Genomic DNA, 136,252 nt, shown 5'->3' on the forward strand with positions numbered 1-136,252 from the left:
CAACCTGAAGGACTCTGTGATTCTCTGGGAAAGGAGAGACCAAGAGGACATGGATTGAGGGCAGCTGTGGCCACATGAGGGGAAATGGTCCCTGCTGGTCATGTCTGGCCCCAAAACCACCCTGTTCTACCCAGGGTTGGACAGGACTTGGAGCAGCCTTGGCTGGGAAAAGGTGTCCCAGCCCATGGCAGGTGTTGGAACTGGATGATCTTGAAAGTCCCTTCCACCTAAAATTTTTCTGTGATTCTGTTTCCTCCTGCAGCAGCAGCACTGCAAATCTCAGGGTCTTCCCCATCCATATTCTCTGGTTTCTTGTGGGGCCAGGAAAATTAATTTTGCCAATAGAAGGAAAAGTTCATAGACTGGGAAGCAGCAAGGGTGGTTAAGGGTCCCGATTTAAGATCTGCTGTGTGATCCCAGGAAATTCACATTTACTGCCTGCATTTCCAATATTTTGCCAGATTTGTACACAGGAAGATGCAATGTTTGGTAAGGGAAAAGTCAGAAAGTTTTTTGTGAGGGCAGAACAAGCACAGAACCTCTTTGTGGTCCCAACCCAGGCTGCTCTACCCACCCTTCATCCCAACTCCAAAGTGTGGGTGCAGGAAAATGCTCTCCTTTCTCCCGGCAAACAACTCTGGGATGCACCAGGCATCGTGGCAGGAGCTGGCAGGAATCCCACACTCCGAGACTTTTGCGAGCAGAAGAGCTCAGCAATTAGCAAAATAACAAAAAAAAAAAAAAAAAAAAGAGAGAGAGAGAGAGGAGAGAGACTCAAATGCATTTTTGATGCTCTGAAGTTGCTGAGATTTTTAAACAAACAATCTGGGGCTGCTCCCACACTCTGGGAGAGGTCTGGGCTCCAGCCATGTGGCAACAGCACCATCGTATGGGAATCTCCAATCCCTGCAGCCCTCGGAATTTTCTCCATCGACTCCTCGCTCTACAGACGAGATCAGCACCGTGGTGGGATTTATTTTCAGGCATGGATTGATTTCGTGGTTGTCAGCAGGAATGTGTGGGATGTGAAGGTGAACTTTTCCTCCAGGGCTGGTCAGGCTGGCTCTGGAAATCAGGAATCCCACACTGGATGTTTCACTCTTGTGCCCAGACCCTTGGAGAAATGCTCAAGGTCAAACAGACTCCTTGCTCATTAAACTTTTGTATTTCACCCTGGTTGTACCTGTGTGCACCCACAGATCCCAAAAACTTCGCTTGGGATGCAGGAATTCCAAGCCCTGTATGGTGCTGGAGGAAAAAGAGGCACAAAGAAAGGAAGGCTCGAGCCAAAGATCCCTGAGAAGCTCAGTGACAGAAACCCAAACCCGTTCCTGCATCCTCTCAATATCCTGCCCCCCAGCCTCCTTTGGCGAGCTCTGGAATTCCAGCAGGAATGCATCCATGTGCTCTGAAGCTCATTTGAACAGCAAACCTGGATATAAATCCTTGGGGAGGGAGGTGGACCATGACATGGAATGGTGTTAAATATCTGCAAATGTGGGAGCTGGAGCTACTCTGTGCTGGCAGTCAAGGGCATCTCTGGAGCTGCTGGAATAATTTTTTCCTACTGCTGGATCAGCATCATTGATGTCCATCCCAGGACAGAGGAAAGTGGAAAACAGCCAGGAGATGGAGAAGGCTGAGATAGGGGACATCCTGCGTGTTTTCCATAGAATCATGGAATGGTTTGGGTGGGAAAAGACCTTCAATGTCATCTTGTCCAACTCCCTCCCATGGACAAGGACACCTTCCACTTGACCAGGTTGGTTCTGTTGTCCTGTTGTGGCCGTGGACAGTTCCAGAGATGGAGCCACAGCTTCTATGGGCAACCTGTGCCAGGGCCCCACCACCCTCAAAGGAAGAATTCCTTCCCAATATCCAGTCTAAACCTATTCTTTCATCCATCCATCCATCCATCCATCCATCCATCCATCCATCCATCCATCCTTCCATCATCCATCCATCCATCCATCCATCCATCCATCCATCCATCCATCCATCCATCCATCCATCTCTGGGAGCATCTCTACATCTCTTCCTTTTGAAATCTTTCTCCCCCCTTATCAATCCATCTGTTATCCTGCCCATCCAATTCCATGCCTCATTTGGGATCCACACTTCCCACCTCCCAGAAAAGTCTATGATGGGATTTGCCTGACTCCCAGCTGCTGACTTAATCTCATTTATTCCCCACCCATTCTGATTTGGGACAGCTGAATATTCCTGAGTCTGTATTCCCAGCAACAGCCATCAGAAATTCCCCTTTGGATGCCTAAAATTGGCCACTAAAATCCCTTCTCTAACATCCCACAGCCTCACAGCCTGGGCAGATTTGCAGACAGCGCTTCAGGCAGCATCAGTGTTCTGTTAACACCACCCAGGAGTGGAAACAGCAAGAAAATTCCCATTTTAACCACACACAGGGACTTCAGAACATCCTGGAAAGGAGTTACAGGCACGAGCATGCTGAGAAAACAACTCAGAGCTCAGCTCAGCTGAGCTGCCCCATCCCTGGAACTGTCTAAGGCCAGGCTGGGCCAGGCTTAAACTTGGCTTAGACCATGGAAGGGATGCGGAACGAGATCATCTTGAAGACCCTTCCAAACCAAATAATTCCATGATCCTGTGATTTTAAGATCTGTGCCATCCTACAATCTTCCCTACAGATGACCAGGAAATTGGAGAAACTTCCTTTTGATGTCCCTTTGTCCAGATTTTCCAGGAATCTTGTCACCTTTTTTTCCTCAAATTTCCAGCTCATGGCTGCTCCTTGCTGTGATCCCTGACTCCATGATCTGTACCATGATCCATCATCATTTTCCTGACACCAGGCAGGACCAAATAATCCAGAACCAGGATAGAGCAAATAATCAACTCCTGTTTCCCCTTTCCCAAGCAGAGAGCTCCAGACATGTCTCCTTCAGGAATCTGCAGTAACAGCAAAAAATATTTTAAAAAACCAAATTCCAAGGGATTTTCAGACATTGTGAGACTTCCAGAGGGAATTGATGGTCTTTTCCATGAAGGCAGATGAATTGGGGATTTTATAACCTCAGGAAAAGAAAACAACACCTCATACACCCAGTCCTGTGGATAACTGTGTGTTCATGCACGTGGAATTATAACGGGCTACGTTTGCCATCTTCAGGAGTCAGGCGGGAACTGCACTTCAGTTTCCCAAAATACAGTGAGAATCAACAATTTATGTAAGAACACAGGAATTCCTGGGATCTCACACAGCCTCAGGCAAGCAGGACTGGGGGATGGAGAAGCTCTCAGCTGTCAATTCTCTCACAGCACCACAAGTTTTGAGTTTTTCTGGCTGATGTTAGAAAAAGAATATAAACAATGGCACTGGGAAAGATGGAAAGAGTTTTTCTTCCTTATCAATGCTTTTTAAAATAAATATTTAATTCCAGGCCTTGGTGGATTTGATAGGGAATGTTTTTTTTCCCCCTCAGCCCTGTTCTTCCTTACCACAAGAAGCTAAACCCTACAGGAACAGTCCTGAGGGACTAAAAAATAAAAATAATGTTCAATTATTATATTTCTGAATGAGAAAGTCCAGAGCCTGAAAAAAAATTTGGTTTTTTATCCATAAAACTTGGCTATAAATGGTCTGTAAAAATATGATGAGTCAAAAGCCAACAGACACAGAAAAAGGTGTTGAGGTGGTTTTTTAGGTATTTTTTACACAGAAAAGTGCAAGTGGAAGTGGTTAAGATCCCCGTGGAGAAATTAGGATTTGTCAAATCATCTGCAACAAAGTCAAGGCAGGAGTTTTAGTCTGTATCCTTCATCCCACAGCCACTGGTAAATGATCCATCTGCACACATTTTGGAAAAGTTGCATGAGAATAAATCCTGAAGGAGAGAAACGCACAACACTAATCCCAAGATCCCAGGGGGAAAAAAAATTACAAGTTGAATTTAGCAAAAAAAGCCCTGTTTTCTTTTGCCCTGGCACATCCTGAGAAGTGGTCACAGGATGTGAGGAATGGGAGAGGACTCTGCTCAACCCACGAGAGCAAACACTCGCACTCGAGGCTGGAATGTGGCTGAACTCACCCAGTCTGTGATGGGGAAGTGGCATTTTATGGACAAGCCTGGGTTGTTGACTTTGCATCTGCTCTGAGCCAAGTGTCCAAACTTGTACCCAGCCTATGCCAGACAAGAGCACACAAAGAGAACCAAGCCACAGAGGAAACATCTCAAAACGCCAAAACAAAACCCGGCACAAAGTCCCTGTGGGTTTCAAACATCAAAAATAAGAGTTGGTCATTGCTTTGTAAGAGAAAACAAACGCAAAGGAGGGCGAATGAACCCCTCAGTACCTGGAAATGCCAACGCACTTTTAATTTGCCCACATGCCTCCCTACCACATACCTTGTTATCACGAGTATCACTCACACGGGCAGATAAATACCCGGAGCTGTTGATTCAAAGAACATTTTGTCCTCAGTTTAAACACAATGGCTCCACTCAGGGTGGCACTGGGGGTGGAGAGCCTCGTTCACAGGGTGCCACCGCAGCCTCAGTGGCTCTGAAGAAATGCATAAGGCCGGCCTTGTTCGGAAGAATCTGGGGCTTTTTCCACTCCTGTGAGCACTTTGCCCAAGGGTAGGAGGGAAGAATCTGGGGCTTTTTCCACTCCTGTGAGCACTCTGCCCAAGGGTAGGAGGGGAGGCAGGGGTGGAGGGGAGCCCAGAGAGTGGCAGGGGAAAGAGGAGAGGCACCAAACACAAATATCCCAACAGCCACAAAGCAACCCCTCCCTTGGTGCCGCCAGCAGCTCCCTCACTCAGGTGCCTTCTCAGGGATGACCTTGTGGGCACGCCCGGCCTCCCAGGATATATAACCTGCCCCAGGAGCAAACAAGCCAGAGAGGCAGCCCCAAGACAGGTTATTCCAAGATGAAGGCTTTCCTTGTGCTCCTGCTGGGAGCGCTCCTGTGCGTGGACTCAGGTAAGACCCCACAAAGGATCCGCCCTCCCATCCCTCCCTGCAGGTTTTCAGACTGGAAGGAGGATTTGTGGTGGGGTTTGGAAATGAGGGAAGAGATGTTGGCATGTTGTCATACCAAGGCGTTTCCCTTCGGATGGGTGTTGAGTGGGAATAATGCACATCCCACATGGGGATGGTGGGATCCGAGTGATAGGGAGAGAAGCTTCCAGGAAAGATAAATTCTGAATCCTGAATTAACCAAAATTCAATATTTTCTTCAGCCAGACCATGCAGTTAAGGGGGAAGAGGAGGGGCTAAGTGGGGTGGGAGGATTATTTTCCTTCTCAGGCTATCAAAATTGCAACATTTACACAACATTTTCTTCCAACATTTTTTCTGACTTTTCCTTTCAAAAGCAGACCCTGACTCTGCTCAGATTTCCAGAATTTTCGTAGGGCAGTAAAAATGACTATGCCATGATGTGTTATTTTACTGACTGAATGGGTGGGGTTTAGATAATATCAGATTTTTATAGCTTCAGTAAGAAGAAAAAAAAATGGGTTTAAAGCAGCTTTTCCCTATTACCAGAGAAGAGAAGAATCAAATTTGGGCAGTTTCTCAATCAGCAGAGGATGCTTAAGGAACAAGCTGTGAAGGGTCTTGCACAGCCCTCAGACCTTTCTCTCCGCCGGCTTCCATCAGAACACTCAAAATTTGACTTTTATTGCTTTAAAAGTCAGATCAGTGTGAGAACAGTGCAGCACTCAGACAAATTGAGGGTTGGCTCCTCACCTCTGTGACTGCATCAGTCATTTGCAACAGAGAGGATTGGACAGAAGGAGACCAAGTGCCTCAAATTAATTCCTTCAATCACTAATTTCCAAACAGGTCTTTCCAGTGTCCTAAAAGAATATTGAGATTCAGGTTTGATGGTCATGGGGCTCAAGGAAATTTATTTATTTATTTATTTATTTATTAATTAACTGACACTTGCAAGGCTCCAGTGACACCCTGGGGCACAAGTAGCTGACAGGAACAGGTAATTACACCACAATCTCACTCCTCTGGGGACAATTTTTCACCAGGGCTATTTGCTTGGGAGGTGCCGTGTTTTCCCTGCCTTTGCTGGATGCACAGAGCAGCCCAGCAGGTGTGGCCAGCACTGATTTCTATCCCCTGTGGAATGACATTTCCACAAGGGGTGGTCAGAGAGGCTTGAAAGCCATTTGCACTTTGAATTCCAGGAGGGTGTGATGGAAAGGGCGAGTCAAAAGTTAAGAACTGAGACAAGGGGCTGGAAGAGACTTTGCAAATTCCTTCTTCATCCCTCACTCAAGGCCAGGTCAGATGGGGCTTGCAGAAACCTGGTCTGGAGGGATGTGCCCCTGATGATCCTTCCAACCCAAACCATTCCATGATCCTCTTCAAGCCCTGCTGTCCCTCTGCTCTCTTTTTGCTCCCTCACTGCACTGACTACATCCAAAACATCTCCAGCATCTGCCAAACCTGGCTCCCACCTCAACCAGGTATATTATTATCCACTAAAAAGAAAAAAAGACATTTTTTCCCAAAGCAGAGGTGATATCTTCCTTTGAAGATCCTCAGGAATGATCTTGTTTCCCTGTGGTTGAATTCTCTGGAGAGCTTTGAAAAGATTGAAGATACATGAGAGGTGTAGAATTGTTCCCCACCTGCAGGGCTGGGTCCAGTTCTGGGGTCCAGCATCAGAAGGACGTGGAGCTGCTGGAGCCAGTCCAGAGGAGACCATGGAGGTCTCTATGAGGGTCTCCATGCTCCGAGGACTGGAGCCTCTTTCCTCTGGAGCTGGGAGAGCTGGGGGTGCCCACCCTGGAGAAAACACTGAGAAGACCTTACAGTCCCTTTCAGTGCCTAAAGAGGATCCAGGAGAGTTGGGGATAAATTTTTAGGAGGTCCTGTTGGGACAGGATGAAGGGTAATTTTTTAAAACTAAAAGAGGGTGGATTTAGGTTAACTATAATTAAGACATTTTTTTTATAATGAGAGTGGTAAAAAAACCCGATCAGGCTGCCCAGGGAAACTGTGGCTGCTCCATCCCTGGAAGTATCCAAATCCAGGTTGGATGGGGCTTGGAGCAACCTGGTCAAATGGAAGCTATCCCTTACCACGGCAGAGTGGTAGAAATTGATTATTTTAAAGTCCCTTCCAGCCCAAACCATTCAATTATTCCCTGATTTCTCTCCTAACCCCTCTTGGTCTCCTGCAGGTTCATCTTTGCAGTGCTACACCTGCACCTCCCAGCTCAGCAACTCCAAGTGCCAGACGGTGAAGACGTGCGGAGAGAACAACGTGTGCAAGACGGACGTGATCCGTAAGGAAAAGCAGGGGTGGGAAATGTCTTAGTTGGGATGTTGGAGCTAAAACTTTTCCCAGCCTCAGGGGTTCCATCCAGGCTCACTCAAGTCTGGATACAGCAGGTGGTTTGGGCCAGCAAAACTCAGTGTGCAAATGTCTTTCACCTGTGCAAAATTTGGTTTATTTCTCTTTCACAGTACCAAAAATTATTTGTTTGCAAGGGAAATGGTTAATTTGTTTTGCAATACTTGCAAACATGAATTAGGATGGGAGGGGCTGAGCCTGGTCCATCCTGGTTGTGAAGTTAGGAGGTGCTGATTTGAGGTGAATTCAATGAAAAAGACAAATTTCATCTCTGTGGGAAAACTTGAAAAAACTAGGATTTTATCCTCCTGTTCTAAATCTGGTTTGCCCTGTCCAGAGCTGTGCCAACAGCTGAGTTGCTCTTGGACCTGGGGCACAAAACACATCAGTGCCACATTTAAGCTCCTCTCTGTCAGGCAGTAGATGGGATACCTCCAGTAGGAATTATCCCAGTTGGGAATGTGCAAATCCATGACATTCACATGCAGGAGAGCCAAGATGTTGTAGGACTCTTTGTTATTTATTGCACGTGGCAAAGATTTGGTGCCCAGAATGGATTTTAGATCTCCTGGAGGAGAATGGGTCAAATCTCCTAGAGGTCAAAATCTGTTGGTAACCAGCGGTTGCCAAAAATGGCTAAAAAGATGGGCTGTGACTCTCAGAAACAAATCAAACAATATCTGTGCCATCTGAAATGGGAATAGCCATGTTTCCATAATTTCCCAGGTGTGGAAAGGCTCCATGCAACAAAGATATTTGGGATTGGGCTTCATATGGAAGAGGGCAGGGTTAGATAGGATATAAGAAGAAATTCCTTGCTTTGAGGGTGGTGAGGCCCAAAGAAACTGTGGCTGCCCCATCCCTGGAATTGTCTAAGGAGATGTTGGACAGGGCTTGGATCAGCCTGGCCTAGTGGAAGGTGTCCCTGAGCATGAGATGATTCTTGAATGTCCCTTCCCAACCCAAATCATTCTGTGATTCCAATTTTTGTCCCACAGAACGAGCATCCCGTTATTCAATTCCACAACGCTTGGCTTGTACTGAGTCCTTCTAATATTGTTCCTGCTTTCCTCCCAGGGGTGGTGGCCTAGTGGAAGGTGTCCCTGTGCAGAAGATGATCTTGAGTGTCCCTTCCAACCCAAACCATTCTGTGATTCTGCTTTTCGTCCCACAGAATGAGCATCCCATTATTCAGTTCCACAAGGCTTGGCTTGTACTGAATCCTTGTAATATTGTTCCTGCTTTCCTCCCAGGGATAGTGGCCTAGTGGAAGGCGTCTCTGAGCATGAGACGATCTTGCATGTCCCTTTCAATCAAAACCATTCTGTGATTTTGATTTTTGTCCCACAGAACAAGCATTCCATTTTTCAATTCCACAAGGCTTGGCTTGTGGAAGGCTGAATTTTACGCTAAGCCTAATGGTCCTGCTTTCCTCCCAGGGGTCGTGGGGCTCTTCAGCATCATCAGCAAGGGATGTGACTCCTCATGTGACCCATCCTACCAGGACTTCAACGTGGGCAACAGGAACATCTCCTGCTGCAGCAGTGACTTCTGCAACGCCAACGCCGCGGGCAGCGTGAGGTCCAGCTACGGCCTGGCCGGAGGGATAGCGGCCGGAGTGCTCTGGACCATCCTCAACAACAAATTCTGAGGAGCAAAGATGCCTCCCATGACCACAGAAAGTCTCAGAGCACCCCTCTAATAACAGGAATCCTAACCAGGAGCAGTGGGGTGTGTTGGGCACCCAGCACCCCAGGAGCTGATGGCAACTCTTTGCCATATGATGGCTTCTGCTTTAATCTCATTGCAAAGCTCCTGTGCTACCAGATAAGGAAATGTGTGTTCATGTTATCTGCAAAACACCTAAAATAAAGTTATTTCTCCACCAACTGTGTCTATCACTCAGTCATCTATTTCTGCCCACGGCAGAGCTGCAGGTGTGTGTTTTATGTCTGGCCAGTGTCCAGCCTAGGTCATTGCTGTGCAATGTGACCTAAAGTCCTTTTTATGACCAGGTAACCTCCCCAGAGGAGAAGGGAAAAGCTACAGATGTATCTCCCTGGAGTTCAGGGAAGCCTGTGATGCTTCTTCCCATGACGTTCTCCTGGAAAAACTGGCAGCCCAAGGTTTGGGAATGTGCACTCTCGGCTGGGTTAAAAACTGGCTGGATTCCAGGCACAGAGTGGTGGGGAATGGTGCCACATCCAGCTGGTGGCTGGTCACCAGTGGTGTCCTTTTGGGATCAGTAATGGAGTCAGTCCAATATATTTATTGATGATCTGGATGGGGAAGTCAAGACTACCCTCTGGAAGTTCATGGATGACACCAAATTGGGTGGGATGTTGATCTGCTGGAGGGCAGGAAGGCTCTGCAGAGGGATCTGGACAGGCTGGATCAGTGTTCCAAGGCCAGTGGTTTGAGATTGAACAACACCCATGGGGTGTCTGAGTGCAAGGCAGACTAACAGCTCTCATAAACAGTAACAGCCCCTCTCTGTGGCTAGAAATTCAAAGTAATTCCATGCCTTCTCCTTCTGATTGATTTTATGGATATAAACTCAGATGTTCCCACCTGGCATTGGGAGATCAAAGGCAGCAGGAAAAGCTCTGTACAAAGAGGCCTGAGAGAAGCTCTCAAGTGTTTTCCAAGCTACATCCACGTGGAGAGATCTGGTAAAAAAAACAAGGAGGAAAACATAGAGAGTGAATCTGGGAAAGCCCTGGGCGGGAAAACAGGATTTAAGGAGCTGTGAAGTCAGGACAGCAGTGGTTGGAGGATTAAAAGGGGAGGGAGATTGGCCAAGAGCCCCAAATTTCTCTCTTCCACCTTAAAACCTACTGGAGCTGCCAAGGATGTGGAGATCCACAGGCTGAAATAACAGGGAATCATTTCCCTGGGGGAGATGAGTCACCTGGAGGATCCATAGCCATGGGACAAGGGTCAAAATCCCATTTGGGATGAAGTCAAAGGAGCTAATGACACCATCTGCTGTTGTGAAAAGCTCATAAAGCCTCAGGATGCCAGGCTATTTGTAAGGAAGCTGCTAATTGTAGGAAGCTGGGAAGGGGTTTCCCAGGAGGAAATCAAGAATGAGCCACCTTGTTTATAGAAATCCAATCTGGTTATTGGTGAAGGGAGGATTTGGGACAAGTGCAGTGATTTATTCTGACTTTTCCAAACCTCCTGAGTCATATCCCTGAAAAGAGGCTTGTCCAGCTGTAAGTCTTCCAGTCAGGCTGTTTTCTGCATGGGTGACCAACTCCAGGAGCTCTCAATTCCAGGGAATCTTCTCCTTGTGGTGCAAGGATGTCCCTGACACCCTTAGTGCCCTGTGTCCACTTTCTGAAACAATTCCACATCCAGACGTCATTCCCAACAAGCAATTTTGCTGCTGTGGTCTTTTCTGTAAACTGGGAATTTAAGAGGCCAAGGCATGGTGACACCAGAGCCATTGGAGTTCTCAGGGAAATTGGGTCAAACAGCCTTTTCCAGCTTCTGAAACAGTCAAACACATTCCTAAAATCATGGAATGGCTTGGGTTGGAAGGGACCTTGAAGATCATCTCATTCCACTGCCCTGAAATGGGCAGAGGCACTTTCCACTAGACCAGGTTGCTCAGATCCCCATCCAACCTGGCCTTGAACACTTCCAGGGATGGAGATTATGGTAATTTGTCCCCAAAATATATGTTTATAGAGTATAACTTTGGGCTGTTCAGCTCTAGTTTAACATTTTGGTCCCATGGCAATGCTATCTACTTCCTCAAGCATGTAATTGTGTAGTTTCCTCCCAGAGCCAAGAGGAGGCTTTCCCAAGCTCTGTTGGTTGAGACCCAGTGTCTAAACTCTCAGAGGCTCAAGGGATTATTTCTTCTCCCAATTTCTGCCCTGAAGGAGTCCAGGACTGACTACTGAGTGGTTCTCATCTGGATTTACCCAGAGATAAATCCTCTCTGTGGATGTATCTGGAAGTCGCACAGGTAGGACCGCATGGAGCACCTCTCCTATAAGGAGAAGCAGAGAGAGTTGGGGTTGCTCAGCCTGAAGAAGGGAAGGCTCTGGGGAGAGCTTTCAGTGCCTAAAGGGGCTCCAAAAGAGCTGGAGAGGGACTTTGGACAAGGGATGGAGGGACAGGACACAGGGAATGGCTTCCCACTGGCAGAGGACAGGGTTAGACAAGATATTGGCAAGAAATTTTTCCCTGGGAGGGTGCTGAGGTCCTGGCACAGGTTTTCCCAGAGAAGCTGTGGCTGCCCGATCCCTAGAAGCGTCCAAGGCCAGGTTGGATGTGGTTTGGAGCAACGTGGGATAGTGGAAGTTGTCCCTGCCCATGGTGGGGGGGTTCCAGCCCAAGATATTCTGGGATTTTCCATTATTTGGTGGTGAGATAGTTTAGAGAAGGTGCAGCTGGGAGAGGCCAAGACTGGGACAGAAACAGGAAAGAGCTGGGTAGGAGCCCCCTGTGGAACTGATGGCACCTGGCACAGCACTTGGAATACCCACTGTCCCTCCAGGTCACTGACAGAGCAGCCTCAAAAACAACCCTCTGGTTTTCAGGAGGGCAAGGAGGTGGCAAACTGGGGCAGATAAATGACTCAGCTGCAGATCAGAACCTGGGCTGGGTCAGGGCAGGACCAGGAAGAGAACGAGATGTTTTCTTGAGGGCTGTGACTGCACCTTGGCAGAAAGATTGGTTCCCCCTCCTGCTTTAAACCCATCATAAATCTCAACAGGACTCTGGGTCAGGTCCCTCTGCTCTGCCCTGAACCCTCTGTCACCAGCTGTGCTCTGTTGGTGCAGAAATCTGTGATAATTTACATTTTGGGTGCTGATAAAACATCCTGAGAGCTGCTGCAGGACACACAAGCACAATATTCATCTGAAAAACAAGGCTGGGTTTATTTTGCCCAAGGAAATTGCTTCTTGAACAGTTTTATCAATTCTTCTGTCCTCTCCACACTTCTCAAATTTGAGAACAGGGTCTTAAAAAACTCAAGTGTCCCAGGCTGTGTTGGATGGGGCTTGGAGCAATCTGGTCTAGAAGAAGTTGTCCTTGCCCACCGCAAGATGATCTTGAAGGTTACTTCCAAATCAAACCATTCCATGATTCTAAGGTTTCATGAATTCTCTTTTGTCGCAGACATCTTTTTATGAAAATCCTTTCTTAAGATTTTTTCTTTCTGAGAAGCTGAGAGGCTCCAGGAACAAAATGTAAACAATGGTTATCTGCTGCTGTGGAATGCATCAAGTGGATTTTTGATTGGCCCATCTTGGATGTGTATAATTAATGGCAGAGTCCGAGACAGCTGGCTTTTGTTATCATTCCATTCTATTCTATTCTATTCTATTCTATTCTATTCTATTCTATTCTATTCTATTCTATTCTATTCTATTCTTAGCTTAGCTAGCCTTCTGAGATGAAACTTTTCCTTCTATTCTTTAGTATAGTTATAATGTAATATATATCATAAAATAATAAATCAAGCCTTCTGAAATATGGAGTCAGATCCTCGTCTCTTCCCTCATCCTGAAAACCCCTGTAACCACTGTCACACTCTTTACTCCTGGTAAAATTAATCAATTATTCACCATCCCTGTGGATAAGGGTTAGGCCATCCAGTATTTCCTACAGCACGTTAGAATTTACATTACCAGTCTGAAAAAGTTCCTCTGAAATCAACCCAATTTGCAGCAGCTGATTAAAAGCTGGATTTAAACCACTGGAGAAAGTCTGTGGATAAGCTGGATTTAGGGACCAGCAGTTCCTTGCTGTGATCCACATTTCCTTTATGGCCCGGGGCGAGTTCCACAGCATTTCCATTCCTCTGCCTTGTTCAGATGTTATCAGGCCCAACACATTCAGAGATGTTCAGATAGTGACTTTAACGGGCCAGGGGAGAGATTGAGGCAAAAAATGATCTCACAGAGCCGGCTGGGGAAGGCTCACCCGGCTCCCAGCCTGCCCTGCCCAGCCACATTCCTGCTCTGAATCATGCACGTGTTGCTGTGCGATGAAGGTGGTTTTTGGAGATAAATAGAACAGTTAGCTCTCCTCCACCTCTTATTAAACTAATGGTTTTCTGGGCTACCTAAAAACAGAGGCCAGACAAAATTAAGAGGATAAAAAGCAGTTATATTTATTGAAGGGCTTTCAGATACATTTTGGGCAGATGAAGCCCACCCAGGGGCTACACCCAAAAAAACAGATAATGGGTCATGGGTTTTTATACTTTTATAAGTTTGGTCCATTTCCATATTCAGGTTAATCCAATTACAGCCTCAGGTACTGAAGTAATTTATCCCAAGTTTGCTCCCCCTCAACTCACTTTTGTCTGTATTTCTCAGGGCCTGAGACAGTGAGGTGTTCTTGATTCCCAGTCCTGGAGAGGAATTGTTTTGTCCAACCAAAATGGGAATGCAGTAGCTAACAATGTATATGGACTTTAGAGTTATGCACTAAAGAATTACAGGATTACAAATATATGAAAAACATAAAATCTTAAATCCTAAGGCATCATTACCACTAAAAACCAGTCCAAGTCCCTGCCCTTTGCAGGAATATATTAAAAAAACATGAAAAATATAAAAGCTTAAATCCTAAGGCATCATTACCACTAAAACAAATCCAAACCCCTGCCCTTTGCAGAATTTCCCTCGATGAATTGTAGCTGCCTCTCATGCAGGACAAGCCAAGTTCATCCCATGGCCTCTTGATTATTCCCACTCCCATCCTGCCACTTGACAGCTCCATGTGCCAGAGCACCCTTGATCCCTCATTTCTGACCTTACCCTGAGCTCTCTTAATGCCTTTCCAAACTCTTTTTCAGGACTCTTTGCAAAACAGGTGCTGCTCTGACTCACCTGATGATGCTCTTGACGCTCAGATTCTCTTGCAACCCCAACCTCCTCCCTCTATGGCTTCCCTGATTCCTCATCCATATTTTATGGAGACATCACTTTAAAAGCCATCAACTCAGTAAAAAAGCTCTTGTGATGTGCCTTTCCCAGAATTTTTTACACCAGACAAGTTCATCCCTGACACTGGAATAAATTCTGTGCCTGGAATAATGAAATTTAAGGGCACCTGCCCACCTCTGCCAGTGGTTCCCCACATGAATCACCCAAAGACACCATGACCCATCCCTGGAACCTTTCCCAGCTCTGCTGGTGGCCCTCCCTGGCTGGGGTAGTGTCACCACCTCCCCATAAAGAGAGGTGACAGGCGCGGGGCTGAGTCAGAAGAGGCGAAAAACAATTTGCTCCTTCCCCTCTGCTTATTTTCATTCAAATTCAATCGAGGGAATCTGTGGAATGAGGACTTCACCCAGGGCAGGGGAGTGAAAGTGGAGTGATGGAGTTGCTCTCCTCAGGGGTCACCACACACTGAGTTATTTGCAGGGACAAACCTGGGTGGTGCCACACAGAGGTGCCAAATGAGTTGTGATGCCTGCTTTTGGATTTACATTTGGCAGCAGCCTTTGAACTCGCGAAAATAACAGATTTGTCTGCTCTCACCGACAAATTCAAGAAAAAAAATGAGGTAATCTCTGTCTGTAACCTCCAGTATTTCTTCAATGAAGAGGAGGGTGATCATTCACCCTGCTTAAAATATTAATTTTTTTTTACACCTTCTTAACTGCCATAATTAAAAAGAGAGGAAGGTGTGGCCAAGGTTTCAAATCAGCACTTGAAATGTGATAATTGGAGCACACCTGCCCTATTCCATTCCTCTGCATGTGAAATGAAAAAAAAATAGAAAAATAAAGGCAGACTTGCCATCAGAATTTGACTATTAAAATAAAATGGGAATATTTAGAAGAAAATAATTGGGAAAGCAACCTTTTCCACTCTTGCTCTTGCAAGGACAAGGCAGGGAATGGTGGTTCCTTGTCATGAATGAGGCGCTCATTTCCAGTCATTACCTTTGGACTAGCTCCAGCTGCCTTGCATAAAATGACAGAGCATTTAACAACATTCTCACACCCATGGACTATCAAAGACAGCTGTTTCTCTGCCCTTCATAATCCCAGACAATTAATTTATCTTCTCTGATGTTTTTGCAGCAAATGTTCTGTTATCAGGTGCTCAAGTGCAGCAGCTCTGCCCTGCTTCTCCTCATCTCTTTGATGAGGAAAAGAAATATTTGCCTTTGCCATGGAGATCTGTTGATTCACAGTATCCATGGGAAGCACAGATTCGTTGCCAGCATTCCCTGTCAGAAATTCTTGCAGGGTTTTCATCAGTGCCACCTGTGTCCATAAGAATCGAGAATTCCCTGACACTTGGATTACCAGAAAAAATAAAGTGTATTCACATCTTGGCTATATCTCAAATTTATTGTCCCTTTGTGTTTATTTTTTTAACATTAATGTACAAGTTATGAGGCCCATTTTGGCATAAATCAAGCCCAAGACATCCTGAAACACATTGTATTCCCTGGAAGGATCCTGCTTCACGAGCACCACAAGTGGGATACACCCACCCAGAAATGTGCTGAATAAAGAGTGAGAAAAATATTTCCTTAAAAAGAGTGAGAAAAATATTTCCTTAAAAATCATGGAAGACAAAATACAAACAACTTACTACTTTTCTGGCCTTCTAGAAATGGGATCAGCCAGTCCCAAGCCCAGAGGTCACAGCTCCAGGACAGTGGACACCTCTGAGCACTGGAGGTTCTTCATCCCTGCTGTCACCAGCATGGGTTGAGGTCAAGGATCTCCCAATCAGTTCCTAGGGGTGGCAGAGGAGTTAAAACAACCCAAGCACCATTCCCAGAGGCCATTTGGGTTTTGGCAAGCAAAATAATCACAGATCATTTTTGTTAGTCAGCTTCAGTGCCAGAGACTCGTCCTCAGCATCTCTGTCCCTGCCCATAGCAGGGAGTTGTTTGAGAGGATCTTTGACAACCTTTCCAAAATAAACTGTTTCCATGATTCCGTGGTCTTCAATTTTGTAGATGCTCTGCAATATCATTTTTAACCAACAAACAGTATTTATTGCAGTAGAGATGCACAGCGAAAGGCTGTAGATGTTTGAAGGGACTGAAGGGTTTTGTGTGAAAATGTGACATTGAATTGTGGGATTGCTGAGGCAGGAGAAATCTGAGTAATCTGGTGAAGGGAACTCCTCTTCCAAATGGATTCAAGAGTTCTCAGACTGAACCATTCCCAAAACCATTCCCAAAACCAAACTGGGTTTGTCCAAACCCTTTTCAAAGTGTCTTCAACCAATCACAACCTCAACACAGGTCAAGGTCTACACAAATGGTCATTGCTGTTGCTGGTCCAGGCAATATCCTCACATCCAGGGCTGCACATCAGTATTCTCCATTCTCAGCAGGAATTCCTAATATCCAGGCTGGAAATGTTTGTTTTCCTCCAAAGTTTTGTGACTCTGTTGTGAAATGTCTCATTCTCAGAGACATTTGTGTAAAGTGGAAAAGATGCAAAGAATGGAAATGGAGTCTGGGATGGGTGTTTCTTCCCCAGTTGTGAAAGAGAAGGAAATTAATGGTTAATGGGATGAAATTTAACAGGTCTAAATGACAGATTCTGCACCTAAGATGGAGCAATGCCAAGCACAAGATAAACTGGGAGAGGAGGGACTGGAAACCAGTCCTGCAGAAGGAATCTGACAGGAGCTCCATAGGAGTCACCAGTGTGTCCTGGCAGCCAGGAGGACAAACCACATCCTGGGCTGTGTCCAGGGAGATTATCCTGCTGTGTCCAGCATTGCCTCCCCTAGAACACATTCTGTACAATTCTGGGCCCCACAAATCAGGAATGATGGGAATGTCCTGGAATGCATCCACGTAAGGGCAATAAAGCTGGAAAAGGGATGGAAGGAACATCCTTGAGCACTCTGGGTTTGCCCAGTTTGGAGAAAATGAGTATGAGAGGGAAACTAATTGCAAATCCCTGAGCAGGCAAAGTGGAGAGGGGTGTGCTGAGCTCTTCTCCCTGGGACCCAGGGACAGGACATATGGGAAAGGGTCAAAGCTGCACCAGAGGAGGTATAGACTAGACATCAGGAACGATTTTTTGCCAAGAGAGTGGTCAAACACTGAAACAGCTTCTTGGAGAGGTGGTTAGTGCCTCAGGTCTGTCAGAATTTGGATTTCAGAATATGCTTTAAATTCTGGTCAGCCCTGGACTTGGACTGGATGGGCATTGTAGAAGCCTTCCAACTGAAAATTCCAGTCAAGTCTAGTGTAATCTAATTTATTCTAATTTAATCCAATCTAACCTAATCCATCCTGTTGAGGACAGCTGGCTCTTTCCCTGCACATACTTTACCACACTTTCTGTGAAGAACCCCAAAACACCAAGGGTGGAGCCCAAGCAGACCAGGAAGCAAAGCCACAACCCCGTGTGTCTACGCCAAGGTAAATGCCCTGCCACCACCACCCCGGTGATTCACCACAAAATAAAAACCAGGGGACACCTTTGCATCACGGAAATGACAGGGGAAATTTTGTTGGCTCTGTGATTTAGATGGCGACACGAACAAGCCCAAATCCTCCGGCTAAAGCAGAGCTCACAGCTGCCTCTTTCCAACCCAACTATGGGATCAGGAGCAGGCAGCATCCTGAGGACAGCCTGGGATGCAGGAGGCAAAGAGACAATGCAGATACTCTGGGAAGGGGGTTGGTGAAGGGTGGATGTGCTGCTCTGCCCCACATGACAGGGCTGTGCCTCCAAGAGGAGCCCAAGAGGAGAAGAAGAGGAGATCTCCTTCATCAGTATCAATTTCAGAATCGTGGAATGGTTTGGGTTGAAAGGGACCTAAAAGACGACCCAGTTCCAACACCCCTTCCACTGCCCCAGGTTGTTCCAAGCCCCGTCCAGCCTGGCCTTGGACACTTCCAGGGATCCAGGGGCAGCCACAGCTTCTCTGGGAATTCCATGGCCTCACCACCCTCCCAGCTCTATCAGATGTTCTTTCCTCCCTTGTCCTTCTCAATTTCCTTTTGTCCCATTTTGAGGGGAACTTCAGGGGAGATGAAATTCCTTCATTAATGTCCCTGGTTTCAACCCAAAATTTTCATTTTGGAGATTAAAAAAGCTACCACTGAGGTTTTAATTTTCGTTTTTGCTCCTGGTTAATGGAAATTTGGACATATCCATCCCTCAAGGTCTCCTGAGGTTTTTTCTCCAATATTTTGGATGCCTCAGAAGTCTCTGTGGAGCCTCCAAAATATGCAGGAAATCAGCACCATCCCTGAAGCAATAGCTGAAGGAGACACAGCGAGGCCAAAATGTATTTATTGTTTTAATTTAAATCTCATCAGACTTTATCAGTTTTACCCCTTGTGCACCTCTTCCCTTACCTTTTGCTGGGAAAACCTGCGCCAGGGCCTCTCCACCCTCACAGGGAAGGATTCCTTCCCAATATCCCACCTAAACCTGCCCTCTGGCAGTGGGAAGCCATTCCCTGTGTCCTGTCACTCCATCCCTTTTCCAAAGTCCCTCTCCAGGTCTTTTGGAGCCCCTTTAGGTACTGGGAGGGGCACTAAGGTCACCACAGAGCTTCTCTTCTACAGACTGCACAATCCCAACCCTCTGAGCCTTTCAATATATTTAATAGGATGCTAAGGCAAACAGATCCCACACGTCACAGCGCAGTGAGTATTCCACTTACGTGTCACCCTTATTTTCCTCGTCACCTTCCTCCAACTTCATCCAGGCAGAGCTGCCACGAGACTTTGGGAGTGCTTTCAGCAGAAGCAAGGTGTAAATATTAGTCTCACCTCACTCACATGGGGAATAACTTTCAAACCAGCTCAGTTCACAACCAAACCAGTGGAAATCTTACCTGGGCTCTTCTTCCTCCATCATCCACTTCTACCATTCCAAATCTTGGAGTTATCCAAACATGAATTGCCAGGGCATAGGCACTGCCAAAATAGTGGGGTGTGGAAGAGCTGGATTCATCTGTACCCAGAGCTGAGCACTGTCCATAAATTCTTATTTTTAGCTATGGGGGGGTGTTTGCTAACCTGGAACTCCAAATGAGGCATTATCCAAAATCCCTGGATGACAGGACAGATATCCAGGATGGATAGACATTGGAACATTGGATGGACAGACATTGGAACATTGGATGGACAGGTGGGCATTGGAGGCTGAAAAGACTAAAGGTTTTCCTGGAATGTTACTGCTGGGAAGGTGATAAAACCTTTCCACTCAAGTGTCTGGCAAAACCACTGTTTATATTCAGTCCAAACCAGTCCAAACCTTCTGTGTCTCCATCCCAGTTTTCCAGTCATGAGCATGGATCAGTTCTCCAGCCTTGAGAACTCCCAGGCTGGCACTGAACCTGGGACATTTATATGGAGAAGTGAAGGACTTTTTTTCTCTAGTGGCACCATTTTTCTTATCTCAGGCAATTCTTCCTTGCTGTTGAGTGTGTTCACATTTGGGAAAAAATCCCATATCTTTCAGAATCATGGAAAGGTTTGGGGTTAGCCCAAAGGGACCTTCAAGACCATTTAGTTCCAACCCCATGCCATGGGCAGGGACACCTTCCACTATCCCAGGTTGTTCCAAGCCCTCTCCAACCTGGCCTGGAACATTTCCAGGGATGGGGGAGCCACAGCTTCTCCGACCAACTTAATCCATTGTTCCCCCTCTCTCACAGGGAAAAAATTCTTCCCAAATTCTGATGTAAATTCTCTTTTAGTTTAAAACCATTTCCCCTTTGTCTCATCATCATCTACCTGTGTGAAAAGCTGCTCTCCCTCTTTATTAAATCTTCCCTTTTGGCTTCATATTCCCTCCATTCTCAACTCCCCATGATTCTCTGGATGGGAATTCAGGTGCCTCAGTCACAGGTGGGGAAATGTACCTGGTGTTGCACTTTTTCCATGCTCCACAGAGATTCCAGCCGGGAATCATCCAAAAATTCCCACGTCTTTCATCTCCCAGTCATCTTCAGGTGACGTCCTCGTTTACCGTGCAATTGACTTATTATGGTGGATGATCCTCTTTAATCCATGACTTGCATCCAAGCCGCCTGCTTGTTCATGATACCCTGATCCTTCCTGGAATTGCTGAGGCTTCCCGAATTTGTGCCGCCAGTAAATTCCCTCCTATTTGGCATCTTTCAAGAAAATTTTAAGCAAGAGCACTCCAAAAGTGAGGAACGGCGCTGAAGAATTTCCCCAGGCTCATATCCTGCTCCCAACACATTAAATATATCTAGCTCCTCCACTCCCAGGCCTTTAAAAAATTCTCACCCATCTTATATCAATTTAATTTCCATCCGTGCCATCTTAATAAATATTCCCACATTATTTTGTGTTATTACTTTGCTAAACTTGACTTTAAATATGATTTTATTAACATGAAAACAGCAAATACAACATCGGATTTTAAGTATTTTTCTGGGTTTTTTATTGTTTTCCTTCCTTCAAACCCTGTTTTTACTCCTGGCACTCTATTGAGGTCAGACAGTGGCTATTACCCCTCCTCTTTTTAATTTAGGGGTTAAATTCTGACCTCATGATTCTGCCTTGACCAATTTATAAACAATTTTTGGGAGTGGACCTGGACTTGTTGTTCTGTATCTCAGTTCTTCAAGAGTTCTGGGATCGAAAACATCCTGTCCTGCTTTGTCATGGTTTGAATACATTGATTTGTTTTTTCCACCTCAGTTGTGGTTGTTTCTTTTTCTGGACACTTTTTTTAATGCTGTCTTTACCCCCAAAATCAAAAGCATTTTATATATTGAATAAACAAGTGGTTGATATAATATTCATTTTTCATCTATCACTAGTTTATTTTGCCCCTCAATTTAAAAGCCAAATAATTTTACATAATATTTAAATAACTTTAAATAATTCATTTAAAATAAATTAATAAATAACATTCAACGTCTTTCTCAAGATCTAAGTCATTTTGACTATTGCAAATTTTTACTTCATATATTTCTTAACCTCCCTCATGTTGTTTTGTCTGCTGCTCCATTTTTCATTCATTCCTTTTGACTTCCCTCTCATTCCTGGAATAATCTTTGAAATTATTCACCTATGTCAGGCCACAGTCTCTCTCTCTAGAATATTTTTCTCTATTTTTCCTCTTTTTTACAGAAGAAAAACCCAAAGAGGTTTTTGAATCTTTGATTTCAGTGAACCATAAGCTTCACTCTTTGCATCCATACCCTTGAACTTCCAGTTCACTTTTCTTTTTTCTAGATATCAACAAATATATCTGGATATCAACATATTTATCTATATATCAATCATATATCAACATTTTTCTGCCTATCTAAAACTGAATAATCCCAAAACTCAGCCAGATGAGGGGACAATGTTATTGAAGGGCTTTATACTCCTGATCCCAGAAATCAGGGTGTGCCACCTCAAAAACTTCTCTGCAGGGAGGAAGGGATGAGCAAGGAAGGAAAGACACTATTAGTCTGTGGTGTTGGAGGCCAAAAGGAGCAGAAGCTGAATTAATTTTGAATTAATGAAAATTAATTGGCAAATCCAAACTCCTGTGGAATTATAGGAAGCCAAGAAGCAGGACAACAAATGGAGAGAGCGTTGGATGTGGTCACTGAAGTTGGACACATGGATGGATGGATGGATGGATGGATGGATGGATGGATGGATGGATGGATGGATGGATGAGGAAGGAGCTTGTTCCTGATGGGATGGACTGGCAAAATTCAAGGGAAGTCCAGAGCTGGAAGGGACCTCCAAGGATCACCAAGCCCAGCTCCTGGCCCTGCACAGGACAGTCCAAAAATTCCAGAGTGTGGCTGAGAGTTGTTCTGGCAGGGACAGGCAGCCCTGAGTCTCCCCTGTGTCCTGAGCTGTGTCCCCACAGTGTAGGCAGAAGGTGAGGGGGGATTCTGACCCACTGCTCTGCTCTGCTGTGGTGAGATCCCATCTGGAATTCTGCATCCAGCTCTGGAGTCCAACAGCAGAGGGATGTGGAGATGCTGGAGCAAGTCCAGAGGAGGGCACGGAGATGATCCAAGGGCTGCAGCCCCTCTGCTCTGGAGCCAGGCTGGGCAAACTGGGAATGTCCAGCCTGGAGAAGGCTCCAGGGAGACCTTGGACCTTCAGGCACTGGGAGGGACTCCAGGAGAGCTGGAGAGGGGCTTTGGAAAAGGAATGGAGTGACAGATCATTGGGAATATCTTCCCACTGCCAGAGGGCAGGGTTAGATGGGATATTGGGAAGGAATTCTTGGCTGTGAGGGTGCTGAGGAATGGAATTCCCAGAGAAGCTGTGGCTGCCCCTGGATCCCTGGATTCCTCCCTATCCAAGGCCAGGTTGGGTGGGGCTTGGAGCAATCTGGGATAGTGGAAGCTGTCCTTGCCCGTGGCAGGGATTGGAACAAGATGATTTTTAAGGTCCCTTCCAACACAAGCCACTCCACAATTCCATGACAAAACACACACATTTAACATTTACTAAGAAGAGGCCTCCAGGTGACCCCATCTCCACCCTTGCAGGGCTCGCTTTAAAGCCAGTGAAGGTAATCCCCAGTGCCATCCACTTTTTAATGAAGCTTTTGTCTGATGACATTTGGTTTTGTCTGCCTGACTGGAAAAAGAAACAGCTCCAGTGAGTCACCCAGGAGCCACCTATGGTAGAGAAGAAAGGCTGTGCTTAGGCCAGGTGGCTCCCACTCCAGACTTTTTGTCCTGCTTCAATCTTCCCATGACTCCACAAATTTTCAAAAGTTATTTCTGCTGCATTTTCTGCTAACTGGTGCTCCCACAAATTTATGCCTTGACCACACAGACCCCAATGATGGGAATTGGCTTCCTTGTCACGCCATTCCCATTATTGTGCTGGATCCCCATGGCAACACCCAGCACAGGCTAATTTTATTACTTAGCAGGGGTTACTTATTTAGCTTGACTCATCCAGATCTGTATGTGGCGACAGACTCTGCTGCCAACCTGTCAGTCAGAGGCACTGCTGATGATGCTGAAGGTTGACAAAGTGATGTCAGGCACTTCTCACTCACAGACTCGGTGACAGCCCCTGGGTTTGACAAGTGACAAATTCGTGGCCAGGTCTGTTTCCTTTCTCTGCACAACCAAAGTTGATAAAGAGGGAAAATCTTCCTGAGATAAAGGAAGTAGCTCTGTGACTGGCCAGTCTCAGCATGTTGCCCTTGTACTGCAGAATGTTGATAAGAGATCAACGGTGCCATCAGCTGAATAAAGTGTGGAAAAAAATGCTGGAGACTCCCTGCCAATAGCAGCCCCAAGGAATGTTCCCAGCACCCTTCAACCTTGGCTTTTTTAGTGTTCAAGCACCAGAAAAGGGTGGGGTCACCATGCCTGGAAGTGTTCAAAAAATCACATGGATCAATTGAGGACATGGTTTAATGGGGAACATGGTGGTGCCTGGATTTGGTGATCTCAGAGGTCTTCTCCAACATTTAACAATCCCATTATTCCAAATAATCCAAATTTCAGGTAGAAAATCACATGGCCACAGACTTCCTACATGTTGGAGTGTGGATTTATGGGTCACATGGGCTTTCAGATAGAGTTGGCAGCAATTGTCACTGTGATGGAAAAAGGAATCACACTGGAATAAAAAGGGAATTTAAAAGGGATCAGGATCTATTCTCTGATCCTGATCACAACTGTCACAGCTCGTGCCTGAATTTCTCATCCTTCTAACCAGAACGACCTTTCTGGAAATGTCCTTGGCCCTCAGAGTGTGCCTGGGCATTCCCTGGAACAAATCCAGTGGGTTCAGGACGTGACACACTCAAGGACCACTTCACACTTGAGATCTCTCAAGTCCATGGTAGGACTGACACATCTTAAAGGGAAGCCTGAAATGCCTGAATTGTGGATATTCATCCCTCTGGGATCCAATCCAGAATCACATCTTGGACATTTTTGCTGTTTTCAGAAAAGGCTTGAGGGACCTACATTCCCAGGCTGGACCAAACACAGGTGATGCCTGAAGGAATTGTCCTCAGCCCTCTGGCTGGAAGAAGAGGAACCTGAGAAACCTGATCTAGTGTAAGGTGTCCCTACCCATGGTTGGGAGGTTGGACGAGATGAGATTTAGGGTCCCTTCCAACCCAAACCATTCCATGATTCAATGATTCCAACCTCCACGTGACCACATCCCTGACTCCCCTTTTTTCTCTCAGAGCCCTGAACACAACTCACCTTTTTGTAAAAGTCTTTACATCTTTTTGTAAAAATCCAGCAAGCTGGAATCTTTCCTCCCATCCTGCTTTTTAGTCTTGGGATTAGTGATCTTCAGCCAGATTTTGGGAAATGCAAGTACAGCTCCCTTCTCTGCTTGGAGAGGTTCAGCTTCTCACCTCACATCTTCAGGCAGGGGGTGCAAAGCAGCAAAATGAAGCTCAGTCCCAGGAAAAAAAGGTGTAGGAGCTCTTTAGAGACTGAATCAGAGCTGTGAATCTGGATTTTTTTTTTTTTTTGGGATACTCTTCATGAAGGAGAAACATTTAATACCAAACAGCTCCTGGAAGACAGACCTGAAGCGCTCCTTGGAGAAAGGTTCTCACATTTTCACCCTTTTCCAGCCCAACGAAACCTGAATTCCTTCCTGCCCAGTGGCAGAGTTTCATCAGGAGGGTGGAGACCAACTCCACCCCAACAAGCCCAAAGTCTTGTTGTTGACACACACCCATGAGAGGTGGAACTTCCATTGGATCATCAAACATCGCTGCGGCCACGGGCATGGGCAGAGAGGTTCCCAGCCACTGAGTCACACGTGAAGATGGTGGAGCATCCAAAAAGTCCCCTGGCAAAAATTCTGCCCCTTTGGAATCACTGAACTCCAGGTGGCTCAGTGCAATGATCAACAGTATCTGTATTTTCCTGCAAATCAATTATCACTAGGATGCTTGGGAATCTGATATCTGGAAAATGGAGCAGACTCCATCCTGCAAATCAACTCTCAGGAAAGATAATGATGTCATGTAGATTGATGCCCGTGGTTACCATGACATGACCCCGGTGTCAGATAGGGTTGGTTGATGTTCGTATCACAGGTCAATCCACCCTGTTTATTCCTGGTATTGCAGAGGAGAAGGCTCTGGAGTGATCTTGTGAGCTCTCAGTAGCTGAAGAGAGGCTCCAGGAGAGCTGAAGAGGGATTTTAGACCATGGGCATGGAGTGTTAGGATTTTGGACAAGGGCATGGAATGTCAGGACAAGGGAGAATGGCTTCAAACCGAGAGTGGGTTTTATGGGATATTGGGAAGAAATTCTTCTCTGTGAGGGTGGGGAGCCCTGGCACTGGTTGCCCAGAGAAGCTGTGGTTGCCCCATCCCTGGAAATGTCCAAGGGCAGGTTGGACAGGGCTTGGATCATCCAGGGATAGTGGAAGGTGTCACTGCCCATGGCAAGGGACTAAACTTGGGTGATCTTGAAGGTCACTTCCAACCCAAAACATTCTGGGATTCTCTGGAGTGGCTCAAGAAAATGTCCATATCTGGGTTGGACAATGTAAGAGAGAAGATGGTGAAACAGAGGGAGTTCAGAGAAGGACCATCAGAAGGATTAAAGCCTTGGAGAACAGAGAAGTCAGAGAGCCCACCAAAGTCTATCCAAGACGTATCCCAGAAAAAAAACCCATTTCTGTGGAGAAGAAGAAAATTGCAGCAGTGAGAAACTGAATTTAGTTGAGAGGTGCAACAAGAGCCACTGGCTGTAGGAACTCCATAAATCACAGTAGAAATATTTTACACAGGACTAATTTCACGTGTGGCTGATAATCAACAACTGGAACAGCTGAGCAAAGCTTGGTGTTCACTCCCTGCCACAGAACATCTCATAAAAATGTGGGGTTTAATCATTCAAACAAGAGTTGACTGTAAGGGAAATTAGAGCAGGTGAAGCATTTCACCTTCTTACCCATAAACATCAAATTTCTGTCATCTGCCTTTTCTGGTATTTGTGATAAGCACAGAGAGATTATGTCTCCCTGTTTTAAGTTATAAATTGGGACAGTCTCCCAGGGACAGGCTGGGAGAAGGTTTAGATTGATCCCACTGAGAATTCCTGAAGTCTTTTGGCACACAAACCTTTCTCCCTAACACACCACACCTCGTTGATATTCTCAGCTCTCCAGACCCGAAATGACATTTCAACCAAAGTCCCTTCTGGCTCCTGTCAGTCAGTGCTTAAAACCTTTCCCAGGCTTTATTCCTCCCCTGACAGAGACAGAAGGGAATTTTTAGGGCCTCCTGAGTCCTACAAGCTGTCTAAGCCTTACCTAACTGCTCTGTCAAACCACAGCTTATACATGCTTATCAGGTTTAAAGCAGGTCAGGTTTCTTCCCTGCCTTAGTTTACAGAAATAATCCCAATTTTTTTAGTGTTTAATACCCAACCTCAATTTCCAGTCTCATTTAACTTAGGTTTGTCTTAACTCTGCCAAGCTAAAAGGAGCCAGTGTTTTCTAATGTCATCTTTTGGTGTGAATCCTGTTGTCCCACTCTCCTCATTATTGCTTTTTTTTTTTTTTTCATTAGGATCCCATTTTGTTCTTGACAGTGGCAGTGGAATTCTACTTGGGAAGCCAGGAGGGTGTTGCCACTTCCAAAATCAAAAATCCAAATCCCTCCTATCCCAAACCACACCCAGACACCACCTGGGGTTGTTTTTGTTAGGTTTTGGGTTTGTTTCTAGGGCTTCATCTCTCCGTGAGCTCCTGATTATCTTTAGATCAAGGAATACCTTAAAGGTAACAGACCTTAAAGGTCTTTCCTTGCCTCCACAATTTTACTGGAACGCTCCCAAATCCTCTTTCCCTGAAGTCTGGCACTGCTGCACCTCTGCAGGAGCCGTGGTGTTTTGTCAGTGTTTTACCTTATGGAAAGATTTCCAACCTCTCAAAGCCTTTAGGACAGAGTTAAGTCAGTGGTTAAGTATTTATATCCCTATTCCTTCAACCACACAGATTTATCCCAAAAATCTCTTGGTATGGAATGACCATGGACATTTCCACTCCAAAATCCACCCAGCAGCTTTACTGTGCCAACCCCACTGTGCTTTCCCGTTGAGGCACAACCACCTGGAATGCTGAAAGCACTGGATCTCTTCCAGTTTCATGGCTCTTAATTAGGATATTGCTCAAATGTGCCTTGAGCTGCCCTGTTCCAAGCAAGGATCTGGATGTAACCAGGTCTGGTGTCTTTCACCGAGTGGATTTTTTTCCTATGTCCCCAGAAAAATATAAAAATATGTTTTATCCAGTTGTTTTTTCCATCACCTGAACTTGGAGAGCACAGGGAGATAAAATAAAGGATAATTTTCACTCTCTTAGAGAAGGATTAGGGTGTAGGTCTTTCTCTCCCTTTCCCACAGCTCTGTCAGCTTTGTGTCATCCGTGGCTGTGGAAATTTTCATTAGCAACGCTTCTCGGGTTACTGGGAACCATCCTCCATCTGGGAAGAAGGAGAGGCTGCTGGGAATGGCAGAAATATTCCCACGTGTGCTGTCGTGACAAGCCTGTGACAGGCAAAGCACCTCATTAAAGCTCCTTCACTCACCTCATCTCCAGCCCTAAAATCTCCCAAGTGCTCCAGTGATTCACAAACTTTGCCTCTTTGGCTTATTCAGCTGTTTTATGGGAAATTGCACAACTCCAGGGTTTTCCAATTTGGATCACAACAAACCCAAGGAAAAGTCTATCAGCTTTTCCTGTGAAATATAAAATACCAGCAGCTCAGTCCAAAGGGAGAAGTAAATAATTTCTCCCCGGCTCTAAGCATTTGAAGCTGTCTCCCCAAATATTGGATAAGATACAAAATAAATTATGATGTTTGAAAGGGTTGCCCTGATGTGGATAAAGTGAAATTTCCTATCAGGAAAGTGCTGGAGTGGGAAAATTGATTAATTGTTCCATGTTGTGCTTATTTCCCAGCTTCAGGATAAAATTTGGTAAATAATTGACAGCTTTCCAAAGGGAGGCTGAGCATCCTGCTTTTCCAGCATGACCCAGGACCGGAGACCATGTGATTTATCCCAATTCCAGACTTGGAAGAGGGAAATGGAAGCACCATATCCCATTGGCCTCCAAGCAATTCCCATGCCCGGCAGCTCAGTTAATAATCAAGGGATCCAGAAACCAGGCTTGATTTTGAACTGGGTTTGGGAAAACAGACATCTTTGGGCAACCCCAGACCTGCCAACCCATGCAATCATTTCTCCAAAGCACGTGGAAGATAAGCCTGCTGTCACTTGCCCCTTGACAGTTGTTGGCCAGTGCAACACGTGTGACACAAGCCAGCTCTGGGCTCGTGGAGCCAGACTGGAAGGAGCAAACAAACCTTGTCACATTCCCCATCCAAGCCCTGGCACGGGACCACACCTTGCAGTGCCAGCCGTGTTTTTCCTTTTTCCATGGGACCAGCCCCAGGACATAAACCCGGGAAAGAGCCGAGGTATGGCAGGAGTCTGCTCGTTGGGGTGATGTCACCTCGTCAGAGAACTCGTTCCTCTGCAAATCCCAATCCAGACTGGAGCTGGGCTTTCCCCTGATCACCCCAAGGGAATCCGCCCACAGGATCAACAACAGCTGATGGTGGAGGGTGGGAAAACATATAAAGCTCCTTGGGAGAAGCTCTCTGGATCTGTCCTGGCTGCCTGGATCTGCTCTCAGCATGAAGAAACTCCTGGTGGGATTCCTGCTGGGCCTGGCATTCGTGGAGTTGGGTAAGAGCTCCTCATTCCCAACACTCCAGGGCCCCCCATCCTGGGAAATTTGTGGGAGGGGAAGGAGGGGAAAGACCTGGTGACCCCCAGGTAGGGGAAATGATGCCTTTTGTGTTGAAGAAGGTCGAAGGAGAGGGTGAAATGGGAAAGGGGAGATGCATTCCTGGTGGGAAGAGCTGTGATGCCTGATTGGGAGCGATGCACGTCTTTTGGATTCCTGTCACCCACATCCAGGGATGGAGGGGACAACCACAAGGCACAGGGCAGGACCAGCCTGGGCAAGAGCTTGAAGTGCCAGTCTCTACCTGAGCTGCCACCCTGTCCCATGAGGAATGTTCATCCCAAGCTCCTGACTTTCCTAAAACCTCCCAGCTGGCTGCTGGAAGCCAGAAGGTGAAACTTCAGTACAGTGAGAGTATGAGAAATAACTCCAAGGACATTGGAAAGTTTTATCAAACCCTCAGTTCCAGGATTTTCCCTTATTTCAGGAGATAGGAAATTCCCCTGGAATTTCAGGAGATATTTCAGGAGATAGGTGGAAATGGGAAATTCCCCTGGGTGTGTGATGGGTCTGGATCTTGGGCAAGCTGGCAGCAGGGTTTGGCCATCTCTGTGTCCTTCCTCCATGCGGATGTGACCAGCTGCAGCCACATGCCAGCCTGGAAAAGGCATTCCAGGGATGGCACCACCCCAGAGGGGTTTAACCCACAGCCCATGGGCCCCAGATCCATGGGTTGTTTCCATGGAAGATCTCGAAGGAAAGGCAGCCTGGGCAGGGATCAAACATCTCCATCTGAATTTTTCCCTTGGATTTAATGGAATTTCTGAGAAACCACCCAAAATCTCAAAGAATTTTATGGAAACAGAGTTATCAACCCCATTTGCTTTATAGTTGAAATCAGGCAGAAATATTTTTTTGGGATGATCCAAAGGGAAGCAGCTGGTCTAGGCACCCCTGTTGGGGCTGAGGGATGTGTCTGTGACCGTTCATATTCCTGAGGTTTGATATCAAGGAATAGGAGGCCTTGTTGGACAGTGAGGAATAGGGAATTATTGGCTCAGGTCAGGATGAAGAGCTGTCCCTGTTCAGTTTTCCTGTCCCAGTTATTATGGATTTGGGCTTTCCTCTTCCATGCAACCTTCCCACAAAACCCATGTCCTCTAAATGCCCCATCTGGAGTAAGTGGAAGATGAGGGGGTTGAGGTTTTCCTTCTTTAAACCTGCTTTTAACCAAGATCAATTCCCCCAAGGCACTTCCCAGTTTATCTATGAAAATATTGAGGTTTGTAAATGGAAACCACCTCACCCCAAGGGTTGCAAGGCAGTTTCTCAAGTTCCTGAAGCCAGAATTGCTCCGTTCATCCATCCATCCATCCTAGGCATCCACAGGCATCCAAATGATTGTTGATTATGTGTTACCTCTGTTAAAATATATAACAGTTTTATGGATTGGATCATGGATCGTTGGGAAGGGAACTAGTGAGGTCCTGAGCTGGGATAAACAGGGATGGCTCCACCACCCTTGTTTACAGATAATATGGCCACAAGAAAATTGAAATATTTCCATGAAAAAATCCTTTTTACTTCTGCAAAGAGACAAGGAATTGTCTCTTTGAATTGAATTCCTTAGCAAGAGCTAAGGAATGAGAAAGCGAAGTTTTGCACTGTGTAGGCTCTACCCCACAGCTGAATTTTCCAAAGGAGCTGCTGCGAGGAGTAGATGTTTGAAAATTCCTTTCTGAAGTCAGGTGTTCAAACAAATGCCTTCAAAAATATTTATCCTTATCACAAAGCCCCAGAGGTTCCTCTGATGGCAGAACGGGAACAAAAAAAACCAAACAGTGTCGGTTTGAATTTTTACCAATAGATGGCACTGGACGCTCGCAGGTTGTTTTTCAGCTGGTGGAAGGAGGGTAGGATAGAAAATCTCAAACCAGGCTGGTTTTTGTCACCAAGCCACGCCAGCAGGACTTTGGAAAATCCACACTCTCATTGCCTGCTGGCTGTGGATGGACAGTGCTCACACTGAGGGTTTTGAGAGCTGCTTTGCATAGATTTGCATATTTAGAGATGTCCCTCCCTCAGGTGGCAGCCAGCAAGGGTTTGTACATGGCCTCTTCAAAAAGCAGCAGTGGTCCCTGATGAGGGTGGTTTTAGGGCCTCACTCAGCCCTCAGGATCTCTGACACAGCTCTGAAATTTAAATCCTGCTCTCAGTTACTGATTCCTGCAGAATGTCCCTTAAACGAGCAGGAAGGAGCTGTTGCTGTGAGGGGAGGGATGGGGGAGTTGCCCCATCTGTCACAGCTGGGGAATGCTGCTCTAAGCAGAGGGAGCTGGTTTTTACCATCATGGAATATCCTGATATGGAAGGGATCCACAAGGATTATCAAAGCCCAGTTCCTTGTCCTGCCCAGGACATCCCAATAATCCCACCCTGAGGCCTGAGAGCATTGTCCAAACATGTCCTGAGCTCTTGAGGCCATGACCATTCCCTGGGGAGTCTGTTCCAGTGCCTGTCTGGGGGAAGAACCCAGTTAGGCACTGGATATCCAACCTAAACGTCCCCTGACACGGTTTCAGGCCATTCCCTTGGATTCTGTCACTGCTCCAGAGAGAAGAAATCAGTGCTGCCCCTCCACTTCCCCTCATCAGGAAGTTGTAGATCCCAAAAAGTCTCCCCTCAGCCTCCTCTTCTCTAGGCTGAATTCTTAAAGAGGATGCTCAGACACACCAAAACTCAAGCTTAAGTCCCTCTAAATCCCCCTTTTTCAGGCTGCTGAGCCTCCAAAGTCATGTTTAGGCCCAGCTCCTGCTACACCACCCTTGTCCTCCAGTGCTGGGATTTATCTTTTTCCCCCCTGGCATATCCAAGCTCTGCCATTGCCTCCAGACACACTTAATTTTGGACAATTTTGGACACTGCTGCATTTTGGTCAGAAAGCTGCAGATTTGGGTCTGTCTTCCTGGCTGTGTCACCTCAGAGCCTTTTCTGTCCCCTCTGCAGCCCAGTCCCTGCAATGTTACGTGTGCAGGCAGCCCATAGACATTTCCCAGTGCAGGACACCCGTCACGTGTCCCCCAAGAGCCACCGTGTGCACCACGACCCTGCACTCCGTGGACTTAGGTGAGTGACACCACTGCCCCTGAGGGGCCCTGGGGAGAATTCCAGGATGGGTTGGGTTGGAGGAGAGCTTAAAGATCATGGAACTCCAAATTCCCACATTCCAGTCGTCCAGGTTGCTCCAAACCTCATTCAACCTGGTCTTGGACACTTCCAGGGATGGGACTGCCACAGCTTCTATGGAAAACCTGTGCCAGGGCCTCACCACCCTCACAGCCAAGAATTCCTTCCCAAAATCCCATCTAACCCCAGCCTCTGGCAATGGGAAGCCATTCCCATTGTCCTGTCCTTCCATCCCTGCCCAAGTCCTTCTCCAGCTCTCCTGGAGCTCCTTCAGGTGCTGGAAGGGGCTCTGAGATATCCCTGGAGCCTTCCCTTCTCCAGGTGAACATTCCCAATTCTCCCAGCCTGGCTCCAGAGTAGAGGAGCTTCAGCCCTTGGAGCATCTCCATGGCCTCCTCTGGACCTGTTCCAACAATTCCCTGTCTTTATTGTATCAGGACCCCAGAGCTGGATGCAGATCCCACTCTTCAGGTGGGGTCTCACTAGAACGGAGGGGGAGAATCACCTCCCTCAATCTGCTGGCCACATTTCCCTCTCCCCATCCCAGTCCCTTTAACATCTCTGTAAAAACCCTGGTGAAATTATCCCACTTTAGAGAGGAAAGGAGAGAAATCCATCAGATTTGGAGCCTCACAGTGAAGTATCAGGACTCACTGCACCTGTTCCCTCTGTGTTGCCCTTCCTACCCCGATATCTCTCTGGACCTTGAATTTATAGAGGGTGCAAACCTCTATGGGGAATTGTGTCCCTTGTCCATGCTAGAATGATTTGAAAGGAGCAGGAGGGTGAGAGAGAGTCAACAGTGAGAGCTGGCAGACCTGTTCCCACAAAAAATAGGCTGGATTAGAGGCACCCATGGATTAAGGATGTCCAACCCCTCCTCTGTCAGTGTTTCTCAATCCCATTTTCTTTCCCTGTTTTTTCCCCTCTCTCACCTCCTCCTGTCCAATCTGCCTCTCCCAGGTTATCCCTTTTTTGGCAACATCACCGTGACCAGGGACTGTGAGGAGGAATGCCTCGCCTACGATGGGATAGGGGCCCAAAAGCCCAAATCCTGCTGCTACACTGACCTGTGCACAGATGACACCAACAGCAGCAGTGGGGTGAGGAGCAGCTCTGCAGCGCTGGCTCTGGTGGCACTGGTGGCTGGCACGGTCCTTCAGTGCTCCCTGTGAGTTCACAAGTGTCCCAGCTCCAGCTGAAAGCCCACCACTCTCCCTGCCAAGCTGCCTCACGAACTCTTAGATGCTTTGGGAATGTCCTTCTTTGCTGACAGGTGGCTTCACCCCATCTTCAACGCTGGATTCAAGCCAAGAATGGACTTAAACCTGGACTTAGCCTGGACTTAAACCCCTCAAATCTCCAGTTTCCTGCTGTTTAAGCAGATATTCCTCACCTTCAGCTGCTTCTGGTCCTCAGGATCCACAGAGAATGGGTTGGGTTGGAAGGAACCTTCAAGATCATCCAGCTCCAACCCCCTGCCATGGGCAGGGACACCTTCCACCATTCCAGGTTGCTCCAAGCCCCATCCAACCTGGCCTGGAACACTTCCAGGGATCCAGGGGCATCCACAGCTTCTCTGGGAATCCTGTGCCATGTCCTGATTGAGAGGAGCAGATGGATCTGGGCCCAGTTACTTCCTGCCCATCAGGGTGTGGGTGGCAACTGCAGAGATCTGGAGCTTGAGTCCAAGGATAAGCTAAGGAATGAGTTCAGAAGGGCTCAGCTTCCATGTGGGAAGAGGATGGATTTCTGGAAATCTCAGCACACCCCCTGGACTGACAAACCTGCAACTCAAATTTCCAACTTTGGCCAAACAAACACACACCCCCCTCCCTCAGCTTCTGCCTGAGCTCAGGTTGCAGTTGGAGCTCCCAGATTTCCCTTTCCAGATGTTTTAAAGACTATTCCAAGCAAATTCTTCTCTTATTCTGCCCTCCCTTCATCCCTTCAGAGCAGAGACTGCAGGATAGGAAAAATAATGGTTATCCCAGACCCTCAGCTCTAGGAAAAATCGGTTAAAGTGCTGAGATCCCAGCTGGGATTTGCTTGGAGCAGATGTGGGATTGATTCTGAGGCCCTGCCTTCTGCAAAAGCAGCTGGAGTGGAAGCAGATATGAATGAGCCAGGTGTGCCCAGCTCACAGAGATGCAGGAAATTTGCCATTCCCTCTGCTCCTATTGCCAGGGATCGTCCAGATGATCAGGAAACAAGGGTAGAGTGCAACGTGGATACACCCCATGCACCATCCTTGTGTGCTCACTGCATCCCTGCAACCTCCTCTGTGGCAAAATCCATTTATCCTCCATTCCCCCCCCTCCTTTTTCCACTCTCTTTCCACAAGAAACGAAAGCAGGGGGCTCTTTTTCCTCCTTGCACAGAGGGAATATTTTCTCAAGGTCTGTCTCAGTACCATTTAGGAGAAAACTTTGACAATCTTGCATTCCTTGGCATAGCTTAGGAGGATGGTGAGCCGTTTTCCCTGGAGGTGAAACCCACTAAAACAGTGGAACACCCCCTGGCAATGCTGAGATCTGCAGGGAGCAAATGCCATGGAGAGGACAATAATTGGAAGTTACTCAAATCCCAGTATTCCACCCACCTTCACAGACACTGAGAACCAGCCCCTGCTTCCCACTCATCTGTTCTGTTTTTCCCTGCTTCAAAACCAGCTGGATGTGTCAGGCCAGAAGCAAAGCTCCATCTTTGCCATACTCAGATCACATCCCTTTTTTTTTGTCCTGGATTCCAGCTCTGTCTCCAGCAGCCTTTCCACATTTTCTGCAGGATCCTGGGCTCTGCTTTCCACCCGTGGATGGGGCAGGGTCTGGATACAGAGGGACTGGGAGGGTGAGGGTGAGAATTTGGTAAATAAAGTTGGATTCTCTTGTTTTCATCCTGCAGCATCTTTATTTTGTGCTGGATATTTCCATGGGAAAGGAGTGTGGGGCAGCACAGGGTGCAGGGAGGGGGTTTATTGTGATGGTATTCACAGAGGTTTTCAGATGAGGGAAGAGATGAGGATTTGACTCTAGGTTTCAGAGGGCTTGATTTATTATTTTATTATATATATTACATTAAAGCTATACTAAAAGAATAGAACAAAAAGGTTCTCAGAAGGCTAGCTAAGCTAAGAATAGAAAAAAATGAATAACTAAGGTCTGTGACTTGGACAGAGAGAGAGCCAGCTGTGCCGTGATTGGCCATTAATTCCAAACATCTACATGAGACCAATCACAGATCTACCTGTTTCTTTCCACAGCAGCAGATAATCATTGTTTAGATTTTGTTTCTGAGGCCTCTCAGCTCCTCAGAAGGAAAAAATCCTAAGGAAAGGATTTTCATAAAAAGATGTCTGTGACAGTTTATGGCTTGTTTTTTAGCTCCCAAACTGTCCTGTGCCAGACAGGGGGAAAACCACATACAGGGATGAGCACAGGAGTGCAAAAATCCTCCATGGAAAAGTCAGATTTAAGGCCATCCCTGCTGGAAAGGAGGGGGAGAGGGGTAAAATAGTGGGACAGGAGGTGTTTTTGGGATATGCACAGGGAGAACTGGGAGGGCTTCAGGGAGCAAGAGAAAGTGCCTGAGCTCAGCATCAAGGCTAACAGGAGACTGGGAGTGACCCTGCTGTGCTGCAAAGATGCTCCCTGTGGGGACTGTCCCCTCGTGCCACCAGTGCTGGCTGTGAGCATCCTGCCCCTCCCAGCCTCCTGTCACCCAGGACTTACCTGCCAACGTGACCCACGAGTTTCTACCGGAGTCAAAACAGACTCAGAATCAGATTTTTATCTTCAAAGCACCTCTAATACATTCCTTGATTAGGAGAGGTGACAAACCCTTCACGCAGGGTTACAAAATGGCCTTTTTTGTGTTACAAGCCACCTGATCACACTGTGGCAGCCACAAGGCAGAACAGGCACACTTAAAAAATTCGAATTTGCTGTTTCTTGGGTTATTGCTGTTATTTATCCCTCCCTTTGCCCCTTAGGAGTTAAACACAGCCAGTGCCAGTGCCCCAGGAAATGCAGGAGAATCAAAGGCCTGCCCGGATTTTTGCGTCACTGGGTCGAGTGGACACGGGGAGAGAGAAGTTTAAATATAGGCTGGAGAAAATAGAACAGAGGAAAATGTGTCTCCAAAGGGCCAGAAAAAGACCTGCAACCTCTCGGCCCTGCCGGATGAGGCTTCACAGCCAGCGGAATCCAGCGCTGGTGTTGCTCTGCTGAGGGATTTTTCTTGTCTGTCTGAGGGCTTGTTCTTCCCAGCACATGCAGAGGTTTTATCTCCAGATTTGAGGGCATTCCTCAGTGCCTAATGCTTTATCTGGTCGAAAAACTTGCCTTTTCCACCTCCTTCTAGCCCTTCTGCAAATGTGGGGCAGCGCTAGAGGTATGCAGAGTCATGGAATGGTTTGGGTGGGGAGGGAGATTCAAGACCATCAAATTCCAACCCCTGCCATGGGCAGGGACACCTTCCACTATCCCAGGTTGATACAAGTCCTGTCCAATCTGGCCTTGGACACTTCCAGGGATGGGCAGTGTCCTGGTTCAGAGCAAATTTGGGAGAGGATCCCCAAAGGGGTTCCTGTAGGAAAACTGATTCAATCGGCCCCTTCTCCCAACTGGTCCAGGAGAAACTACCTCCTTGGAGAAAAGTGGAAAAAAACTGTTTATTAAACAATAAAACCTAAACAATAAAACCCCTTGCAGCTCCAAAAGAAATTAAAAACTGAGAAAACCCCTCCCCGTGTTGCAGCTCAGCTCACTCAGTCTCTGATCCGTCCCTCAGTGCTGGAAATGTCACAGGCCAGGCCAGGCCAGGCCCGGCCCGGCGGGCCACAGGTGCAGCTGCCAGTGCTCTTCTGGGTGTACAGTCCAGAGCAGATTTAAACAGGTCCAAAGAAAAGGGAAAAAACCACAGTCCAGGGAACTTCTTTGCCTCAGCTAGCTAAAACTAACTAAAAGCAAAAGAGAGCTCTGTCCCGCTGTCCATCCATACGCAGACATCTCAGTGCAGGAGCAGGAATGTGCAGGAGTGAGTGCAGTGTCTGAAAACAAGCTGTGTGCTTCTTCTCTTCCCCCCTTCACTCTCTGGAACACGTCTTAAAGGTGCAAAACTTACTATTCAGCATAACAGAACGAGACGATTTGGGATAAAAGCATCATATAGTCAATCCAGGACAGGCAGCCCCAGCTTCTCTGGAAAACCTGTGCCAGGCCTCTCCACCCTCATAGGGAAGAATTTTTTCCTGATCTGCATCTCCCGCTTCCAATTACAAACCTGAAATGCTTTTTTCCACACAGAAATTAGAGAGTAAAGAACAAGAGAGGCTCATCTGTGAGGATATCCCAGCTGGGATATCCTGTGGAGTCCCAGCCAAAAATCAGGGCTAGGTATGAGCCTTGAGTAGCCTTTACTTGTGAGCTTCACAACTCCAGAAGGTGGAGTGGGCATTCCAAAAGATAATTTCTCTGGAAAGACAAAACACTCAGCTTGGATTTAAACTGAAGGAGGACCCAGGTTCAATCCTGGTTTGCCCTGAGCAGGATTCCCAGGGAAGCATCGCAAGAACAGCAGGATTAATATTTAAAGGACTGGGTTTTCCAGCAGGGATCATTTCCAGTGGCTTTCCACAGCAGGACACTGGCCAGGCCATGAGTGGTGGTTGTTATCCCAGCATGCCCTGATTGCAGAGGTGGGAAACACCAGGAGCTATTTGGCTGCTTCGTTTTTTAAAAAAATTTATATATTTAATCATCTTTGAGAGCAAGAAAGAGGAAAAAAGCCCCACACAGCCCTCTTGGAACACACATTAAACATGAAAGAGAGATGAGATAAGGACAGAAATTGTTGCGATATTCCAAGAGCAAGAACAAGAAGGGGATATTTTTTGCAGTTGGGACATTGCATGTAAAACAGAGCTCTGATGTCATCAAATACAGAGAGGACTTGTAGTTCTTGCTAAAAATACTTATCTAGAATATAAATATACATTAGAGTGTAGCTGCGAGGCTTCTGGAGAGCTCTGCCACAGCCTTGTATTTACAGAGAGGGATTTAAATGTTTAATTCTGCACCCTCAAAGGAAAGTCACTCCATCTGAAGGAGTTATTAATTATGGAATGAGCCTGGCAGCGCTGAAGTACAGCAGCAGTGATATCATTTTCAATATCACTCCCAAATTATTTCTCATCTCAAACCTATCATGTGCACTTTTTTCCGGTCTTAAAATAGAGCTATTTTTCCATATTAGGGTTTGGAGGGCTTGGAGCATCTGCCTCTGACACGGCAGCACATCCTCTCTCAGATATCTTCATTTTTCTCCTGCTTGACTCTCACATCCCTAATTCTAGAGGAGCACAGAAGCCTCTTTCCCTCTTTATTCTGTACAGCCCCAGGCATAAAAACAAAGCCTAAAAATGAGGTGAAAAGATCCTTTCAGTGTCAGCAGCAGATGTGTTGAGGGGGAAGGAAGTCGAGCACGGCATCGTGGTTGGGATCTTAATTTAGAAAAGTCATTTTGGGTCACTTGGATACAAGAGAGACGCTCAGAGTGTTGCAAAAGGCTGGGGCAGATGGTCTGGGTGGGCTCCACCTCCAGCACAGACCTGAGGCTGCACTCTGCACATTCCCATCCGGTTGGAAAACACAAGAATTAAAACATGTTTTAATCCTTCTGTGCCCTGTTCTGGGTCCTGATCCCTTTTATCCCTCAGTCCCCATTGGACAGATGGGAATTGTCACACGTTGGTGGCTCCAGGCTTGGTCCAGACACACATTTTTTTTTAGGATTGAGCTTAAAGTTTCTGAATATCCTCACTAAATGTGGTGGGGATGTTGTGCCTTGAGGGGAAATGATTTTGCACCAGTTCATGGCTGGGCAAATTGCTGAAATCCATGAGATCCAACATTTTACAGGGAACTGAAAGCTAAAACATATGAAATCCATGGATCAGAGTGCCAAAAACCTACTCCAAAACCTGAAAAAAAAAATCCTACAGGCTCCCTTTGGTCAGCAGGTCTCTTCATGGAATCATGGAATGGTTTGGGTTGAATGAGTCTGTAAAAATCATCGATTCCAACCCCTTGCCATGGGACACATTCCACTATCCCAGGTTTCTCCAAGCCCTGTCCAACCTTACCTAGAATACTTCCAGGAATGGGGCAGCCACAGCTTCTCTGGGAAACCTGTGCCAGGGCCTCCCCACCTTCACAGCCAAGTATTTCTCCCCAGTATCCCATTTATCCCCACCCTCTGTCGTGGGAAGCCATTCTCCCCTGTCCTGGCACTCCAGGCCTGTGCAGTACAAGGGGTGAATATGTTTTCCATGTCTTCAGGTCTTTCCTGCCCATCCCAAGGAAAATTTGATGTGTCCCCGGTCACACCAGCAGTGACACCCCTGTACTGAGGCACAGTTCAAACCTTGCTTTAATGCCCAGCCTTGCCCTGGACTCATCATCCAGGAGCAGTTGAGTTATTCCTGTCTTGTTGGGACTGAGACATCCATCCCTTCACACCTTCCAAAAGAAATGGCTTTCACTCAATAATCAGGGAAGGAGATATAAAAGATTTCCTGGAAAAGCAGGTTGAGTGAAGTCAAGGCACTCCAGTGTTGGTGCATTTGCTCCTGCAGTACCTTTGGATTTAGAATCGTGGAATCACAGAATATCCAGAGTTGGAAGGGACCCACAACGATCATCGAGTCCAGCTCATAGCCTTGCACAGGACACCTCCAAAAACCTCACTAGAGGAGCAGAGTGAGGAGCTTGGGATGACTGAGAGAAGTTCTGCTCCTTCTTTGAGGCCTGCTGCTCCAACATTCCTTGGCCTCTCCCTGGGCTCCCTGGACCAGGCACAAACACGGGCTGGGGCTGAAGGCTTTGCCTCCGTGAAATCCCGGGGGTGGGTGGAAATGTGCCAGTCGAAACTGTGCCCTGGGCAGTGGCAGGATTCCAGGGGGTGGCTGGGAGCCAGCAGGGATGGGAGATGCTTGCAGAGGGACGTGCCACTGCTCCCAGTGAGGAACATCGATCCAAAGTGGGATTCCTGGGAGCAGGCTCACCACGAGCTGATTATCGACATGCTTTGGTGTCATTCTTCCACACAAACCTTCTGAATCTTTAAAAATGTGTCTTCAGATCCAGTGGAAGCTTCAACAGAACCTTTTCCACCCAAAAATCTGTTTCCTGAAATCCACAGGGCCTCCAGAAATTCCTTCTGTGCAGCAAATCCAAAGCAGCAGTTCTGTGTTGTTACATGCTCATGCACAAAACCAGGATCAGATGAGCCATGTCCTTACAAAGCCAGGCTGAAAACAAGCCAGACGTTGTTCCTAATCTCTCCTGGCTGCTGCCAATCTCCAGGGAGAGAAGCCACGGGGGAAGAGGTGTTTTTAGCATCAAGACAGCTGTCACTGTGTTGGGAGATGCCACCCAAATCTGAGAGAGAAACAAACACCCAGGAGATGGTGACAGACTTTGACGCACTGACAGCAGATCAGGAAAGTCAGCCTGGAAAGGAGGGGAGAGTGAATAGCAAAATATCTGATTTTTTCCCCACAAAATTAGGGGTTTTAAACAAAATGCCATCATCCGCCATCCATGGGCAGCTTAAGAACTTTGGGAATGCAGCTAGGGAGGGCTTTATGCTTGCTCGTGCCCTTGGATCACAAAAGGAGTTTCTGAAATCTTATTTTTTCTTTTTCAGCTCTGTGCAAAGATGTCACAGGCTGGTGGGGTTCTTCAAGCACAGAGAGCCTGTCATGATATCTCAAGGGGCTTTTACTACTCAAGGAGCTCATGCCTAGGGTCTCCTGAGCTTCCAGAAGGCATTTGCCACTCTTATTTCTATCCTATTTCTTATTTCTTCTATGAAGAAAAAAACTCATCTGAAATCTGTGCATCTTTGTGGCTCATACTCCAGACTTTCACAGCTGTGATAGTCCAAAAGCACATGGAGAATAAATTGCTGCTCTTCTTCCCCCTGCTCTTGGGTGATATTTCCTCTTCTGATTTGCTCTTGGGAGACCAGCACTCCAAGTACAATAATTGTCATTATTTGCAACTGCCACCTTGAGAAATCCAAGCTCTGTGCAAGATGTCACCAGTTAGGAGAATGTCACAAAAAGGGTCCTTGGAGGATCCATTGTTTTCTGTCTCCTCGGCTGGATAAAGGAGCTGAGTTTTTTTATTCAAATAATATCTGAGGTACAATATTACCACTAATAAATTAATTTAAATAATTCATTAATCCTTTCTCCATAGAAAAACACAGAAAGTCCCACTGGTGTTCCCCCTTTTTTTTTGGAATGAAATTCAATTCCTGGCAGAAGGCTGCTTTGAAAAGACACGAGGTCACTGGGAGAGAAGAGGAAGGAGAAGAGAAGGAGAAGGAGAAGGAGAAGGAGAAGGAGAAGGAGAAGGAGAAGGAGAAGGAGAAGGAGAAGGAGAAGGAGAAGGAGAAGGAGAAGGAGAAGGAGAAGGAGAAGGAGAAGGAGAAGGAGAAGGAGAAGGAGAAGGAGAAGGAGAAGCTATTTCAGTTGCAAGTGACCTACAATGACTATCTAATCCAACTGCTCGACATACCTCTGGACTGATCAAAAGTTAAACCTTGTTATAAATGGCATTATCCAAATATTACTTAAGCATTGACAGATTCAGAACACCAACACCTCTCTGGGAACCCTGTCCCAATGTTTGGCTCCCCGCCCTGTGAAGAAATCCCTCCTAATTTCTAGTTTAAGATGAAGTGTTCAGCACCTCTTTTTTTTCTTCCATCCAGCTCTTTTATTCAGTGTCATTTCTCCACTTGCCATGATTCCATGGATTTTTCCAAGATTTAGACCTCCACCATCCTCTACCCCACAAGCAGACACCTTGGTCCCCCATGCTGAACTGCTCAGGGAAGCTCTGTTGAAGCTGAGAATTCCCAGGAACCTGAGCCAGAGTGACGGAATCCATCCCGATCCATGTCCCAACCTCTGAAGGATTAGGAGCCCTGGGGAGTGGCTGGGTTTTTTTGGGAAATCCAGGACAGCAGGAGGATGGATGGATGGATGGATGGATGGATGGATGGATGGATGGATGGATGGATGGATGGATGGATGGAGTTGTGTTCTTGTTTCTCCCTCATTGCTCAATAACCTCATTTATCTTGGCAGCTTCTTGCCAACCCTGGAGGCCAAAGAAGGGGTTTTATGGAATCCTGTAATCATCCAAACTCTGGAACAACATGTGACAACATTATTGGTTCATTAAGGATTAGGTGCACCCGAGCTTAATGAGGCTGTTGGGAGTTCGTAGGAGATGACTGTAAGGCCCCAGATATTTGCAGCTGGATTGGCTCCAAGATCCTCCTGCTTTGTTTTTGGGGACAAGGAGTGACAAAGTCACCTCCTCCCAGCACTGAGGTAGAAACAACCCCAGGAAATGTCCCTGCTGTGTCCTGGGTTCACCCAATCCCAAGGAAATTATTATCCCATGGGGATGGGTGGCAGCAGGTTCCTCTCTGCAGCCCAGGCAGGTCCAGTCCAGGGTGGGATCATTTTTTCCCAATCACAGGAGGAGAAATGAGGCTGAACCATTTTTATAGCATTGCTTCTCTCCTGGAAACTCGAAGTTCTGTCCCTGGGCTGTATCCTCCCATTCTACAGGTCTGGAAAGATGCATGGAATTAGTCACCACCAGAGAAAACAACTTTTTAAGGAAAGCAGGCCCATGACAAACCTGAGCTGTTGAAATGCAGCACTGTTGTTTCCAATGTCTTTTTTAATTCCTCATGAAGCTTTATCCCACACTATTTTTGGGCTCCAGATGTAGGTTTTCCTTATAAATAGCTGCATATTCTAATTCTGGCTGATAACTGGGACAAGGATGCACTGGGCATCCAGACCTTGGTTTTGGGGGGTGGAGAATGCAACATTTCCAGCCAAGCTTTCTGTGAGATCCTTCTCTCAGGAAAACTTTGCACCTGGAAAGTGTCCTGAATTCCTTGGTTACAATCAAATGGGAGCACTGGGAAGGGTTCATTGCCAAGATAACAAATTATTGGAATTAGGTTTTGAAACTCTACAACAACTTTTCCTCTGAGGAGCTCAGAGCCTGAATTTAGACAGAAAAACTCCAGCATCACAGCTGGCTGATAAATATTTCTCTCACTTCAGAGTCAAGGAAGCCGCGTCATAAACCCATCCTGTGTGACACTGAACCAAAGACCTTTGCAAAAGTTCATAAAATAAAAAACTCTGTGTGGTTTGTGAAGAGATTTAAATTATTTACTCCAAAAATACTCTGTGTGGTTTGTGAAGATATTTAAATTAATTACTCCAAAAAATCAAGTTTCAAACATGTCCCAGCAAACAGAAACAATTTTATTTGAAATAAAGGGTAGATTTAAATTGGAATTTAGGAAGGAATTATTCCTTGTGAGGGTGGTGAAGCCCTGGCACAGGGTGCCCAGAGAAGCTGTGGCTTCCCCATCCCTGGAAGTGTCCAAGGCCAGGTTGGACAGGGCTTGGAGCATCCTGGGATAATCCCTGCCCATGGCATGGGATTGGAACTGGGTGATCTTGAAGTTCTTTCCAACTCAAACCATCCTGTTATCCCATGAAATATTGCTCATCCATGAATAAGGGAGAACTATGAAGGATGCCACAGTTCCCACCCCACCTTCATCTTCATAATTCACCAAAAATGGGCTTTGGAACAGAACTTCCATCTGCATGTTGGGAAAAGCAGCAGAATTGTTCCCCAGAGCAGCCCAGGGGATTGGACGACAGATTCCAAAGCTGCCTTCCAATCCCATGTATAGTTCCAGATCTGGATCCATACTGGGAGGCAACTCCTTTTATTTCTGCTTTACCCCCAAAACATCTCTCACTGCACCTCAGCTGCTGTCACATCCAGCTGGATATCTTTCCAAACATCAGCAAGAGTTTCCATTCTCCCTTGGATACCTGTGCTGGTTCCAAGTCCTTCCCAATTTGTTTGGAAAGGGGATGGCAGGGTTGCCATAGGGAGCAGGTGTTTGCAAATCCATAACCATGGCCTGGTGACACAGCCCTGCCCTTGAGGGCCTGAGTCACATTGACACAGCCTTGAAGTCAAAGATAATCTTCTTATATAACCACGGGAGCCCTCCTCTGAGTGAAGGAAGCCATGCAGATTTGTTTTTAAAATCAGTTTTGAAAAGATCCTCCTGGATTTTACAAGCGCACGTTTCTGCTTCCTGGTCCAGGCTCACGCACAGCTCTGCTTGCAAACCGGGATGCTCACTCTGGGTAAAACTGTCCAGTTTTTTGTTTATTTTCCAGGAAAGTAAGGTGACACTGCATGGACAGGCTGGGAGAGCTGGGGGTGTTCACCTCAACAAGAGAAGATTCCAGGGAAGAGAGCTCCTGGTGCCTAAAGGGGCTTCAAGAGAGCTGGACAGGGATTTTGGAAAAGGGATGGAGGGACAGGACTCAGGGAATGGCTTCCCACTGCCAGAGGACAGGGTTAGATGGATATTGGGAAGGAATTCTTCCCTGTGAGGTTGCCCAGAGAAGCTGTGGCTGCCCAACCTTGGAAGTGTCCAAGGCCAGGTTGGACAGGGCTTGGAGCAACCTGGGATAGTGGAATGTGTCCCTGTCCCAGGGAACTAAAGGGATTAACTTCCAGGTGGAACAACTCAAGCACTGCTGAAATTCAGACTTCACATTCTCAGGAGCAGCAGCAAAGGGGATTTTTATGCAGGGACATAAAACCTTGGTGCCTCCTCCTCAGGATGTCACTGAAGGGTTCTGCAATCCCCAGCAGGAAATCACAACTGCCTTGGCCTCTTGGAACACCTCCTCCAAGGAAGAATTAGCAAACACACTGGAGGATTGGAAGCACAACACAGATCCCTGTGTGAAACATTCTGGCGGGGCTGTTTGCTGATTCCCACATTACTGAGCTTTATCCTGCAGTCACCAAGCTGGATTTTACCTGGAGGGCTTCCAAGAGGGAATTCACCTGCTTTTGCCTCTGGGGACAGGGAAAAAAACCAAAATATATTCAGAGAAATATTGTAGGGAGCTTAGCTCTGTGTACAGCAAGGTTGTGTTTATCCAGAGTGCTGCCTGAATCCTACTGCTCCCAAGGGAATCTGTTTAGACAGATCCAGGCCCTTGGGAAGGTGTCTCAGGCTGGGAGCTGAAGCAACAAACCAAAGCCAGGTTGTTCTACAAGAATTTGTGCCTGAGCTGAGCTGGGAGGAAAACACAGATCACTTTATTAATTCCCAATAACAAAAAAATTAGGTGGCAACTCATCCCAGCTCCATACAAGAGTCAGGAAGGTGTGGGGTGGGTGTCTGCTCCAAAGCCAGTCTCCACTGAGCAAGCAAAGCCCTGCCTCATTTCCTCAGACAGATTTTGGACAAGTTATCCATCTCTCCCTGAAGTTCTCCTTGACTTTTGTCTGAAACATGAACCCTTGTCCTCTCCAAGTATTTCAAAAAATGTCAAGAAACGACTGAGCCAAACTCTTCCAAAGATTCACCATGACAGGACAAGAGGCAAACCCAAAAGGTTGGGAGAGCTTGGGAGAAAGAAAAGGAGCAAAAGACTCATTCTTAAAAAAATCCAGGGAAACTTTCAGGGACAGCTTTGAGCAATCCCCAGGAATGAGGAGGATCAGAAAAAACAGATGGCCCTGGAGGTCAACTGGATGAGGAGGGAATTAAATTTCAGCAAAAATTAACAAAAAAAATTCTTCTGTGGCTGTTGGGGGAAAATAAATAATGAGAGACATTTCCAGAAGCAGGAAGTTGAGGACAGCTTCACACCAGGTGGAACAGAGCTAATATATTAATCGATATATTAATTTATATCAGAAAAGATACCAACCACAGAGAGGTTCAGGTTGATGTCCAACCACAAAACATCACCCCGTGCTTGGAGAGCTCCACTTCACTCCAGGGGGAGCGGCTCCAAAGCCTCACCCACAGAGATTTTCTGCCTTTCAGACCAGATCTCCCCCACAGCCATGATCTCTGCAGGGAACAGCTGGAATGTGGGAAACACGCTGCCAAACTGGCTGGAGATCAAAGGGGTGAAGCATTCATGGCCAATGAAGGGAGGGGAGGATCAGCTCCTCCACGTGCGGCTCCTCAAAGCGATGACGGAGCCGCTCCGGCTCAGCCACCTGAGAGGTGCCTGCAATCAGCTGTGCCTGATCATTTTTGGAGGGTGTGGACCTCAAAAAAATCTCAGTGGTTCAAGGGAGTCATAAATGGGAGGGACAAAGGGCAGAGGAAATTGAAACAAGGAAGGAAACTGAAAACAATTTCACCGCTTACCCCAAATGAAATCGTGGGGCAAGTGTTGAGATTTCCTGGTTTTATCCCAGGTGGCACCTCTGGGGTCAACCCGCTTGGCATCAGGATCTGTGACTTTGGCAGAGCTGGAGAAGTCCCCACCAAGGAGCTTTCAGAGTTTCATGGAATCATGGAATGGTTTGGGTTGAAAGGAGCCTTCAAGATCATCTCATTCCAACCCCAGCAATGGGCAGGAACACCTTCCACTACCCCAGGCTGATCCAAGCCCTGTCCAACCTGGCCTTGGACACTTCCAGGGATTCCAGCTTATGTGGCCAACCTGTGCCAGAGCTTCATCATCCTCTCAGGGAAGAATTTCTTCCCAGTGTGTGTTCCTTGTAGAATTCCTAGAAGTGATGGTCTTTGTGTTCCAGTGATCCCATTGGAATAATTATTTTTAGGTAGCTCAGGTTGGAAAGGCAACCTCAGAATGTTCCTAACCCAAGTTCCTGATCCAAGCTCCCAATTCTGAGGTCAGCCCAGGTTTCCCAGGACTTCATCCATCTAGGCCATGAAATCTTCGCAAGGATGGGAATTTTGCCACCTCTCTTGGAAATCACATCTGCCACAGGGAAGAGTTTATATCACATTTGGATTGGTTATCCCAAATGTCAGGAGCAGGGTGATAATTGGAGGAGGATATTTTTGCTGGACCTTGGAAAGGGGATTGTAGGAAAGTGCAGAACCACAGCAGGAGAGATCAAAATGTAGGAGCCTGGAGCAATACACAAGGAATTCAGGGAAAATTCAGTAAAGATAGATTTGTACAGTTAAGATAGATTTTTATTCCCAGTAAAGATAGATTTGTACAAGGAGAGTTGATGGAAGAAATGCTGATGGAAAGTCACTTCCAGTGAGGGATAATGGGAAATGTCTCATCCATCTGCTGTGTGACTGACCCCAAAACCCAACTGTGTTAACTCCCTGAAAGAGGGAGTCTGGAAATGAAAAAAAAAAAAAAAAAAAAGGGGAAAATAAGATGTGATTACAACCATTTTAACACAAGATTCTTTTTATTCTACTCAAAAGGGTACAGAGAACATGAGATTTTAACCTCCCTGGAACAGATCATTGGCATGGCAAGTTCAGTCTCCTGTCTCATATTTTGGACACAGAAATGTCTCCTTAATTTTTTTTGGGTACAAAGAAGGAGATCTAGGAAGAACAGCAGAAAATGATGGGGCAGAGAGGACCTGCTCTAAGGAGATAGGGAAGGCTCTTTTCAAGGTTTTTTTGCCTTAAATATACTTCATACATTTTAATTTTTTACTTCAAACCCAACCACACCATCGCAACAAAGAAACTCCATAGTTAATTTTGGGGGGAGTTGTTGGAAAATCAATTTAAAAAATTGAGTTGGGCCTTCCTGTGTTCTGCTTCTCTCTTAGTTGTGGGGAAAGTGTGGATATTAGAAAACAAACAAACAAACAAACAAAACAAAAAAAAAAAAAAAACAAAGAAAAACCAAAACCAACAATTTTGGGGAGCTGTTGAGTGTTGTTCATGAGGCATCCACTTGGAAAGCTGGGCTGGTGGGAGGTTATTTTCTTCATGGAATTTTTGGAATGAATGACTCCCATCATCCCCTCACAGTCTAGTCCAGAAAAAGACACAGAGGGAACTTGTCAGGATCCCAACTGGCACAACGCTGACCCCCAATGTCGATGCTGCATCATCGACGTTGCACAGGTCAGAGAAACAGCAGGTGACAGGATGTGTCATCCCGATGCCATCCACATCAGAGGGCTCGCAGACAGAGGAGCACATCTTGGTGACAGTCGAGACTCCCGTGTGGGGATAAACTATGGCAAAGAAAAAAAGCAGGAATAGTCAGGAATGGGAAAAACAGGGGGGAGAATCACCATTGTCTTTTGTCTCCTGATCGACCAGGAGTTGGTGTCATGGAATTAGAGAACTGTTTGGGTTGGAAAGGAACTTAAAGATTGTCAAATTCCAACCTCTCTGCCATGGGACACCTTCCACTATGCCAGGTTGCCCCAAGACCTGTCCAGCCTGGCCTTGGACACTTCCAAGGATGGGGCACCATGTCTTGTCCAGGAAACCTGTGCCAGGGCCTCCCCACCCTCCCCATCCATTTCTTCCTTATATCCTAAATCAAACTCACTAAAATCCCAATCTAAACTCACCTTCTTTAGGTTTAAAGCCATTCCCTGTTTCCCTATCACCACATGGCCCTGCAAAAAGTTAAAATCTCATTTCTGAGCATTAACCAGGAGCTTGAATTCACCAAATATTCCCTTGCACAAACACTGCTTCCCACAACAGCCTGAGAGCTGGAGCTCTCATAGGAATTCTTCTCCACTTTTTAAGTGGAAAGAGGAACTGGTCTCCACACTAGCACTGTCGAAGCACTGATTCCTGTTAAAAATTCCTGGAACAGCCATAGATTCTCTGTTAAAAGTATGGATAAAGAAGGAATTGTCCTTACCATCTTCCAGGGAATAGATTGTAGTCTTGCATATGGTCTCTTTTTCTGTGCAGTTCTCAATTTTCAAGCACTCCTGAACTGGGGTCAATTCCTTGCACGTGTAACACTGCAAGGAGTGTCCTGTGAGGAGGGAAAACGGGAAGATGGAAAACATGAGGATGATCTCAGTGTGGATCCTCTCCAGGTATCTCTCAGGGGGGATTTTCCAAAATAATCATGCTGAGAATGGGAATGGAATAATAGGAGGTGTTTGGGAATGAGAAACACAAAGGTCTGGTGGTCAAAGCACAGCCTCAGGTCGGGTTCAGACTCCTTGTGATGAGTCAAACAAGACAGAGCCACACACACAGGACACCCTGTGACACAGGAAAGAGCTTGGGCTGATTTATTTCTCTGTTTTCTGGATCTACACATCTCCTTGACTTTAGCAGAGCATCAGAAAGTAATCTCAGACTCCCAAACTCCCAGAATCACACAATGGGGGAGGTTGGAAGGGGCCTCTGGAGCTCCACCAGCCCAATCCCTGCCCTCAAGCAGGACCCCCTAAAGCCTCTAATTCAGGACTGTCTCCAGGTGGGGTTTTAATGTCTCCATGGATGGAGATTCCACAACTTCCCTGGGAAACCTCTGCCAGTGCTCAGTCAACCTCAGAGTCATAAAGTGTTTCCTGATGTTTCCTGTGTTTCAGTTTGTGTCCTTTGCCTGGTCCTGGCACTGGGAATCACTGAAAGGAGCCTGGCTCTGTCCTCTTTGCTCTCTCCCTTCAGGAATTTACAGACATTTATAAGATTCCCAATCTGAACCTTCACTTCTCCAGCCTGAGAAGTCCCAGCTTTTCCTCAGAATTGTCCACCCAGCCCATGCCTTGTCCATGAGGATTTTGGAACAGGTTTCCTTAAGAGGTTGTGGATGCCCCCATCCCTGGAAGTGTCCAAGGCCAGGTTGGACAGAGCTTGGAGCAGCCTGGGATAGTGGAAGGTGTCCCTGCCATGGCAGGGGGTGGAACTGGATGATCTGTAGGTCCCTTCCAACCCAAACCATTCCCTGAATCCACAATCTTATAGGAGAGAGCATCAAAGTCCTTCCTGAAATCCAGGCAGAAAATATCCACAGCTCATCACTTGTCTACCAGGTCAGAAATTTGTCAGCTTGGTCAGGTTTGTCCCCTTGGTGAAGGATCTGGATACACAAAAAAAAGTCAGATTTGGGTGTGTGTTGCAGCAGTGAGAATTTCCCCTGGTGCCATCCGCTCTGCCAGCTCTTCCCAAAGGCTGGGAGGGTGTCCCAGACAGAAGGAATTTATTTCCATCAAACTGAGAACAAATTGAGCACAACCCTTCCCCTTGTGCTGAGATTCTGGGTTTGTGAGAAGAATGTGTGAGGGGTTATTTTAAACCTTGGAACAGTTTGGGCTGGAAGAGACCTTAAAATCTTCCAGTTCCAACCCTCTGCCATGGGCAGGGACACCTTCCACTATTCCAGGTTGCTCCAAATCCTGTTCAACCTGGCCTTGGACACTTCCAGGGATGGAACAGCCACAGATTCTCTGGGAAAACCTGTGCCAGGACCTCACCACTGTTACCGAGAAGAATTAAACCAGTCAGCAGCTTCATGAATGGTTTGCATGTGACAAATTCTGCTCTAGGCAGGCACCACAGATACAAAATTTGTTACTCAGGACTCCAAATCCATCCTGAACCAGCTCCTCCTGCCTTGTCCCTCGCTACTTCAGAGATGTTCCTCATCCCTGTTAGGCTGTAAAGCCCTTGAGAGCTGCAGGTGCTTCTCAGCTCCTACAACCACAGAATAACCACAGCCCAAGTCTTTCAGTGCCTAAAATCTTCTGAGATGGAGAAACTTTGGAGGAAACCACTGAAGAACCCAGATTTTTGTGACACAGAGCACTTGAAGCTAAAGATATCAAATCAAAGTAGAGTCTGGTGCTTCCTATCACCAAAAAAAGCCACGTTTTTCAGGGCATTTTGCTCTCTGTGAGTTTTTCTGAGGAACCCAACATCTGATCTGGGTCCTCTCCTCTAGGTGCTCTCTTCCACGCCCTCAGCAGACACCTCAAAGTGTGTGCTACAACCACACTGATGTATTTTGGTGCCATCACACCCCAACAGCCCCTCTTCAGTCTGGGAAGCCCTCGTCACCCTGTCTGTGTGACATTCCTGCTAAAATTCCTTAAAACCTCACTAAAAAAGAGAAATTATTCAGCTTCTCCCAGCACAGCTCCAATGGGATGTCAGCAGGCTCAGGCAAAAAAGTCACCCTGTGAAAACAGACACCATCCTCATTAATGAGCCAGAAAAAGCTCTTTTTAAACAAACACAGCAATTTTCCTGCTAAAGCAAACTTTATTCTCTTGCTTTGCCCATCATGACCTGATGCTTTGTTTGCACTAATTCATGTCTGACAGTTGTGAAATTTATCTTTAGGAGGAAGCATCACTTTTAGTCTCACATTTCAGGATGCTGGACAAATCCAACCCACAGGATTTGTGTTCCTCTCTGAAAAGAAATCCAAACAAGCCACCACCTGTTTCTCCCCTGCAGAGTCTGCTCAGCAAGGAGGGAAGAACTGAAAATGTCCTTGCAAAAGAAGGAAATAAATAGGAGTTAAAAAATCCTGACAGCTCCATAGACAGGCACGGATAAAATCAGAGCTGGCACTGTCTGGATCTGAGAATATCCCAATGAACAGTCACAGATCCTGGACTGATCCTGCTCACAAATTACCTTGGAGAACAGGAGAATATATCCAGAACACCAACAAAGCTTGGGACCATCAATTTTTGTCCAAGAGGTTGGTGTGATGGTAGAAACAAGGGACAGAAAGGATGGAGGGAGGATCATGGAACCATGGAATGGAATCACAGAATGGTTTGGGTTGGAAGGGACCTCTATGATCATGGAACTCCACCCCCTGCCATGGGCAGCAGCACTTTCCACTGGATCAGGTTGCTCCAACTCCAGTCCATCCTGGCCTTGGACACTTCGAGGAATGAGTATCCACAACTTTTTTGGGTAATCTGTTCCAGTGCCTCACTTTGATCCTTACAGTCCCTTCTAACCCAAAGCATTCCATGATTCCATGATAAACAACAACCCTGGAGTATCTGGGTCTCCAGCAGTGTCCCAGCCCATCTGTCCCATTTCTAAAACTGGATAAATCCCACATGTAACATTTTTGGAGAGCTCCCACACACGCTGCATGGAACTGACATCTAGGGCTAAGTATCAAAAAAAGGTGCAGAAAGTTAAAAATAATGCTAAGAAAAAAAAAAAGAAAAGTGATATAGAGCATGAACATGAAAAAGTGAGAGTGGGAATTTGCATTAAAGGAATGACAGGGTTTAATCAGACTCTGCCTTGTGAAACTTCCTAAAGAGCCTGACCTGACAATCTCAATGACACTAGCACCATCCTGAACATATGGAAAATTCCAAATACAGATTTTTTTTTTCCTGGCAAAAGTCAGAGACATGGCTTTCAGAGGGAACAGGGCACATCCTATCCCAGCACGCTGCATGTCCTGAAGGAGTCTGGATAAATCCTAGCAGGAACTCACCCAAATCCATGCAAGTGACAGCAGCCAACAGCAGAGACAGAAACACCTTCATCTTGCACAGCCCTCGCTGTCTGGTCACTGGGTTGTCACCTCTCTTCACCGATGCCACACGTCCCAGTGATTTGCCATGCAACGATTCCGTCCCCAGATCCAAATCTACTGGAAAAACTACTCTCATTGAGCTATAAATGAACTGAAGGAGCTCCAAAGCAGGCCCCACCTCCTGCTACTCCGTCATGTCTTTTCATGTTCCTTGGAGAAGAAAATTCGTTTTTGCAGGGTGGACAATGGCTGGGATTGGTTAAGCCTGGTGTTTTGTGTCCAAGCAAGATGTGGAAGGCCCGGGGTGTTAAGTAATCCTGGTGTCCAGGTCTTGTCTTGCAGCTTGGGGATATTTTCTTATTTCCTCTCCTTTCTTGGGAGTGGTTTCAAGAAATCCTGGATAAAAATGCCTTGGGTGTGAACATCAAGGAATTGAACCTCATGGGTATTTCTCCTCTGCGTTTTCACCTTCAGTGGGGTCCAGAGTTTATCAGGAGGAGGAGAATCATGGAATGGTTTGGATTGGAAGGGATCATCTCATTCCAAACCCTCTCCATGGGCAGGGACAACTTATGCTAGACCAGGTTGCTCCAAGCGTTGTCCAGCCTGGTCTAGAAGCAGAAATCTGACTTTCAATCACTCACTCACTGGAAAAAGCATTGAGGAGTAGAAAATAAACAGGACCAGGACCCAAAAGTTTGGGCCAAAGGAATCTCTCAGGCTCATTATCCCAAGGAAGGATGGAATGGAGAAGCCCCTCTGCTCTGAGCCAACCCTCTCCAAACGTGGTTGCAAGCTCAAGACATTTTTGCTTCCCAAACACTTTTCCCATTCCCAACTCTGCTGCCCCAGGCATCTGCTGGATTTTCCTGCACTTCAGGCCAGCTCTATGCTAGGAAATCCTCCTCCAATATGGGACGAGCAAAGTGTGGAATTGCAAAAACTGGGAACGAAGAGCCTTTAGGTGGCTATGCCAGGCACCCTCCCAACACAGACTTTTACTAAGGAATGGAGAAAAGCTGAATCCAAGATGGTGTTGGAGATATCCCTACCACCTTTGTTATTCCACCATCGAAGGAACTTTATTCAGGGTAATTCGTGTGAACTCTTGGAATGATAGAGCCATTAAGGCTGGAAAAGATGTCAGGATCATCACATCCAGAGTCAAACCAGCACCACCACCATTTTCCCCACCAAACCCTCTCCTCAAGTGCCATTTTTGAGCTCTTCCAGGGTTGTGACTCCATCACTACTACCCTGGAGCCTGTTCCAATGCCTGACAACCCTTTCTGCAATGAAATTTTCCCTAATATCCAATCCAAACTTTCCCTGGTGCAACTTGAGGCCAATTTGTTTTGCCCTGCCTTGGAATGTTAAAAGTTTTTCTAGGAATGCTGGATAAAAAAATCCAATCATCATCTCTCCAAATCTAAAGCTCCAGAATCATGGAATGGCTTGAATTGGAAGGGAATTTAAAGACCATCCAGTCCCAACCTCCTGCCATGGGCAGGGACAACTTCCACTATTCCAGGCTGCTCCAAACCCCATCCAACCTGGCCTTGGACACTTCCAGGGATGGGACAGCCACAGCTTCTCTCAAATTCCATTCCAGGGCCTGCCCACCCTCACAGGGAAGAATTTCTCCCTAATATCCAACCTAAAGGTGGTCTCAGCATTTCAGCAATCCCTGCAGCTTTTCCAAACACCATTTCTGGGAGACTTCCAACCTCGGGAATTCCGACAGGTTGTTTTCACAGTTGCCTCACTAATACAGTAATTATGTGGATTATGAGAGCTAAGCAGTTATTTGCAGCCCCAAAAATTACCTAGGGAAAGACATTTAGGTATATTCCACGTCTGGCATTCCTCATGTTCAGCAGAAAATATTATAATCCTATTAAAAAGGCGAAATCCTCTGACGGTGTTTGCCTTGTTCATAATGAACAAAAAAAAAAAGAAAAAAACATGAATGGGGTGTGGCTTCTGGTTTCTGGTATTAAGTGGCCTCGAACAATATGTGTTAAATGACTGGTTCCACCTGCACAGCTGAAATGTGATCTCCCTCGCCTTAGAAAATCTTGGATGGAAGAATCTCTGCCACCACCCTGCTCTAAATCCTCTTCCCTCCTTCGCTCCGCAGGGTGGTTTTGGGGGGATGTCAACACACCTTGTTTATGGTTTCAGTTGATCTTATCTGAACCCTGAAATGTCTCCTCTTTTATGCACACCCTGTGCTGCTGCTTTGCAAGGCTGGCAACTCACCCAAAAAAAAAAAAATTAACAAGAACTAATGAGAATATTCAAACATTGTTTTGTTGAATTCCTTTTATTATTTTGTAGGAAACCACAACCTGTCCTACGGGGAGGGTTTCCCACTAATTGCTGGAAAAAAATAAAAAGACACACAATCGGCATAAATCTGCCTTGTCACAAGTTGGATTTAAAAAAAAATATCCATGTTTTAGTGTATCTGTTCAAAGGAAAATTAATACAAAAACTCTCACTCTTCAGATAAGTTTGTTGTCATAAATAAGAGGAAAAGTTCAACCAAATATTTACTTTCAGCCTGGAAATCCCGTGCCAAACTCTTTTCCTGTCCTACCTTGCCAGTTGAGGCAGTCTCAGGGTGGAGGCATCTTCACCAGCCCTGCCTCACTTGCATCCAAGCCCGGAAATCTCCAAATCCCACAAACTCCCAGGCTGCCCAATTCCACTGCAAATCCTAAAATTCCCCATCCACCTCCAGGGCAGAGTTTCAGGGACCAAGGGCTACAGGCACTGAGAGCCTGCTTGACTTAATTACTTTGAACTCTCCATATTCATTACTCTAATGAGCTCTTGATGTATCTCTCATGAATCCCAAATTTCCAGAGCTGGCAGATGCAGGAGTGAAAGATGGGATTGGATTTAAGGGTGGAGGGGTGCTGACATGACCCTGGCACGTGCTAGTGCCAAGATGTTTTGGAAGAGGATTTAAAGATCATCCCATTCCAACCCTTGCCATGGGCAGGGACGCCTTCCACTATCCCAGGTTGCTCCAACCAGGCCTTGGATACCTTCAGGAATGGGGCAGCCACAGCTTCTCTGGGAATTCCATTCCAGACCCTCACCACCCTCACAAGGAGGGATTTCTTCCCAATATCCCAATTCCTGTTTAAAGCCATTCCCTGTGCCCTGTCCCTCCACCTCTTTTCCAAAATCCCTCTCCAGCTCTCCTGGAGCCCCTTCAGGCACTGGAAGGGGTTCTGAGGTCTCCCTGGAGCCTTCTCTTCTCCAGGCTGGACATTCCCAGCTCTCCCAGCCTGGCTCCACAGAGCAGAGGGGCTCCAGCCCTTGGAGCATCTCCGTGGCCTCGTCTGGATTTGCTCCAGCATCTCCATGGGTCAGGGATGAAAGGCTCTCATGGAAGCACCAAGGATGGGTTACTCTGACGCTGAACTGCTGCTGGGAAGATGCCAGGGATTAAATCACCATGAATTTTGCCTCTTGGGACACCACAGCCCCCACCTGTCCCTCACAGAAACAAAAAATTCTCCGGAGCTGAGGTTCTCACACCAGAAAGAGAGGAATTAAACAGGTGTTCCTGCCCTTCTCCATCTCCTCCATTGATGAGGAATGTCTTTAAAAGTTAAACAGAATGCTGGAAAAACAAAGTAAAAAATAGAGAATGCCAAGCCTGACTCTGGCCTATCCCTGTGAATGGTGAGTCAGGAATCCAACCCTGCAGCTCTTTTAGAGCCATTTTCACTAAGGCACCACTCATTAGCTCATTAGTCACAGCAGCCTTATTCCTGCTAATTGATTTTACTACAATCCCCTACAATGTATGGCCAGGATCCAACATGTCTCTGCCTGGCTCAAAAACCATTACATTGGCACAGCTTTGGAGTCACTTCATCCCTCTTCCAAACCTCTGGAATATGTAAACATCAGGTGATTCCCATAACTGAGCTTCTGGAAGGTGCCCTCAGGGAAAGGACATGTGTCCCCTCGGTGGGACAAGGCTCAAAGGACCCAGCTGAGCAGAGAGTTGTGGCTTTCACACCTGGGAACGGGTGGGTTTGGCACAGATTGGAGCTGCAGGAAGTTTGGAGCTCTCTCCACATTGATTTTCACCTCGGCACTGAGCTGGAACAAAGAATCATGGAAAGGTTTGGGTTGGAAGGGACCTTCAAGATTATCCCGTTCCTAACTCCTGCCACGAGCAGGGACCCCTTCCACTCGCCCAGGTTGATCCAAGCCCCATCCAACCTGGCCTTGGACACTTCCAGGGATCCGGGGGCAGCCACAGCTTCTCTGGGAAGCTTGTGCATCACCACCCTCACAGGGAAGAATTCCTTCCCAGTATCCCATCTATCCCTGCCCTCTGGCAGTGGGAAGCCATTCCCTGTGTCCTGTCCCTCCATCCCTTGATCCAAGTCCCTCTCCAGCTCTCCTGGGGCCCCTTCAGGCACTGGAAGGGGCTCTGAGGTCTCCCTGGAGCCTTCTCATTTCCAGGTTGGGCATTCCCAGCTTTCCTAGCCTGGCTCCAGAGCAGAGGGGCTCCAGCCCTTGGAGCATCACCTTGGTCTCCTCTGGACCTGCTCCAGCATCTCCAGGTCCTTGTGATGAGGCCCTCAGAGCTGGATACAGAACTCCAGGAGGGAGTGGAGCAGAGGGAAGGAATCCCATCCCTGGACCTGCTGGTCACATTCCTTTTGATGCATCCCAGGGTTCTGCTGTGTCCTGGCTCCAACAGGCACCTGAGAGAATGTGATTAAAGCCAGACCCAGGTCAGACGGGTCAGACCACCCCACAAAGGGTTCTGTGAATCTGCTGCTCATCCCAGGTTCCCACCACACCTCGCTGTGTCCCCCTCTCTGCCCCAGCCATGTGCTGTGAGCTGCACCTGGGGCTCAGAGAAACTTTGGATGTTCCCCAGAAGAAAAAGGTAGGAACAAGATGGTTTATTTTTATAAGGAGTCCTGTTCCTTCCAGGTAATCATTCACCTGCCTTTTTATTTTTTTTTTCCCCAACCTGTTTTTCTCCCTCTCTGAATTCCATGCAGGTACCTCTTATCTCCAGGTTATTATTTAGATTAACCTCTGTGTAGCTCTTAACTCTTTCAGGGTGAGACCTGCACGTCCGTCCCTTCCCTGCCCAGTGGCCAGCACATACAGCAATCCCATGGGGGAATCTTAGAGGATTCATAATTCCTAAAATCTTAGAGGATTCATAATTCCTTAAGTGTGTTTATGTTGTACACAGAAAGGATTGATCATATATTTATAACTGGCGGGAATTTTAATTCCTTCCGTCTCAATTCTTTTCTGGCTGCCTTTTGTTCTTTTTTGCTTCTAAGCTGAGAAATTCTCCCTCCCCATCAACTCTGACTGAGGCAGCAATCACTTATTTAGAGATTATTTGCCCCATCCAGCTTTTCCAAGGCATTGTTAATGATGCAGGAATGTAAATCACTCAGTTCAGTGTAGCTGTTACCTGCCTTAATTACCCCTTGCCTTTGTTCCAGGCTTAATCCAAGGAACAGGAGATACTTTCCTACCTGAGTCACTTCTTGCTGACCCAGAAGGGAAGAACAAGGACAACACGTGTAGAACACTAAATAACCCGACTGAAAAGCACCAGCTTTGCCTCCAGGCCCTTTCCATCTCCCTCTAATCCTGCAAACTTGGCACTGGACCTGGAAATATCCACGTTTTTGGCTGCTGGGAGCTGCCCAAACCAGTAGAAAACTTAAATGAAGATTCTGCTGCCCAGGTGACAGGCTCAGTGTGTCCTGCACCAAAAAAACAGCTCAGGTATGGCCTCCAGATGCTTGAAGATTTCAGGAAGATGATTCTGATCCCAAAACTTGTGGCTTCCAGAGCATTTCACCCTGGGGAAGGTGAGGAAACCAACACGTCCCCTGTGAGGAAAGGCTGAATGGGGATTTTTCTGCCTGGAGAAGAGAAGGCTCTGAGGAGACCTCTGAGCCCCTTCCAGTGCCTAAAGGGACTCCAGGAGAGTTGGAGAGGGACTTTGGACAAGGACATGGAGTGGCAGGACAAGAGGGAATGGCTTCACAATACAAGAAGGCACCTAGGAATGTGAGGCTTGTTCCAGATGTCTGGAAAAGACCTTATCTCCTCTCATCTGATCTGTCTGTTATCAGACACTCACAACATCACCACCTGTCCTGATCCACCCCCTCTCCCTGCCCAAGCCATGGCAGAACTCAATTCTCTGAGCTTCTCCCACCATGTCCCTGTGATCCCAACATTTCATGTGACTTGGAACACGGATTTAACCCCAGGCAACACGAGGAGTTATGAGACAGATGGATTTTTTCAGCCTGGAAAATAGGATGGGAAGGGAGGGCTCAGGGGGCCCCATGGCATCTGGCATGGAAAAGGGTCAAAGGGAGGTCTGGGATGGATTTATTCCTCATCCACAGGTTCAAAATGAAGTCCTTTCTCCATCACACCCCTTAGGAGAAGGTCCTGGAATGGCTGCACTCCCATCCCGGTCCATCCCAAGGGAAGGCGCTGGCAAAACTGGGACCTGCCACTGCCACCTCCTGACAAGAGAAGAAAATGCAAATCCCTCCTCCCAGCCCATTTCCCGAGGAAGGAAGGACTTTCCAGGCTAATTGCAGTATTTTTTAAGTTTCACTGTTCCCAAAATCCTTGGTTTGTAGACACTTGGTTCCAACCTGCTTGGGGACTAGAAACCTCCAGGTGAAAATAAAATACGGAGAAAAATTCACTTTATCTGAATTGCCTTGAACAACCCAAGAGCTGAATTCCAGCAGGAGTAGCTCCACCTTGTTCTTGTAAAGAACCTGAGTGGTCACATGCAAGGTGCCACCATTCTTTGTCTACTGAGTGAATTGAACTTGATTTTCTTTTGTTTTTTGGCATCTTTCCTTTCATAGTTTGGTACTAAATGGGTGCTGCTGCTCCTGGAACTAAGCAGGTTTTACTGGTCTGAGCTCGGGTGCAGATCTCAGCCTCTGGAGCAGCAATGGGTGAGTGAATCGCCACAATCTGAGCAATGAGAGATGGAATCTGAGCCAGGAGCACTTTGGGCACCTGTGGAAAGCACCTGGTTTAGCTCTGGGTGACAAAGTGTGACAAGAATCCGTGTGAAATTCAACCCACCCAGTTGCTGGTGTTAATTGGAGCAGAGCAGAGAGCAGGGAGCTGCTCACACCTCTGTCCTCACGAGTCTGGTGCTGTTTGTGTCACATTTCTGTGCAGATTTATTAACAAGTTATTAATATCAGTCCTGGGTGGCCAGTTTTTCCCTGCATCCCACAAAAGTCACATCACGGAGACCCAGGCACCCTGTGCAACTCCTGAAATCTCATTTTCTTGGGAGATGGTAAGCAGGAAGGTTGGGACATGCTCCCACAGCCACACAAAGCACCTCCCACATTTCCATCTCCCCTTCAGGGTGACATTCCCCTCTTGCCCCCACAATCTCTCAAAATCCATGGAATGGGAAGAAAAAGGGGTGGAGAGGGTCAGCACTGGCAGAAAGGTGGAGCTCTTATTCAATCTTTTTTTTTTTTGTCTTCCTTTAGCACCCCTCCAATTTTAAATTCCAAACTCCCTTCCTACAAGCCTTTCTTGACTCTTCCAAAACGTCAAAACTCCCAAATAAATCAGCTTTTTAGAGACTCCTCTTCAGATCCAGAGCTTTTTCCTCCTCCAAAACCAATATTTGCCATGGATAGAGAGTAGTCCTGTCCAGAGAAACAACAAAGGGTAGGAGATAACCCCTCTGCTCTGCCCTCATGAGATCCCATCAGGAATACTGTATTCAGGTCTGGAGTCATGAGCACATGGACGGCAGGAATCTGCTGGAGCAGATTGAGAGGAGGCCATGGAGATGCTCCAAGGGATGGAGCCCCTCTGCTCTGGAGCCAGGCTAGGAAAGCTGGGAATGTCCAGCCTGGAGAAGGGAAGGATCCAGGGAGACCTCAGAGCCCCTTCCAGTGCCTGAAAGGGCTCCAGGAGAGGGACTTGGGACAAGGGAGGGAGTGACAGAACACTGGGAATGGCTTCCCACTGCCAGAGGGCAGGGATAGATGGGATATTGGGAAGGAATTCTTGGCTGTGAGGGTGGTGAGGCCCTGGAATGGAATTCCCAGAGAAGCTGTGGCTGCCCCTGGATCCCTGGCAGTGTCCCAGACCAGGTTGGATGGGGCTTGGAGCACCCTGGGATAGTGGAAGGTGTCCCTGCCCATGGCAGGAGGTTGGAATGAGATGATCTTTAAGGTCCCTCCCAACAAAAACCATTCCAGGCTCCTGTGATGGGAAGGCCGGAATTCTCCCACCTCAGCCCCGTTTGGGGTCTCCCATCCTGGGATGATCAGGACAACCTTGGGATGCCAGTGAGGAACATCTGAAGAGCAAATAGGAGATGTGGCACCATTTCCCTCGACTTTCCAAACAGGTGAAATAGGGAAAAGTCCATCCTGGGCCTGTGCAGAGACAGGCAGGTCCTTAGGGAACAGCAGGAGCTGGGACATGGTGACAATGTGAGGAGAAATGGGAATGCCAGGCAAGAAGGACGTGGAAGTTTCTTCTGTGCAATGTCCCCCCAGTCCCCAAAATATTCCCTGTCACCACTGGAGCCCTCCCATCCCAAAAACCACTTGCAAATCAGGCTGCAAAAATACGGATTGCAGTGGAAATAGAATCCAGCCTGGAATTAACCTGATAAAAGGATCAAAACTCCCAAGCCCATCACTGTTATTCCACATTTGTCTTAAATTCCCCAGGGAATATAATCCCCTTCTCCCATGGGATCCCATAAAGTCTTTAAACAAAAATTAGAGGGACACAACTTTGCAGAGCTGAATGTTGGGGAAAGCATGGGGGGAATCTCCAGAGCACCCAGCCCTGTGTCCGTGTGTCTGTCTGTGTGTCCGTCTGTGTGTCCGGAGGCGGGAGCAGGGCTGGATCCCTGGGAGGGCAGGAAGAGGAGCAGCTGCCCACGGACACCCACACAGGGCCCTTTTTGTGCCCAAAATAGCAGCCCGCTCCCACAAGGAAGAGCGCAGACTCCAAGGCCAAATCCCATCTCCATTCCCAGGGGGTCAGGGGCAAGTCAAGGATATTTATGAGCTATTGAAGGCAAAGACAATCCCTGCTCTTTATCCATCCCCAGGAAGAGATTCCAATGGCCCTGAGATGAAATGCAGGAATTTAACCCTCCTTTAGTCCCTCAATTTGGTCTATCCTTTTTATTTTCCAGCCCACAACCTGCAGCTCTGAGCTTGGAATACAATCCAGGCATTTTCCTTCCACACAAAACAAGAGTTAATATCTGGAATATCTGCAGAACCATCCAAAAATCTCCTTCCAAGTGTATATGCTTTTTTTTATTAATTCCATATATTTTTATTAGAGTATAAGAAACAAGATGGAACATACACTTCACTTATACTTAGGTTAATATATTTAAAGGGATGGATGCTTCTTTATCCCGTTTATCCTGTTACAATAAAGATAATACACAGTTACAAATCTCACAGATAGGAATTAGTAAAATCAGCATTTCAGGGAAACCACCTCGGATCATCCAACAAAGCTGAAATAAAACGTGCCAACTTTTTTTTAAATTTTTCTGCAACATTTTATTGGCTTTGTGTATTTTCATTTGATGGAACTGGAGGATTAGGGCTGGCAAAAAGTGCTCCCATGGAAAACGTTGGACTTGGGAATCCTCACAAGCCTTTTATTTCTCAATTTCCACAATCACAGAAAAGCTGGATGAATTAAAACCTTCAATCTGTCTCTGCTGATGACGACTCTCTGCTTTGGGTGCAATTATTTGGTTTGAGGCAGCTCATCCGCCTTGCTTTCGGAGATTTGGACTTCAAAGTTCCTCCACCAAGTCTGGCAGAAGCCAGTAGGTGGCAGGACCAACCCAGGGCTTCGCTTCCCTGGGCACCATGGGCATTCCCAAAATGCAAAACCAGGCGTTTCTGTTCCCATTCCTGTTCCACAGCCTCAGAGAGGGGTGGAATAACTCCTTCAGCATCAAGGATCCAGAGCCACCTTCAAGCCAAACAGCTGAGACCAACCAGAGCAAGGGAAAGAGCCCCAAACCTCCAGGCATCCAGATGTGCACCACATCTGCTTTTTCCAGAGGGCACGGATCCTATAACTCATCCCATGGACACACGGACACCCCCACCAGAGTTTCCCACAGGGGTGGTGGGACCACAGCCTCCTTTTATCACAGCAAATAAAGTCCCTGGGAGACAAATTCCTTCGAAAAAACCCCAACTTGAGCAAACCAACACCAATCCAGGACATCCTTGGAGCAGCAAAGTGCATCCTTGGAGCAATAATCAAACAACAAATCAATCATTTGCTCTCTTGCAGCAAGGAAGTCACATCAGGTTTGTGGTTTCCAAAAGAAATTTTTCCCTTAAAAAAAAAAATAATTCTCAAAACCAGCTGGAAGAACTGTTTGGTTCTTTGTTTTGAAGTCCTTTTCTTGGGGCAAACAGCAAACTCCCAGATCCTGGGTGGGAAGTGCTGATGCCACAATGGATTTTGAGCATTTTTAGACAATCCACAAAAAATTCGAGCCCTTGGTGTGGTGGTGGGAGATGGCAGCAGCTGCTGGTGAATTACAGCCATTTCCAGGATGGAAGCACTGAAAGCATTTTCTCAGGAACACGCTCCAAAGTGGGCAGGAATTTCACTTTAGTTCTTAAATTTCAGTAAAAACTCTTCCAGGATATTTTATGCTTCTAGGGAGCCAAACCTCCTCCCCTCATAACTTCTTGTCTTGTCAGAACAGGTGAATATCTGAATTTTCTGCTCAGATTTTGATCTCTTAATTTCCATAGTCCACAGAAACACATCCAAAGCACTTCAGGGCTGTCCCACCACGGCCTTTAAATTCCAAATCCAGCACTTGGATCAACAACCCACCCACCAGTCTGAACACTTCATAAATCCCATTGCTTTTCCTACTTATTGCCTTATTAATAATTATTTTAATTACTTCACCTGCCCATTTTTAGGCCTGGGTTTTACAACAGATGAGGTTCTCACCAAGTTTTTCATTCTGGGGATTTGGAGGCAAAAAATAAAACCTAGAGTAGGACCAGGAATAGTGAGAGTTGGCATGACTGATGAGAAAGTGCTTGGGATTCAACTGTGACAAGCTGTCAACCCCCTCCCTCTCTCAAACACACATGGATCCATCCAAATGTCGTTTTTGCCAGGAAAGGAAATACTGAAAATATCCCTTTTTTCCATATTCTAGATTAGAGTACATGGGAAGGAAGAGACAAAAAGAGAGCGAGGAAGAAAAACTAATCTCCTTGTGAAATTTATCCAACCAACCCTCAGCTCACTCCCCTGGCAATTCCATGAATGTAATTTGTTATTTTTTGGGATAAGCAGCCTCTGGATGCTCCTCCCATGAGCCTGGCACAACCAAATCCTTGGCACTGGCCAAGGAATTTCAAGAAAGGAAGGAGATGGTCGTGGATGAGACAACCAGGGCCCTTGGAGGAGACAACCAGGTCTTCAGCCCATGGGGTTGTCCAGCGTGGCACCGTCAGGATCCTCATAAAAGCATGGAGGGACATCAGGACACAGCTGATGGCTTTGAAGTTCAGCTCTTTGCTAAAGGTAATCGGGTCCCAAACCAACCCCAAAACCTTTTTGCAGGTGGCCAGAAAAGACAGAGCCTCCCTAAATTCAATGTAGAGTGCTCTGGTGTCACCGCAAGTGCTGAAGGACAAATGAACCCAAAAAACAAGGTTTTGGACCCATTTGGGAGGAAGGCTGAGGCACGGGGAAGCTGGGGAATATTCATCTCAGTTTAGGAGGTTTTTCCCCAATTTTCCCTGTGCCCCACGTGTATAGCAGAGGTTTGTGGGGCACCTCGGGCCCCAAGGTCCCAGGAGGATGCATTATCCAAAGGAAGGCACATCCAAGGACCAGCACAAGTGATGCATTCTTCCCAAATTAACCCCTAAATTGCAGCTCACATCCCACTGGCCCATCCCTCCTGTTGGAAAAGCTGTCATTAACATCTCTGTGCCTTTAATTAAAATAGGAGAAGGGAGGGAGGGGAAAAACAACATAAAACCACTTTTGTTACCAACATTTCTGTACAATTCTGCAACCACCTTTCATTCATCCCTACCTGAAGGGGGAACAGAGGTGGGAACTGAAAGTTTGTGGAGCTTTTGTTTGGGTTTTGACACAGAATAGGAGAAGCAGGTACAAGGCATGGCTGAAATGTGCCAACACCTGGGTTTGGCTGCTAGAAATAGAAGAAAAATAAAAGCCCAGTGCTGATCAATCAGCGGAAGTGACAAAGAGCTTGAACTTGGCAGTTTAAGGCTGAATTCTGGCTTGGTTTGTGGCGAGCAGGTCCACAGGCAAGCAGAGTAGGCAGGACAGAAGACAGAGAGGGCAGGAGACAGCTGAAAACTTCTAGGAAAAACCTTGCCAAAACACCTGGGAAGATCCTGGGAGCTGAGGGACAGCAGATGTGGAAGGATGGGTGGTGAAGTCACCTCCAGCAGTCCATGGGCACCATCAGGCATTGAAGGTTGGACCTAAAATTCTGGGTATTGACATCTTCTCCTCTGACTCCACCACATTTTTCAGACCTGTTGCCCATTCAGGTATCACCATTGTGGTGGTCACCACGACAAGTCCAAAGTGGGGAAACTGAGGCACCAAGTCTTTGTAAAATGCAGATTCACTTCAGAGTCCTCCTGCCAGGGTCATTGCTCCGTTAGAGTTGACTCAGACCCCAAAACCTGGCATTTATCAGTAAAATGCATCTGGAAGAAGTCACTCCCAAGGGAGGTGGAACAAGCTGGCCCGGAAGTTTTTATCAGGAAGGACAGCAACAGGGAGGAGAGATGGATTTGCTGCTCACAACTGGAAAGGATGTGGAGATGAAGCACCCAAAAGCTGCTCGAGAGGGTGAGGGACCCTCTTGCTGAGTACCAACATTGGGATTTTCCATGAAAGAGTTCCTAATCCCTGGAGCAAGGAAACACACACACGTCCCATCTCAGGTAACAACAGGAGCAAGTTTATTCAGGTCTGGCACTTACAGAACTTGGAAGGACAAGGTACACGGTATTGGTTTTCCAGAAAAGTCAGCCCAGGATCAGAAGAAACGAGACTATTTTATAAAAAGAGACTGCAGCTGCGAGGGGCCAGGAATGTGTCTCCCTTTGGATCCTGCATTCCCTCTGCCTGTGCCACCCATGTGCTGGAGCAGACCTGATGGTGCTTGGGGTGAATCTGTTCTCTGTGAGTCCCAGCCTGGTTTAACCAACTTTAGAAATTAGGGGAGGTGGGAGGGGGGATTATTAATAGGTAGAAAAAGCAGAAACCCTTCCAAAAATCATCCACCTCGGCGAAGGAGGAGCGAGAGTGCAGCGGGAGACGTCCACAGGAGGAGGAGAACAAGCTCAGCCAAACCACCCAGGTCCTCCAACTCGCTTGGAAGAGCAAAAAAAGTCTGGGAAACAATCACCTTGGAAGCCTGCTGAGAAGTAGAGGATCTCCTTGCAGACAGCAACAGAGAAGATATTGGCTAACGAGACCCGTGGGAGGCGGCCCTTCCTCGGGCAGCCCCATCACTGGCGAGCCCAGAGGACGTAGATGAAGCTGATGAGGATTCCCAAGGCCAGGATGGTGGAGCTGGCTCGGACGCTGCTGGAACCGCTGATGTTGCAGAGGAAGGAGTCGCAGCAGTAAACGGAGGCGGCCGCAATCCCCAGGTTGATGCCGGCGCTGGGGCAGATGGGAGAGCATCCCTTGGAGATGGACTGGCCGGATTTGCCGCCTGGATTTGGGGTGGCGGGGAGAGGAAGGAAAAGAGGTAGGTTTAGAATGTGGGGTTTTTTTTTCTGATCACCTGCTCTGCAAAGGAATTTCAGGGTGGTGCAGGTGGCACAGGGTGGATGAAGTGCTCTGGAGGGGATGAAGTGGTTCTCAGAGACAGGAATCCCAGCCAGCCCATCTTATCAAGGATCACCCCTGATAAGCTCACACAAACACCCCAGAGACCACACAACACCCCAGGGACACCCTTTTGGATTGGTCAATGTTCAGCAACAATAGCTCCTGTGAGGAATCCCAAAAATGCCTCTTGAGCTTCACTCTGGGGCTCCTCAAGGGAGACAGGGAGCACTGGGGAGACACCTGGGAGCCAAGGCTGCATTTTACAGAGAGGCACAGCCCATGTTAAGAGGAAAGAGGAAACCATTAGCAGTGGCTACGAAGGGAAGTTTATAGAAGCTCCCAGTCTCTGTTTGTGCACATCTGACCCACCCACGCTGTAGACTTGGGCATGAAATTCTCCCACTCCTGCCAGGGAGAGCCAGGATGGGCTCCGATTCCTGCAAAGGTTCCAGGAGATCTGCCAGAGCATCCTGCCTCCCTCAGCACAGCAGCTGGGAAGGACAGAACCCACCCCAAATCTCTCCAGGCACACAGGAAGGAAACCCACAACCCTCCCTTCCCGCCTCATCCACAGAAAGTGAAGCAAAGGCTGGGACTCGGGGACAAAGAACCCAAGCAGGAGGCAAAAAAATCAGCAGGAGCAGCAACCCTGGAGCTTCCCACACAGGGAGCCTGCAGCATCCTCCACGCTTTCACTTATTCATCAGCAAACTCCCCGCCCCCAGCAGCCTGAAATTCCCCCCGGAGTGGCGGGCATCGGTGCAGGCACGTGGGCTTTAACGTGACTCCTCCTGGCAGCGCGTCCCTCCTCACAATCCCCGTGGGATGGTCCGACACACTCAGTTGCTAAGCAGAACTTTCCTTTTTTTTTTTTTTTCTTTGGTGTTTTTCCCCCCCAACCCAACCAGAAGAAGGCAAAGCCTCGCTGCAGCTCAGCAGGTGACCCAGGAGAGAAGGCAGGAGGGGCAGGAGGAGGTGCTGTCAGCACTCACCGAGTCCCACTCCGACGTACGTCGTCACGCAGTGGTTTTCATTCTCTCCACACTGGACAGGCGTCAGGCAGGCCCAGTTGGAGGAGGCATCCGAGCAGGAAAAGCAGACGAGCGTGTGGGCTGCGAGAGAAAGGCAAACCTCATTTAGGAGCTGGTGGGAAGATGTCCTCACTTGGAGGTCCCCACCTCTGTCCCACGGCATGTCTCGCATCTGCCCACAGCCACGTTTTTGGTTTCACTTTTATCAACCTGCAACAGGGGATTTTTTTTTCCCAAAAAAATTGGCCAAGCAAAGTGTTCAAGCCTCAGGGAGGCATTTAAAGCTCTTATCTGCTAAAGCTGATACAACCACACAGCCTGGTACTTTCTGTCACCACCCTGTTTGCACCAAGAGTGTGCCCAAGCTACAGCTGCCAACTTTAAACCAAACTCCAGAGGAGAAATTTTTGAGGTTTGGGATCATTCAGCTCAGCCACCATGGACATGATGTCCCTGCCTGGGGCAGGGAGGTTGGAACTGAATGATCTTAAGTCCCTTCCAAGCGAAACCATTCTGACTTTATGATGCTGTGACACTGATGGGAAATGCTCCAGGTGTGACCACAGGTTCAAACTTTCCATGACCCAGCTTTGGGCACCAAGATCAGGCTATGCTTGAACTGCCACATGAGGTAGAAATTATTTTTCAGCTCAAGATCTGCAGACCAGCAGGTCCTCTAAAATTATAGAATCATGGAATCATTTCAGGAAAAGACCTCAAAGATCTTTGAATCCAACCATTAACCCAGCACTGCCAAATTCCAGCACTAAACCAAGTCTTTAGGCAACACAGCTGCACAATTTTTTCAACGCTTCCAAGGATGGTGATTCCACCAGTGTTCCAAAATTTGACCAGTGAAGAAATTTTTTCCCCATTTCCAAACTAAACCTCCCCCAGAGCAACTTGAGGCCATTTAAGGCTTATCCTACAGCAGCAGGATGGATTAGCTGGCTCCCATCCCTCATCCCTCACAAAGAGGAATGATGAGAAAACAGCATTTGGGGTGGGAAATGGTTGTGGAAGCAGCTTGGACCAGAGACTCAGCAAGGCCACGGGCACTTTGATCTCTGTATTTTACACACAAGAGCATCACATCCACGCTGCAGTTGTTGACCTACATATGCAGACAGATCAGGTCTGTTCCCAATCTTCCATGGACTCGGGATTTTGGAGCTCCCAGGCAGCCTTTCCACGAGGCACTGCCTTCCCCTTTCTTTATTTATGGGATGCAAAACAGAGCGGGGGCTGATTGAGGGTGGGAAGTGTGAGGCAGCCCCATGGATTATCAAAAATCACAGGATGGTTTGGGTTGGAAGGCAGCTTCAGGATCATCCAGTTCCATCCCACTGCCACGGACAGGGACACCTCCCACTATCCCAGGTTGCTCCAAGCCCCATCCAACCTGGTCTGGAAGACTTCCAGGGATGGGGCAGCCACAGCTTCTCTGGAAAACCTGTGCCAGGGTCTCACCACCCTCACAAGGAAGAATTCCTTCCTAATATCTAAACTAATCCTACTCTCTTTCAGTTTGAACCCATTCCTGCTTGTCCTATCCCTCTCCAGCTTTCTTGTGGACCCCCTTGGTATATTTTCCTAAGGAATTGAAGCCCTGGAAAAGCTCTCTGAGGCTCAGCAGCTCCTGACATGGATATTTTGAAGAATTATTATTTGGACAAATATTGCTCAGCATCTGCCCCACTCTGCCACAGGACTGTTCTTCTCATTCCTGCTTCTCTCAGGAAAATAAAAGGCTTCTACAAGAAAAAATGAGAAAAAAAAATAACAATTGCTCTCAGAGGAATGACTTTTGAGCAGCCACAGCCGAGGAGGGGAAAGAAAACAAAATATAATCTCAGGGAAACAGATTAAAGTGGGTTAGTGGGAGATCTGAATGTCACAGCAGAGCAGCCAAATCTCTGCTTTGGAATGGAAGCCAAGACCACAAAAACCCCCAAGCAGGAATTTCCTGGATCCTCACTCTGGAAACAACCCCCACAACAAACCCGGGTTACCTGAGCATGCCAAGGCAGCCACCACAACCCACAGCACCGGGATTACAGGGCCACCAGCTGAGTCAACACCTCCAGGAGAGATTCCTCGGTGGATCTCTGCGTTTAGGAGACGGGGAGGAGGAGGAGGAGGATGGGACCAGCCACTGAGTCACTGCCCCTCGCTGGGCTGGCCACAGCTCCATGTGGGACCTCAGAGTCTTGCTCCCAAGTCTCAGGTGACCCGTCCCAAACTCTTTTACCTCACAACCACCCCGAGGAGGTGAATTGACTCATCCCAGGAATCTTCAGCAATCAGGAATGATGTGGATTACAGGCTTCCTGCACAGGACAGATGTCCCCATGGGTGTTTGCTCACTGCACTGAAGGCACCGAGTGGTGCAATGCTGTTCATTTAAGGTTCCAGGAGCAAACGCACCAGAAATCTTTGGACATGACATAAAAGTGCTGTTGGGCATGAAATTCTCTGCCACGTGACTCAATCCCTGCTCCTGCCACTGCATGTCCTACCTGTCCCCGTGTTTTTCATTGTCACACCTACCCATTACCCCTTGTCTTAACAGAAAAAAAAAATCCTTCCAGCAGAGGCAGAGTTTAAGAAAGGAAATATTGAAATATTCAGGCACTTTCTGCCCCCAAAAAAACATCCACTGCAGAGTTAGGAGAGCACAAATAGGCTGAGTGGTTTAAACAAAAGGCACAAGAGGGGTGGCAGAAATAATTTCATGCAGCTATAGACGGAGCAAGAGTTGGAGCTCAAGGTTACAAGAAAAAAAGGGGAAAAAAAATCACAAGACTGAACAATGCAAAAGAGAAGCCTTGTTTTCACCAGTGGAAGAATTCATGTGTTTGTTTGTTTGCTGCTTAGCTTCTCGGAGGAACAAAGGGCTCCCAAAACAGAACAGGGCATTTGGGGGAATTCCTAGAGATAAGAGGTTGAATCATTCTTGCAAAGACAAGGGGGAAAAAGGCCTTTAAAAGCCCACTTTGGAGCTCGTCAGCCCCAGGAAAATGCTGTTGCTTCGGCAGCTTTCCCATTCAGCCCCGATGTCGCTTTTCCATTCTCTTAGGCAAAATCCTTATCAAGATCCACAGGCAAGATCTTTGAGCAGGAGGTAAAGCTTTTCTGTGAAATCCCCCCAGGACATGCTGGAAGTGTTTGGGGATAAAACCACCTGCAGCAAACCCTTTTGCCTGAATAAAAACTTACTTTTAAAGCTGAAGGGGTTGTGCTTTTTTGGGGGGGGATGAAACCCTTTACTGCCTTGGCCTTGGCCGCTGGAACTGAGCCCAAGCCAGTTGGGCTCTGCCGAGACCCAATGCTTTAACAGCCGGATCCCACTGGGAGGGAGGAATTGGAAAGGGCAGCAAACAGCCAGTTTCACCTCAGAAAACAAGAAGGGATCCTGCTTGCTGAGCAGGGGCTGGGAAAGCTCAGAACTCTCCCGTTTGCCTCTTTGTTTCGTTTCTCCCATATGGGAACAATACGTGGTTTCGCACGGCCCCGAGGAGTTTGGAATAGTGAGGGATGGAGTCCGTGGGGAAGGAGGGGATGGCAGGCCCTGAGACTTGGGCAACTTGGCAGCTTAACACACAACAACAGGAACCGCGTTCTCCCAGGTTCGGCAGCAGCCCCTCACAGGGCATTGTCCCCTTAGGGGTCATCGCGCCTCGAAGGATGCTCGGAGGGGGCAGCAGGAGCCAGAATCACGAGTGGCTCTGCCCTGACTTTGCTCCATCAGCCATTGCCGGGGCTGGGCTGCCTCTCCCCTCCACCCCCCTTCCTTCCCCTCGGCTGCATCTCAGCCCATCCCAGCGCCGTTATCCCGGCTGGCTGCGCCGAAAAAGGGGAGCGGAGCCGGCCCTGCTCTTTGTTCGAGCTGCAACTGGGAAAAGCTCCAGCATATCCACCCGCACAGCCGGAGATGCTCACCTATTCATACAGGCGGGGCAGCCCTGAAGTTCCTGCTCCAGGAGGGACATTGCTGCGAGGCACATCTTGGGAAGACACCCCCGCATCTCGCTCCGAACCATAACGCGGCTCAGCGCCGCGGCCCCGACCCCTTTTCAACCCTTATATCCCCAAAACACCTCCAACTTCCACAGCCTACCCTCCCACACGCATCGCTCCCCCAACCCCCAATTTGTTCTCTAACGCAGGGCTGGCGAGGGACCGGGGGACCTGCAGGGCAGGCGATGGTGGTGGGAGCATCCCCTTCCCTTACCTCTCTCCACGCACAGCACCGCGGCCAGCACAGCGAGCAGGAGCGCCTTCATGGTGCGGACGATGTGGCCGGAGAGATGCGCAGGGCGGCTGGAGGAGCGCAGGGCTGGCGGCAGGGCCGGGCGCCGGGGGTGGGGAAAGGGCGGCGGCTCCGCCCCGCGGGCCGGGCCCGGCCCCCGCGCCGCCTCCCCCCTCCGCCTCCCCGGCCACGCCTTGTTTCGTTTCCCCGCTAGGGAGAACCGGGGCCGGGAAAGCGGCGGTGGGAAGTGCGTGTCGGCGTGGCAGTGGCTGGCCAAGGGGGAACAGAGCCAGGTTTCCCCTAGCCGTGCCCCAAGAGGCTTTTACCAGCCCTTTTTCGGGTCCCCTGTGTTTCCCTGAAGGAAGAGACGGGAGTAGGGGGCTGCGTCTGTGCTCGACCCCACTCATACAAGTCAAATCCTTCCAACTCAGCTTATTCTGGGATTCCGTGGTTTTCTGACTCCCTCTACCCACAGGACCTGCTGATTTCCTGCCTCCCTTCCCTCCTCCGTGCATCTCCTCTCACAGATCCCCTGAGCTGCACACACACATAGTCCTCCACGCATTCCAAACCACCCCGTCCTCACACATTCCCTGTATCCAGGGCTCCCTGCATGGATCTCCTGCAGGCGAGACTCCCCCGGATACAGAAGCTGTCCCTGCATTCAACACCCCCTCTTCAGATCTGACCCCTCTGCACGCACAGCCCCCGCTCACGATCCAAGCACATAAAGAACCAACTCGCCCATCTGTTAACCAGAGCCTAAATTGGATTAGACATACAGGATTGAGAAGCTTGAAGGGCCCAGCAGCTGGGGTGGTATGGAGCAGCCTGGGCTGCTTGGCAGGAAGAGTCTTCAGACTGTAAATAAGTCCCCTGATGTTGGAGTGTCCCGAATTCAGTAGGTCCCATGGAAATAACTAAATCCTCTAGGAAATGAGCTGCAGGAGGGGCAGTGGGGGAGGGCCCCTGTGAAACTGGCTGTAAGGAAAGCCTGGCAATGGAGGATAAGGCTGGTGAGCCAGCAGGAAACAAGCAGGCTTGACAAACTCTGTGCCACAGATGGGTTTAATTCTGCAGAGTCAGCATTTCTTGGCGAATGCATCTGTCAGGAGAAATTCCGGCTCCTGTCTTGTCGGAGGCATTCAGAGCACTCTGCTTGGGAAGCAAACCCATGCCTGCAAACTCCTGCTTCCCTTTTCTTTCCCGTGGCTCAGTTTTATTTGTCACTGCCAGATATTCTAGCAGAAACTGACTTCCGAGCAGTTTCTGTGGTCTCATATCTTCCTCTGGAACAGGCTGCTGGGACAAACCAATTACTGAAAAAATGGGAAGTTTCAGCTTTGTGGTAACTTGAAAAAACATAGTTCAGACACATTTACAAAACCTCTGTTTTATACAGGCTGAGGGTGTAGATTTTGGTTGGATATTGGGAAGGAATTCTTCCCTGTGAGGGTGGTGAGGCCGTGGTACGGGTTTCCCAGAAAAGCTGTGGCTGCCCCATCCCTGGAAGTGTCCAAGGCCAGGTTGGATGAGGCTTGGAGCAACCTGGAATAGTGGAGGGTGTTCCTGTCCATGGCAGGAGGCTGGAACTGCATGATCTTTAAGATCTTTTCCAACCCAGATTTAGGATTCTTATGTTACACTCTCCTCATCCTCAGGATCTACAGCTTCCAGGATTTCTCCAACACTTAAATTTAACATTATCATCCCCCCCTTTTTTTTTTTTTTCCTGGAGAGGGTCTGTCTGCTGATAAGAAGGAACAGGGAAGACCTAAGAGTCACAGAGGTCACAACCCAGCACGGGATCTGGAGTCACCCTGATAGTGCTGGAATGGCTGGGCGGGGACAGCACTAATGACAGGATGCTGCAAAAGGAAGAGGTGACCAGAGCCACCAAGGACCAGTTTTCTGTGGTGGGGATTACACCAGGTGAGGAAGGAAGCCCTTCTGAGAACCTGGTGATCCTTTTGGGTCCCTTCCAACTGAGAATATTTTATATTCTCTGGTCTAAGATCATCTCCCACCTCCCCACAAGGTTGTTGTGTGGGACAGACTCAACACAGCAACTCTGCTGGCAGAGATTTCTGTTCTAGCCCAGCCCACAAAACACTGCCCTGAGTGCTCCAGCCTCTTCTTGCAAGTTTGGAGGTCACTGAAGGACTTTATTGAACCATTGGCTTACTACTGTGAGTGCCAGGCCAAAAAGTATTTCTTCACAAAAAGAAGGGTGAAGCAAGAGAGGCAGCAGGGGTAGAGTCCAGCGCCAGGAATGTGACACGTGCTGGGAAAAGGTGGAGACAGCTATAAAAACACACTTGAGGGAGAAGGAGATAAGGAGGTGGCTGGATCACAGGGCAAACTGGTGCTGGGGTAAATACTTCATTGCTGTGGCATGCAGGGTACAGTTAAAATCAGGAAATGATGAGTGTGGCAGGACCCTTGATGGGTGGGGGCAGCAGAGATGGTGCAGAAATTAAACCTAGACTAACTAGGCCTGCAGGGGTTTGATGTTGAACTAGACGAGTTAAAGTTTGTCATTGAGGGTCAGTAAAAGCTTGCTCAGCTTCAGGTGGGACATGAGAGGTTCTTTCCCTACCACACTTCTGTTTCAGGGTTTGTGTGAGACTTCCTGGGCCTGGCAGTGCATGTGAGAGGCACCAACCCCAGAGGAATTTGCAAATGAGATGTTTCCCCTGTCAGTGGAGCAGAACTGCTCAAACAGCTTTCCTCCAATGACACACGAAGGGGACAGAGGCCTTTTTTTTTTAGTAATTGCATCATGCTCTGGAGTTGGGAATTGTTCAGGTTTCTTCCAGAGAGGTTTGGAATTGCTCTCACCTGCAAAAACGTGGAGGATCAGTTTGACAGAGGACTGGGAGGACGTGAGGGAGCAGGAACGCAGCACCTCCATCCTCGCTGCTTCCTCTCATCCCCAAAATTCTCTTTGTCTGGAGCACTTTCCTGCAACAAAGTGCTTTTCCAGGTGCTGGCACAGCCCCCAAAACTCCATGGAATGCTGCAGCTGGATCCCTGGAATCCCTGGAATTCCTGCTTCCACCATCCTGCTCCACATGGCTGAATGAGAGGCCTGACTCCATATCCCGGCCCAACTCCATATCCCAGCCCTTCCTCCTCATCCCACCCTGGATGTTTCCTCCTCCTGAATCCCTCCTGATCTCTCTGGATCAAAGTTGTCCAGGAGACCCTCAGGATCATATTTGGAGCACCCAAGGATGCTCCAGACACAGATTTTTCCGTGGACAAACCAAGCTGCAGGTTATTCTTTGCTGTCTGTGGTGCCCAACAGGTCACTCTCCTCTACCACACCTCTGCTGCATCCTGTGGGGAAAAATTGAGATTTCTCTCAGGTAGCCTCTGAGATTCCTGAAAATTCCTGAAATAAAGGTGCCCAATCAGATCTTTGGGCCACACCATTTATTATATTTTTTACAGATAAAGGAATAAAACTTCTATCTGCCCCCTCCAATCACAACCTGCAGCAGAATTTGGCTGTCAGGTGGATGAACTTTCACTTCTGGCTGACATCCACGTTTAGTTTTCCCTTCTCTCCCCGAGCCTGGAGCCTGAGGTGAAAGTGGATTGCTGTCTGGTGAGGCTCTGCTGGTGCTGGAATTCTCACACTTCCTCCTTCCTAAGTCTGTGTGAGTCACCCTCAGCCGTGCTTGTTTTAGGCTTTTGACAGGAAAACAACTGTGACTCTTTAAGATCTTGTTTCTCAGGCAAAAAAACTTTAATTTCCCTGAGCAGTCTCATCAGGGCCCTCCTCAGACTGTGCCCATGGCTCCAGGAACCCCTTTAAAGTCAGGCTTAACCCTTTAGGCCCTGTCAGTGTCTCTGTCTGCATCCATGTCCTGGATGACCTTGGCCATGTGTTGTGTTTGTCTCCATCTGTTTCTGGCCTCAGGTTGTGACTTTTAGGGTTGGAATTACTGATCCTTTTGCTCTTCCAACCCAGGATACTTCATAATTCTCTTCTCCAACACTAATCCTTAATTATATCATGTCTATCCCTGTCTCCAGGCCTAATTCCATCTCCTGGGTGAACTCTGGACTCATTTTACAGCTTTTTTTCCCCCAATCCTGGCCTTTTTTTGTGTCATCAGAGGTTCTGGACCACCCACAAAATTGTCTAGGCACCTCCTCTCCCACAACAGGGACATCATCTCCAGTTTTTTTGGGGTGGGAAGAGGCTTTTCAGTCCTTTCCTTACTCCTTCCACCCAAAAATTTGCACTTTTCTGTCGGCAAGGAATTCACCAGGCTCCAAGGAGGCAGCACAAAAATATGCTGAAGCTGTAGGCAAGGTGATAGACTTATGGAGGTTTGTAGTGGAAATGTTAAACTTGGTGTAAAAAATAGGAATGGGAATGTTCCTGGCTGTGGAAGAACCAGAAGAACCAGCAGAGCAAAAGGTAAAAGCAAAGGCATTTGCTGAGTGCCTGTGCTCATTCAAAAGTAGAGAAAGAACAAGCTGACCTTGGACAAGGAAACTCCAGAGGACTAAGAGCAGGGTGAGAGCCATAAAAGGCCCAGATAAAGTAAACAAAAGGGCTAGAATATTCAGGAATTTTATGTCAAAGGGGGAAAACGAAACAGAAAGTGAGCAAAGAGAGTACTGTCTCACCAAAAGCTGTAAAAAACCCAAAATTGGGGGTTTTTTGCTCTGCCTTTCACCTTTTACCTTCCCCTTGTGCTCAGCCTTAAAGGCATGAGGAGAATTGCAGGGCTTTCATCTTTTTTGGCTGCTGGTGGCACAGAAGTGACACAGGACAGATGATCTGGGCACACCCACACTGGTGCTTGTAACCCAATGAAATCCACAAGGAAGAGTGTGAAAGGCAAAATCCACTTTCTCCAAGAATTTTTTATATTATCAAAGATAAAATCTCTTCTCTCTTCTCCCCAAAGATCTCACGGGGAGTTTTATTCCTCTGGTTTCCTGTGACTGCAGAAGGGAGTTTCTCATTCCCAGGAGCAGCGTCTGCTCGTTATCTAATTGCTGATTAACATCAAATTCTGCATCCTGGAGCTGCAGGCAGGTCCCAGGTGAGCTGTTGTGAGCGCTGGGCACAGAGCCAGGGCTTGTTCCTGCCTCTCCTGGACCAAGGAAAATTGTACCCCTGGCACCCCCAATTCTTTGTGTGGAATTTAAGGATTTGCCTGAGTAAGGAATCGGCTGGAAATTGGGAAATCATCATTCCTATGCAGAGCTCTCTCCACCTTCTGCCTCAGCACTTATTTAGTGTTGACTGAAATCCTGGCACCCCTGGAGCTGGGCATCCTTTGGAGTGAAAAATTCCTACATGGAAGTGCTTTCCACATCACTGGAAGAGCTTTGGGTCATTTTTGCTGTTCAGCCTTTGTCCTGGAGCAACCTGATCTCATGGAAGAGATCCCTGCTCATGGCCAGAGTGGTTGGAACGAGATCTTTTGGTCCCTTCCCACCCAAACGAGATCTTTTAGGTCCTTTCTCACCCAAAACATCCCATGGTTCTGTGATAAAGCCAAACCCAGCCCTGAGCACCCCAGTTCTGCTCTGGTGGAGGGAACCAGCTCCACGTGGGAATGACAGAAAGGTGACAGAGAGAGGCAGGAATGGGAATGACCAGGAATGAGTTCATTCTCCAGCCCCAGTGGAGATGCTGAGACCAGAGTTTTTCCATGCTTTGATGAATCCTAATTATGGTACTAAAGCTGCTGCTGCTTCTGGAGGCAGTTTTCCAGCTCTTCACCCTACTTTGGATGCCAGGAATTCCTTCTGATCCTACCTAAAATCCCCTTACTGCTGCGTCAACCCCAGCACAAAAAGTGGGAAGAACAAAGCATCCCGAGCCTTCCATTTGGAGGATCTGGAAGGTTCTCATCCCATCACACACCACTTCACACTTTTCAGTGCAATGTGTAAGATTTTTCCATGGAGTGCAGAATTCCAGCAGGGCTTTGTTTCACATTTTTTCCCCAAAGTTTGACACATGTTAAACTTGTGATCCAGCACATCTTCTTTTCCTGCCAGATTGCTGCGAGGGAGATTCCTTCATCCCATACTTGTGCCACATTAACTGGAGAGCTTTTTGTGCTTGTCCTTCCTAAATTACACCCTCTTTTCTCAACCTACCACTTACATTTTACTGGAATCACCCAGAATTCTCCTGTTTGCAGATTCTCTCAGCTCGTCACCCGTGAGCTCAGTGAATTTATTGTCTAATACATCATCCAAACCAGCAATTAAAACTTTGCATCATCCCAGAGCCAAGAGGAGCCTTTTAATGGATCGTTCCAGCCTGACAGCAAATTGTTGGCTGTGGTTTGCTCGTGATTTCAGCCCGACTGGGTTTCCTTGGTTTTGCTCCTGAGCCCATCACGTCACACTGTGCCAAAAGCTTTATTAAGGCTGAGCTGTGTGACAGGTACCACTTTTACCCTCACAGATTTTGTTATCTTGTCACAGGGAGGGATATCACCCACCTGTCATAAAACCCTCGCTGATCATCCCTGCCTCCTTGATAACCCCTACACTGTTGATTGATGATTTATTTCAGAGCTTTTTTTCCATACTCTGGGTTGGCTGCTCTGTGTGTCCCTATGCCCTTTTTAATAATGGATTATTTCCACATTTCTTCATGGAAAGGCTTTGGAGGTGGCACTCAGTGCTCTGGTCTGGTTGACAAGGTGAGGATTGGTCACAGGTTGGACTCAATGATCTTGGAAGTCTTTTCCAACCTAAATGAGTCTGTGATTTGTTGTTACCCAGTCTCCCAAAACACCCAAATTTCCCTGTTGCAAAGAAACAGGAGCAGGAGAAACTGGCTGGGTTTGGTAGCTGTGATGGATTTCATTCCCCATTTTTCCTGGGCACGACTTTGGCTGAGAACCCTCACTGATTTGCATATTTACACAGAAAACACTAATTTTATTCACTTTTGATGTGTTAATTAGTTCATCTCATTAATATCTGTGGCAGCAAAGTGGCTCTTGCTGTTGTGTTTGATGTGGTTGTGTCCCCACACCTGTTTTCCCTCTTGCTCCACACGTGGAAGCACAAACACAACTCCTGACTCCGCAAGCGCAGCTCAAAGCTGTGGCATTGGAAAAACAAATCCTGCACTGAGGCTCCAAGAATCACCTGGAATTCTTTTCCCAGACTGCTCAGCCTGGAGAGCAGCAGCACCCAAATCTCACACTGGGAAAGGGAAATGGGACTGATTGAATCCATGGGGAAAAATAGGAGATTTAGGCTTTGCCTAAAGCTGAGCCACCTTGATCTTTTACCTGCACTTTCCTGCAGCCCAGGGAAAGAAAAAGGTGTAGTAAAGGAGCTGTGACCTCATAATCAGCCCATTCCTCACCTCCAATCAAGAAGGAGAGTTTTAAATTGTCCCTCTTTCTTCTTTATTTAAAAGAGTTACAGCAGTCCCTCTTCCTTCTTTATTTAAAAAAGTTCCAGCAATCTTCCACTCAGAGGCTCAGTGGTGACAAAGTCCATCCTCCAGAATTCCCAACTCCAGATTTACTTTTCTGTGGCCTTCAGCTCCCACAGTCAGGAGCTTTCAGTCCAGGAGCTAGGTGGGTGGACAAGACAAGGAGTAAATCCTGTTAAACACAATCCCTTCACCTCCAGAGAATCAGTCGGGATAATCCCGGCTACTTCAGCTGCTTTAGCATCCAGAAATTTCAGGAAGAGAAAAGGTTCCTCTAAATATGTAAACAATTCTAGGAAACCACTCTCTCTTGACCTTTTGGACTGCTGTGGTGAAAACTGGGGGAAAAGCTGGGAGTAAGGGTCTGTAAAAGATCAGGATAAAGTTCATTCTCCCTCCTGAGCTGTGTCCATCCTGGCTCCCCACACCCTCACTGGACTTATCTCAGCCCTCCACTCGTTCCTTCCCCTCCAGATGGTCTCTCCACCAAGATTTTGCTTTCTCGTGTCCAGCAAAACTGCTTGAGATACAAATTGCTCCTTCTACTTCCTCGTTCTCCTGCCAATATGACAGGTGGTAAAACAATAACAGCTTTGGCCTGGATCTCAACTTTATTGGAGTTGTTTAAAAGCACCTGAGGTCCAGCAGGGAAGAACTGTGCAGGGTAGGGAGGACTTGCTCCTGGAGGAATTGCACCTGGGATTGGGATGCAGCACAGCCACCACAGCCCTACCAGTGCCTGCCCTGAGCAGCTGGACTTCTCTTCCTTCTTTTTGGTTTAAAAACTTGTTCTTCTCCTTCTTCATGTAATTTTACCTTCCCTTTTGAGGTTGTGTTTTGTGAGAGAAAATTACCAGCAGGTTCTGCTGTTGATTTGGTCTTTTGACAGCTGTCATCTCCAGGCACAGCTCAGTGGGGTGTGAGTGTCCTCTCATCCCTGCCCACCACTGTGGTGTCACCTCCTTAATTTCCTCCATTTCCCCTCATGAAACAAAATATTTAAAACCAGTCGCCAGATCCAGAGCTCACAGCACAAAACTTGTTGTGAAGTTGATGTGAAATCTTTTGTCCTCCTGGAAAACTGAAATCCAGGCGCTCTGAAATGCCTCAAAAATCCACATGTGCAACCAAAACCCAGCAGAGTTCCAGGGCAATGCTTCAGAGAAAGCAAAGATCTCATTTAACCATCAAACACAACAAAAAAAACTCCGACACCCTTCAATTGTTTGGACCAGCTCTGGTTTCTCCCAGGACACAGCTGAGCTAGGGATGCTGCCAGCTTTTCCTTTTCTCTCTTTTTTCTTTTATTTTTTTTTTCTGTGTGTTTTCCAGGAATGGGAGCTTGCAGCTGGGGCTGTGACCCAAGAAGCTCTGAGCTGTTTGTGTGAGTCCCTGGCTGGCTGCCCTCCTTCTTCTTCTCTCTGTGACACCCCCAGGCTTCCCACAGAGCTTTTCTGTGTCCCCTCAGCTGCAGCTCCTGCGGGAGGGGAGGGAGCAGAGAGCGTGGAGGGCAGAACCAAACAAAGCTCAACACAATCGATGGTTTCTCTGCCAGGAACGTGGCTCTGCAGAAAGCCTCTCACAAGCTCTGAATGACAGGGGTTGGTGACAGCTGTGTGAGGTTGTTTTGGCCCTGGGGAGAAAGAGGGGAATGGATCTGGGGATGTCTTTTCCAGCTGGATGAGGTCCATGGGGAGGCAGTGTGAGAGCAACTCCCAGCTCAGCGGGCTGCCCCCATTCCTTCCCTTCTCCCTCCCACCTTCCCACTGCTTTTCCTCTCTTAACACATATTTCCCTCTCTGCCTTTCCCCTGTTTTCTCTTATGAGAGAAGCTCATTTCAAAATGGGAATGGGAGGAAAGACCCTGAGGAGCCAGAAATTTCTCCCCACTGAGGCTGGAGAAAAGTCCACAACACTGCCACAAATCAGCTTTACTTCCACCTGCTCATTTATAAACAGATGTTTGATAACCCAGACTCACTGTGAACAAATTCACCGATCATCCCCTGTGCTGACACAATTGTGGAGCCATTGCAGGGTGGGGTGTTATTCCTCACAGAGCTTTGAAAGTGAGAGACAAAACTATGCCTTCAAGGATCTCCTCGGAGCAATAATGATTTGAAGCTTGAACATGTCAAAAAGGCCATTTTCTATATGTTTTCTTAGGTGAGTTGGATGTCTGGGGACACTCTGGATTCAGGCAGGCTCAGGAAATCAATGGGAGTTCAGCACCTGACTTATCCAGGCTCTCTCAAAAATCCCAGGGGAAGCTCAACCACAAAACACGAATCTTTGAGAGTGGAAAATTATCCTAGAACAACACTTTTATTTCAGCCATCACAGGGAGCTCTTCCAAACCCATCACAATCTGTATGTAAAGATGTAAGTGACGCTGGCCAGGACACCCAGGGACATCATTCCGTGGCTGCTTTGCCTGCTGCTGACTCCATTCACGTTGCACAGGGGTTTCTCACAGCAGGAAACATTCTGGGAGCTTTGGATTTGTTGCTGACCTGTTTCTGGACACGTTGGAGAGCACATCTTGGAGATGACGTATTTAGGCTTGTTGGGCTCTAGTGCAGGAAGAAAAGTGGGGGAAAGAAGAGAAAAAGGGGGATGAAAAATAATTGTTTAAATATTTTTGTGGCTAAATCTGTGTTGGTGAGTAAAGGAAGGCCAGGCACTAATCCTCAAGCCAAATTTCATGGAATTAATCATAGAATCATGGATTGGCTTGGGTTGGAAGGGACCTTAAAAATCATCCATGGGCAGACGTGAGAAGTGGATTTGTGATGAATTGGATACTTGTATACTTCACTGTGTACAACAAATGATAAATAAGACCATCAAAAAAGTTTTTACACTCAAAAAAAAAGAGGGGGAGATGTGAGAAATGGATTTGTAATGAATTCTCACAACCTGACTGAAAGTTCACAGAGTCTTGTGCATCTGTATGCAAACACTGAGATAAAGTGTGCTGACTTAGGAAGGCCATGGAACAGAGATGACATTGTTGAGAGAGAGACTGAGTTAGAAACAAGTTTCAACAAGTTTCAAACTATGGCCTTGCAAAAAAACCCCACGTATTTTAGAGAATTAGAATTGTGAAAGATGCACTGTAGCAGGCCCATGTGGGGTAAAAATATAGGTGATTGTTGTTAGAAGCATTAGCAGCACTGTGTGGCAAAAGCTAATAGGCTGAAATGGGTTGGCTTTTGATAGAATGGTGTTGAGTTTTACATCTCTTATATCTCACCTTTCATTGAGACTGATAATGGAATAAAATCTTTTAAAATGCCACTCAGTTGCCCAGTTTCTATAAAAGCTAGGAAAAATCCAACAGGCAGGGACACCTTCCACCAGACCAGGTAGAGAGAGAGACTGAACTAGAAACAAGTTTCAAACTATGGCCTTGCAAAAAGCCCACGTATTTTAGAGAATTAGAACTGTGAAAGATGCACTGTAGCAGGACTATGTGTGGTAAAAATATCGGTGATTGGTGTTAGAAGTATTAGCAGCACTGTGTGGCAAAAGCTAATAGGCAAAAAAAAAACATTTATAAAATATTGTAACCAGGAAATGGGTTGACTTTTGATAGAATGGTGCTGAGTTTTACATCTCTTATATCTCACCCTTCATCGAGACTGATAATGGAATAAAATCTTTTAAAATGCCTCTGAGTTGCCCAGTTTCTATAAAAGCTAGGAAAAAGCCAACAGGCAGGGGCAGCTCCCACCAGACCAGGTAGCTCAGAGGCCCATCCAGCCTGGCCTTGGACACTTCCAGGGATGGGGCAGTCACAGTGCCATAGAATCCTGGAACTGATAAGGTTGGAAAAGGCCTTTAAGATCATCAAGTCCAACCAGGACTTCTCTGGGCTCCACGTTTTTAGGTTTTGTCAGTCCTAATGTGGAATTGGCACCTGTGGCTCTCAGCTCCAGCTGCCTGAAGTGATGCTCAGGCTGGGCCATTCCCACCAGGATGATTTTTCCTACAACATAAATTCAATGTTGTGCACGACCTGAGATTTGGGATAAGAGCACATGGAGGTCTTTGAGGGCACAGAGCCACCAGGCCAGGCCTGAAGGATTGTGCTTGGCACAGGGAGTCAGCCACAGTGAGTGTTTGGCCAAAACACTTCTCAAAGCAGTTCCGGGAGTGAAACACACACAGCTCCAGGTGTGAATCCACTCCCTTGTGCTGCTCCCTGTGTCCTCATCCTTTCTCCAGTTTCCAGAAGGAATATCAAGGGTGTCTGGACCCTGCAGCAGCCACAAGGTCAGTGTCTCCTAAAAGTTGGTCACCAAGGCCTGTTGTTCCATACTGGGATGAAATCCCATTCCTGGGACTGCTCTCCTATGAAACAAACAAGGTGTTGTTTCCAAACCTACAGTGTCATAGAATCCTGGAACTGATAAGGTTGGAAAAGGCCTTTAAGATCATCAAGTCCAACCAGGACTTCTCTGGGCTCCACGTTTTTAGGTTTTGTCAGTCCTAACGTGGAATTAGCACCTGTGGCTCTCAGCTCCAGCTGCCTGAAGTGATGCTCAGGCTGGGCTGTTCCCACCAGGATGATTTTTCCTACAGCATAAACACAGGAGGAACATTCTGCACAATGTGAGATTTGGGATAAGAGCACATGGAGGTCTTTGAGGGCACAGAGCCCCCAGGCCAGGCCTGAAGGATTGTCCTTGGCACAGGGAGTCAGCCACAGTGAGTGTTTGGCCAAGACACTTCTCAAAGCAGTTCCGGGAGTGAAACACACACAGCTCCAGGTGTGAATCCACTCCCTTGTGCTGCTCCCTGTGTCCTCATCCTTTCTCCAGTTTCCAGAAGGAATATCAAGGGTGTCTGGACCCTGCAGCAGCCACAAGGTCAGTGTCTCCTAAAAGTTGGTCACCAAGGCCTGTTGTTCTCATACTGGGATGAAATCCCATTCCTGGGACTGCTCTCCTACAAAACAAACAAGGTGTTGTTCCCAAACCTACTTGTCCCGATGTCCTTCCGGATGGTCACGCAGTGTTTGTCCTCCTTGGCACACATGGAAATGGTCAAACAGTCCTTGTTGGACTCCTGTTCTTGGCAGGTGTAGCACATGAATGGATAAACTGGGGCAAAAAACCAAAAAAACAGGAAAAAAGCACATTACAAGGTTTAAAGGCTACAAAAACCCCACTGCAGAGATCTCCATTTCCCTCCTTACAGCCTGAGGAATGTTTCTGTGGGAATGACCAGTGGCTTTCTTTATCTCCTGACCCGTGGCAGCAGCACTAAATCCCTCTCTGTCTCCTCTGGCTCAGGCTGAGAAGTGTTATCGATCTGTTTGCAATCCCTGGGAGCAGGAGATGTGAGCAGAATTCAAGGATTTGGGGGCTTTCATGAAGGAGATTATTGCTGAGCCATAGCAGCTCGGTCCTGAGGGCTCAGCCACGGGAATTGCCAATTACTGCTCAGGGTTTCTCCTGGGCAGGGCTTGGCAGGGAGAATTTAAAGATGCCCGTAGCGTTTTGAGGTGGTGGACAATGCCCAGTGTCCTACTTCTCTTTCATCTGGCTCAGAGGCTGCTGTCACATCTCTTTTTTTGTGCTTGAACATCACTGAACCGGCCTAACCTCAGTTCTAGGAGGTCTGGTGAGAGCCCTCAGATGCTCTGTCAAACTCCTGTTTCTAGCATAAAATCGGGAATGAATGGAAAATCTTAACCAGAAGCTTGGTGTAAGTGCTGAAGGCAGATTTGGTGAGATAATTCCTACATCTGCAGCAGTGGCAGATGATTGGCGGGAAGGTCACTCAGTGTTTCCTGCCCGCAAATGTCTGTGTCTGCCCTCAAAACCAGAATGTGGTAGGCCAGACCTCTGGGAAGTACTAAAAGAAAAGGAAGTGGTGCCTTGTGAAGGCTGACCTAGAACAGAGACTGGACAGAGTTAAAGAATAAAGTAGGGACTTATTAGAAGGCTTTAATGGATCCACCTTGGGCAGCACAAGAGCCCAGCCAGGGCTACACCCAAGATAAACCCAAAATGGTCACTAAATGGACAAGCGGTCATGAGATCTCTCACTTTTATAAGTTTTGGTCCATTTGCATATTGGGGTTAATTGTCCAGTTACAGCTTCAGCTTATGAAGTCCCATCCTTCTTATTTTTCTCTCTTTATTCTGCTGTTGTTTGTGCTCTTGGGCCTAAGATTTGGATTGGTTGCCCTTGGTCCCCAGCTGGAGAAGAAATTGTTTTGTCTCCCTGCTCTGTGAAGAGAGCCTGCTACCCCTTATAAGAAGCTCAGAATTGCACACTAAAGCAGTGCAGAATCTGAAAAACATAAAATCTAAAACCTGAGGCATCATAAGAAGAACAAAATATGTGCAGAGCACTCCCCAGCCGGGCAGATGGAAAGGTTTAATAGCGGTGGTTGAGTTCAGAGCTTGTGAATCACCCAGAGCGAAGTGTGGAGTTTTGTGACTGAGTTCCTTTAAAAACAAAGCTAATTTTTGGAGGGAAACAAAAGCCAAATGCTGGCTGAATTCCTGCTGAGTCTGGGGCCAGTCTGTCACTTTGGAAAGGGCAAAAGCAACTAAAGGACACGTCCCTGTGAGCGCACTTTTGCCCGATAAGAAGTTGACAGTGAGAATGTGGAAGGACAGCAGAGGTCACACCATGAAACGAGAAGTTTCTGATAGGAAGGAAGGAAAAAGTCCCCAACTGTTGATCCTGTGCAGCTTTTTTTTGCTTTTGTCACCTCTACAAGAAGTTGAATTTTCATGTGCAGAGTAGAGGAGATTCAAGGAGGTTTTAAGGAATTTTTGCAGCAACTTTGAATGATGTTGTTCTCGAGCTGCTGAAAATTCCAGGGAATGGGGGCAAAGCCAGTTGTGAAAACACCCTCAGAGGGTAATTCCTGAGGATTATTGGTCCAACCAACTGGAGCAATGAAGGAATTCTTCCCTGTGAGGGTGGTGAGGCCCTGGCAGAGGTTTCCCAGAGAAGCTGTGGCTGCTCCATCCCTGGAAGTGTCCAAGGCCAGGTTGGATGGGGCTTGGAGCAACCTGGGCTAATGGAAGATTTCCCTGCCCATGGCAGGGGTTGGGATGAGATCATCTTAAATCTCCCTTTCAACCCAAACCATCCCTGTGATTTTAAGTGATTTTGATGGATGCAATAAAAGAGTGAACAAGAAGATTGGATGCAGTTAAATCAAGATAAATAAATTATAGATTACTGTAGATAAAACTTAGACACTTAAATGTAGGGTGACAAATAACTGGTTCAGTTACAATTCAGAACCACAGTGACAACAGTGTCACATTCCAGCCATGGAAACAGGCGTCACCCAAGGGGACACGGGCAGAAATGTCATGTGCAAGATACACAAAGTGGCCTTTCCACCCTGGCAAAGGCTCAGCTGAAGCCCTGGTGCCCAAATCTCTCCGCAGCACTTCCAAAAATGCAGAGCATTTGGAGAGGGACCAGAGGAGAGGGAGGAGAGAAGGTCAGAGATCCTGGAAATGTGACCTTGTCAGAAAGGTTGGGAGGGTTTTAGTTTGTTTGTTGAAAATGAGAATATGCTGAGGAAAGTTGCAGGAATCTTCTTCATGATGCAAGAAAAATGACACAGCAAAGAAGAAAGTAATAAAATAATTTATGTGCCCTGTGATGGAAATATGGGAGAACAGAACAAAAACAGATGCTAAGAGATATTAAAATTAAATTCCTAAAGGGATCACAGTCTCTGAGCAATTCCAGGCTGAGGAATCTTCCTTGTTGGAAACTCTCAGGGACATCTTAAGCAAATATCTGCCTGGTCTTGTCCAGCATTGCAGCAAGGACTTGACAATCTTAGAGGTCTTTTCCACCCTTAATGTGATTCTGCAAAGAGGATCAAGACATTTTATGATTTTTGCTGGACACAAAACTCACAAAACAGTAAATTTATGGGTTGAAAAGGCAAAAAACCCTCTTTGATCGGCTGAGAGATCAAGAGTTTTGACCAAAATTTGGTCATTAGGGTCTAGGATGAGATCCAGGGTACCTGAGAAGGATCAAATGCCAGTTTCCACATTTTCTTATGTCCCAGTTTTAGGCCAGAAAGCTGAAATCTCTTATTCTGGGTCTAGACTGGGCACAGAAATGTGCTGTGTAAAAGTCCTTAAATCCGTTGGGAATCTGCTGCCAATATCAAATGTCACTGGTGAGGAATCCCACCATGAACCTGTGATCCTGGATCTCTGTGAGCTTTCCAATTCATCCTGGGTCACACTGAGAACGTTGCCTTTGAAAATTCTCCTCTTCTGCCCATGTTACTTTGCTTCAATCAGGAATTGTGGGCACTAAATCAATTTTTTTTTTTTAAATAATGAATAGTCATTTTTCCACACCCAAAACTGGCCGAAGGTCCTGCTCTTCCAGGCACGCTGGAGAACCATTCCAAAGGATGTAGGAGTAGGGGGTTGATACATCAGTGATAATTTATTAATTAGATGCCTCTTTCTCAACCAGATTCGTATCGTGGTTTCTGGGAAACCATCATGTGTGGGGGAAATTTTGGCACTCTGGTCATCATTCCCGCGTGCCAGGAGCGATGGAGCAATGCGAGTGTCTCACTGCCAGAAGGAGGACAACACTTGGGAGCAGGATGCCTTTAACATGAAAAGTTCTTTCACCTCTGCCGCTGATTTAATCTACAAAAATTCCCAGTGTTGCATTTTCTAGGAAGACACGTGGCAAACCACTATGAGGGAGGAAGCAGCAGGACGGAAAAGTCTCTAAAATACTCAAAAACTGAAATTATTAAGGGGAAAAAAAACCCATTTTGTTATGCTTTCTATCACTTCCAGCTTGCCTCCTTTTGGAAGATCCCAAGGACCGCAGTGTGGATTTAATGGTTGGAGCACCACCAGAGCTCCAGCACTGGAAAGAAGAATCAATTAATCAGATTCTCATTTCTCAAATCACTGCCTGAGGTGCAAAAGGACATTGGTGACACCATCACACCGCTGCAGAGATGGTGACAGCCCTCTAGAGCTCTGCCACGTGGAAAAATGTCACCACCTTCCCCCTAACCCTTGTCTTAAGCAGGAGCAGCAGGAGAGGCTCACCTTGTTCCACACAGAGCACAGCAGCCAGCAAGGTGACCAGAGGAGTCCTCATCTCCAGCAGATCCTCCCAGCAGCACTGGGAAGCTGCTTGGAGGGCAGGTTTTATACCCCAGCCCAACAGCAGCAGCAGTTTTACAGGTTCCAGGTGGACATGAAATCAACCCGAGGGTGTGGAATGTTCATGTGTGGGAGTTTTCCACGCCAGGGCCCTTGGAAAAGGGCTGGCACCTTGGGGAAAAGCCCTCTCAGCCACACATTTCTTGCTCTTCTGGTCGTGTGAGTGATAAGAAGTCAGGATCTGCTCTCTCCTCCTCTGAATTTTTTCCTTTCCTCCCTTCCAGAGCCGCTGCTCTGATGAAAGCAGAGCCTGGAGGCACGGGGAGATTGTCCTAGGAATGAATTTTTCTGGTCCCTTTGCATGGACAGCACGTGATGTTCCAGGGTTTGCACCATTCATTGGCTTTAATTATTCAACAGCCCCAGACTCAGCCTCTGAGCTGGCCTAAGCTGGTTTACCTCAAAATCAGTGTGTTTTACACTAAATTAAATTAGCTAATGGTTGGTTAAACAGAAGATTTTCCTCAAATTTTCACGTCAGTCTTAATTTCTTTATCAATTTTCCTCTGGTTAATCCCTCTGCTCACTCTTTTTCCTGCTTGTAATCCTCCAATACCTTGTACAATTTTGATTTAATGAAGTTTTGCTGCTATCCAGGGATTCTGTAGAGGCGCTGCTTTTTTTCCATGCCCAACAGTTTCTTGAAATCAGGCTTCCATTTCCAAGCCCACAAATTGGCACCCTGGAATTGCAGTTCTGCTCTGGAAAGAGCCATCCCTCAAAGTGTCATTTTTTCAAATTCTCCTCTTAAATCAACCCTTTTGCTTTTATTCCTCTGTGTTGTTCCTCTCCTCTAAATTCCTTAAAATCTGTTCCTGACAGTCTGGGATAGAGACCCTCATTCAAGATGCATCTTGTAAGAGCTCGAGCTGCCAAGTCCACAGAGCTTTTTCTAAAACAAGATTAGTCCTGGACAGCAGAAAGAAAATATTGTCAAACCCCGCTTTTTCTGGCAATTATGGAATAACTTAACTGGCAATTCCCTGCACGTAGCCATCAGCAGGGCATTTTTGACTGTTTCGAACATGAATCATTCCAACCCTAGATGATTTACTGATCCATGTGATTTTCTGACACTTTTTCAGGCCCTCCTGATCCCGGAATGATGTCATCAGGTGGTGAATTCCAGAGTTGTCCAAGCCCTGTGTCCAAACTGACATTCCCTGGGTTTTGGAGGTTGGTGAGGTCGGTGGTGATGATCAAATTGAGCCTTGTGCTTCACCCAGGACAGCTTGGTCCTTTGCCCCAGTGTTTTGCAAACAGGTTTTTCTCCCTCATTAGTGGGTGTGGCTCCTTGCTGGCATTTTGCAATGAGACTGAAAGAACCTTTTTTTCCCCCTATTTTTGGTCTTATTTATCCCATAGACTTGTTCTGTTTATTCCTTTCCCCTTCCATATCCCAGCTCCTGTTGATTTCCATAGAATCATAGACTAGGTTGGTAGGAAGGGACCTTAAAAACCACCTTGGACCTTAAAAATCACCTCATGCCATGGGCAGGGACACCTTCCACTATCCCAGGCTGCTCCAAGCCCCATCCAACCTGGCTTTGTTGACTTTTCTGACATTCATTTTATTCCCACATGAATCTTCTGGGAATAGGATCAGCACAAGTCAGACTTAGACATGGACTTGGACTTTTGACTTTGACATTGACTTTGACTTTTTGACTTTTTGACTTTTTGACTTTGACTTTGACTTTGAAGGAGCAGTGAGACTGAAACATTCCCAGCACATCCAACAAATATGTACTAAGGAGAGAAATTTGGGTGGGAAATGGGAAATTTTCTGAGTTTTCTGGGAGCTGTCTCCAGGACGTGAATGTCTTCCTTAGCACTGTGGTTCTGAGGTACCTTGGAATGCTGGAGCATTCCCTCTTCCTGGTGCACGGAGAGCATGGAAAAGAGATTTTTTTCCCAACTGGGCAGATTACAAAACTCAAAAGCACTCAGAGGCATCACTCAAGGATCCAGCATGGAGAGGGTGCCTGGGATCACAGCCTGGGGGAGGGCCTGGAGCAGGGACACCAAGTGAGGAGTAAATTGAGGAAGACTGGGGGAAAAAATCCCCAAGGAAGCTGAGTCACTTCTCTGGAGTAATCTTATTATCCATACAGGAAAATTAAAGTGGATCAAATTGGAGCCATGAGTTGGCAGTGGACTCAAATTGGAGCCATGGGTTGGCTCTGTGACAAGGAAGCAGCGGTCAGCTTTGGGAAAAGGGTTGGTTTTGTCCCTTTCCATGGCTTCCAGAAGATTTTTAGACTCACTGAGGGTGTTGCTTTGACCTCTTGCATCCATCCTGTCTCTTGCTTTGGCATTGAGGTGCTGTGTTGGGTCTGGGCAAATAAACAGGGAAAAGTGGGAGAAGTTTCATGTTGTGGGGAAAAAGGCAGGGGAATTATTCAAGGAGAGCAGCAGGCAGCACAGATCCTTCAGAACCAATGGTGGGAAAGCCCCAAGGGAGGGAAAAGAAGGGCCAAAGTTAAAGCACCTTTGCAGATGCCTCATTCAGGCAGGGACGGCCTCCTTGGCTGATCCAGGTCCTGGTGCAGTGACTCAGAGCTCTGAAAAATTACTTTTATATAATCCACAGGGAGAGAGAGGCAGTTACCTCCCAGGATCAATCCCAGCTACTGGAATTGATGGGATCAATCCCATCTCCTTCCCAAAAGCCCTCCAGGCATCACAGATGTCTCTGCTCATGGGGCAGCTGAATGCTGCCATGTGAGGAGTGTGCAGCCATGGGAGGCACCAGAAACCCGGGGTGATGGGAAGATTTGGAATTAGGGAGCAGCGCCCGCGTGGGAGGTGCCAATCAGGATTTCTCGGGAAGGCTGGCAGAGTCTCCTCTTACACAACAATCCAAGGGGAGGGTTCACCACAGGAGCTCTCATGTTTTTAGGACCTCCCGTGCCTCGGGGAAGTTGCTGCTCCCGCCTCCAGATAAGGGCTTTGGGACATGGGTCAGCTTTGGAGCACGTGGATGTGTTTTGTTGGGCACCAGGGAAGAACCTGTGGGGTCAGGGGGAAATTAGGCAAGAAGGAGCCAGCCAGGATGGAGCTGCTCCCTTAGGGATGGCACTTCTGGATTTCCAGGGTTGTTTATAACTTTTCCATGCAACAGCTCCAGGGGGTGCCCCACGTGCTTCCATCCCCTTTGCCATGCCAGGATCCTTCCCATCCCAAAACTGAGGTACCTGCCAAGTTCAGGCAGCTCAAGACATGACCTTAATTTTAAACCTGGCTGCCAAGGGCAGGTCTGGACTCCCAAACTTAGCAGTACAAGACCCGAGGCCGTACCAGCCCTGTCTTGGCCTTTCCCTGTGCCAGCCATTGTCCCTAAGGAATCCTGAACTTGTGGATGGCACTGGAGGAAGATTGTTCCAAATAGTTCAGTTGTCACCATGTTAGGAGTGGGGTGTGGGGCAGAATAGGGCCAGCCAAGGTCATGGAATTGGCTTGTTTGGGGTTATTGGACCTGTCACTTGAATATCCCTAAATTTGGCAGGAAGGGATGCAGGGTGAGGAGAATAAATTGGGAAGATGGATGGAGACAGCTCAGCTGGGATAGGCAATAAAATCCGTGGGGAGAATGGGGAGACTCATGGCCAAAATCAAAGTATCCTTGGCCAATCTTGCATTTACTGAGGAGGAAACAATGAGTTGAAGCACGGAAATAGAGTTTGGATGGAAAAACCCAGAGTAAGACTGGAGGAAGAAGCCAACGAGGAAATCTGGGAGAGAAAACAACGAGGGAATGCAGAGCTGGGGTTGGACATGGATGGGAGGAAGGTGAAGAGGAAGGGATAAGGGAAGATTGGCATGAACTGGAGCCATGAGCCCAGGTTTCCTCTGCACAGCTGTTGGAAAGAACAAAGATGTGGCTGTTCTTGAGTGTTGTTCCTCTAATCCCAGAAAATGCCTGCCAAATGGAGCTGTGCAAGGAACTTAGGGAGAGAAAACCAGCTGGGTGAGTTGCACCCAACTGGTTTCCCTGGGAGATCTCCCTCAGGATGATCCTTGTGCAGAGCTCCTTCCTCCCAGGAGAAAGTTCAGCCTCCCTGGAAGGGTCGGAGGGAGCAAAGCTCTCATTCCTATGATCATCCACAAGGAAGGTCAGAGCAGGGTAATGAGTCCCTTCAATTTTACCTTGATCAGCAAACATAAAAGGTTTATTTGCAGTGTGAATATTTTTTCACAGATGAGTCTGCAAAATTCCAGGTTTGTTTCCAGAAACCATCTGTCTTTTCCTATGATTTTCCTTTAAGCATGGTACATTTCTCCCTTTTCTAAATAATCCTAATGCTTCTAAAGGAACTTCCACTGAGAGATCTTAAATCAGTTTAAAGAAAATACTCCATATCCCTTCCCTGCCTTGTCCCCTCTGTTTCCAAGAGAACTCAAGAGCTCCTTCCAGGCAGCTGACCCAGGAGAGGAATTGAAAGGAAGTTAAATAGAATTCAGTTTATTCCAAAATGGAGTCACAAAAATGCCATTTCTGCCAGTGCAGAAAAAATAAAATCTGGGGAGAGGCTTCCTGAAGTGAATGCAGAGTAATTTTAATATATTTCAGCATTATTCCCATTCAACTTGCAGGCGAAAACGCCTCCGCTTTTATCCCAAAACATGGATACATCCAGCAGCTACACCCAGTGTGCCACACCACGCAGCCACATAATAGAATAAAATAACACTTTATTGTGCCCAGTTTCTGTTTAACAACTGGAATATTAAAGGCTTTCTCAGAGCAAAATGATACAGGGTGGAAAATGGGGAAAAAAAATATTGGCACAAGAGAATGGCGGGGATAAAATGAAAGGCGAAAAACGCACGGAGTTATAAATGCCAGGAGTAGGAGAGATGGTGGCCACATGGGGCCATTCTGCACGTGCAGGGCTTCATTTTACCCCTTTCTCTCCCAAACATCATTTTATGTTTATCATTTTATGATCATTTCATCAGAGCGTGGAAAGAGCAAAAAAAAAACCTCCTGATGGGAGGTGACCTTCCAGGTGGGAGGCACAGGGCAGCATTCCCACCTGATGGATCGCAGCTTGAACCATGCCATGCAAAGCCAAGCAGCTCATTTTCCCCCCCCAAAAAAACCCCTCAAAAACCCATCCTGAGGATGCAGGCGAGACTGGCCAGGACGCCCAGGGTGAGGAGGGTGGAACTGGTTTTCACACTGTTGGCCCCACTCATGTTGCACAAGGAGCTCTCGCAGCAGCTGGTGGCGACTCCGGCTATGCCGATGTTCAGGTCAATTGTTGGGCAAAATGCAGAACATTTCTTGGTGATTCGCTGGCTCCGGTCACTGCCTGGAGTGGGAGGGAGAGAAAACAGCAGGAAAAGTTCAGGTTTTCGTCTCAATTTTTTTTTTTTTTTTAGGCAGGTTTCAGTCATAGCCTGGCCGTGCAATCCCGTGGGGAATTTGTTATTCTGCCCTCGATGCCGTTGGGTTTTCCCTTGGGTTTCATCACATTCCATCATTATTTGTGTATGTGTGACCTATGGACACCCTCTCCAGGCCTTACAAATGCTTTGCTGGTTTCGGGGCCAGCCAGCTGAGGGCAAGAATTTGGGACTTATTTGTACAATGTGAGATTGCAAGACTTTGGCACTGTGCCTTGGGATTGCTTCTTCCATAGCACCCAGCACTTTCCATTTCCACCACCTCATGGGCATAAACTTGAGCTTGGAGTTGAGACAAGGAGTTTAATAATAAAAAATATAATAAAAAATAATTATTTTTATTCCAGCATCTCCCTGTCCTGAGAGTGTTTAATCAGCAGTATTAATTTCTGAGTTTAATCAGAAGTATTTTTACAATATGTTGCAACAGGCGCGGGCCAAGTTCCCACCTTCCCAAGATTTGTTCTCTGCATGCTAAAATCCTCATTAATTCCTCCATTGTACTGCCTGGTGGGAGGAGGATGAGTGTCAGCCCCACCTGAGCCCCACCTTGTCCTCAGGGCCTTGGGAAAGCTCCACACTCACCAGTTCCTGAGGTGGAATAGGTTGTCAGACAATACTTCTCGTGATCCGAGCATTTGGTGGTGCTGAGACAATGGATGTTGGAAGTAGCATCCTTGCACGTGAAGCAGGTCAGGGAGAAAGCTGCAAAAGAAGCACAAAAACATCCATCAGGCACCTGGGAATATCCTCAGGAGCACAAAACTGAGGGTGGATGGATGGAGGATCCATCAAGCCCAGTGGCCACAGGCAAAAAATTCCTGCATGGGTTAAACTTGGCTCCAAGGACTCTCGGGGAGCCAGATTAAGCTCAAATTGCTGCCACAGCTGTGGTTTGCTCATTTAGGAACCTTCAGGGATCTTCCCTTTGGATGTTTGGCTGACTCTTCCTTGAATCCATTAAAACAGCTGGCATCTCCACTGTGGTTTTAGGAAGAGCAGCCCAGTCTCCCATCACTTGGAGTGTGAAGCTCTTGGGTTTTCTTTCCAACCTGGCCCCTCCAAGCCCCAGTTTCTGGCCACTGGTTCTTGTATGGAGACACAGGACCAGGGAATCTGTGGCTGCTCCATCCCTGGAAGTGTCCAATGTCAGGCTGGATGGGGCTTGGAGCAACCTGGGATAGTGGAAGGTGTCCCTGCCCATGGCAGGGAGGTGGAACTGGATGATCTTTGAGGTCCCTTCCAACCCAAACCATTTCAGGATTCTATGATTTATTCTATGTGGGCATCAGAATGGTTCTTTCTCTCAGGTCATCCAGCAAAATCCCGGAAAAATTTGAGTTAGGATTACTGTCACTGTCTAAATTGTGTCTTAAATGGGGTGTGGACATGTGCCATGCAAAACTAACCCAAACAAACAAACAAACAAAAACAAACAAACAAAGACCCCAAAACAAAAATAAAACCAAATTAAAAATTAAAGGACAATATAGACAAACATTCAAATGTAGCAACTGTCCAGGACTTGCTCTGAATACCAAACACTAAAATGAAATGGTTTTTAAGATCCTTTCCAACCCAAACCTTTCTATGATTTGGGTTGATTTTCAGAGCTCTCCTGTGCCAGGAGGAAAATCTTGGATCTGCAGAAGTCCAGGCTCAGCAAATGCCTGCCTTGGCTGCAGCAGATTCCTTTTCCCAGCCATCCTTGGGGAATAACTTCCTTGCTCCACAAAACGTGCACATCTGGAACACTCAGCATCTGCAAAGTGCTTTGAGAAATCAGTGAATGAGAACAGCTGGCACTCGACGAGGCTGAAGCATCATTGAAAGCAAAGAGATCCTTGGGGAAGGATTCTTTGCATGATAAGGGGAATTTCCTCCTCATCTGTTTATCTGGCTGCAATGTCACCCTCCAGGGATTAAACTCATCCTCATTTCAAGAATATCCTTGGCTACTGGAAGTTAATGCCGCGCTAATTCTTGCAGCAGCTTTGTCCTTTAGCTTTGCCTTCCTTGCTCTTCATCTTCCTCGCTCCTCACCCAGGTTTCTTTGTGCATTTTTCAGTGATGTCCCAACCTCACCACTGCCCTCATTTGACCTTGGACAAGTCCTTCTGGCCCAAACAGGCTCCTTGAGTGTCCTTCTAGCCCAGAATTGGCTCCTTGAGTGTCCTGCTGGTCCAGATCTGGCTCCAGCTCTGCCCATGACTGCAGGATCACTGTTTTGCTTTTAGCTCTCTATTCTTCCTCTGCCTGTGTGGAAACTCTGCCTTCTTTTCCCACTCCAGCCAACATCCCCTTCTTTCCCATGGCCTTTCCTCTTGTGATCCACAGCCCTCATGTTCCCTACTCTTCCTCTGTTGTCCTTCACTGGCTGGCACTGAGCAGAGGCCACCAGATAACTCAGATCCCACCTCCCACCATTCCCATGGTCATTCCAAAAACCTCGGACTTGGCACCCAGCTCTCTTGGACTTCATATCCAGACTTTTTCAATTTGCTTCCTGACGTGGTCGTACCCGTCTCCAGAAGCTCCATTTGTCCTACCTGGCTCTTGCCTAGTCCTGACCTTTCAGGCACAAATTTATTTTTTCAAATCTGGGACCTTCCTTTAAATTGTCCCTCTCCAAAATGTTTTGGTTTCATTCTCTTTTCTCATGCAAAATTCTCTTATATGGAATATGATACGAGATATTTCACCTCCACCCCACTGGGAACCACCCTTTCCTCACAGAAACACTCAGTTCCCAAACTGGATTTTCCAGACACAGAGCTCACTTTAATCCTTAATAAATGCAGCATCTTTAATCCAAGCCATTTCCCAGGAAAGCTTCCTGAATCAGTGCAGGAAACGGTGGAGCTGGTTCCACGCCCAAATCCTGTTTCATCCCAACCTCCCAAAGCTCCCAATTTCAGACTCCAGTTGCCCTGGGAGCCTCCTTGGCAGGAGAAGGGGGAAGCATCACTCAAGGATGGATTTTTCCACCTCTCTCTGTGCTCCAGAGACTTCTGACTCACCAATTAATCCAGAGCTCTGGGATTGGCTCCTAAACTGGCACACCCTGAAGTCAGGGAGGACAATTTTGGTCAAGCTAGAGAAAAACACTATAATTTTATTTCTTGAGGTATCTGTTGCAACAAGGGCTGAGAGGGGAAGGAAATTTTATTTCTTCCAGATGCAAACCTTGAGTTAATCCAGGCTGCCTTGGGATGTCTCCACACTCACCAAGAGCTCTGCTATAACTGAAGAGAAAACATTCCTCAAGGAATTTGCTGTCTCATTCCTTGATCTTTTAAAAAAAATGGGAGTAAAGCTGCAGGAAAAGATCCTTTTATTTGCCTTAACATCCTGAGCTTATGCACAATTCCAAGTTTCAAGTGAAATCCATCAATAGGAACATTTCCCTCCTCAAATTGAGTGGTAGCCAAAAAGATCTGTTAGTCCAGGACCAGAACGCCCAGGAATTTGCAGGTCAAATCCTACAGGGAAAAAATTCAGTTTGCAAAGAGGCAAAAGTCCCCCAAGGTGAGGAAATCAACCATTCCCCTAAAACAGAGGGATATTCCAGGCTGCACCTTCTGTTCCCTGCCTGTCCCGGAGCACGAGGTGTGGTCACTGGCAGAGTCCAGCCAGGAAAACTGAGGTGCAGCTTCCCAGTGCTCTCCCAAAAAACCCCCCAGACAATTATCAGAGTGAGAATGGGACTCTGTGTCTCCATCCCAAACCTGGGATCAGCTGGGAATCCTGGAATCATTAAGGCTGGGAAAGAACCTCCAATCCAGGTTCAGCACTAAACCCTGGCTCTGAGCACCACATGCTCGGATTTTCAGAACACTCCCATGGATGTGATCCCAACACTTCCCTGGGCAGCCTGGATGCTCGACCACCCTTTCCATGATGGATTTTTTTCCTAATAGATCAGACTCCATGATCTTAGTGGTCATTTAAAACCTTAGGGACTCTGTGATCAGCAAAGTTGCACCTGGAAGCAACAAGGGAAGGCTGGGAGCCAGAATTGCACCTTCTTGTGGCTCAACCGTCTCATCAATTTAGGAAATGATGGTTTGAGGTGCAACCAATTTAAAAAAAAATTTTAAAAATCAGGCTTTAGTGCCAAATCCAGAGATTTACTGCACATATTACCCTGGATATCCCTCATGGATATCCCTATTCCCATGGAGCCATCCCAGGGGCTGGGCTGGGTCTGTGGAATTGTCTGAGGTGGGAATCTCACCCCCCCACTCCTCATCACCCCTCCAACCCCCTGTCCCCTTCCTCCTGGAATAACTCCTTCCTGACCCTCCAGCTTCACCATCCACACTGCAAAAATCCTGGAATACCAAAGCCATGCCCCAAAGTTTTGGGATGATTCCCCAATCCTTTCGGGACTCACCACTTTCCGTGCACAGGGCGACGCCAAGCACGACCAGGAGGAAAAGCTTCATCCTTTAGAGGTCTGGGAGCCTCCAAAATAAGCAGGGCTCGAGCAGGGCAGGTTTTATACCTCTGCAGTGCTTGCTTTGATCCAGAGATAATAACCAGAGGCTGCTGTGTCAGATGATGGATAATTGGGAGCAGCGTGTCCGGGCTTGTATGGAGAAGGGCGTTTTTTTGGAAATCGGGAGGGGGGTGTGTTTTCCACCTCAACTTCTCCTTTTCCTGGTTGTTTCACAACGCAGCTGCTCCAGCTGACGTTGAACTCTGCAATAGATTCTAATTCTGGAGAAGTGGGGGAAAAGCAAAACATGAAAACAAAGCAATTTTCCCTGCAAAAGAATAAGGGTTTCTTTTCCAGGTCTCGGAGCGGGCTGCATCCTCCAAGATCGTGTCCTTGCACATATGGAAATGGAGGGAATTTAAATTTAAAATTGAATTTGGGATGGGAACTTCTCCCAAATGTCTCACAGGATTGTAAAGGCAGTGAGATCAGAAGAGCAGAATCCTTCCACTGCTTTTCATAGGGGGCAAGGCATCATTTTCTGTCTCCTTTTTAAGTTCAAAATCAGAAATATTTCTGAGATATTTTTTATGAGGAGAAAATGTTATCTTATTAAAAAATAAATTCTACAGAGCAAAGGAAAATGTCCATGTAAGTTAAAAAATAGAAATTACACCCACTCCCATGGCATGGAACAAGCTGGGAATTTTTTCACAAATTCATTTAAAAAAAAAAGTCAGTGAGAAAAACACAAACTAATTAAAGCATGGAGAAGGAGGGGCTGGCTGCTCAGTGATCTCAACTCATTAAGTCTTCAGAAAAAAAAAATTTGGGAAATGCCAAACAGGATTATGCCATTGGATTCCCACATTGTGCTCTTTATCCCTCCTTTTTTAATTTTTTTTTCCTTTAAGTCACGTTTCATCCAATCTCCATTAATAAAACCAGAACCTCTCCCACCTTCTTGGGGATTGTTGTTGTTTTTCCCTCCCACTGTTGCCTTTCTGCCATCGAGTCGCAGAACAGAGGCACAATCCCAGGAAAAGTCGAGCTGGATCCTCTCACGTGGCCCTCGGAGCTGCAGGAGCTGCCCCAAATCCTCTGCCAGCGCCCTTGCTGCTCTCCATCTGCTTTATCCCCTCTCTCCTCCTCTCCAACTCACCCAGATCCCCATCTCCCATGGAATATTTTGGGATTCTGACATGCCCCACCTCCAGCCCTCCTCCCACCGGGAAAACACGCCAGGTTTCCTGAAGTGATGTCAGTTTTTCCAACACCTCCAAGCTGGACTTATAAACACTGTCCCTCTGCAGCCCTGCATGAGTAAGGGAATTTTGGCTTTCCCAATAGGCAGAGCACGAAACTAATTTGGAGCAGGGGTGGCAATTAGCCAGAAAAGCTCCAAGGAAGGGCGAGGTTTGGCTCTGTTGGCCTCCTCGTGGCACCCAGCAGGAGGAAAACAAAGCTCCCTCCATGCCAGTGCAAAATATTGCAAAATATTTTATTTTCTCCAAGCCAGGATAGATTTAATGAGGTTTTACTGGTAAATCCATGTTTTCTGGGGCCTATCTGGAAGACTCCAATCCCGAGGAGATGCTGTTCCATTCCAGAGCCAGCCCACGTTGGGGTTTATCTCCAGCAGCATCCCCTGACAGGTTCAGAAATAGCAGCTCAGGCACTGCTTATTTTTTTTTTCCCTTCCCTCAAAATCTCATCCATGCCAAACCCTAAAATATCTCCTGTCTCCTGCAAGCTGCTGAGATTTGGAGAGGGACAGAATGGATTTATTCAAAGCTTTATTGCAGGATTCCTGACAGATTTTCCACGAGATGCTCCTGAAATCTTCCTGCTGGTCCATATGGCCCTCTGATATTTTGTCCCTACCGGGGCCAGGTGACAGAATGAGAGGAGCCCATGAGGGCAGGAAGGACAAAAATGACACGAGGAGAACTGAGAAAAAGGAGAAGTTAAAATCCCAGTTTACAAGAATTTGGAATTCATGAAATTCAGGACGATTTTGTAAAAAGCAACAGGGGATTTAACTGGAGGTGAAAGTGGAAGGTGAGGTGGAAAGATTTATTTCCCTTGGCGCAGTGGAGTGGAGGAGGAAAGGAGGAGAATGTTTTGCTTATATTGTTCTAAACCTGGTTGAAATCATCACATGAGAAGGGCAAACAATTGTTTATTTTGGGTGGAAAATGCAATTTTCATCAAACAAGTGCTGAAATGCAAAAGTAGCTGTGAAACTCGGATGTTGTTACTAAATGTGGAATTTCAAGTTGGCTGAAAGCTTTGAGAAGCATCTCAGAAACTACTGTGATTAACATAAAGTGATTTTATGTTAAAAGTGATTTTAAAAAGTGCAAATCCCCAGGTTTCTGAGGAAATAGTCCCCTCAGAAATTCTGCAACAATTCCCCTTCAGTTATCCCACTGAAATAAATTCCAGGACATCCTTCCCAACCAGAAATTAAATCTTTATAGGATGACTAAGCCTAATCCCATTTTTACAACTTTCACCCAGCACTGTGGTTTCTCCCCATTGCATGGAAACACATGGAATTTGCAGTGCTGCTGGAGTAAGATTCCCCTCAAATCCAGCACAGGATTCCCATCAAATCCAGCACAGGATTCCTCTCAAATCTGGAGCAAGATTCCCCTCAAATCCAGCACCAGATTCCCCTGAAATTCAGCACAAGATTCTGCTCAAATCCAGCTCAAGATTCCCCTCAAATCCAGCACAATATTCCCCTCAAATCCAGCTCAGGATTGCTCTCAAATCCAGCACAAAATTCCCCTCAAAACCAGTACAGGATTCCTCTCAAATCTGGAGCAAGATTCCCTTCAAATCCAGCACCAGATTCCCCTCAAATAAAACAGAGCTGGAGGCCTTTTTTCCAAGTATCACTATAAAGACCCTCCCAAAATTCAGTGCTGCACTTTTCCTCACTCTCCAGCTCCAAGATTATTTTATTTGCCTATTTTAGCTGTAGTTCTGTTCCTCCAAGAGTTGAAGGGGATCTCCATCCCATTCCCAGCATCCTCAAGCCTGGAAATGCACCAGAAACCCTGGAAAGGGACAGAGCAGAGACGTCTCCAGTCACCTCAGACACCATCACCTTTTCCAGGCTCTTCCTGCCTGTTTCCCACAGGAAAATCAGGAGCAAACACTCAGCAGCTTCTCCAAGCAGGCACAGGGGTCTCCTTTCCAGATTCCAGCAGCGTTTTCCTTACCTTAAGCATCTCCAGCATCTTGGGGTGGGATCTTTACCTGTTTTAAAATCTGGAGCAACCCACCTTGCAGAGATCCCAGGAGAACTTCCCAGTGCAAATTCCTGCAGGGCCAAATTCCTGGTTGTGTCTCAGCATCTAGAAGACAATTCCCGCTGTTGTTTGCAATGGGAACAACACAAACATCTCTGGCCTTTCCTTATCTCAGAGGGATGTGGGAGACCATCCGGCTCTGTGGAGTGTCTGGAGCTGCTGGATGGAAGAAAGTTAGGAAAGGCAGCTTGGAGAAGGCTCCCAAGTGCTAAAAAGAGGAATTCTTTTTAGCAGAGCTGATTTCTCAGGCTGGCCCTGGTGCGGATGCAACAAACACACTCTAGAATAACACAAATCTTTATTTTGTCTGACAATTATCACACACGTGCTATCAAAACAGCTTTTCCTGGGGAAAAATTAGTATAAAACAACGGAGGGGAAAAATAGGTGTCATGTTGGGATCTGAAGCGACGTCTTGGAATACAACAGGGTCGCTGCTGGAAACCTTCGGCTGAGGTTTCTCACTTGGGGAATTCCTCGTGGCTCCTCGGGTGGTCACAATCTCCTGCCAGGCCTGATCACAATCCCACCCTGAGCACACAGATCAAACTTCCCAGGATTCCCAGCAGGACCACGGCGTAGTTGATCCGGATGCTGTTGGCGCCGCTGAAGTTGCACAGGGAGGTCTTGCAGCACTTGGTGGAGTACGCGGCCATCCCGAAATTCACGTTGGTCTCGGGACAGTCTGCAGAGCATTTCTTGGTGATGCGGTGCCCCACGTCATTGCCTGGGAGGAGAAGGGGTGGGAAAGGAGAGCTGGGATTTAGGATTCTGTTGGAAGAGGCAGCCAGAGGAGAGGGTTTGCAATTTCCTTAATTTTCCACTCAGTTAAAGCTCTCAGGGGGTTTGACAGGGCTGGGTGTGAATCCACAAGTCCTGGATCAAGTGTGGGATGCTGGGAAGTCCTTGACTGAAACCCACACCAGCCTAAATCTCTGATTTGGTTGCCCAGGTGGTGGCCATCCAAAGTTTGGCCTCAAGACCTTGGAGGTCTTTCCCAACCTAAATGATTCTGTGGTTCCTGTAGGTCAGCAATTCCAATGCATTCCCAAAGCATTTTTTCAATGCATTCCAATTCCAATTCCAATGAATTTTTTAAAACCAAGTTATTGGCACCCAACCCTTTTCTATTCTCCATCCCAAAACACAACATAGGCTGCTCCTGAAATTTGGGTGTTCCAGCCAGCCCTTCCACAAGGTGGTGAGGCCCTGGCACAGGTTTTCCAGGGAAACTGTGGCTCCTCCATCCCTGGAAGTGTCAAAAGCCAGGTTGGGGCAACCTGGTCTAGTGGGAGTTGTCCCTGGAACAAGATGATCCTGAAGGTCCCTTCTACCTCAAAATATTCACACTCATCACATTGAGACACTTCAACCTCAAAATCATCACTTCTTTCCAACAAAACCATCTATTTCCATCAATTCCCTTTAAAAAAAGCTGCCCACCAACGTCTCTAGAAGAAAAAAATAAATCCCATTTTCTGGGACTCACCAATTCCAACAGTGCTGTACGTGGTTGTGCAGTATTTCTCATGGTCCTCACACTTGTAGGTTTTCATGCAGTTCCAGTTGGAATGTTCATTGTCACAGATGTAGCAAAACAGGGAGGAAGCTGGAAAAAAACACCCACAATACAGATTAGTGATTCCCAGCAATTCCCTCCTGGGGAAAAAAGTGTCAAAAGCCTTGGAAATTACAAGAGGGAAAGTTCTGGTGTGAACAACTTTTCCCAGCAAGTGAAATAAGTTTGGGTTTGATTAATGGAGCTGAGAAAACAAATGTAGAGAGCAAATCAAGTTTTCTTTCTGGACTGGAGATTTTAAGGGGTTAAATTTACATTTTTCAGCCTGAGCAGCATTTTCAGGTGATTTTTTTTTCTTCCCCCAGGATCCACGTTGGCCTCGTTGAAAAACCAACCTCCAAAAGCAAAGTCCTGGCAAGAAGAGGAGGAACTGGCCCAATTCTAGAGGTCAATTTTAAATATTTTCACCCTACATCTGCAGAACCTTGGCCAGACATGAATTAATTAATGCCTGGTGACACCCCCGGGAGCCAAATTGAGGCACCACAGTAAAGGGAGTTCCCTGGCAGAGGCTGCCCTGGACAATGGATGGATTATTCCTATCAGCAGCTGGAACAGGGTGTTCTCCATGATAATTTTTCCTCAGTGACAAGCCAGGTCTATCTCAGAGCCAGAAAAGAAGTGAGATATTATTGGGCACAACTGAAGTAAATTGAATTAAACTTCCAGGCTGGCCATTGGAACACAGATGTGCCTTCTCGTTCCCCAGAGGTGGATCCACAATTGGTGGAAATTGTTTCCCTCCTGCCCAAAATTCCAAGAAATGCTCCTCATTTTGGGGCAGCTGGGCTGCTGCCAGGAATTCCTGCTCCATTGTCACCAGCGGTGAAGAGCTCTTGGTTGAAGGAGAACAAAAATTACAAACCAGCCAGGGGTCTCCATGAGGCTGAGATTTCCCTGGTTCTGTTTTTCCTGACTTTCTCAGCCCAGGAAGGCTAATTATTTTTTTTTTTTTTTCCATAGAACACCCCTTCCAATCCAACTTGATCTTGTTTTTAGCAAGAAAACCCTTCCCAGTGGCCCTTCAATGTTTGTTCTCAATTCAAGCTGTCATCTGAGGCTGATTCTGCCCACGACACTTGGTTAAACAATTCCAGAAGCAGTTTTAAAAGAGAACTGAAAGCCCTTTTAGTCTCTAACTATCCTGAGGAGGAGGAAAAAAGGCCTCCCCTCTGTGACCTGGGGAGCTCTGGGTGTCTCAGCACAGGACTGGCTTGCTCTGAAACCTTCCCAGATGCTTCAAGGAAAGTTGGACGGGGTTTGGAACAACCTGGGACAGTGGAAGGTGTCCCTGCCCATGGCAGGGGGTGGAACAGGATGATTTTTAAGATCCTTTCCAATCCAAACCCTTTAATAATTTTCTGTTTCTCAGCTCTTTTCCAGTGCCAGGTGTTGCAAGCTCAGCAGCTCTTTGTAGCAGGAGGTAAAATCAGCCTTGTTGCAAACTGGATTTAAGTTCTCCCCTCCATCTTTCACTATTTCTCCACCATTTGGGAATTTTCAGCCTCCCACCTCTCCTGTGGAGTTTCTCCACTCCGATCTGGGGGCTCCTGTCCCTCTGCAGGCAAAGCAAAACCCAGACCTGGGGAGAATTATTGCAATTTACAGACCCTGGAGCTCTCCCTGATCTGCTTTTCTGCCAAATTTCCCCAACCACTTCCTGCTGCAGATGGAACCGAGTTCTCAACACGTGCCTGAGAGCAACTGAAAGTGCTGATGCTCCCTAAGTGATCCAAGGAAAATCCCTTCCAGCCAGGAAGCAATAACAGCTCAAACCATTAGAGCTGCTCTAAAGCTTTTCCTGCGTCTGCCCTCCACCCTCCATTAGCTGGAGTTTTGCAAATGCAGCCAGAAACAACCTTAAAGGTGCAAATTGTGCTGGCAAATCTGTGCCCAGCGCCAAGATTTCCCAACTGGATATTCCCCCACAATTATCCAGGTACAACTGGGCCTCCTTTTTTAAAGAGGACAAGAGCAGCGAGTTGTGCATCCCATTCCAAACACACTCCCAGGCACTTAACAGCTCTTCCAATTTATGAGCAAAGAGCTCTGAGGCTTTCAAATACCTGCCAGCAGCCTCATTACCTAATTGGAGTTGTGGGGAATAAAGTGAAATGCTGGCAGGAGATGTGGTGCCAAGAGCAGCCCGAGCTTTCGTCCACAACAGCTCCTTGAGTTTCATTCAGGAACAAAAATCAAAGCACAGGCAAAAAACCCTGAGCCCTGCTTGATTCCTGTCAGCATTTTTCAGGTCGTGTCTTCAGCTGGATATCTGAGGGTGTGAGAAACCAGAATTCATCTCCTCTGGGTCACAGAGAACCCATCCAAGAGCGAGGACTCAACCACACCAAATATTTCTGGCCATGGCTGACACCAAAAATTCCCCGCCAAGACCTCGGCAGCTGCAACAAAAGCTGCCAAACCCTCTCATCCCTCGTTTATCTCCTTGTTTTTCCTCTCCTCTGGTTCTCCCAGCCTCCTTACCTTGCTGGGCACACAGGACTGCAGCCAGCAGGGCCACCAGAAAAGCCTTCATGGTTGGTCCTCGTGCCCTCGGAGCTGGAGCAGTGTGGGAAGATGCACCCCAGGAAGGTTTTATACCAGCCCTGCCTCGTCCCTGGCTTCCTTTGATTGCAATAATTTGAGGTTTGGGCAGTGGCAGCACCCAAGGTGTGATCAGTGCTGGGTGTGTTTGTGCGTAGGGACCTATTATGAGGCTGCAGATAGCAATGTTTTTTTACCTCTCCTTCCCATCCAATCTTTTTTTCCGAGGCCTGCCCCTGTCTGCATTGCTAATTTGTGGAGTAATTGAGCTGATCCAAACACGGGAGTCCCTTTTTTGGGCTGAGCCACAAAACCTGGAGTGAGTCAGGGCATGGCTGACACCTCACTTGCTGGCACCCTCCATCCTTTCTCTCTGCCTTGGAATGGGAGCTTTAATATCTCTGGGAAGTGGGAGAGGAGGCAAGGAAAGATTTTTGGGTTGTCCAGAGCCATTCAGAATTTCTATCTCCCTTGTACAAAATGCTTTAGGCAGGAGGAAGCAGCATTCCTTCAATCATGGAATCACAGAAAGGTTTGGGCTGAAAGGGACCGTAAAGTTCCTCCTGTTCCACTCTCATCCCACTATTTCTCCCTGGAGATGCCACTCAGAGGCTCCAACAGCCCAGGCAGGGATCAGGGATGGGGGTTTGATGCTTTTGTTTTGTTCTCCTGTCCTCCAGAACCATCCAGGGTTTCCAGGTGACAATGTTTGTTGCTCCCTGGAGACCAGCTCCGGGCTCTGTCAGGTTTTTCCAGTCTCCCATGACCTTTCCAGTCTTTCTGGGCTCCCTCCTTCTGCTCCCACACCACCTCTTGACTCAGGGTGCAGGGGAGCCAAATGACTCAGGCTGCAGGAGAGGGACAAAGTGCATGGAGGAGTTAAAAATCTACAAATGGCAGTGAAAATGACTGAGAAATAAAAGAAATTGTTGTCAAAAAGTCTTGGCAGGGCCCTTTGGAGAGAGAAATTAGCAAGGGGGGCTCAGGGTCAAGGTTTGTAAGGTCACAAATGGTGTGGAAACAGAAGAAATGACATCCAGGTGCTCTTTGTTTTCCCCAAATTAATCACAGAATCACGGGATGCCTTGAGTTGGGAGGGACCTAAAAGGAGCAGCGAGGCCAACTCCTGCCCTGTTCAAGCAAAATCCCGGGAAGCTGGACCCATTCCCAACCCCTGTTAGGAGTTTTTTTGCTTTTAATAATTTTTTCTTTGCCCAGTTCCTCTTTTTTTTCTACAGCAGCTTCAACCATCAGTGATTCTGTCTCAGTGTCCAGAGGGTGGAGGGGGATGAGCCCCCAGTTTTCCAAGTTTTCTATTCTGTTCTCTGGTCTGACCTTGAGCAGGAATTTTGAACTATTTCATCTTTTAGCGAGGATGTGAAAGGCCCACGTGACAGATAATGCAGCAACAATATTTCAGAAATAATCTGGGGAAAAAAAACCATTCTCTTTGAGCAAGATTCTTTATAAATGCAGGCATGAAAAACATCAGGCAGGAAACGGGATCTGCTGGAGCAGGGAGGGGAAAAAACAGGTATTAATCCACATGTTTGTTTAAAGTATAACACCAGAATTGTCTCAGTCAGCTGGAAAAATGGAAAATGAGACTTCCTTCCCTTTCATCCCATCAAAAATCCCAAAATGAAAATGAATTATCACCCCAAATCCAGCTCATCTCGAAGCCAATCGAGCAGAAAAATGCAGCTTCTCAGCGGGAAGAGGGAACAAGGCTTGAACACAGCCCACAAACAAGAAAGAAGAAAAGCTTTGGAATTAAAACAAATAAATGAGCAGTAAATAAATTAGGCTGTTAAAACAAAGTGCAGCTGAATAGAAAAAAATGTCAAGTGAGAAATGGGCTGTGGGAAGTGGGAATGTGAGAAAGCTTTTAAATAGATTGGAGAGAGGAGAGGTTAATAATAATAATAATAATAAACAAGATTAATATTTCAGACAGAAGTGGAAAGAGAGAAGCAGGGAGCCGAGAAATATTGGTGCAAAGCAAAATAATTCAAGGCAAACACACAAAGCTTGGGGGGAAATAATTAAGGACAGGCAGAGTGAGGGAAAGGAATAAGATGGGATGGGAGGGAAGTCCCTGCTGTGTGGAAAATGTACATTTTTCTTATGTGCAGACCCTGTTCAGGTGCTAAAAACAGCCCTTCAAGGGGCTGGGAAGGTGCAGAATTCCCAGTTTATCCAACTACTGGGCGCTCCTGTGTGGGCTGGATGGGGAAAGCATGATCTGACCCCTATCCCTGTGTCCCCAGGGAGGCTGCCAAGGCTCTGGGAGGCATCCCAGGCTCTGGCCAGGTCCCAAATCCCAGCTATTCTTGGGCCCTCTTGGCATTGCAGTCACGCCCAGGGCCACTGCAAGGGCTCTGGGCTCCAAGCAGCACCATGACACCGGAGGGAACGGTGCCTTTGGAAGCAAAATCCAGTTTTTTTCCAAGCAAGGGGTGAAGAGATCTGGAAGAAAATCCAGGGCAAAGACAACTGAGGGAGTGGGAGTGTAAATGGTGCCAGGGGAACACGGCAGGGAGGTGTTAAAACCATTTCCCAGGGACATGAAAAAAGCAAGGTTGAGGGGAGGGCAGCAGGGTGAGGCTGGCAGCAGAAACTGGGCCAGGTGGGTGTCGCCTGCTGGGCATCACCCAGTGGGTGTCACAAGGGAAATTAAACAGTTAACAGGGCCTGGAAGTTTCAGGAAAAAGAAACCTTCACCCACTTGGGGCTTGGCAGGCACAGAGGGTGTTTGTGCCAGACTTTGGGAATGCCTTGTGCAAGGCCAGGCCCTTTTGTGTAACTGGAGCCAGACAAAGCGTGGTTTCAACCCGGGATGGAGGGGATGGGATGGAGGCAGATCCAGGGATGTTTCAATGTCAACACTTCCCCCCTTTTTTCTCTCTGGAGGGTGGCTCCAGTCTCAGCTCCCCTCAATGGTGCAGGGAGGAATCTCTGCTTCAGCTCGGGCTTGTGAAGTGCAGCCAAGAGGGAAGGAGAAGGGCCATGGATAAGGCAGGAGGGTGGAGGACAGGGATGGTGCTCCCCGTGTCCCTGAGTCATGCAGATGGTGCAAGAGGTCCAGCCTGACTCCAGACAACACCAGGCTGCTCTGGTTGTTTCCTCTCCTCCTTCCTTGGAGGGTCAGGGAAGGCTGGGTTGCTTCATCTGGGCCTGCAGTAGCAGCAGGGTTTGGTGAAGAAGCAGAAGTGGGAGATTGTGGGGTTCAGAAACACGCAGAAAAGAAGGAAAAGCTGAGAGGGACATTTTGCCTTTTCCACTCAGGCCCGTTGCAGGCAGTCTGCTCTATTCCTTCCTTTCCCAAAGCACATCTGGCACAGCTGCTCTGGCAAGCTCCAAACAGCAGGACACAGCTCCTCATGTCATTCCCATGGCAAATTTTGGAAAATAGATTTGTAGGCAATTTTTATGGTTTAATAGAAGGCTTATACAGTATGTAATTCGTATGTAAACTTTAAAATAAGAAATATTGATTTAGAAATGTTATGGAATAAGATAGATAAGTGTGACATTTTGTGCTGAAGTGAAGGGAGCGACCCAACTTTGTTGGTCAGCATCTGACTCCGATTTATTGATCAAGTAGGCACTTTTTATAACAGTGTTAATTCACTTTCTGCATATTGCAAAATCTGAGCTCCCGATAGGCTGTAGAGAAAACTTCAGCTCCTCCTTTTGTTTACAATACCTGAAGTTAGTTTACTGAAACCAAGATCAGTGTTCTCACCATGATATGAAAAGTTCTCAAAACCTTAATATCTGTTTCCCAGAACGGCCATCTGTTCCCGGAGCAGCCAAGGACAGAATATTGCCTGTTTTTGAGGAAACGGTCTGAGAATCTTGTTGTTTATATAAAAGGTGGCTGAGAACCTAATTATTTACAGAATCAAGCCTGGGAAAGGCTGCTTTTCCCTTAGCTGAATACCTTCATGGCCTCTTTCTTTAAGCCATGCTTGAACCAGGCTCTCCACAATTTTGCCTTTTCCATTTAGGCCTGTTGCAGGCAGCCTGCTCTGTTCCTCCCTTTCCCAAAGCACATCTGGCACAGCTGTTCTGGAAGGCTCCAAACAGCAGGACACAGCTCCTCAGGTCATTTCCATGGCAGAATGTGGGAAACAGATTTGTAGAGAATTTTGGGGCTTTAATAGAAGGTTTATACAGTATGTGTTCGTATGTAAACTTTAAATTAAGAAATGTTGATTTAGAAATGTTATGGAATATGATAGATATTGTTGAGAGAGAAATGGAGTAAGAAAAAAGTTTTAAAAGATGGGTTTGCAATTAAGACTAGATATTTTAGAGAAATAGAACTATGAAAGATGTATTGTTGTAAGACTTATGAGGAGCAGTTTTAGATGACTGACATCAGATGACAGAGGCTACCAAATTTACAGCTGGGATGGACAGGAGTAGCCCAAATCCACCATGTGTGGATGAAATACCAGGTGACCAAAGCTGGCTTCAAGGCCAGGTTGGAGGGAGCTTGGAGCACCACGAGGCACTGGGAGACATCCCTGCCCACAGCTGGGGTTGGAATGAGATGGTCTTTAAGATCCCATCCAAACCAAACCATTCCATGATTCTGAGACGTCCAACTCAGCAGCTGTGATCTGTACCAGGATCAACCTCCTGTTGATCTCAAGACTTGAGAAACTTGAGTCCCTTGGTGTTGCAACCCTGGTTGCTGGGAATTTTAGACTTTCTGTCTAAAACCTTAAACTTAGAGTTTAAGGTTTTACGATATAGAAATATATATAAAGCAAGAAGAAGGACCAGCCTCCACCATAAAACCTCCATCTTGCTTTATATCTATTACTATATTCTAAAACCTTAAACTCTTAAGTTTTCCACCCTGTGATATTACACACTCCCACTCAAACTACACACCCATAATCCCATCGATATTTCTATAATGAGTCTATAATTCAATTTTGGAAGTCTTCTCCATGCCCTCCGGTCAAATGCAGCATTCTCTCGGGGGTCAATGCCTGTCATCACAGAAAATCTTAAATTCTTGGAATCAGGGTTCCAACACTTTGGGTCTGCAGCCGACAGGGAGGAACTGAAGCCATTCCGTCACATTCCCTCATCCTCCAAGATCTAAGGGATTTTTCAGCCCCATCAGCTTGGAGTGACATCAAACAGCTCCATCATGCTCAGAGTCACCCTCCATGACTCACACCCCCAGCAAAATCCTGATGGAAAGGCCAAATCCAGATTCTGTCATCAAGCAGGGCCCCGGCGCCACCCAAGCCATCGGGCCACCAGGCATGGCTTGGGCACACCCCAGCCTGGATGGTCCCCTGGCATGGGGCTGGTGCTTGGAAGCCACTTGGATGTAACCACCCTGTTTGTGGAGTTATGGATGTGAATCATCCTCCTTGGAGCCAGGTTTGTTGTTTGGTGGTGGCATCTCCACAGCCAGGATTGGGAATGTTGGAGACCTGCGGGGTCTGAGGGGAAAAGGGCAGTGAAGAGGGTGGTGGGGAATAGGAGCAAAAGAGGAAAAAGAGAGGGAAAAGAAATCCAACATCTTCTTGGAATTCCCCAGAAATAATTAATTCCAGTCCCCCTCAAGGAGGGGACCACTGGCTGCAACAGCATTTGGGAAGAAATAACCTCTCTCCCTGACAAATCCCATGTTTGCCATTGTTTCTTTCACTGAAAGTTGGAATTTCCCCTCGTCTGATTCCAACCCTCCTGATCCTGTTTCATAACACGAGAAGTCAACATGCAGGAGGTAAAATGGGATTGTCCCCTGCACCACATGATCCCACGGGCCCTGACAAGTTCTGATCCCTCTTTGTTAATCTTGGCCTCTGATAGATCTCAACCATGCCAGGACAAATATTTACAAAAAAAACGCCCAAAATCTTTGCCACTGAATGTTTTGTCTGGGGTTTGAGGAAGACAGGCTGGTGGCACCTGCTGTGTTTTTCTTCACAACACCTCTGTGAGCACTGTGGGGGTTCTGTGTTTATTTTGTGTGTGGTTTTAAATTAAACCTTAAGATCCTGGGTGTCGCTCAAACCTGCCAGGCTGGTGTGACACAGCTCTGGTGGCATTTTGAGGGCATCCCCACGTGTCTGCAGGGCCTCCAAGAAAGTTTCAGTCTCCTGCATTTTGGGTCATCTTCAACAAGAACCAACATTTTCCATGTCTGCCCATTTTCATGTGCTTCGGGTTCTTGATTCATCTCTTCCATGATGGATGTTCCAAGCATGGAAGTGATCCTCTGCTCTGGAGCCAAGAGTTGGAATTTCCAAGGTTGGGGTGAAAGCTGGGAATCAAATGAGATAAATAATTTCATTTTTATCTGTGGAAAATGCGGGATGAGCTCCACAGAAAATCTGTCTGTTCTTCGTGGGATCACAGAATTGTTTGGATTGGAAGAGAACTTAAAGATCATTGAATTCCAGCTCCCTGCCATGGGTAGAGACAGCTTCCACTATCCCAGGTTGCTCCAAGTCCCTTCCAATCTGGCCTTGGACACTTCCAGGGATGTGATATCCACAACTTCTCTGGGAAACCTGTGCGGGGCCTCACCACCCTCCCAGGGAAGAATTCCTTTCCAATATCCCATCTAAATCCACCCTTTTCCACTTTTAATCCATTCCCCCCCTCCCTATCACTATTCTTAATTTATTCCAACTTCTCTGAGTCGGGAGAAGTTGGAATAAATTAAGAGAAAGATCCCAACTGAGAGCCGAAAAACTCAACCAGAGTGGAAAACTCAGCCCACGTATGGGAAGATCCGGATGCTCCGGTTTCTCTCCTGCCCCACTCCCACTGCCACAGCATCAAAAGCCCGGTTGGGTGGTGAGAACCAGAGCTTGGGCTGGTCCTTGTTACGTCCAGAAACTTGTCACACCTCGTGTAATGGCCCTGCTGAAACCTCCCCAGCCACGGCCAGGGACAGCAGGGATGTCTCCAGGGAGAGCCCACGCTGGCGGAGGAGCTCCAGAGCCAGGAAAAGATCTTGGATGAAACCATCCCAGCCCCAAGGGTGTGGCTACCAGGGCACAGAAACAAACAGTCCTATCTGAGAGCTCAATCGTGTCCTCCACTGGAAGAGATGATGGGCATTTTCCCAGGAGGGTTGGCCAAAAATTCAAGGCTGCGTTGTTGTTTGGGTTTAGGGGTTTTTTTAATTATTATTATTTTGGGAAGGCAGGGAATGGTTTTGTGAGGGTGGAACAGAAGGAGGGGAAGGGATTAGTCCAGCTCAGGTGCATCCCTGCACATTTCAGTTGGGTTTGGCTTCTTCCCACCAGCCCTGGGGTTTGGTGAGGGCAGCTCAAGTGCCAAAATCAAATCCATCTACTGGCAGATGATCCCCTCTGAGCCCAGAGGAGAAACAAGGGCTTGGAAACCTCATGGATGGCAGCCTGGGAGGGGCATGGGAATCAAAATCCACCCACACGATCCAGGGAACAACAGAAGTGTTCCAAATCCACCCTGGCTTTGCAGGCACCACCTGCATGCCAAGGAAAGGGCACGGTAGGAACAACTCGCCCTGTGCTGATTGTGTTTGACTCATTCCCAAATTATTAAACTGTCAGGGAAAGCACAACCAGGTCTTGAGGGGACTTGAAAATGTTTCAGCAAAGAATTTCCAAAGCCTTAAAGCTGAGTTTGAGCTGGGAGAGGCATTCCCAAAGTCACAGGCATGGGACAGTGGTGGTTTTGGTTCCTCCAGCTTTGCTTTGCAGCCCAATTACTGCTCAAGGAGCAGGGGAGGAGGAAGGAAAGAGGATCTCCAGTGGAGATAAAGGTCCATGAAAATTTCCAGAAATTTATCCTTCCATTTCTGGAACAACATTCTGGAATGCCATTTCTTGGCATCGGGCCTAGGTTTTGCTCCCTGACTCCCCACGTGGAAGCAAATCCACTTTCCTTCAAGCTGAAAGGGAGATGGGATGAAGGAAGTGCCAACAGAAACAAATTTGGGATTGGCTGAGCACCTGGAGGCCAAAAGCTCTGTCCCAGTTCCCTGGGAATGGCTTTCACTGCGACATCCTGGGAATCTCCTCTCCTCCACAGCACCAAGTGCCTCTGGTGGCACTTCCAGAGCCAAAATCCAGCCATGGCATCCCCTCTGTCCTCACTGCCACCTGGTCCTGATGGTGGGATGGCTCCTGCCCACCCCGTCTGGTCCATCTCATTCCCCTGGGGAAGAGGGGGATGTGCCACGCCATCCAAGCAATCCTCAGGAATCCTCAGGAATTGCTTCCTTTGGGATTCTCAGCCACTGGGCAGGTTCACAAAGTACTGTGACAAAGAAGAAGAGCTGTGAATCAACTTCTACACCAGTAAATCAGTCAAAAACTTGGCATTTTCCCATTGTCAACACTCCCCGTGCCAAGAAACTCCTCCCAGTCCGTGCCCAGGGGACAGATTTGGATGTTTTGGGGAGGGAAGGGTGCCACCATCACGCTGTGACACGTGTCCTCACTGCTGGGGGACACCCCCTGCCCTGTGCTGTTTATCTGGCTGTTTGGAGCCTCTCCCTGTAGGATTTAACCTCAGGACCTTTCTCTCACATGTTTGCCTCTTCCCATTCCTGCAGTGCCAAATTTAGGGTGGAGGATTTGGGGTGGGAGGCGACACAATCTGTGGGGACACTGATGGGACAGCCTCCAACCCGGCTCCCTCTTGCTGCAGAGGAGAGGAAAGAACATTTTGGGAATGCCTTGGAGTTGTGGAACACCACTGCTGCTGGTTTCCTTGGAAGCAGGACTGCATCCAGGGGAAGCTCTGTGTTACTGCCACCAAACCTTGTGGGGCTGGGGGTATTTTGGGGAATGAAATGTGGTTAAATGTAGAAAACCACCAAGCTCTGCTTCCTCTGAACCTCTCTGAGCCCCAGAGCAGGCAGCAAACCTTGGGAAGAGCATCAGTCTGCAGATAATCCGACCCTGCAGCAAGGACCACGTGTCCAGGAATAGCTTTGAATTGTAAGTACAGGAACAAGAGAAACATTTTTTAACTAAAAGTGGAGAGATTTAGATGAGATATTGGGAAGCAATTCTTCCCTATGAGGGTGGTGAGGCCCTGGAATGGAATTCCCAGAGAAGCTCTGTCTTCCCTGTCCATTGAAGTGTTCAAGGACGGTTTGGATGGGGTCTGGAGCAGCCTGGGATAGTGGAAGGTGTCCCTGCCCATGGCAGGGAGTGGAATGGGATGAGTTTTAAGGTCCCTTTAAATCCAAACCATTCTGGGATTCTCTGGGGTTTTTCTGCTGTGGGGAGGGGGTAAAGCACCAGCTGCTTCCTTTCTCCCTGCTGTCATCCCACTGGGAGCTGGCTGAGGAGCAGACAAGCAGGTTTCCCAATTTTCCAGGGTGGAGCTGATCCCTGAGCTCCTCCTTGCTGTGTGGCAAACCTGTGACAGGGCTGGGCGTGGGCAGCTGCTGGAGGGGGAAGCAGATCAATGCAGCCTTCCAAGGTTTTCTGAGGACATGGGGCTCTGCATCCCATCCTGGAACCCACCTCGCCCCAGGGACCAAATCCTGGTCTCAGAGCTCCTCTGTTCCCACCATCAGGACACAACACATTCCAAGGACCAAACCCTGGTCTCAGACTCCTCCATTTCCACCATCAGGACACCTCACATTCCAGGGACCAAACCCTGGTCTCAGAGTTCCTCTGTTTCCACCATCAGGACTCTCCAAATAGATCAAACTGTCCTTTAACCCACCAGACCTGCTGGGCAACCTCACCCTGTCACCCTGGTGACACCAAACCAGGCAGAGGCCAAGTGACAGAGGCCCTGAGCAATGGCCACACCCTCATCTTCACCTCTGGGCCTACACCGAGCTCCTTTGTGATAAGGAGGAGGGCTGGGATGTCTTTCTGCAGTCCTGGCTTCTAAGAGAACTCCTAAAAAATGCTTTCCAGTGAGTCAAGGAACAGCATTTCTGGAGGAGGGAGCGACGTGGGAGCGTTGCCAGGACAGGTTGTGGGAAGGAGGAGCGTTCCCAGCAGCTGGAGCAGCATGGAGCTGCAGAGGCCTGGGAGAGGCCCAGGCACTGTGGGTGGGCACCTGACCCTCCTGATCCTGCTCTAAGGTCATCCCTGGATGAAACATTCCCAAGGGACGGGGATCCAAAGAGTCCTAAGGTCACCTGGAGTTGTTATCTCCATTTTTATCACATGAATCAGACACTGAGTGACTCTCCTGAGGTCGGACACAGGGAAGCGGTGGAAAAGCTTGAAGTCCCACCTGGACCATGCTCTCCCAAAAAAACTTGGGAGAACTTCTTCCCTGCTCCACTTCCCTGGAGTTGCTGAAGGAATCAGGTTGAAGACAGGGTGAAAGCTCAGAGAAAAGGAGGGGAAAAGTGGAATTTCCATTATTAGGCCAAGTGGTTGCCCTGTGTTTTGGCTGTGACCATTCCTGGAGGGAGACAGTGGAATTTAGAGGGGCAGGAAGCTGGACAAGGAGTCACTGGAAAGAGGGAATGCATAGGAAAATCAGGAAAAATCACCCAGAATGGGGCTAAAAAGCACAGCCCCATCCTATCTGATCCCTTCTATCACTCCCCAAAACTTCATGGGTGCTAAGAAAATAAAATTCCCTTCATGCTGCCTGGTCCATCCTGACAATTTTGGGCATTCCCAAGAGTGGGACATAGGGTCACACCCCCTTCCAAGCTGCCCAAGCTACAGGGCTTTGGGATTTGGATGGAAATTCCCCCTGCTCTAGCACAGAATTATCCCAGACTCCAAAGCAAGGCTTGCTGGAAGCAAGCAGACGCTGGAGAATGGCCAGGACCTGCTGTCGGCTCGGGTGGGATCAGCAGGATGGACACACAGCCTGGACGGATCCTTGCCTGGGCTGCTTCCAGCCCAGCTGGCTCATCCCTCGCACGGCTGCTCGCTTTTTTTCCCTGGAAATTGCTCCAGGATCAGCGGCTCTCCATGGGCTTGAGCATCCCGTGGACAGAGGCAGCAGCTCCCTCTCGTGGGCTTTGTCTGGCTGTTCGTGCTGGAAAGCAGCCAGAATTTCCTTAAAAAGTGTTTTTTTTATTGTTGTGTGTCCTCCCCCCGCCCTCTCGCAATTCAGAATATTCATTAGTGCTCCAGGCATGGAAATTTTATGGAAAAGTGCCAATTTTCATCAAATCCCACCTCGCAGGCGGATGGGCTTTTTATAGTTTTGCCACTTTTTATTTTTTGTTAATTGGTTTTATTTTCCTCACTCAGCCTGGGATTCAAAACAACTCATTTAGGCATGGAAGGGGTTGATCCTTCGGATTCACTTCTGGAAAAATTTGGGGGTCTCCATGGAGTCATTCAGGTGTCCTGGCAGGGGGGATTCATCCCAAAATCTGCAGTTTGTGGGGCAGACACTGCCTGAGGCATCCAGCATTGAAATAAGACCAGAACACGAATCCCCAAAAGTTATTTCAGTTTGGAATACTGGAAATCCAAAAGTTTACAAAAAAAGGAGAATGAGAATTTTTAAAAACACATTTTTGGGGTTTTTTTGTTCATTTGGTTTGGTTTGTTTTTTGTTGTTTTGTGGGGGTTTTTTATTTTTTGTTTGGTTTTTTTTGTTGTTTTTTTATTTGTTTGTTTTGTTTTGTTTGGGGGTTTTTGTTTGTTTTTTTGTTTTGTTTTGCTTGAGTTTGGTTTGGGTTTTTTGTTTCATTCCATCTTGACAGCAAACGGCTCCAGAGGTTCCAGCTTCCAGCTTTTGGCTTGGAAAACTCCTGGTTTCCCCAAAAAGCTGGAATTTTCCCCCAAAGCTGAATTTCCTGCACTTTTTCCACCCAAACTCCCAGCAGAAAAGTGTCACAAGCTCAGAGATGCGTTTATCCATCCCTGGCTGGGAACAGCCAGCTCACTTCTCCCCTCTCCATATTCCCTGGTTTCTGTCATCCAGCCAGTCACTCTGTAATCCCAAAACCAAATGAGGACCTCACCCCCGTCCCTGAACCCCACAAAGAATTAGGAAACAGCTCTGGGCTTGCTGTGCCTCAGAGAGGAGGTTTGGGGTTTTCCTGCCTTGGCAAACGCTTATCTCATGGTGGGGGTGGCACGGGGACAGTGGGGTGGCCACTGGTCACATGTCACCATCTGGTGTCCCCTCATCATGGATCCCTGCCTTGGCAATTCCTCTCCCTCTTTTTTAAAGGTTTGATGTCTCTATCCCATTCCCTCCTCCCTCCCAGCACTCCTCAGCCTCACCCACACACATGGATCAGCAGAGGGATCAATTTTTCCATGGGATTTGGCTGTTGGTGGCTCTGATAGCAGAGATGAAGGGTGACAACCATCCTGGACGACGTCACAACTCCATCCAACACGTCTCTGAGGTATTTACACTGATGATTATCCACAGCCAGGCATTTATCATTCCATTTGGAAGGGTTGCTCCATCTCAATTCCACGTGATCCTGCTGACTCCAGACGCTGAAAGGCCTCTGTGTTTGCTTTGTGCTGCCTCTCTCACTGCCATGCTCTGGGAATTCTTCCTCCAAGGAGCCTTTTCCATGCCTTGGAGGACAATATCTCCTCCTCTCCTTTGTCCCTGTGTGTATCCCTCCCCAACTTCCTGCAATAACACTGGGATGAGCCTCTGGAGCACTTTCACCCCTGTCCAAGTCTTTGGATGGAGTCAGAGAAGCTCAGAGCAGTCTGGAGCAAGGAGAAAAAGTTTTTTACAGTCTTTTTTGTAGGATTCTCCAAACACCTTCCCAATCCAAGGGGTGGGAGTTGCCTTACAGGACACAGCTTGGGGTAATTTTCTGGGCAGCCTCATCCGTGTGTGAATGACTCCCATCTCTCCGTGATCCCGACTGGCCCTAATTCCTGGCCAAAATTAGTGGCTGGGAATCACACCCTCCTCTCCTTCCTGCGCATCTCAGATGGCTTGGAGAGGAGTAATTGCCACCAGGGTTGATTGGCATTACGGGAGGAGGGATTTCCATATCCTTGAGCTGCACTGAGAATTATAGGATCAGGGAATGGTTTGGGTTGGAAAGGACCTTGAGGATTATCCAGTGCCACCCCCTGCCATGGGAACACCTTCCACTATCCCAGATTGCTCCAACCCCTCTCCAGCCTGGCCTTGGACCCTTCCAGGGATGGAGCAGCCACGGCTTCCCTGGGAAATCCATTCCAGGCCCTCACTCCCTTCCCAATAAAATTTTATTTCCAATATCCCATCTAAACCTCCTCTCTTTTACTTTATTTTTAATGTTGTAAAAAAAAATAACCCTTTATTCTTCAACCATGCCCAGGATGATTTATTTTCCCTTTCTATTACCCATGGATACAAGGAAGTTTTTCTGCAGCAAAGGCACAGCAAATCAAGGAAAAAAAACCCAGCCAGTTTTGCTTTAAAGCAGCAAAAAAATTTCCCAACTGTGTTTTCCTGCAGGTTGGGGGAGCCTCTGTCTCCACGACTGCAGGAAGAATAAATCCAACCCAATGAAATATTAATTATTAGAGTCTGTCCAACTGGGATTCCTCGGTGCTTTCAGAGAGTGGAAAAATTCTGGCACGCAGGAGAAGAACCACACAAATCCCTTTTTGTTGTTGTTTTGTTTTGTTTCTGTGAGGAAATATTGTGTGATAAGTAAATTAAGAGCTTTGGGTTGAGGGAAGGGAGGGGGCTTGAATTGCTTTAGGGTGGGAAATAAAAATTCCCCAAGAGGGTTGGGGAGAGATCGTGCTGTAAATAAGAGGGAAAGGTTCCTTCACATGGCAGGAGGGGGTGAAGGAAAGAACAAATTGATTAATAAAAGAGAGACACACCCCTGAAAATTCCCTGTTCTGGAGTATTTGGAAAGAAATCCTCCAATCTGAGCAGCCCCAGGCTCCAGCCTGAGGCAGCCCGGCTCAGCACAGCTCAAAGCCCCTTTTGTCCCCGTTGTTTACCAGGCTGGGGTTGGAAGCACAACACAGAGTGTCATCCCTTGGCTGAGCAATGTTTTGCAGATCTGGGAGCTTTGACTCGAGCTAAAGCATTCCCATGATTTTTCCAGTGTGAAATTCCTCCAAAAAGTGTTGTTTAGCAGAAAGGAGAGGCACTCAGAGCACATCTAACAAAGAAAAACCTCTGTTGTCTTGTCATTGTTTATTTTTCCAGCTCCTTTTTACCCTTGTTTCTCTGCAGCCTCTGGAAACATCTCTATCAAATATTTGACCTCTCTGGAATCTCTTTTCCTTGTAAACCTCTCCAAGTTTTCTCAGCAGCTCAACGCAAGTGCTGCAAATGCTTTTCATGAGGGGAAGCAAAGGAGGAGGAATCGATTTCTTCTCTCTGGTGCCCAGGACCTGAGGGAACAACTGGAGATGTGCCAGGGAAGGTTAGGCTGGATTTTAGGAAAAGGTTCTTCATCCAGAGGGGGTTTGAGCACTGGAATTCCCTGGGGAAAGTGGTGCCAGCACCAAGCCTGACAGAGTTCCAGAAGTGCTTGGAAAAAGCTCTCAGGCACAGGGTGGGATTGTTGGGTTTGTCCTGTGCAGGACCAGGAGTTGGACTTTGGTGATCTTTGTGGATCCCTTCCAGCTCGGGATATTCCATGATTACCCTGCTGTTGCTTTGGTTGTCTGAGAGAAAGGTGAGTTAATGGATTGATGGAGGACACAATTCCAAGCTGTAGGAATTGTGAATCCAGGGAGCTGCTGGCCCTGGGTGAGGCCATGTGGCTCCAACAACAGCAAAGCAACATGAAGGAAGGGATTCCCAAGGATGCTGGAAGTGGAGGTGGAAAGAGATGTGCACATAGGAGGGGTTATTTTCACCCAGAAATTTCCGCTCTGTAGCTCCAACTGCACCCAAAATAAGAAAAAATTATAGGAGAAACCCCTCTGGAGATGCAGGAAGTACAGGAGCATCTCCTTCCCAAAGCTGGAGAGCAGAGCATGACAAGAGAGATATTGAGGGGCTGGAGCATGTCCAGAGAAGGGAACTGAGCTGGGGGAGGACTTGGAACACCAGGAGCAGCTGAGGGAGCTGGGAAAGGGGCTCAGCCTGGAGAAAATGAGGCTCAGGGGGACCTTCTGACTCTCCAAAACTCCCTGACAGGAGGGGACAGCCAGGGCTGGGTCAGGCCCTGCACCCAGGGAATAAGGGACAGGAAAGGAGGAACAGGCCTCAAACTACATTAGGTTGGACATCAGGAAGAATTTCTTCATGGAAAGGGTGGTCAGGAATTGGAAGGGGCTACTCAGGGAGGTGGTGGAGCCCCCATCCCTGGAGTGTCCCAGGAACTCGAGGATGTGGCACTCCGAGCTCTGATGGGAATGCTGGAGCCACAGGGCTCAGGGTTAGAAGAAAACAAGAAGAAAGTTGGGAGGCACCACAGGACAAGACAATGACCACAATACTTTATCTATTCCTCATGTTTGATGTCCACAGCCTCCTGGGGGAATCTGGCCAAGCTGTTCAGTTCTTCAGAGTCCATCTTCTCCCAGCAGGTGGAGAAGGACACGGAATGGGACTCCCTGGCACCTCATGGGCGAGCCAGCCGGGGCCCTGGGCACGCACTGAGGTTGCACAGGAAGCTCTGGCAGCAGTAGGAGGTGTAGGTGGCCAGGCCCAGGAGGAAGTTGTGGTGTGGGCAGGTGCTGGAACACTTCTTGGTGATCCTCTTCCAAATGGACAAAAAGCCTGACCCAGAGAAGGGAGAGAGCAGGATTAGCAATGGGGTTTGTTGAGGGATCCTTGTGCAGGATGGAGTTGGGTTGATGAGTCCCACAGTCCTTTACAACCCCAGAGATCAGCATGAGACCCATCCTAGTCCCACCACAGCCTAGGAATTGTTGGGGACCTCCTACACAAGGAATTCCATATCCATGCTGGGCATCCAGCACTTCCCATCAAGACTTTTTTAGGTGTACAATGACAACGTTCATTCCTGGATTTAAATCACATTATCAGCCTTCCCTGCTGGAAGAAATAATTCTATTTCTCTCTATATCTGGCTTAGATCAGAAATGGCAGCAGGACCAGGGAAGTGATTTTTCCCCTTTCTTATCGCTAGCAAGGCCCCACCTCAAATCTTGGTATCAGTTTTTGGGCCCTCATAACAACAAAGAACCTGAGGAGCTGGAGCATGTCCAGAGAAGGGAATGGAGCTGGGGAAGGGTCTGGAGCACCAGGAGTAGCTGAGGGAGCTGGTGGGGCTCAGCCTGGAGAAAAGGAGGATCAGGGGGGACCTTTTCACTCTCCACAACTCCCTGAGGGTGCAGCCAGGTTTGGTTTTTAGGCTCTGCTCACAGGGAAAAAGGAATCAATGTTGAAATTTATTTATTCTTCCTCTGAAGGATCCTTCTTCTTTTCTCAATATCCCCTGATTTTCAGTGCAGGAATAAAACAACAGCTGAAGAGAAAAATCTCCATGTGTGATGGGGAGGAGAATTTTAAACTTTCAGCACCGCCAGGTTGGGTTAGAAAGGCCTCCACCTCCAACTTGTGCTTCCCAACGACTCCTCAGCCCCTCACAAATCCAGCCCAGACCTCACATCCCATTCCTGAGTGCCCAGAAGGGGATCCAGAGGCAGCACCTACCAATTCCTACAGAGGCCACGTTGGTGACACAGTACTCGTCCTTGTCCGAGCACTTCTCGGCCTTCAGGCAGCTCCAGTTGCTTTGCTCCCAGTTGCAGGTGTAGCAGTACAGGGAATTTGCTGCAGGAAGAGACACAAAACAAGGGAAGGGGGAGATGGAATCATCCTGGCTTGTGCTGAGGCCTGGGAGGAGCAGGGCAGGGGTTGTTCCTCTGTGCTGAGGCCATGCCTCAAATCCTGTGTCCAGTTTTGTCCCCTCATGACAAGAAAGACTCTGAGGGGCTGGAGCGTGTCCAGGGAAGCTGGGGAAGGGTCTGGAGCACCAGGAGCAGCTGAGTGAGCTGGGAAAGGGGCTCAGCCTGCAGAAAAGGAGGCTCAGGGGGGATCTTTTGGCTCTCCACAACTCCCTGACAGGAGGGTGCAGCCAGGGCTGGGTCAGGCTCTGCTCCCAGGGAACAAGGGCCAGGAAAGGAGGAAAAGGCCTCAAACTACATTAGGTTGGACATCAGGAAGAATTTCTTCATGGAAAGGGTGGTCAGGCACTGGAAGGGGCTGCCCAGGGAGGTGGTGGAGTCCCCATCCCTGGAGGTGTCCAAGGAACGCCTGGACGTGGCACTTAGAGCTCCAGTGGTGATCAAAGGTTGGACTTGAGGATCTTGGAGGTCTTTTCTAGCCTAAATGATTCTAGATTCTGTGAAATGCAGCAAAAATCATCCCCTACTTTTCATGGAATATTAAATATACAAGGTTCAGGTCTGATAAAAGCCATGGGGCTGAAAGACCCAGTCCACTCTTCCAATGTCACATCCAGCTTGGCCTTGGACACTTCCAGGGATGGGGCAGCCCCAGCTTCACTGGGAATCCTGTGCCAGGGCCTCACCATCCTCACAGGGAAGAATTTTTTCCATATATCCAACCTAAATTTCCCCTCCTTCAATTTGATAGGCCGAGGGCACCAAGTTTGGTGTGATGCTTGGAGCAGGGAAGGGCAGGGACTCCTGGAGGAGTTTCCAAGGCTGTCCCAAGGCGTGGGGTCACTTTTTCTACTTGCTGGGGACTATTAAACTGCAGCCTAATTAGGCAGAATGCACTGGCAGATGAAGAGGGTTAATTGGGACCTCCACCGCTTAGATAAGCCAGACTCCCACGCCTTTGTGTTTGGGTGGGACATCAATGCCCCCAAAAATAAATCCAGAACCTTGATTAAAGGACAGAGAAGATGAGGAGAAAGATTTCTTACTCTTTGCTGTGAGAATTCAGCCCAAAAACACACGCAGTGAACGCCTTATTTTTACTGCCTGGATAATCCAATGTGGATTAGGCCAGGCTTCATTTTGGCACTGAGGACAACCTCCCTGTCTCCCGGGCCTTGTTAACACTTGGAAATCTGTCAGGATCACTGTTCTGGTGAGTGAACAAAGCTAAATAGCAGAAAGGTATTCTTAGGCCACAATGTGCCAGAAATAACTATTCCAAGGAATTCTTTTTCTGCACCAGACGTGTGGCACAATTCCAAGCGCTGGCAAAGCCTGTCCTGCTCTCCAAAATGAGGAAAAGGTTTATTCTCTCTGCTCTATAGAGGATATGGGATCATATTCCTTAAAGAAGGCTTTGATTTAATTTACCATCCATGAAATAAAATGCACCATCTACAACACAAATACTCTGCAAATACCCACCACCACTAACCCATTCAGCCCACATCCCAACCTCTCCCTAATTCCCCAATTTTGTCCCAAAATCTCTGAAGTCAGCAAGCTGTGGGCTCTTGAAGATGGGTAGAAACAACTGTACAGGGCCAGATGTTGGAGGTGTGGCCCTCATTGACCAAGAAAACAGAGCATTGTGCTGTCTTCATCAAGATTTAGGAATAACCACAGCCTTGCACCACCCCGACAGGACAACACCCTGCAAAGTCTCTCAAAGGCAGACCAGTGGGAACTGTCTGTCTTGTTTCCATAAAAATCCAACAAGACAGGGAAATTTCCAACTAAAAATTAAACTTTTCACACACCCAGATTGAGATTCAAGGTGAACAACCCCAAAACAAGCACTGTACCCTTCATCTGCACCATTCCAAGAGCTGAGGAGCTCTCTTCCATGATTTCTCCCCCGGGATATGAGGCATTCCTACCTTTAAAACACCCAGCTATACTTTATCTAGGAGCAAACCTCACCTTGAGCTGCAAATAGGACCAAAGCCAGCACCGCAAGGAGGGAGAACTTCATCTTCTCCCAGTCGTCTCCGCAGCCCAGGAAAAACACCCTCACCTGGGGACAGGATATAAATCTCCCCTGCCTTTGGACGGGGTGATGAGGAAGCCAACGATTTGGAAAGAGTGGGCAGGGATCATGGATTAGATGAGAGGCCAGGAATGCTTGTGGGTTGTTTTCTCACCTCGGCATTGCCTTCAGGCTGGGCTGGTGATTCCAGGGAGCAGTGAAAGCACTCTGGGAATTCACAGCATGTATTGGGATTAATCCTTTAATTCATCTCTGGTCAGGCCAACAGTGCTGTTGATGTCTGGGTGGGGGTTTTGTTCTGATCATTGCATCTGTGGCCAGGTTATTTCCTTTACTCCAAGGAAAATGGAAACAAATGGTATAAATTAATGGAATTGTCTGGGTGGATTATGTCAAGCCCGTTTCCAGGGTTAGACCTGGAGAATTCCCAATATCTACAGGCAGGGTAAACCAAGCTGGATATTCATGGGAACAGGAAATGCATCACTTGGTTACCTACAAAGTCTTAAATCACAAAATCATCAAATGGTTTGGGTTGGAATGGACTTTAAATACCATCTCATTCCAACCCCCTGCCAGGGACAGGGACACCCTGCACTGTGTCCATCCAACCTGGTTTTAAACACTTCCAGCAAGGGTTAAAAACATCTTTGTCCCCTTGGAGCGTCCAATTCAAAGTCCCACTCAATGCCAGTCAGACAAAAACATTCCCAGCCTTCATAATTTCTCATCATGAAAGGGGAGGAGCTGGAGCTGATAACTTCATCCCTTCTGGGGCTTCAATCCGACTGCCTGTCCCACTTGTGCTTCCAAGGAAGGAGTTATCAGCATGTCTAGTGCTGGCCATCAGCTGACACCTCCATGAATCACCAAGCCACCAAGGAGCAGAGAGGGTGAAGCAGGAGGAGCCCCTTGGAGTGAAGCCACTTGGGCCATCAGGTGTCTGCTTATCCCTTCCTTCTCCACCCTGGAAAGAGAGCAGAGACTGAGACAGCCTGGGACTTGGGAGATGGGAAAGCAGAAGAGGCAGAGGGTCCAAAAACACGTGGAAGAAAGATGGATGAGGCAAGGGTTAAAATGATTGGGGGTCAACATGATTTTCTTGTCAGGAGCCAAGTGAGATGAGAAAAATTCCCAGAAACAGAGGAGATGCTCATCCAAGACATTCAGAGCATCCAGTGGGATCAATCACTGACCACAGTGAAGGCACGGCCAGAGGACATTCAAAGAGGCACCAAAACCCACCACATCTTCCTTTTCAAGGAAACAAAAGCTGGGGGAAATCTTGCAGAGAGCTTTTTTTGCTTGATTCACACATATTTTGGAGGTTTCTCACACCACCGGCTCTGCTGGCGTAACACTGGATCAACAGGATGGGGAAGTCATCCCTGATAACCTCAGGAGCACTGGCCAATCCTCACCCATGGATCTACACCTGGGTGTGGAGAGGATAAACCACATCTCTTGCCCAAGAGATGAAGCCATGCCAGGTTCAGGGACGGCGTGCCCCAGGAATGCCGGAGGTGTGTCCATGTGTCCGTGCTGCCAGGTGTCACAAGGCAGTGACCAAAGAGCAGGACCTGTTCCAGGGAATAAGGATTGGCCAGCCTGATTCATCGTGGCATCAGGGGTGACTCTGTGGGGGAGTCTGGAAGTCAGCCTGGGAAGCCAAGGCTCAGCATCCTGCAGCAGTGGGAGCACCCTGGAAAAGCTCTGTCCTTTTGTTTTCACCAGTTTTAACTGGTTTTTTGAGGGAAAAAATGGGAAAATAATTATGTAACTCTTCAGTATGGTTGGGATTGTGGACTCTTCACTCCTAGAAGTGTTGAAAGCCAGGTTGGACAGGGCTTGGAGCAACCTGGGATAGTGGAAATTGTCCCTGCCCGTGGCAGAGGGTTGAAGCAAGAGGGTCTTTGAGGTCCCTTTTAACCCAAACCATTCCATCATTAACAAAGTTTCTTCCCTCAGTTCCAATGACACAAATAATCTCCTGCCTGACACAGATCCAGAGAGAAATCACCAAATCCAGATTAAAATCTGCTCCTCACTGACAGCCAGAAGAGGCTCTCCAAGGCCATGGGAAGTGGTCCACCACAGCTCCACTGGCAGGAATGGCCTGAGGGACAAGTGGGGTGATGGACAAAAGTGCACGATGGGTCAGTTCCCATTTTGGGGGTTGCCAGTGGCCCACTGAACCAGATTTTTGGGAAGTTACCATCGTGGCCTTGGGGATGTGTGATGCAGGTGTGAGGTGTGGCACTGCCATGGCTGGCATTTCCTCAGGATGGTGGTGTCACCCTGGATGGCCAGCACATGGAAGCAGCATGACTGGAGCATGGAAGGCTTGGCTGGGTCAGGGCAAAGATCTGGAAAAAAAGGTGTCCCAGTATCCGCAGGCTACAGCTGCGGCAGTAAATTCAGCTTTTCCAGGACCATCCCCAACACAGAGGCCAAGAGGCGGATATCAGTCTCCTGGGAATAATCCTTCCTTTGTGCCACCTCCTCTGTTTTATTCCAGGTATTCCATGGAGTAATGATGCTTGATCCATCCCAGAACCTTGCCAGGGAATAAAACCTACAATTAAACCAACTAATTAAACGCTGTGGATGATGTTCAGACCAGGGATGTTTCTAGCAACTGTTTATTTCCCTAGCTTAGGGTTCATCCTTGGAGATCAGGTTCTTGCAGGCGTTTGAATCACATCCTTCAGGATGAGAACTCAATCCTGGATTTTACTTTTGGCTCTGGAACACTGTGTTGTTGGAGCCATGGAAATGTGGCTTTGTTTGCCTGACTCTCTGGAATGTTCTGGCTGTTGAATCTTCCTGGATGTAGAACAGAGACTGGAAGTCAAGGAAGAGGGATCTGCTCATTTTTTGGGAGCCTTATACAAGGTTCTTGTCAAAAATGGCCCCAGAAAAGTTTTTTTATCTCCACATAGGAAACCCAGTGATGAGGAACAACAGAAACATCATGGGACCTTTTCCTGCTATATGTCCTGAAGTTTTTACCCACTCAGTTCCCCTGTGGTCAGAGGGTGACACATCTGCCTCATCCCTTCTCAGGTGGAACCTCAGGAGATTCCCAGATAATTCCATCTGTCCCTCTGTTCTGCCATTCCCCACCCAGTCCTAGCACATCAGAGGTTGCAGGATGGAATTGATTCTCAGCTCCAGGGATATCCCAGCCCCAAATAAAACCCATTGAAGTAATTGCAGAGTCTCGCTCCCCATCCTTCTTTTTTTTTTTTTTGTGGAGTTTTTGAGGGAGGAAGAGGCCAAATATGGCACCACTTTTTGCCAGGAATTGCAGCACTTTGAAGGACACGTGGCCCTGGGAGAAGAGGAACTGTGTGTGTTGAGCATCTCCTGGATGAGTGAGAGCTCCAGCTCTTCCCCTCCTCAACCCAACAACAATGAAAAGTGATTTTCCCTCCCTCTTTTTTTCCATCCCTTCTCCACAGGGATTTCTCTGTGCTAATCCTGCAGGGCTCATTCTTTGCATCCTGCCTGGTTGTGACCTTGTCAAAATCAGGACACTGAGGTGAGCTGCCACCACCATATCCCCAACACAGACCTGGCCTCACCTCAGACCCTCACAGGTGCTCAGATTCCAGGGAAACCAAGAGGAGCTTGGAGTTCATCCCACAGAGGCTTAAGTCCTTTGCTTAAGTCCAAAATCATGGAAGGACTTGATCCTTGTGGCTGCTCCTGCCAATCCTCAACACCTTTCCCCATTCCTGGATGCTCTCCATGTCTATTTCCATGGGGAAGAGACGCTCAGGATCAGGAACCAAGCAAGGTGTTGAAATCCTGAGACTTTGCCCTTTGGCTTCCTCTCTTCCAAGCAGGGCAGAAAAATGGTACCCCGGGGCCATCCCAAATCCCTGGTTATGGATATTACCTGATTTTATGGTGTCTTTGGGGCTCCTGTATTGCCCAAATCCTAATCCAGCTGGATCTGGATTAGGTCACAAAAAGGATTATAGCTGGGGATTAATGGGGGGATCCAACAGCCCTTCGAGCTTCCCTGGGGCTGGAATCACTGCAGAAGGGCTGTCATGGAATCTATACCAATAATACATGAAAAATCCATGCACAATTCCAAGGGCTGTTGAACAGCTGTCCACAGTTTTTAATTGTTAATGTGTTCCTCAGCGTGGCTTTGACCTGACCAAGTAGGACCATCCCTGAAAATCTCAAATCCAAAATCCTAGACCTTCTCCAGAGAGGGCACTGGAACAATACCACTGGAGCTGTAAATCCATTATTTTTCAAGACTTTTTTCCCGTAAACCTCCTGAAATTTCCATCTGGCTGAGACACGCAGAGAGCTGGAGCTGTGCTGATCTGGATTGCATCTTCCTCCTACTCACTTCAATTTGTTTTATTCCCTGTGTAATTCCATGAACAACCTGTTCCCAGCCACCAGCCCTGCTATGAGTCAGCTCTCCACAAAAAGAGAATAAACAATAAACATCTTGGAATTGTTTTTGGTTTGTTTTTTTTGGGTTTTTTTAATGGTAGATGTAGAGGGAATATTTATATGAGATATTGGGGAAAAATTCTTGCCTGTGAGGGTGGTGAGACCCTGGCACAGGTTGTCTATATAAATTGGAACCCCTGGAACGTCCAAGGCCAGGTTGGATTGGGCTTGGAGCAACCTGGGAGAGTGGAAGGTGTCCCCACCTGCAGAGGATGGAACATGATGAGCTTTTCCAACCCAAACCATTCCATGATTCTGAGGAATCAGGATGGGACAAGAAGCTTCCAAGGGCACCTCAAGTCTGTATGCCAAGATTTTTTTGGGAGCTGTGACAGCAAGAAGGACAAACAACCTCCAGCACAGCTCTTAATATATCTCTCTCTGTTGACTTCCTAAATATCCCAGAATGGGAATTCCTGGATTTCCGTGGTGCTGCATCCAGCCAGGAGAAACCACTCTGTGAGGACCAGGACCCCAGTTTTGATTTTCCAGTTGGAGTCAATTTTGGAGCCTTGGGAAGGGCTTGTTCCCACTGTGCCCGTGTGGATTTCTCTCCTGTGACTCTACAGAATATCCTAAGGTGGAAATGCATCTCAAGGATCATCCAAGTGCTGCCCACTCCAGGAAAATAAGGACTAATCCTATGCTGAACAACAGGGAGAAATCTGGATTGAGGCTTTTCCATGAATGTTAATTCCTGTTTTGAAGACAACTCATGGAATCATGGAATGGTTTTTGTTGTTGAAGATCATCTCAGTCCAGCCCCCTGCCATGGACAAGGACACCTTCCACTGTCCCAGGTTACTCAGATCCTCATCCAGCCTGGCCCTGGACACTTCCAGGGATGGGGCAGCCACAGCTTCTCTGTGCCAGGGCCTCACCCCATCCAATCACTCCATACCTGCCCTTCTCTCCCATCCCACATTTCCCCTTCTCCAGGCCTCCAAGCCAGAATTTCCCTATTCTGTGTCCTTGAATCGGAGGCACAAATCCTTCATCCTGCGCTGAGTTATGGCTTGGTGCTGCTATTTATACAAATCTACAGCTGCTCCATGCAAAGCTAAACAAAAGCAGAGCTAATTAGCCAGAACCACTTGGTCAATTAGGAAAATTGCTTTCCCCACTCAGTCGAGATTAAAAAAAAAAAAAAAGCTGCAGGCAGCTCAAGACAAACTCAGTCTGAGCAAATCTGGGAAGCCTCAATCCAGAGGTTTTACAGACTTGAAGCTGGTGACCGGGTAGTAAAATCATGGAGTGGGTTGTGTAAAGGGGCTTTAAAGATCATCCAGTTTCACCCCTGTCATGGGCAGGGACACCTTCCACTATCCCAGGGTGCTCCAAGCCACATCCAACCTGGCCTTGGACACTTCCAGGGATGGGGCAGACACAGCTACTCTGGGAATTCCATTCCAGCCCCTCATTACTCTCACAGCCAAGAATTCCTTCCCAATATCCCATCTATCCCTGCCCTCTGGCAGTGGGAAGCCATTCCCTGTGTCTTGTCCCTCCATTCCTTTGTCCCAAATCCCTCTCCAGCTCTCCTGGAGCCCCTTCAGGCACTGCAAGGAGCTCTGAGGTCTCCCTGGAGCCTTCCCTTCTCCAGGCTGGACATTCCCAGCTCTCCCAGCTGCATCCTTTGGAACATCTCCAGGGCCTCACATGGACTTGCTCCATCAGCTCCACATCCTCCTGATCTCAGATCTGGACTCTGTGCTCCATATGGGTCTCACCTGAGTGAGGCAGAGGAGTATCCATAGAAAATACCAAATTAAAGGGATAACGAGCAACCTTGTCTTGGACTCAAAGAGGAAGACCTGGCTTGAATAATTCTCTGTTCTATTTCTGGAGTTTCATCTCCGGCTTTTGTCGTTTTTGTGGTGTTATTTTATTTTTCCCAGCACACAGGAGGGCCCTGCGAGGATGACCCAGCACAGCCCCTTGGAGGAGCTGTGTCAAATGTGAGAACATAGAGGAAAATCAAACAAATAAAATGAATAAAAAATACATAGAGCTTTTTCTTTAATAACAAAAGGGAGTCAGGGGCTGTGCAGCCTCAGTTCAGCCAGGTTTTTGCTGAAAGGGCCACACTCCAAAGCCTGCCCTAGTGGCTGGAGGAAAAATGGAATGAAATTGTGGCTGTAGCCATCCAGTGGAGGGTCCCACAGGCAAAGGAAGAGAAGCCAAATTTTAAAAAAAGGGATTGTGCCGAGTTCCTGGGCTTGGAAGAGCAGCCAGACCTTCTGGGTCCAGTTTATCTCCCCTCACCACCTTCAACTCCCAGCCCCAGCAGCAGCAGAATTTGCTTTGAGGGCATTTGAGTTCATTTCATGCCTGGTTTTGTCATAAATCCAATATTGGACCCAGGGATGCTCAGGAGAGGGGTGGAAATGGAGATTTGAGCCCTCCAGGTGTCCCCTCCAACTGAAGTGCTGCTTCCTGCACCAGGAATGAACTGTGGGAAAGTCAGAATTTGTTTCTGCCTGGGGGAGAGTCCAGACTGGAACAGGAGCCCAAATTAAGGCTGGTTGAGTTAACTGCCACCCCATTCTCCTCCACCTTGTCAAATCCAGCCTTCAGGAGTAGAGAAAATCCCAACAAAACATTGAGAAAGAGACAGAAGAAATTCCACAGAATGAGCTCACTCAACTCCAAGTGACCCTGGGAAGGGATTGGAGACTTCCTTGTTGTCCCATCCTGCCAGGAAAATCTGTCTGCCCTGTTTCGAAGGGGAGGGGCAGCCTGGATGCCACCCAGCCACCTGGAAATTTTTTGGGAACTAATCAGCTGTCTGCCTCCTGCAACACAGGGCAATCCCAGGGAACCTCTGGAAGTTCCTACAGTCTGGAGAGACATCACATCACTTGGAAGAGGCACTTTTTACACTAGGATGGGGGGAATGGCTTCCCACTCCCACAGGGCAGGGTCAGATGGGATATTGGAAAAGAATTCTTCCCTGTGAAGCTGGCGAGGCCCTGGAATGGAATTCCCAAAGATGTGCTGCCCCCATCCCTGGAAGTATTGGATGGGGCTTGGAGCAAGGCCCTTCATGGCAGGGGGATGGAATTCCATGATTTTAAAGGTCCTTTCCAACACAAACCAATCCATGATTCCATGATCCCTCTTCCTTCCAGGCTCACAGCAGCAGAAGGAATTCAGGAGCCTCCCTGCAGCTGGGAGAGCCTTTATCCCAAAGCTGATTCCTGAGCCAAGCCAATCAAATCACAATTACAGCTTAATCCCAGCTTGGATTAAGAATATTAACAAAGTAATTTATTGGGATTTCTCCTGCCCCAGCCTGCCATGGCTCAGGAATAAATTCTGGAGAAGCCAATTTCAGGGCTTGGGACAACTCAGCTGAGCTTTTCCTGATTCTTTATTTTGTTTTGAGTAACAGAGGTGTCCACTGGCCAAAAATAGGGATAGGAAGAGCCAGGCTGGATGTTATCCACTCATTCCTAGTGGGAGACCCAGGATGTGCAGCCACCCTCACCCCACAGCCAGTGTCAGCTCTTTCAAAGGGCAAAAACCTGAGATCCTGGAGTTTCAATCCTTCCTTGGAAGCCTTTCCTCTGCCCTTCAATTTAACCCAGGGATCCGATTTCTCCCAGGCTGCTCTCCTTGCAGCCACTTTCCTTGGCATCAGCGCTTCCCAACACGTGGCCTGGGATAATGGCTCTGCACTTGGGGCTGATTTTCCATCCATCTGAGCCTGGCTGAGTGTGAAGGGACAGAAATCCAGGGAGCTCTTTCAGCACATGTTTTATTTATGCCAAACCACAGCCACGCTCTCTTGTCTCCCACTAAAAAAGGTTGGAAAAGGAAATGTCTCCATTCACTGAGCTCGGAGACAGCATCTGAATCACAGCAGCCACAGCCTCAAATGTCCTTCCCTTTCCTCTCAAACTGACAAAACACTCCCTTCAAAGTTTCTGTTCTGTATTTCCCTTTTTTTTCCTCATTTTTTTGCAACATCAGACCTCAGGGGGAGAAGGGCAGAGAGGAAAAACCCTCTGGAAATCCTTCACCTTTTTCTTCCTCAAAACCTCACCAGGGTTTCCCATATTTTATGAGTCTGGCAGGATTCAGGTGGGTGGTTTTCCCTTCATCCCATCACTCCAGGGACTGCAGCAGCCGAGCAGCAACTGCTCCATAACCTCCCCTTCCCTCTCAGCACTAATTAAGATAAATCAGCCGAAATTCCACTTTTCCTCAAGTCTGAAGGCCCCATCATTAAGCAGATGAGAGAGCAGCCAAGCAGAGCTGATGAGCTCCCTTTCCCAAAGTGGCTGAGTCACCATTCCTGGAGGGATGTAAAAGGCATGGAAATGTGGCACTTGGGGACATCGACTTGTGGTGAACACAGCAATTAAACGGCCGCACTTGATGAACTTAAAGGGCTTTTCCAACCTAAAGGATTCCATGATTTAGATCATCTGATGGGCCAGGGGAGGGGGGGAGCCCTGCCAACCTGAAAGTATGGAATGCGGCTCTGGAAAACAGGAGGCCAATGAGGCTTTTTTTCATCCATTAGGACCACTGATCAGTTGGACACGGAGCAAGATTCTGACTCATCCCTCTGAGAGAGACGTGGGCAGGTTGCTGGATACAGAAGCAATGAGCAGGGATGGATCCCATTGGAGCTTCCAGCTGCTCCAACAGCTTCTGTGGGAAGAGGAATTGCTTGTAGAGCCGTCCTCAGATTGGGGGCACCAGAGCTGAAGCACTGAATCCAATTTTGGGATCATCAGCACAAGGATGTGGAGCTGCTGGAGCAGATCCAGAGGAGGCCATGGAGATGCTCCAAGGGCTGGAACCCAGCTGGGAGAGCTGGGAATGTCCAGCCTGGAGAAGGCTCCAGGGAGACCTCAGAGCCCCTTCTAGTGCCTGAAGGGGCTCCAGGAGAGCTGGGACAAGGGATGGAGGGACAGGACACAGGGAATGGCTTCCCACTGTCACAGGGCAGGGATAGATGGGATATTGGGAAGGAATTCTTCCCTGGGAGAGTGGGGAGGCCCTGGCACAGGTTTCCCAGAAAAGCTTTGGCTGCTCCATTCCTGGAAGTGTCCAAGGCCAGGTTGGATGTGGCTTGGAGCCACCTGGGATAGTGGAAGGTGCCCCTGCCCATGGCAGTGGGTTGAATTCCATGATTTTGAAGATCTCTTCCAACCCAAACCCTTCCATGATTCCTTAAGTTCCAAGTCCCAGAATTTAGGGCTGAGTGATCCCATGCAACAGGACAGGCTGAGGGGGGATGGAGTTGCTGCCTTTAACAGGGACAATTATGGATGTCCAAGGATAATCTGGCTCTGGCTCTGCACAAAGGACAAGCAGCCGCTTCTAAGATGCATCAAGGGAAACTCCAACCAGACACAGGGAAGGAAAAGCTTTGCCAGGGCAGTGATTCATTTCCAAAACAGTGAGAGATGCTGGAGGAATCTCCCTGCACAGAAACATTGAAATTCAGTTTGAGAAAACACAGAACAACCCAGCCAGATTTGACTCTCCTTTGAGCAGAAGGTTGAACTTGAGCCCTCCAGAAATGCTCTCAATCCTGGATTTCTGGGAAGAGTCTGGGCAGGGGCAGCAGATACGAAAACAAAACAAGAGGAATTTCTCATCACCTCCTCCCACCCCTAAATTTATCTTCTCCAACAGCTCCTCTATCAACACTGCCCAGAGCCATCAGTGTAGGACATCCCCAGGCTGCAGGAAGGGTACAAGCTTCCCAACCCTCACATGGTTTTCGGGAATTTTTTCATTTGTTTGGGGTTTTTTTGTGGGTTTTCTGGTTTTTTTTTTTTGGGTTTTTTTTTTGTTTGTTTGTTTATTAAAACTCCATTATGCACCTAGAACAGCCCTAAATTCCAGTACCAGCCTGAGCAGTCACCTTCATCCCTGCTAGATTTTGGGTGAGGTCCCCTCCCACCCACACTGAAAAAGAAGGCTTTTATGAAAAGCAAATTAGGCAACCAGAAATCACATGGGAAGGTGTCATTTCTGGTTTTGTCACATACCACAACCTCCCTTTTTTAAATAAAAAGAGGAAGTAATCACAACGGAAAAAATGCTAAACTTTTGACTTTGAATTTCACCAAATGCTGTCACGATCTTGGGCTACCAAAACAAACACAGGTTTTCCTCTGCCTACAACACCACAGAAAGTTGGAAAAGACCTTTAGGATCACCAAGTCCAACCATCATGTTCACCACTAAACCATATCCTCAAGTGCCATTTCCAGAGGTTTTTAATGAGCACTTCCAGGGATGGAGACTTCAGGAAAACATTGGAAAAACGGAGCTGAAACCAGGCCTGGAAGGGCCAAAGTGAGGAGGGGTCATCTGAGCCCATCAGCATTGCCTGGAGCCACCAAATAACCCCAAATTATTGGGGTGGGAGAGGGATCCTCCTCTCTGGGATGGGAGCATGATCCTGCTCCACAGGGTTCTGAGCAGTAGGAAAAGCTCCTGGGCATTAGGCCATGGAAAAGGTCCATGGAATATTGACAGAAACACTTGGAGGACTCCAGGAAAAACAGGGTGAGGATGGACAGGACTATTTGGGACAGCAACAGCTCAGCCTTTCTGTAATTACTCCTTTATTTTATAGAATTCCAGAATGGTTTGCATTGAAAGGAACCTTAAAGCTCCTGCCATGGGCAGGGACACCTATCCAAGGTTGCTCCAAGGCACATCCAACCTGGCTTTGGACACTTCTGGGGATGGAACACCCAGAACCACACATGGAATGATTAGTAAAAAGCCTCCAGTCACGGATACTCAGAAAAAAATCACCCCTGGTTTTAATGAGGTTTTAATGCATTCCAAGACCTCAATTTCCAACCAAAACAGCAACAATTTCAACACAAGAATGAGTGGAAATAAACACAGGGGAAGCACCAGGAGCTTTGGAATACAGAGCCCTGGATATCAGCCCTGAGGTGCAGAAAGGTTTTGCTGCCAATGCCAAGTTTGTTCACACCTGGGATTCACTGGGATGTGGGAATTCTGCCAGGAATGTGCTGATACTGCATTTTTGGGGAGATGTGGAAAGCAGCCCAATAAGCAGCAAACAGAACCAATTTATGCTGTTGATCCCAGCCTGCTCCATTCCCAGCTGGAGTGGGAAGGTGCCAAAGGCATCATCCCAACACAGGAGCAGCT

General features: G+C 47.5%; 8 protein-coding genes across 8 annotated transcripts; 2 read left to right on the forward strand and 6 right to left on the reverse strand.

Annotated features, from left to right (window-relative positions):
- Positions 1–4,761: 4,761 nt before the first annotated feature.
- On the forward strand, positions 4,762–9,248 carry LOC135443425 (prostate stem cell antigen-like). Its single transcript, XM_064703644.1, has 3 exons — positions 4,762–4,964; positions 7,189–7,293; positions 8,801–9,248. The coding sequence occupies exons 1-3, from the start codon at positions 4,913–4,915 to the stop codon at positions 9,010–9,012; spliced, it is 369 nt and encodes a 122-aa protein (XP_064559714.1). The 5' UTR covers positions 4,762–4,912; the 3' UTR covers positions 9,013–9,248.
- A 19,741-nt stretch (positions 9,249–28,989) lies between these two features.
- Positions 28,990–33,403, forward strand: LOC135443426 (ly6/PLAUR domain-containing protein 2-like). The gene is made up of 3 exons (XM_064703646.1): positions 28,990–29,041; positions 32,049–32,168; positions 33,192–33,403. Exons 1-3 carry the CDS (start codon positions 28,990–28,992, stop codon positions 33,401–33,403), a joined length of 384 nt encoding a protein of 127 aa, XP_064559716.1.
- Positions 33,404–48,155: 14,752 nt separating this feature from the next.
- LOC135443427 (ly6/PLAUR domain-containing protein 2-like) lies at positions 48,156–52,642 on the reverse strand. Its single transcript, XM_064703647.1, has 3 exons — positions 52,591–52,642; positions 49,018–49,137; positions 48,156–48,370 (listed from the first exon to the last, which is right to left on the reverse strand). The coding sequence occupies exons 1-3, from the start codon at positions 52,640–52,642 to the stop codon at positions 48,156–48,158; spliced, it is 387 nt and encodes a 128-aa protein (XP_064559717.1).
- Positions 52,643–61,981: 9,339 nt separating this feature from the next.
- On the reverse strand, positions 61,982–71,997 carry LOC135444701 (lymphocyte antigen 6E). Its single transcript, XM_064706767.1, has 3 exons — positions 71,851–71,997; positions 67,578–67,697; positions 61,982–66,466 (listed from the first exon to the last, which is right to left on the reverse strand). Exons 1-3 carry the CDS (start codon positions 71,900–71,902, stop codon positions 66,258–66,260), a joined length of 381 nt encoding a protein of 126 aa, XP_064562837.1. The 5' UTR covers positions 71,903–71,997; the 3' UTR covers positions 61,982–66,257.
- Positions 71,998–81,670: 9,673 nt separating this feature from the next.
- Positions 81,671–88,450, reverse strand: LOC135443428 (lymphocyte antigen 6E-like). Its single transcript, XM_064703648.1, has 3 exons — positions 88,399–88,450; positions 84,298–84,417; positions 81,671–81,882 (listed from the first exon to the last, which is right to left on the reverse strand). Exons 1-3 carry the CDS (start codon positions 88,448–88,450, stop codon positions 81,671–81,673), a joined length of 384 nt encoding a protein of 127 aa, XP_064559718.1.
- Positions 88,451–93,190: 4,740 nt separating this feature from the next.
- LOC135443429 (lymphocyte antigen 6E-like) lies at positions 93,191–99,474 on the reverse strand. The gene is made up of 4 exons (XM_064703649.1): positions 99,329–99,474; positions 98,324–98,649; positions 94,513–94,632; positions 93,191–93,833 (listed from the first exon to the last, which is right to left on the reverse strand). The coding sequence occupies exons 2-4, from the start codon at positions 98,373–98,375 to the stop codon at positions 93,625–93,627; spliced, it is 381 nt and encodes a 126-aa protein (XP_064559719.1). The 5' UTR covers positions 98,376–98,649; positions 99,329–99,474; the 3' UTR covers positions 93,191–93,624.
- A 2,499-nt stretch (positions 99,475–101,973) lies between these two features.
- LOC135443430 (lymphocyte antigen 6E-like) lies at positions 101,974–105,960 on the reverse strand. The gene is made up of 3 exons (XM_064703650.1): positions 105,755–105,960; positions 103,181–103,300; positions 101,974–102,418 (listed from the first exon to the last, which is right to left on the reverse strand). Exons 1-3 carry the CDS (start codon positions 105,804–105,806, stop codon positions 102,210–102,212), a joined length of 381 nt encoding a protein of 126 aa, XP_064559720.1. The 5' UTR covers positions 105,807–105,960; the 3' UTR covers positions 101,974–102,209.
- A 15,344-nt stretch (positions 105,961–121,304) lies between these two features.
- LOC135443431 (lymphocyte antigen 6E-like) lies at positions 121,305–124,591 on the reverse strand. The gene is made up of 3 exons (XM_064703651.1): positions 124,540–124,591; positions 122,363–122,482; positions 121,305–121,462 (listed from the first exon to the last, which is right to left on the reverse strand). Exons 1-3 carry the CDS (start codon positions 124,589–124,591, stop codon positions 121,305–121,307), a joined length of 330 nt encoding a protein of 109 aa, XP_064559721.1.
- Between the last annotated feature and the right edge of the window lie 11,661 nt (positions 124,592–136,252).

This window comes from Zonotrichia leucophrys, chromosome 2 (genome assembly GCF_028769735.1).
Source record: "Zonotrichia leucophrys gambelii isolate GWCS_2022_RI chromosome 2, RI_Zleu_2.0, whole genome shotgun sequence".
NCBI lineage: Eukaryota > Metazoa > Chordata > Aves > Passeriformes > Passerellidae > Zonotrichia > Zonotrichia leucophrys.

What these genes read in the sequence shown, in the direction of transcription:
- LOC135443425 (XM_064703644.1), top strand. Translation starts at nt 4,913, where the DNA reads ATGAAGGCTTTCCTTGTGCTCCTGCTGGGAGCGCTCCTGTGCGTGGAC. An exon ending in GCTCCTGTGCGTGGACTCAG is followed by an intron (nt 4,965 to 7,188) that starts GTAAGACCCCAC and finishes GGTCTCCTGCAG; the next exon opens with GTTCATCTTTGCAGTGCTAC. An exon ending in GTGCAAGACGGACGTGATCC is followed by an intron (nt 7,294 to 8,800) that starts GTAAGGAAAAGC and finishes CTTTCCTCCCAG; the next exon opens with GGGTCGTGGGGCTCTTCAGC.
- LOC135443426 (XM_064703646.1), top strand. Translation starts at nt 28,990, where the DNA reads ATGAAGAAACTCCTGGTGGGATTCCTGCTGGGCCTGGCATTCGTGGAG. An exon ending in CCTGGCATTCGTGGAGTTGG is followed by an intron (nt 29,042 to 32,048) that starts GTAAGAGCTCCT and finishes TCCCCTCTGCAG; the next exon opens with CCCAGTCCCTGCAATGTTAC. An exon ending in CCTGCACTCCGTGGACTTAG is followed by an intron (nt 32,169 to 33,191) that starts GTGAGTGACACC and finishes TGCCTCTCCCAG; the next exon opens with GTTATCCCTTTTTTGGCAAC.
- LOC135443427 (XM_064703647.1), bottom strand. Translation starts at nt 52,642, where the DNA reads ATGAAGGTGTTTCTGTCTCTGCTGTTGGCTGCTGTCACTTGCATGGAT. An exon ending in TGTCACTTGCATGGATTTGG is followed by an intron (nt 49,138 to 52,590) that starts GTGAGTTCCTGC and finishes CCCTCCTCACAG; the next exon opens with GACACTCCTTGCAGTGTTAC. An exon ending in AATCTATTCCCTGGAAGATG is followed by an intron (nt 48,371 to 49,017) that starts GTAAGGACAATT and finishes TCTTTGCCATAG; the next exon opens with TTTATCCCCACACGGGAGTC.
- LOC135444701 (XM_064706767.1), bottom strand. Translation starts at nt 71,902, where the DNA reads ATGAAGGCGCTCCTGCTCGCTGTGCTGGCCGCGGTGCTGTGCGTGGAG. An exon ending in GGTGCTGTGCGTGGAGAGAG is followed by an intron (nt 67,698 to 71,850) that starts GTAAGGGAAGGG and finishes TTTCTCTCGCAG; the next exon opens with CCCACACGCTCGTCTGCTTT. An exon ending in GTACGTCGGAGTGGGACTCG is followed by an intron (nt 66,467 to 67,577) that starts GTGAGTGCTGAC and finishes CCCCAAATCCAG; the next exon opens with GCGGCAAATCCGGCCAGTCC.
- LOC135443428 (XM_064703648.1), bottom strand. Translation starts at nt 88,450, where the DNA reads ATGAGGACTCCTCTGGTCACCTTGCTGGCTGCTGTGCTCTGTGTGGAA. An exon ending in TGTGCTCTGTGTGGAACAAG is followed by an intron (nt 84,418 to 88,398) that starts GTGAGCCTCTCC and finishes TTTTTGCCCCAG; the next exon opens with TTTATCCATTCATGTGCTAC. An exon ending in CCGGAAGGACATCGGGACAA is followed by an intron (nt 81,883 to 84,297) that starts GTAGGTTTGGGA and finishes TTCCTGCACTAG; the next exon opens with AGCCCAACAAGCCTAAATAC.
- LOC135443429 (XM_064703649.1), bottom strand. Translation starts at nt 98,375, where the DNA reads ATGAAGCTTTTCCTCCTGGTCGTGCTTGGCGTCGCCCTGTGCACGGAA. An exon ending in CGCCCTGTGCACGGAAAGTG is followed by an intron (nt 94,633 to 98,323) that starts GTGAGTCCCGAA and finishes CTTCTTTTGCAG; the next exon opens with CTTTCTCCCTGACCTGCTTC. An exon ending in CTATTCCACCTCAGGAACTG is followed by an intron (nt 93,834 to 94,512) that starts GTGAGTGTGGAG and finishes CTCCCACTCCAG; the next exon opens with GCAGTGACCGGAGCCAGCGA.
- LOC135443430 (XM_064703650.1), bottom strand. Translation starts at nt 105,806, where the DNA reads ATGAAGGCTTTTCTGGTGGCCCTGCTGGCTGCAGTCCTGTGTGCCCAG. An exon ending in AGTCCTGTGTGCCCAGCAAG is followed by an intron (nt 103,301 to 105,754) that starts GTAAGGAGGCTG and finishes GTTTTTTTCCAG; the next exon opens with CTTCCTCCCTGTTTTGCTAC. An exon ending in GTACAGCACTGTTGGAATTG is followed by an intron (nt 102,419 to 103,180) that starts GTGAGTCCCAGA and finishes TTCTCCTCCCAG; the next exon opens with GCAATGACGTGGGGCACCGC.
- LOC135443431 (XM_064703651.1), bottom strand. Translation starts at nt 124,591, where the DNA reads ATGAAGTTCTCCCTCCTTGCGGTGCTGGCTTTGGTCCTATTTGCAGCT. An exon ending in GGTCCTATTTGCAGCTCAAG is followed by an intron (nt 122,483 to 124,539) that starts GTGAGGTTTGCT and finishes CTCTTCCTGCAG; the next exon opens with CAAATTCCCTGTACTGCTAC. An exon ending in CGTGGCCTCTGTAGGAATTG is followed by an intron (nt 121,463 to 122,362) that starts GTAGGTGCTGCC and finishes TCTCTGGGTCAG; the next exon opens with GCTTTTTGTCCATTTGGAAG.